The sequence below is a fragment of the Microtus pennsylvanicus genome, chromosome 1, assembly GCF_037038515.1.
Source record: "Microtus pennsylvanicus isolate mMicPen1 chromosome 1, mMicPen1.hap1, whole genome shotgun sequence".
NCBI classification, from domain to species: domain Eukaryota; kingdom Metazoa; phylum Chordata; class Mammalia; order Rodentia; family Cricetidae; genus Microtus; species Microtus pennsylvanicus.
The window spans coordinates 219,832,012-219,940,488 of NC_134579.1; the positions used below are offsets into that span (position 1 = coordinate 219,832,012).

The window sequence follows — 108,477 nt, forward strand, 5'->3', positions numbered from 1 at the left end:
CCACGCTGGTGTCGAACTCACAGAGATCCGCCTGCCTCTGCCTCCCAAGTGCTGGGATTAAAGGGTGTGCCACCATTCCCCGGCAGTCCAAGAGTTTTTTAACCGAGCTAGACATCTAGTGCCCCTCCCTGTCCTTTAATCCTGTGGACCCTTGGTCTTTCTGAGGATATTTAAGGACCTACCCCAGGCCACTTCCCCAGCGTGAACTCAGAAATGAACTAAAGGGGGCTGTATGAGCTTATGTTTGTGCCTGTCCTCCAAGGGTTTAAGTGGAAGTTTCTCCTCCACTGTGAGGTCATCTGAGGGGACAAACAATTCAACTATGAGGCTTATAGGCGGGACCTTTGGGAAGTCATTAGAATTAGGTAAGGTCATAAGGTCATTTGAACAGAACCTCCATGACTAGATTTTGGTGGCTTCATAAGAAAGACAAGCCTACCTTAGGGGACACAGGCACATTCCTTTTCTTTCATTCTATGCTGCTTCAGGAAGAAGGCCATGATCAGATGTGGGTCCTGGGACCTCTATCACTGTGGGCTAAATTAACCTCCTTTCTTTGTAAGTTGTCTTGCTCCCAATGTTTTTTATACATGAAGCTCAGACTAATGGAGGGGCTCCTTATGAATAGTCAGACCCCTTGAACAGTCATACGAGTCCAAGGGTTCTGTGAAAGAAACCAGAGAGGAAGAATGCACACTTATTTCATATTATAGCACAAATCCCAAAGATTAAGATAGATGGAGTTTGGCAGTTAGTTCAGAGCTGTCCCATTGCCAAGGACAACCCCAAGACAACTCCAATACATACGACATTGGGATCCCTGGCAGAGTGAGGTCACACAATCACTAAACCTTTGATAGGAGAGGACATTGAATACCCTGAGACTGCAGTTACAGGTATACCTGATGTGAGTGCTGGGTCCTCTGTGAGAATCACCAGAACTCTTTCCCACCGAGCTGCCTCTCGAACCCCTGCCCACCTACCTTTCAAACCAAAACATCACGCTTCTTCAATGATCGGACCTTTTTACTTAATCTACAGTGAGTGGTCCCTTCTTCCTAGGCAGACCCTAAAACTTACTGCGCGTTCTTTAAACTGGGACAAGATAGGTGAGCGGAAAAGCAGGGGCAAACGGACATCCCTGTGCAGACAGACTAGCTAGCAGTAGCTGTGCTTGCTATGAGCCCACGGGGGCCTCATCTCTGCGATTTCAGTGACCACTCTCAGTGGATACTTGGTCTTCTATGGCGTTTTCTCTCTCCTTGTTCTCCATTATACTACAGAAACTTTGAGTGAACTATGAAATGTATCCACTGCTACCTCCCTTCTAAATATGTTTGCCTTGGCTTCAAGATAACTCTGTCTTTCTCTTATTAAAATTATCCCAGTTTCTAATCATATTTCCTTAGTTACCTTTTTACTCTTTCTCTTCTTCCCTCAAAAGAGAATGTCATTTCCAAGTAAGAAAAAACACTGTATCTGAACATTGTTTTCCTAATTTCTAGTCTAAATGCCAACACAAAGTGTAGGGAATCTCTGCCTCATCTCACTCCTCTCTTCCAAGCCCTTTCCTTCTTAGAAAGCTCACCAAGGGGTGGCTCCTCCCCTAGAACTGCTCAAGACTCCGCCTACGGAGTACTTAAGTTCCTGTCCCTGGAGGTGCCATGTGATTTCTCCCCTTCTGATTCCCCGAGATCATCTGGGAGTGTTTTTCTCATTAAACCTGTACTTTTAATTTGGCCTGATCTGACTTTTTGCATTGGTGGGGAAACCAATTACCAAGATTCAAAAATACTTATCAAAAATACCTTGTCTCAAAAAACCAAAAGACTATGTGTGTGTTATTTTAATTAATCAATTTCTTATTTGACAATCAGCACAGAACTTCTGTTTGCCTCTCAGAAGGTTCATTTTCTGTAATTGTTGTTTTTTAAATCTAGCCCAACAAGAACATAAACTGTGTCCACCTGGAATGGGGTAGTGTGCAAACAAGCTGCTGGAATCTTCTAAGGGCAGGAGCTCACTGAACTGCTTCTAACCAGTTATTAGACAATCTGGTCATGCTTGTGTGCTGGTTTGAATAAGAGTAGCCCAAATAGGCTCATATGTGTAAATGTTTGGTCTCCAGTTGATTGAACTTTCTGGGAAGGATTGGGAGGTGTGGTCTTAAAGGAGGAGGAATATCATTGGGGGTGGGCATCGAGGTTTTAAAAGTCCATCCATTTCCAGTTGGCTCCCTTTCTGCCTTGTTCTTCTGGATGAGAATGTAAGCTCTCGTTTCCTGCTCCAGCATCATGCCTGTCTGGCTGCTGCCATGTTCCATGTCACAATTGGAGTCCCAGTAAGTTTTTTCTTCTGTAAATTACCTTGGTCATGGTTTCTTACTACAGCAATAGAACAGCAACTAATATAGTTTGATTTGGATTCCCTTTTGTAGGGTCTTTCAGGGTTCCTCCTGAGAACAGATATTACAGATCCTCATCTGGAAAAAAGTATCCACTTTTGTCCGGCAAAGAAACTTCCATATTGGAGGATGGATGGGATCCACATGCGAAGATAACTGTGTTCTGCAGACTTTGGGCTCTTACGGCACACAAGCATTCTATTGTGGGGACTGCTGCCAGTTTTCTTTTGTGTTTAACTAATGCTCAAGACCATAGTGGATCGGGTTTCACTGTGAGTTTTTAGTTCTTCAGGACTTTTGTTTCTTAGCAACAGCTGGACCTCTATCCCTCCACATTGTTCTCTGTTGCAGCCTCTAGTCAAATAAGAGAATAAGTGGGCATGTGTTGTAATAGGAGCGGCAGGGCTGCGTCCCCAGCACCCCGGCCGCCTGGCTAGCTTATGCCCCGAAATAATTACACGGAAACTGTATTCTTTTAAACACTGCTTGGCCCATTAACTCTAGCCCTTACAGGCTAATTCTCATATCCCGATCAACCCATCTCTAATAATCTGTGTAGCATCAGTCTTACCGGGAAAGATTCAGCATGTCTGACCTGGCGGCTTGGTTCATCGTGCCTTCCCGGGAGAAGGGAGCATGGCCTCTCTCCAGAGAGCAGAGTTGTAGAGTCTGAGCTCACTTCCTCTTCCTCCCAGCATTCTGTTCTGTTTATTCCACCCACCTATGTTCTAACCAATAAAATGGGCCAAGGCAGTTTCTTTATTAGCTAATGACCTTCCTCCATCAGGCATGGCAGATTGACCGTTAGTGATATCTTTATATACAATGGTGCATTCTGGGCCTGGTGGCTATGGTGGTGAAGGAATCACTGTATTTCTGTGAGGGGCAGTATAAGATGCTTTGGAGGGACCTGAGGAACTGGGGTGCCTTACATCGGCTGCACCTTTGAGACTCCTTTGCTACCTTAAGCACTCATCTGTAAAGGGCAATATTGAAAACAGTGTGGCAAAAATTACTGTTACAATTTAGCATGCCCATTCTTATTTCTTACATGCTCAGACCACAGGTGATGGGCACAAAAGAGAGCTGATAACTGTCAAATGGGCCAAATTTGGCAACTTGCTCTATGTGATGGCTATTTTTGGCTGTCAACTTGACTACATGCAAAATCAAGTAATGCCCAAACATACACATACACAAGCATACACACCTGTGAGGGATTTAAAAGAAAATCATTTGAGGTGGAAAGAACTACCCTAAATCTTTGGCCATACCTTCTGGTGGCAGCCTATATACAGGACAGGGAAGAGGGAAACTTCTGCTTTTTTTGCCTGCTTGCCCTCACTGTCTCTGGCAAGTCATTCCTTCACTTGTATTAAAGCCTACTTCATTAGGACTTTGATATATACTGAAGAATAGTGGAGACATTCAGTCTTTTGACTGAGTAACTATTGGATTCTTGAACTATCCATCAGGAGACAGCCACTGTTAGACTAGCCAGACCACAGGTGTGTGTGTGTGTGTATGTGTGATCTAAGTATCTATCTGTCTGTCTATCTATCTATCTATCTATCTATCTATCTATCTATCATCTATCTATCATCTATCTATCTATCTATCTATCTATCTATCTATCTATCTATCTATCTATTTATGTTCTATCAGTTCTATTTCTCTAGAGAACCCTTGGTGTGGGAAGTCCTTCTGTATATGTGTTGCTTTTATTGGTTAGTGAATAAAGAAACTGCTTTGAGCCTATAGCAGAGCAGGGCAGAACAGAGCTATGTGGGGAAAACTAAACTGAATGCTGGGGAAAAAGAAGGCCGATTCAGGGGGCAGAACAGAGCTATGTGGGGAAAACTAAACTGAATGCTGGGGAAAAGAAGGCCAATTCAGGGGGCAGAACAGAGCTATGTGGGGAAAACTAAACTGAATGCTGGGGAAAAGAAGGCCGATTCAGGGGGCAGAACAGAGCTATGTGGGGAAAACTAAACTGAATGCTGGGGAAAAGAAGGCCGATTCAGGAGAAGCCATGTAGCCTCTGCCGGGGACAGACACAGGTCAGAACCTTGGTAGTAAGCCACAGCCACGTGGCAATACACAGATTAATGGAGATGGGTTAGTTTAGGATATAAGAGCAAGCTAGATATATGCTTAAGCTATTGGACAAACAGTATTACAAATAATATGGTTTCTGTGTGATTATTTCATCGTCTGGGCAGCCAGAAACGAACAAGCAGGCTCCTACAACAAATCCTGATTAATACATCCTACTTCCACCGGGACACCTTGTTTAAATGTATCCCTTTTTTTAGGTGCATTTTGAAACTTAGTATGTAGTAACTGAAACATTTGAAAGTTTTAAAAATATTTGGCTACTATATAATCTGAGCTCTAAGCCACTTGGGTTAAAAAATTGTTACTGCATAACACACTAAATTCTCACCTTATAATGAGACGTCTGTATATCCCTCCCCTTCTCTTGATTTGGCCAGTTACTTTCTCTGTGGTTTGTATCCCCATTTCCACTCACAGCCACTTAAGCTCAGGGCTTTGCTGTTGCAATCAGCAGAAAAGCACTTTTACTGAAGCCAAGATGTGAGATTCTATTATAAGGATGAGTTATGACAAACAATTCAAAGATGAGAGCTGACTAACTTCTCAAAGGACGGAGATCAGGAACTGGGGCAACTATTAGATTGTGTTTGATATGTGTTGAATGAAAGCACAGACTTCAGTAAAAGTGCCTGGGTTTACTCAGCTACCACATGTCCTTTAAGCAAGTGCCTTATCTTCCTGACCTGCAAGGGAGAGGTGACTGCATCATCTCCATAGGCTGTCGGACTATGACATGGCCTGTGATGCTCTCCTCTTCCACACAGACTGTTGATGGAGTTTCTGTTCTTCCTGGTCCTGCAGCAGTTCAATCCCAAAGAAACACACAGAAACTATATTAATTACGAACTGTTTAGCCTATTATCTCAGGCTTATTATTAACTAGATTTTACAACTTAAATTAACCCATAACTCTTGTCTTTGTTAGCCATGTGGCGTGGTACCTTTTATCAGTGAGGCATTCTCATCTTGCTTCCTCTGTGTCTGGATGGTGACTGCAGACTGAGCCTTTCCTTTTCTAAGAATTCTCCTAGCCGGGTGATGGTGGCGCACGCCTTTAATCCCAGCACTCGGAGGCAGAGGTAGGCGGATCTCTGTGAGTTCGAGACCAGCCTGGTCTACAGAACTAGTTCCAGGACAGGCTCCAAAGCCACAGAGAAACCCTGTCTCGAAAAACCAAAAAAAAAAAAAAAAAAAAAGAATTCTCCTAGTCTGGTTACCCTGCCTATACTTCCTGCCTGGTTACTGGCCAATCAGCATTTTATTAAACCAATAGAGCATACAAAAGCATTGTCCCTCAGCAACAGACCATGATTCTCCACATGCTACATGCTCTCACACAAGGAGGCCCTGGCCTAAGTTTATGTGTTTCTGGTTCAAACAACCAGCTGCCTGACAAACATTTCTCAGGCCTGATTTCATGTTTTCAAGACAACCCGTTTGATCCAGATAGGGCCAATAGTTCATCTAACAAGTCAGAGGTATTTGGTCTTCTAGTTCCTATGCTGTTGCTGAGGCTGAACTTCAAATGTGTGTAGACATTTCTTAGTGAAAAGGTGTTAGTCAGGCTAAAATCCCCAAAGAAAAGTTTTCTATTAGTCCCAAGTCACTTATACCTCTTTTTATAATCACAAATAACTCCCCAAGTAATTGACTTGTTGGATGCCATTTAACGACAGAAGAAGGTGGTAGGCAAAGCTTGCCTCTAAATCCAATATTTCTTTTCTCTAAACAATGCTTTAGCTACATCTATTTCCTGCATGTATCCAAGCATGTAAGATGGAAGACTTGAAGTAGTTTAAAATTGGCTATTATGTTTACTTTTAGTTTTTAAAATAAAGGAAATAGTCAGGTACACTTCAGAGAAGGCTTTTGACCAAAGCAACTTACAAAAGAAAAGCATTTAGTAGGGGGCTTTGCTTACAGTTTCAGAGAGTTAATCCATGATCATCATGGTGGGAAGCATTGTGGCAGGCAGGCATGGAGATGAAACATTTGTGGAGGGAAAAAAGCAGCTGACTGACACATTGTAGGATCTCCAGAAATGCCCTTGTCTTCAAACTACTGTATATCAGTACATTAACTCCACGAGACTCATCCACTGTGACCACCACAGATGTTTCCAGATTTTTGCTACTCATCTCTCATGGGGACAAAAACTCGGCTTCAAACTGCTTTTTAGAACCCCTGTTAGGCTGAGTGGTGGTGGTGCATGCCTTCAATCCCAGCACCTGGGAGGCAGAAGTAGGCGGATCTCTGTGAATTCCCTGTCTACAAGAGCTAGTTTCAGGACAGGCTCCAAAGAGAAACCCTGTCTCGAAAGACCAGCAAAAACAAAAACAAAACCCCCACTGTTTGTAAGTAATATCCTGGCCTCTCCCTACTGCATGTAAGCACTAAGTTTACTGGGGTCAGTGTAGTCATTATGAGGGTGACATCAGTGTTTCTCAAGACTACAGGCGCTTACACTCACCTTGGGGAGTTTTAAAAGCACGTACTTGTGAGACTCTACTTTAGAGCAATGGAAAGGTCTCTTTTGAGTAGGACTTGAGAAATTTATTGCAAAGATTTTCAGGTAGTTCTAATTTTTGCACAATTAACAAATATGCATGACATACTAGTCTTTCTGGAAGTATATGCATTAGTCGGGGACTAGAGAACTCACAGAAACACCCAGTAGTCAAGTGAGTACCTGTATTGGCTACTTGTTGGAGGAGAGAGCCTCTAGCTTGTTCCTGGCCGCTTAGCCCTGAAATAACCACACAGAAACTGTATTAATTAAATCATTGCTTGGCCCATTAGCTCTAACTTCTTATTGGCTAAGTTTTACATACTATTTTAATTCATTTTTATTATTCTGTGTATTGCCATGTGGCAGTGGCCTACTGACAAAGTTTTGGCATGCCTGACTCTGGTTACAGTTGTGGCTCCATGGCTTCTCTCTGACTCCACCCTTCTTTCTCCCAGCATTCAGCCTAGCTTTCCCTGCCTACCTAAGTTCTGCCTTGCTATAGGTCCAAAGCAATTTCTTTATTCATTAATGGTAATCACAGCATACAGAGGGGACTCTCACATCAGTTACTTGTCTATTACTTCAACAAAACACCAAAGCAACTTATAAAATAAAGTGTTTATCTCAGAGTCTATGATGGCACAGCAAAAAGCATGGCAGCAGTTGGCTGGAGCAGCCATTGATAATCAGGAAGCAGAAAGAAATAACTGGGAAAGGCATGGGCTTTAAAACTTAGTGGTCTACCCCCAGGGACACACCTCCTCCTAATGCTTCCCTAGCAGCCATCAACTGGGGACCAGGTATTCAAATGCCTGAGACTTATGGTAGGTATCTTCTTCAGATCCCCATGACACCCATTTCCTGTAGCCAGAAACAATGTTAGTTGTTGTTCAGTTCCTTATTCTGAAAATACAGGAAACATATTTGCCTAAACCCACCTTAGAATTCATATATTTACTTTCTCTAGTGATTACTATGGTTTTGTCTTGGCAGCTAATTCTTATGTCCAGCTCTTCTCTCACATATTCAATCTTATCTCAAAAGATTATTCCCTGCCAGAATTAGGAATGGTTGTGCATACATGCGTCTGTTACCCCAGTACTCAGTAGGCTAAGGCAGGTGATCATGAGCTTGAGGCCAGTCTGGGTTATAGGGTGAAAAACAAAGTTAGTAAAGGAAGAAAGGAGAGGGCTGGAGAGAGGAGCTACCTGCATGGTAGCTCACAACTGTCCATATAATTCAAGTTCCAGGGGATCTGACACTGTCATAAGATATACATGCAAGCAAAACACAAATACGCACACACACACACACACACACACACACACACACAGAGAGAGAGAGAAAGCGAGAGCGAAAGAGGGGGGGAGACAGAGGAGAGAGAGGGGGGGGAGAGGGGAGAGAGAGATGAGTGAGCGAGAGAGGGGAGAGAGAGAGAGAGAGAGAGAGAGAGAGAGAGAGAGAGAGAGAGAGAGAGAGAGAGAGAGGAGGACTGGAGAGAGAGCTCACTGGTTAATACTTGCTACTCTTTAAAGGACCTGAGTTTGTTCCTTAGCATTCATGTCTGATGCCTCACAACTGCCTGTAACTCAAGCTACAGGTCTGAAGTCCTGGGCTTTCAGGTCTCCAAGAGCATCTATATTCCCGTGCATATCCCCATACACATACAAACACATTAGACATAATTAAAAACTAAAACTAAAAATTTCTCAAAGAAAGCAAGGGAGACAGGGAGTATCCTCCTTTGATTTCTGTTGCTGTGGTAACATCCTGACAAGCAACTTAGGGGAGAAAGCTTTGATTTTACCTTACAATCCCAAATTACAACCCATTACTGCTGGCAAGTTGAAGTAGCAGGAATTTGAGTCATGACGTCACATGACTAGCCAGTGCAGAGAGAGAATGAATTCATGCTTGCATGCTCATTGGCTTCTGTGCTTGTTCTCAGCTGGGTCTCCACTCTTACATGGTTCAGGACCTGCTGATTCGGAAATGGTGCCACCCACAGTGGGCTGAGTCATCCCGAACATCAATTAACTTAAGACAGCCTTGTCTCCTACCCCATGACCATAGGCCAACCCAATGTAGACAGTCTCCCACTGAGGCTCCTTTCTAGGTTATCTCAAGTTGGAATTAACCATCACAGGGAGGGAGAGAAGGAGGGAATGGGAGAGTTATGTGCCAGGTATACCAGTTGTCTCAGACTCAGGATGTAGTAGCAGTCAGATGGCCTGTTTGGTGCTATCAAGCTAAGGCTTCCTTGTAAGGCCATGTCTTATCTCCATCCTCCCACGCCCATGTGTGTGTACACAAGTGGTTTTCTGTCTTTGGAACACCTTTAGTGTTTTATCAAAGCCAAAAGGTCAACATCCTCAAAGACACAAAAGATACATTCCGGGTTGAAGGGGTGGTTCAGTAGTTAAGACCACTCATTTACTGTTCTCACAGACACAGGTTCAGTTCCCAGCACCCATGTCAGGTAACTGCAGTTCCCAGGCTCACAACTGCAGCTCCTGAACGCCTACCACTTATGTGCGTATGCTCACATGCAGACACGTAAACATATTTAAAATAACAAAAAAAGACGTATTCCCTCCCAATTAAAAGTCAAATCCTGTGAGAAGTTTAGATTCATTTCATTTATTTATCATCTACCACATTCCATTTCAATCTATCTTATGGCCATGTTGTGCAACAAAACAGTTTTTGTTATGGTAACTGATGACGATCATGTCACTCAATCCAAGGGACACTTTCAAGGTCTTGCTTCACAGACTTCACATTGGCATTTGACATTGCTTATTTACTGTTCCTTCCCTGAAGCACTTAGTCATTTGTCTTGTCTAGCTTAACACCCGGGAGCTCCAGCATTTCTGCCTCCTCTTCCTCCACCTAGGACCTGTGCTATTCCAAAGTCAGTTTCGTGTATACTCAAGAGTTTAATCTTTCCCTGTACACTTACTGGTTTTCTGTTTTGGAAATGATGTAACCAGCTCTCTCAGACTCCGGCTGCTGTGGCCTCCCAGTAGTAATAGACTATCCTGTGAAATAGAGCTAAAATAAGACCTTTCTGCCTGAAGGAGCTTGTTCCCAGGTTTGTGCTTCCATTTAGAAACTGCTTGGATGATTCAAGTGCAGCAGAAACTCAGTAAGTGCTAAACCAAATGATTCCCCCAACCTCCCAATGTTCTCCAAATACATTAACACTCAAGTGGATGGATACCACTATCATTGAGCTGTGAATACAGAAGTAACCTCTTCCTCCTAATGCTCAGTCCAACCCCAGAAAGAGTATTCTACTGTTCCCCCAACTCACTCTCCACCTCTATTACACTATCCTGGTTCAATATGCCATTTTTTTTTGTTTTTTTTTTTTTTATCTGCAAAGCTTCTAATTTGGGAGCATTTTATCTACTTTGGTACACCCTAATCTTTGTTTGGGATTTATATCTAGAGTACAATTTTCAATTTACCAATCCTGTTAAGTCAACATCAAGCTAAAATTCCTTTGATGATTTCCTATTTTCCTAGACAATCTGTTTAGTCTCTGGATAACCTTGCCTTTGTAGAGCCTCTCTCTCAGTTACTGTGTGGTCTCTCAGTACTATGTATTCTAGTCCTTGATAGTGAAGGCTAATCTTCACTGTTAGTTTGACTATGTTTAGAGTTATCAGGTAAACACACTTTTGCTTGTGTCTATAATACAGTTAGAAGGAAGACTTAACTCTGAATGTGGGCAGCATTAGTCCAGGACTAAGTAAAAACAAGAAAGCAAGCTAAGCATCAGTGTTTATCTCTCTCCTTTCTGACTGTAGAAACAATGTAACCAATTGCCTTATATGTCTGCCTCTATGTCTTCCCCACTGTGATGAACAGCAAACTGTAAACCAGAATAAACCTTTGCTTCTTGAAACTGTATTTGTTAGGTAATTTGTCATAGCAACTGTCTTAGTCACTGTTCTATTGCTGTGAAGAGACAGTAGGACCAAGGCAACTCTTATAAAAGAGCATTTAATTAGGGGCTTGTTTACAGTTTCAGAGGTTTAGTCCATTATTGTCGGGGGGGGGGTATGATTGGTGCATTGTGGCATTCATGGTGCTGGAGCAGTAGCTGAGTAGATGAGAGTTATCTTGATCTACAAGGTGGGAGAGGCGCAGGAGTGGGAGGGGAGGGGAGAGGGAAGAAAGGAGGGAGGGAAGTGAGGGAGGGACGGAGAGAGGGGGAGTGAGGGAGGGACGGAGAGAGGGGGAGGGAGGGAGGGAGAAAGAGCGAGAGCGAGAGCGAGAGCGAGAGCGAGAGCGAGAGCGAGAGAGAGAGAGAGAGAGAGAGAGAGAGAGAGGAGAGACTGAGCCTTTGAGCCTGGCATGGGCTTTTGGAAACCACAGTTTCACCCCAGTGACACACTTCTTCCAGCAAGGCCATACCTCCTAATCCTTGTAATCCTTTTTAAACAGTTCCACTCCTTAGTGAGCAAGCATTCAAATATATGAGCCTAGGGAGGTCATTATTTAAATCACCACAGCAATAGAAAAGGAATTAATACATTTGAAGATGTGGTGCTGATTTATTCATCACTGAAACACTTCTTAAACATCCCTGAAGGATACTTTTTAAGTAATTGTATTAAACCCTAAAAGTAGCAGGGCGGTGGTGGCACATGCCTTTAATCCCAGCACTCGGGAGGCAGAGGCAGGTGGATCTCTGTGAGTTCGAGGCCAGCCTGGGCTACAAAGTGAACTCCAGGGCAGTCAGGACTGTCCCAGAGAGAAACCCTGTCTCGAACAAACAAACAAAAAACACCCTAAGTGTGTCTGGTTTTGCTCTATGACAATTCCCTATCCCTTAGTGGAATGTCTAAGATGAAGTAAGTATACAGAAAGACTTAATATAATGCAGTATGGACATTCTTCATACTCACGGGTCTCACAATGTAGCACAGAAGCAGGGTGTGTTGGTTTGAATAAAAATGCTCATACAGGCTCACAGAGAGTGGCACTGTTGGGAGGCATGGCCTTGTTGGAGGAAGTTTGTTACTGGGAGGTGGGCTTTGAGTTTTCAGAAGCCTAAACCAGGCCCATTGTCACTCTTTCTCCTGCCTGCTGGTCTGATGGTAGAACCATCTCTCTAGCACCATGTCTGCCTGCACGGCACCATGCTTTTCTCCATGACAATAATGTAATAAACCTGCACACTGTAAGCCAGCCCCATCAAATGTTTTCCTTTATAAGAGCTGCCGTGGTTGCCAGGGCGGTGGTAGCACGTCTTCATTCACAGCATTTGAGAGGCCAACAAATTTTTGTGAGTTCAAGGCCAACCTGGGCTTCACAAGATTAAACCCAGAACAGAAAACAGAGCTCATACTAAGATGATCCCAGCACTTGGGACCACACGGCTTTAATCCCAGCACTAGGTAGATGGAGACAGGAGTGATATGGCTGGCTGGAGAGTGAACTATAAACCAGGAAGACACAGGAGCTCAGTGCCATCTAAGGATTCATTGAGATGGATGCAGTTTTGTAGAGACAGCAGCAGTCTGAGGATTCGTAGGGACAGGATCATCCCTTTGGTCTGAGCATTGGTAGTGGCTGGCTGCTCTGCTTCTCTGATCTTTCAGCGTTAACACCTATATCTGTCTCTGGGTTTTTATTATTAAGAATAATTAGAATTCGTGTTACAGGAGGCTGTCTCCTACAGCCACCCATATCTAAAAAAGTAAAGGATTTATCAGCTAACAAAATGGCTCAACTAGTTAGGGCAGTTGTTGCCAAGTTTGATGACCCAAATTTGATCTCCAGGCCCCAAACGATGAAAGGAAGGAGTCGAATCTTTCAAGTTGTCCTCTGACCTATACATACATGTGTATATTGTATCATGTGCATATACATATATGTCCTCTGACCTATACATACATGTGTATATTGTATCATGTGCATACACATACATGTCCTCTGACCTATACATACATGTGTATATTGTATCATGTGCATACACATACATGCACATACACAAAATAAATGTAAGAAAAACCTTTAAAAAAGAAAAGTTATTAGTCAAAATCCCCAAATATAATAACCAACATGTCTGAATGAAATCACCCACAGTGGACAAGGTAGAATACAGTGCCAGGCAATCGTTCTGCCCAATTCTGGAGACAGTAGCTCCTACAAAATTATGATTAGAAAAGTAGAAAAAAGACAATTACTATGCCTTAAAATTTCATAAGCCTATCAAAGAACTTTACAAATTTACACATGATATTTGGGAAATTCTTCTATTTGGCAAGGCACTCGAGTTGATATCATATGCTAAAACTGAAAACACCCATGTGATCTACACAATACAATAATTTAGTAACACAGATACTTGAGTATGTGTTGTTTACCTATGATCACCAAGTCTAATAATACCTTAGTAGGCACTGTGACTTATAGGGGATGCCTTTAGCCCAGAAAAAAAAATCAAGATTCAAAAAGTTGTTCCCACAGAATATGTATCAATTCCACATGACCATAAAATAAAAAAAAACCTGGAATAATCTTAAGCTAGATTCTTTAATATTAAGTAGGGAAAAGAATATATTTATTCCTGTAGTGACAACCACAAAATTAGAAGAGGAAAGAGCTACTGCTTTCGATCTGAGACATATTTTATCATCATGGAACTGTTTCTCTATTTAAGAATACTGTGTGGCCGGGCGATGCTGGCGCACGCCTTTAATCCCAGAACTCGGGAGGCAGAGGCAGGCAGATCTCTGTGAGTTCGCGACCAGCCTGGTTTACAAGAGCTAGTTCCAGGACAGGCTCCAAAGCCACAGAGAAACCCTGACTTGAAAAACCAAAAAAAAAAAAAAAAAAAAAAAAAAAAAGAATACTGTGTGTGTCTGTGGAGGGAGGATCATTTTCATGTCGCTGTGTTTTTCAGATTCCTGACAAAGCAACTTATAGGAAGAAAGGTGTACTTTGGTTCATTGTTTTGAGGCCAGAGCCAAGATATAGTTTAAGCCACACACCCAATGATTCACTTCTTCCACTGAGGCCCTACCACCACGGTTCCACAACATTCCAATAGTCCAGCAAAGTTTGAATCCATGCAAGGATGATGTAGGTGCTTCAATCCTTTAATTTCCTCTGGAAATGACCTCATAGACAAACCCAGTTCTATATTTTACTATCTCTTAGATATTTCTCAATCTAATTGCATTGACAATAACAAATCACAGACATCTATTGGCAATCTTCATTAGTATCAGAAATAAGGATTCACAAAATAATGTGTTAGAATCTGTAAATGTCATACTCTCCCATGGTGTGGGAGGTCCTTCTGTCTATGTGTTACTTTTATTGGTTAATGAATAAAGAAACTGGCTTGGCCTATAGCAAGGTAGAAGGAAGGCAGAGTCAGAGAGAAGCCATGTAGCCGCTGGAGACAGATGCTGGGAACTTTTGCCGGTAAGCCACAGCCATGTGGCGATACACAGATTAATAGAAATGGGTTAAATTAATATGTAAAAGTTACCCAATAAGAAGTTAGAGCTAATGGGCCAAGCAGTGATTTAATTAATACAGTTTCTGTGTGATTATTTCAGGGCTGGGCAGTTGGGAAGGAACAAGTAGCCTCCTTACTAAACTCCCAAAGGACTACAAAGTGTTTCGAATGGAAACTGAATAGTAGCAAAACAACCAAACCCAAACCCCTAATGGCTGATGCTAATTTTCTGGAATCTCTGCTATTTATATGTTTAGATAATCACTCTGAGGCTGTTGTTTGATAATAAGAGATGCAGTTGGGTTCAGTGCTTGAAGAGACCCCCCCACCAAGCTTTAAGAATCTGAGTTACATCCCTTGGAAGGTGAGAACCAACCCCTGTAAGCTGTCTCTGACCTCCACATGTGTGCAGTGGCATACAAGCAAACACTAATAAAAAAAAAAGAAACAAAATGTAAAGAGATTGTTTATTAAAAAAAACCTGGGAATTTAATCATGCAGCTAACAAATACTGAAAACACATTGTTGCATTACACCTGGACCTTTAAGACCCAAACAGGCTAGATTCCTTTTTTTAAATATTTATTTATTTATTTATTTATTATGTATACAATATTCTATCTGCGTGTATGCCTGAAGGTCAGAGGAGGGCACCAGACCTCATTGCAGATGGTTGTGAGTCACCATGTGGCTGCTGGGAATTGAACTCAGGACCTTTGGAAGAGCAGGCAATGCTCTTAACCGTTGAGCCATCTCTCCAGCCCCCCAGGCTAGATTCTTGCAATTTTTTATACATTATATTTCTCTATATTCTCAAATCATTCTAAGATATTACAGATCAATGAAGTATATTGGTTTTTCAAAACATAAAGCTTCAAAGTTAAAATTTTTATTAGAAATTTCCCAAATAAGCTTAAGAATTATTTGTAGAATATTATTGCAGTCAAACATTAAACCTCAAGCATGCTTGTGAAGCAAATCCAACTTCAAATAACAAAATAGGGCTGAGCTTGGTAGCACACACCTTTAATACAGCACTTGGGAGGCAGAGGCAGGCGAATCTCTGTGAGTTCGAGGTCAGTCTGGTCTACAAAGCAAGCACCAGAACAGCCAAAGACACACAGAGAAACCCTGTCTTGAAAAACAAAGCAGAACAAAATAACAAACTAGGAAGTTTTAAAAATTAGCCCCACATGGTGGGTACAACGGTAATCCCACCCAAACTAAGAACAGCCTGGATCGTGGCTGTAGATTTAGGCTGGTCTTGAACTCAGAGATGTGCTTATGTCTGCCTCCCAAGTGTTGGGATTAAAGGCATGTGCCTGTACCCCCGCTAATTGTATAATGTCTTTTAAAAAAAAGTTTTAAAATTTGCAGACCAGAAAAATGAAGTCAGAAAGAATTTTTCTTTAAAAACAAGTTAGCAAACAAACAAAAAATCCAAACACTTGAAAAAAAAAAAAAACGGTCAGAGTGGTGGCACATGCCTGAAACCACAACACCCTGAAGGCGATAGGATTATCCCGAGGCCACCCTGGGCTACATAATAAGACGCTCTTTCAAAACCAAAAAGCGTAATAAAAACAAAATTAAAAACCATACACAGATTGCTACATCACCATGCTTGAAGAGATCCTGTTGCCAACACACTGAGGCCCGCGGATACAGTAAATGACAGAAACTGTCACCTAAGGTTCAGCACCTTCGACCCAGACAGTTACCAACGCCCCTCCGGTGGCCTTTCTCGTTCCAGTGCGGCGCGACACCCTTCCACTCGCCCTCCAGGGAGGGCCCTGGCCAGGCAGTGTTGTAAAAGTTCTTTTATGAACCAGGCATGGGCCGCCCACACACGAATCAAGTAGCGTCACGGGATGTCAACAGCCAGCAACTCTTATTTTTCTCTTTCACTAGCGCCCCGCCCGGGAAGAGATTTAGCCGCAGGTCGCCCGGGCGAGCAACACAGCGGGAGGTGACAAGGTTGCCCAAGAGGGTTCCCAGGCTGCCCGGGTGACGCAGCAGCTCAGGCCGGACCCGGGGCGCACGGCGTGCGGTGACGGGAGCGCCCACCTCCGGGAGCCCCGCGCGACCGCGGAGGGCAGCGTGGGTCCCAGACCTGCCGGCTGCACCCCCGCCCGAGCGCAGCGGCTTCCCCGGAGGGGCGCGCGCCGCCGCCCGGCCCCGCCCCTTCCCGCCAGGCCCCGCCCCGCCCCTCCAGGCCCCGCCCCGCGCTCGCGCGTCGGCGGAAAGGCCGGGCGTGCGCGCTGCCGCCGCCCCGCAGCCGCGCGCCGGGAAGGGGGAGTGAGCCCAGGCGGTGACGTCGCTCGGGAGGCGGAGGCGACGGCGACCTCGGCGGCGCCGCGCGGCGGAGACGGTTGCGCTTGCTCGCGGTCTCGGCGTCATGGCGGCTGCCGGCGGCCGATAAGCGGCGGGGCGGGAGCACGGACGGAGGAGGCGCCCTCGGTACTTCCCGCTCGGCCTCGGCGCCCGGAGATGAACTGATCGTGGGACCCGCTCCGCCGCCACCCCCCGCGCGTCTCCGCCCGCGGCCTTCCCTCTCCCCCACTCCGCCGTCGGCGGCGCGGGTCCCGCGGCCTGGGCGTCCAGGATCGCGGGCCCCGCGCGGGGCATCCTCCACCCGAGGCGCCGGCCCGCGCCACCCTCCGCCCCAAGCCGGCCGGTAAGAATGGGTCGGGGAGGCCGGGGAGGCCGTGAACCGGCGAGGCCCCCCGTGAGGCCCGGCGCGGCTCCGGGGGCGTGGGAGAGCGGCCCGGCGCATCCTCGGCGGGCCTTGGCGGCGCTGCCCGGCGCGCGGCGGGGACCAGCACGTGGGAGCGCAAGGGGGAGGGGGCGGCGGCCGGGCGAGCCCGGGAGGGCGCGCGGAGGGCTCCGGGGAGGCGGGAAGAAGGCCGCGGCGCCCGGCTGCGGGGAGAGAAGGTGCTGCGGCCCCGCGCGGCGCCGCCCGGCAAACTTAGCCGGATCCCGGCAACTGCCGGGAGGGAGGGAGGCTGCAGAGCCTAGGCGACTTTGAGGGGACTCTCATTGTTGAGCGTCCGGAGGGAGTCCGGGCACCCGGAGCAGAACTTAAGGCTCTCGCTGCTGAGGCGGAGAAAGGAGGTGAGGCTGGAAAGGAAGTCCAGCGGACGGGGAAAGCCATCTTGAGGGGCGAGAGGAAGGTGAAAGGGAAAGAGAGCCCAGGCGAGTGAACTTTTGAGCGCAGACTTTCCGGAGAGAAAGGAGGTGGAGGACTTGGACACGGTTTCGTAGTAAAGCTCTTTCACCGGGGCGGGTATTAATAGCTAACGTTAAGAACTGCTGCTGTCGAGTACTGTGGTTTTTAGATAACCTGTCCTCACGGAGGTGTGAGGAACTGCGCTCTGCAGGTTCGAAATCCTGATCCACCGGGTGCGGAGCCGGCCCCGACTGAGGTGGCAGCAGCTAGTTTGACCCCTCTGTCCTGTGGAGTGGAAATAATCAGAGTTAAGTCTCTGCCGGAGTCGGAGGACAACTCTGCCTTTCCGTGTGTGTCTTGGTACTTTCTGGCTTGGGGAAGGATCTGACGTCTCCTTCCCCCGCTTCTTCCTCTCCCTCCCCTGCCAGAGATCTCCTTTGTTTATTCGTGGTTCGCTTGTAGGTGACTCTAGAGCTGTGGTGAAATCCTGAGAGGTGGAAATAGTGTATCTTGGTGTCCCCTTGCCCCCAATCGCGTGCCTCGAAAAGAAGATACAGTGTATATTCTTTGTATTACCCTTTTATGATTTTGAAGGCGTCTTAAGTATCACATTGGATAATTTTTTTTTCATTTTACTCTGATTAAAAACCTCAATTTTGACGTTTTCATTTTTGCTAAGATCATGATAACTTTTACGACACTCTTTTCCATATGGGGATTTAAAAACTTTTCTTAGCTGGAATATGAAGTTCTTGATAATAGGAATTAGAGCTTCATTAACGTAACCTTTATCTTCACCTCGTTTATTTGGCGAAGTTACCAAATAAAACACCATGTTCCACTCTTTGCTTGTCTGTATATCTTACATGGAACCACTTTGTTTTAGTATCTATATAAGTAGTGCTACACAGTAGCAATTAGCCTTGGGAAGTTTGTTGCCCAACAAATCTTTAAATTCCTTCTGTCAAAACAGCACTAGCAGTGGCAGGCAAAGTTCTAGCAAGCAATTAAGAATGTATTAATAGATGGTCAGTTATTGCGAGTAAAAGGCTTCCTTACACACCTTCATTGCCACCTCTAGTTGAACGGCCTAGGCACATTTCTGTGAATTCTAAATCGGGTATATTTCTTTTCCTACAGCATATATTCTTAATTGCTAATATATTTTCCCCAGGTTACTCAGAGAGGAGTCCCAGGAAGCCTGTGAATGTTGAAGAAAATTCATCTTTGAAATTTTGATATTCGAGGAAGTTGACGTTTGTATTCATCTTTTATTAAAGTGGGAAGATTTGTGTTGAATTTTAAAACTACCTGATATTTACAATGAATGGACACAGTGATGAAGAAAGTGTTAGGAATGGCAGTGGAGAATCAAGGTAAGCAAGTACTTTACATCAGCTGGGTCATTGAGGACTGGAAATGTGTGTGAGTGTGTGTGAAAGAGAGGGGGATGATAACTGTACAAGACTTTGATCAGTTTAAATCTAGTGCAGGTTTATGTTGAGTTCATTGAAGCTGAAATAGTAAAGAAATATTAATTGATTTGACTGTTAATAAACTGTCCAAATCGTCAGGGTTTCTACACTTTTTCTGGAATTTCATGTTTTACACCTGTGATATCCAGTGCAGTAGCTGTAGCCACACTATTTCGGTTACAAAATGTCCAGAATTCTGAGTCCCTCCAGACATTTCAAGTGTAAATGATTATGCCATGTGTCCACTATATTGGACAGCATTAATAGGAAACATTTCTTTTACTGCAGAAAACTTAGAATAAAAATTGATGTGAATTTAACCTTTTTTATTTGTATATTGGAGTTTTAGAGTTTGTAAATAAGACCATATTATTTCTTAGAAATAAAGTTTATAGAAATTAAATGTTAAGTCATTTTTATGTGTAAGACAATCTCTTTGTGTTCTCTCTTCTTTTTAAAGGCAGTGTCTTATAACTAACTCATTTGGCCTCAACAACATTTCCCATTCTTTTACCAAATGAAGCACTGGGATTATAGGCATATATCACACCTGGTCCAATTCCTTTAAATTCTTTTGACCCTCTACGTTTTTAGTAGTCTCCACATTACTGTCATATCCATATATTTATATATTCTTACTGTAGAACTCAGCACAGTAGATGCTGGAGTCTGACAGTACAGTTAATCCCAATTCTTTTAGTTACTCAATGTGAGCTGAGGTAAATTACTCTGTTCTGATTTTTGTTCTTGTGAAATGGAACTTACACTGATATTTACTAAAAATTAAAACTTATGTGAGATGCTGTATGTCAACTTAACATGGTTTCTGGTACACTGAACATTAAGTATTTGCGTATTATCCGTCAGCATTGTGTTTTGTGTCATGCAGGACACTGAAGTGGTTACGGTGATAAATGTGCGGGACAAGAAACAGTAACAACATAGAGAATAAAATAAATAGTTATGGAAGAAACACTGTAGTTAAAACAAGTATAGATTTTTAAGTTAAAAACTTGTGTTGAACTGGGCAGTCGTGGCACACACCTTAAATCCTAGCACTCGGGAGGCAGAGACAGTCAGATCTCTGATTTCAAGACCAACCTGGTCTATAGGGTGATTTCTAGGGCAGTTAAGACTTCACAGAGAAACCCTGTTTTGAAAAACAAAACAGTTTAAAAAAGAAAAGAAAAAAAAAACTGGGTTAAGGGTGGGTGAGATGGTTGTGTAGACACTTGCTGCCAAGCTTGCTGACTTGAATTTGATCCCTGGGACCCACATAATGGGAAGAGAGAATGGTTCTCTCAGGTTGTCCTCTTCACATGCCATGGCTCTCTAATGCCCATATATAAATAAGTAAACATTTAAAACAAGCAAAACAAAATCAACCAAGCAAATGAAAAGGAAAACCAAACAACAGAAATCCAAAATTGATAACATCTTTGCATGAAATAGTTGTTTCAGAATTTTTCCAAATGTAACATGAGGAAGATTGGATGAATTCTATTAAAGTTGTAGGGACCAGTGTGGTGGCACACACCTTTGATCCCACCATTCAGGAGACAGAAGCAGATGACTCAGAGTTCAAGGTCATCCTGATCTTCACAGGAGTTACAGAAGAGTCAGGACTACTTAGACCCTGCCTCAAGAAAAACAAAGGTGGTAGTAAAGGTACCCATGGTAGAGTTTATAGAATCAGTGGAGTTGAAGTTAGATTAGAGGATTTGTGTGAGTGTGCGGCACGTGTGAGGGGGGAGAGATTTTTATTTCGAAATAGTTTGACTGTGTAGCCCTAGTTCACCTGATTCTTACTATGTAGACCAGGCTAGTTGTGAATTCACTGAGGTCTTTGGCTTCCCTAGTGCTGGTGTTAACGTGTATGTCAGATTAGAGGATATTAATGGCTCAATTTTGAGTCATAACTCTGTAGATACATTGTAGTAAGTGGATAGAAGAGTTACATTGTTTGTGGTCTCATTCATTAGTAGCAAAGAAATGGTTAATAAGTAGCTCTATGTGGAGTGGAGTAAACATAGGAACCAGGCTACCCACATAATAGGAAGTCAGACTCTTGACTGCTTATCTGCTTGCTTAGTCGGGGATCACCTGCTGGAGCAGTTTCAATAGTTAGTTTATTCCAGGTGTTTGCTACCATATCTAAAGCTAGGAGAAGTAATAAAGCCAATTTGATAGTACAGTGAAAAACAAACAAAAACACAAGAGCCTTTGAAATTATTTAGCTGTTTTCTTTCCAACTGGACCAAAGGCTGCACACCTATAATCCTAGGAAGGGAGGTGGAGACAAGAGGATTAGGTGTACGCAGTTATATTTTTTCACAACTTATACTCATTTTAAGCGATTGCAAAACGTATTTCTCTAGTTGTTGTGAGTCAGTAATTCTGCTATATAGACGTTGGCACTTCTGAGGAGCATCACTATTGAGGTATCTGACTTTACATGTGCTTTGGGGTTTACAAGAAATAGGAGGGGTTAGCTTTTCTTTACCTTGCCTTCCTCGTGCTGTTTTGTCTTTTATTTTCTCTGCACCCTTTGTTATTGATACTTCCTATCCCTTCTCCAAATGCTTTCACTGTAATGCAGTACAAAGAAAAGGGATTGTGCTTCCATATATAAGGAGGTAAACTCTACAGATAGGATTTTCTTAGAAAAAAGAACCAAAAGATATCATAAGTGAAAATAGTAATTTAGGTTCACCTTTGAAGTTAGTATACATTGTATATATAGTGAAGCAAATTTGTGTTGGCTAAGAAATGTAAAATGTGTTTTGCTACAGAATTTCATTTTTATGTTAAGGAAGCTTCTGAAATGAGGTTGCCATTTGATATTTTGGGTGGATTTAACTTTTTACAGGAAAAGAAATGTGGAGGCGAAGGGGTTGATTCCTCCTTACAGATCAGTCTCTAACTATTGATGAAAAGAAAGGATTCTCGAGAAGTAGTTCTTTTGGTTATGGTATAACTGATCGTTTTGACACCTTTTTGCTTAGATATGTGGGTTGTGACTGAGGGGGAGAGTGGACACAGGCTCCTACCCCTAATCAAGGAGCTATCTGTAATTGGTATACCTCATGGCAAAGGAAAAATGAGTTTTTGCCAATAGAATCTCACTTGGTGTATTAACTAAAATATATATATAAAAGGCGCGCGCCACCACCGCCCGGCTATTAACTATATTTTTGAGTAGGCCTCATTACCAGGAATAGTTACCAATGCAAAGTTAACTCAGTGGTAGTTTTGTAGACTTTTATTTCATTTTGCTTTGTTTGGGCATTTTTTTCCCCTTATTGGTCTTTTGCTTGTATATTATGACTTCTTTGTTTTTGTGGGACTTTTTTTGTGTGTTTCTTTTTAGAGGGGGAATGGAGCTGGGTGGGTGGGGAGGATCTGGGAGGAATTGGGAAAGCTGTATCAGGATAGATTGCGTGAAGATAATATTTTCCATGGCATATACATTATGATTCTAGCACTTAGGAGGCAAAGGCAAATCTCACTATTCAAGAGCAGCCTGGTCTATACAGTGAGTGCCAGGCCAGACAGGGTTAAAAAAAGAAGTAAATAAAAGCAAAATGAGCTTGTGTTTGAGTTTCTAGAACAGTCTTTGTTTTGTTAACTGCTGGCCGGGATGCACTTGTATGATAGTTTCCTGTGAAGCCACCCGTGCGCTCTGCAGAGTGCTGGGAGTTCCATCTGTGTGGACTTGGGTTGCCATCAGTTTCTTCAAGCCCCGCTTAAACATTTTAAAAAGATTCCATTCACTCATTGTTTTGTAGCCTTGGACACGAAGTCCAAGGTCTCACATGTTAAATAAAATGTTCTAATCCCCTACCCCAAGCCACATCTGAACCTCACAGATTTTCATCCTAAGGTTGTTTTTTTTTTTTTTGGTTTTTCGAGACAGGGTTTCTCTGTGGCTTTGGAGCCTGTCCTGGAACTAGCTCTGTAGACCAGGCTGGTCTCGAACTCACAGAGATCCGCCTGCCTCTGCCTCCCGAGTGCTGGGATTAAAGGTGTGCGCCACCATCGCCCGGCCCCTAAGGTTGTTTTGAAGAATGATTTAGTCAGTTTGAGGCCAAACATTTGAAATATGTGATCATGTTTTGCTTTTTTTTATGATAACTGAAAATTGTTAGGTTCAACTTTTAGTAAGTTTGTCACGTGGGTTACAAGATACTTCAGTCTCTAGAGCAGTGGTGTTTTCAACCTTCCAATGCTATGACCCTTTGACACAGTTCCTCATACTGTGATGACTCCCTGACCATAGAATTATTTTCCTTTCTGCTTCTATTATGAATTGTAATGTAAACATCTGGTATGTGACCCCTGTGAGATTGTTAGACCCCACAGGGGTCATGACTCAGAAGTTGAAGGCCACTGCTCTGAATATATATTATGTTCTTGAATAATTCTTGAAGATTGGGAGACGTTGGTAATGTGCTTTAAAATAGTCTCACCTAGTCTGGAGTTGTTAATGGAAGTCAGTTGACTTGAGTCTTAGAATGAAATCTTCATGTGTGTGTGTGTGCACACAGTGTCCAAGGCCACAGATAGAACCAGAACCCTGTGTGTACTGGGCAAGCTTTCTATACTGAGCTAAAACAATGGAAAGTGCTCTTAACCACTGAACCATTTCTCCACCCCAGTGCACATGTTTTAAATATGTGCATAAACTTCGTTTACATAGAGGAGCCCTATGTAATGTACTAAACTTCCTTGTTTCATAGAAAATACTCTAACTCTTTAGTAGTGGTAGGTAGAGAAACAGGATCAGTGGAATTCTGATGAATGAAAACCAACTTTCTTGGTAATTGCTCTGAACTCTGATCATCATCATATATATATTTCTTTTTAACTGATATAATGTATATAATATATATTATACCAATTTTCTTAATTGGCATATACATACACACACACACACACAAACATACATCAAAAATTAAAAAGAAAACTTCCAGTTTACAAGTAGGATTTACCAAATTATAATTTCTTTTGGTCCCATGTAGCTCAGTTGCAGAAAGCTTATATAGAATGCAGTCTGAGATTTGATTCCCAGCCCTAAGGAGAGATAGAGCCTTGAGAAGGCACAGAAGAGTCAACGCTGAAGTTTCCCCCTTTCTTCATTGTTGGAAGTCTAACCCAGGGCTTTATACAGTGTTCTGAGTTTGAGGCCAGCCTGGTCCACAGAAAAACTCTGTCTTGAAAAACAAAACAATAAAAACAAAAAATTGTGTTTTTTATATTAAATTTGAATGTTTTTAAAAAGGCATTGTAAAAATATGGTGTTTCTTGTTCTTTATTTTACACTCACTTTTTAAAAAGTCAGTTCAGAAAAATCAATTCGGGTTTCTGAGTTAATGATAACTGTGAAGTAATACTAAGAAGTACTTTCAGGGGTCTGGAGAGTTAGTTTAGTGGTTAAGAGCACTGGCTGCTTTTCCGGAGGACCCTGGTTCAATTCCTAGCACCCACATAGCATCTCACAACTATCTATAGCTCCAGTTCCAGGGGATCTGACACCCTAACACCAGTGTACATAAAATAAAATAAATTATGTATATATAAATAAATTATAAATATAAATTATATATATATATATATATATATGAGAGGCACTTTTAGGAACATAAGAGACTAGGAAATGATAAAGCTAGAATGACCAGAAATCACTAGTTAAGAAAGCTGGCTGTGACAATTTCTTGTTATGTCATTAGTTGCAAGAAAGAGTGACTCTTAAGTTCCTTTTCTTTTAATCCACATCTTTGTTGTGTTGTACTTTCTTTATCTTTATTTATTTTTTGTATCCTATATGTGCTGCTGAAGCTAAGATGCCTCTTTGGAAAGCTCAGTATACTTTGCACTAGCAGCTTTAATTCAGCAATAGGCTGTTCTCTCTCTGAGTAGAATTAACCAAGCTACAATTTTCATAGAGTTCCCGAGGTTGTGGTAAATATAGCTTACTATAATTAGCATTGCAGTTTTTAACTGGTGAGTTTGAAGAGAATATGTGATTTTTGAGTGCAGTACTCTTCCGTGTAAAGGAGAGTTAGCTGCGGGCAGTGAAGCTATGACCTGACCTCTGCTTCTGTGCTTAACCTGATCCTGACTGTTGTAGTTCTGTGTTTAAAAATAAATGTTTCCTTTGGAAAGAGATGGTTGAAAGATTATTTTTTCTTTAACTTTTTTATTTTTTATTTTTTTGGTGTATGTGACAAGGTGTTGCCCAGGCTGGCTTTGAACTTGCTGTGTAACGAGGCTAGCCCAGAACTTTTGGGAGCTCTACCTCCCAGGTTGTACAGATTTGGGTGAGTGCTGGGATTATAGGTGTCTTACCATGCCTGGCAGGTTTGTTTGTTTGTTTTTAAATGGGAAAATTTTAAAATGTACAGAAAGAAATGTGAGAACTCAGCTGAGTTGTGATTCTTTTGCCTGTGGCCTGTTGGGTAAGCAGAATTGGGTTTCATCCTGTAATCTTCTTACTTTATCGGATTCCCTAAGTGATTTGTGTGTGTGTTAAATTCAAGGGTGCATACATGTGTATGTATAAAATGCCTAAAATACAGTGAACCTGTCTACCTAAAGTCTCTCAGTCACTCATCCCCTGCAGATTCTCTTTTCTTTTTATTGATGCTGTTACTTACATAGGTTCTATTTTCTGTGAATTTCTGAGAAACAGCGTCATGAACCTTGCCAGAAAGAGGCTAGGTACATTTTATTTGGCTAGGAACAATTAGAGTGGCAAACAGTGTGATGTTGGCTTTCCTGACTACACCTTGCGATGTACACACGGGGTGTTGTGTGTCAGGAGATTTTAAACATAGTCCCACAAAACTTCTTCGCTATCCAGTGTTAGAATTCCTGCTTTCTGGGTAATCTACTGTATCTTTCATCATAACTAAGGAAAACTATAACTATTTATTCTTGAACTCCATCAAAGACTCCAGAAGGATACAATATTACCTAAGCAAACAAGAAATGAGCAATTTTCAAACTTTAGAAATGACAGAGACATCTTGTTGCCTGGACAGTCACCCAGAGTTCTTTTGTACCGTTGGGGCATCCATCTTCGGCCTTCAGGCCCATAGTATCCAGCACACATTTCCATGAAGCAGGAAAATTCAAAGACAGTTCAGTCACTTTCTGCTGTGTCCTGCAGAATGTCTCGCAGACTCCTTCATGAATCAGGAACCCCGAAAGACCATCTCACCCTTAGGCAAGTTCAGTAGTTCTCTCTGCGGGTTCTTTATGTCCAGTTTATGCATCAGTCCAGGCAAGGGCAGTTTCTTGCCCAAATGGCTAACCAACTCCATAAGGATCCTCTTCGATGCCCATCTTCCTCTTGAAGTAGGTTGGTGCTGCCAGGAGCAGACGTGTCTCATTGTCATAAAAAGCCCTAAGTTATTAAAACATTAAATGCCATATTCTTCAGTCTTTGAAAGATATGAAGAATGCCCATTTAACTGAAATATATCTCTATATATCTAGAAAACATAACTAACATGACTACAAGCTTGACTATTATTGATGATTATCCATTAACAACCTATATTTCTTAATTATACATTACATTTTAAAAATGAACTACACAATCACAATACCTTAATATCAGAAGTACATATACACATAACAAAATTGACCTTAAAATCCATACCAATGCAAATTATTCATATCTATATCATCTGTCTGGTTGTATTCTGTTCTACAAGGTTCATTCTCGGTTTTTTTTTTTTTTTGTTTTTTTTGTTTTTTCGAGACAGGGTTTCTCTGTAGCTTTGGTGCCCATCCCGGAACTAGCTCTTGTAGACCAGGCTGGCCTCGAACTCCCAGAGATCTGCCTGTCTCTGCCTCCTGAGTGTTAGTTCTTGTTTTTTTGAGATGAGCTTTCTCTGTGTTGCCTTGACTGTCCTGGAACTTACTGTAGGCCAGGCTGGGCTTGAACTCATAGAGATGCACCTATCTCTGCCTCCCAAGTGCTGGGATTAAGGGCACGTACTACCACTGCCTGGCTCTATGGGGTTCATTCTTACCCCACTCTTGGTCTCTTTGACATCCAACTATGGGAAACCTGGCTCAGGTTATCTATGCACTCATGTATATTAAACCTAAAATATGTGCAAAATAGGTTCAGAATGTAATATGGTATATGCTTGTATTTAGCTTTGCAGTATCCACTCAACCCACAATTCTCCCTCAGTTATCAAATCTGTAATAAAGTTAGGTTATTTGGGACCCATCACACTTGTTAATTTTATTTTTAAAATTAACTTTTTATTTATTGTGTCTTTTACATCCTGCATCTCCATCTCATTCATTTCCCATCCCTTTATATCTGCCCTCTGCCCTTGCAGCCTTACCCCCAAAATAAAATAAAATTTAGGAGGGGGGAAAATGAAAAAAAAAATAAGAAAGAAAAATCTCATCATGGAAGCTGCAGTGTGATGCGGTGGGTCACGAAGTAAACTCTTTTATCCATGTATCTTTACTTCCAAGTGTTGATTCAGAGTCACTGGTCTGGCTCGAGGCCTCTGGTTTCTGCTACCCTCTCAGTGCTGGGTCCTCATTGGGCCTCCTGTTGTCCTGTGTCATTGTGGAGACCCGCAGCTCTGGGTCTGAGTTTTGACAAATGCAAAGAAACAATTCCCCGTACCCTAGTTCTGTGCAGAACAGCTGACTTACGTGGAAAGTTTTCTTATGCATCTTAGATTTCCTGGGTCATAATTTTCATTTTAATAGGGTTTCAGAATAATTATATTCATATCAAGATTCATAATAAAGCTGTTACAACATGCTTTAAAATAATAAATGGACTTTAGAAAACAATGTAGAGGCAATGATGGATTAGTTTGTTTGTATATGTAGTAGTTGAGCAGGTATTCATGAGCCATATAGTGCAGGTGAGGTGACCCGAGAATGATGTGGTGAGCTATGTAGAAAATTTCCACTGAACTTTTTTTTAAATGTAAGATTGATGTATTTTGGAAAGAAAGAACAAGTAATACATTTAGTGAAGAAATGAAGGTTTTTACAAAGATTATTTCTTCCCAGTAAAGAAATGCTATTTTCTAATAAAGAAAATATATTGGACTTTTTAGTTTTGGAGTCTTTACCCTGAGATTTATACCTTGTTACGCTGTTTTTTGTGTGACTTAGTTTGAATGAGGGAATGGGAAAAAAGGAAACTAGTCTAAACATTATTTTAATGTAAAGGCATTATGATTTAACCTGCACAGAATACTGTGGGAGGCTGAAGTAGAGCAGTGACCTATATCTGGGGCAGTGTGGGTGGCTGCAGAAAAGATGGGATACTATTGTATAGTCTTTGAAGAGGAAGCATTTGCAGAAACGGAAAAGTATAAAGATAAAAATAGGTACCCATCCTGCCCCCCCCCCCCTTCTGAGACTGGGTCTTAGAACTTGCTGTCTTGATACTTGCTTTGTAGACCACCAGGCTGGCCTCAGAGTCACTGAGGTCTGCTGTTTCTGCCTCCCAGAGAGCTCTTACTTTCCCTCTCTCTCTGTTACGTTTGTCCTGGTTTCCTGCTTCTCCCTGCTCTAGTTCATGTCTCAGGGATTTTAGCTGATTTGTTAGACATGCACAAAGTTTTTGTTCCTTGTAGAAACCCCTGCTCAGTAATTGTTAGTTGAGGAGGTAAACAGTGGGATCAAATTAATAATTGTACAAAACCTTTTAAATGTCTGTGCATTCTACGAACTGCAGTGTATTAGACACCACCCAAGCCCAGGGCCTCAAATACAAATCTTTTCACTGTCAGGAGGGTGTGTGCTACCCTTGGATGTTACGGGTTCCATTAGCATGGATACCTACTCTTCTGTTTGTCCTGGCTGGTGGGACAGCTGAGAAGAAATTAGGGTGATGGTGCAGACCCTACACACATGACTTGTTTCTGCCATCTCCTGCATGCTGTAGTCTGTTGAGATGGCCACCACTAGCTAAAGACACAATGGATTCCTTTCTTGTCCTTTTCTTTTTCTTTTCTTTTGCATGGCATCGAGATTTAAGTAGTGCTAGAAGGCTGGAAGCAAGAACCAGAATTTAGCACACTCTTCTTCCTGTGGACTAGTAAACAGTTTCTTGATGTGTACAAGTATGGCTACTTATCAGGCATATGATTCTTTCTGTAATTATTAGAATGATTGCCCTTTACCATGTGTCTAATAGCATGCAGTGAACTTAAATATTACCCTTTTTTCTTCTGAAAGAAAAGAAACCTATAAGAACAACAACAAAAAACCCTTTTGTTTTTGATACTTAATCTTTTTCGATTCAGGGTCACCTGGTTTTGTGATCTCTCTCTGCAGCCTCTGAATTTTGAAACTGCATGGCTGCAGGAAAACCTTATGTGCGAAGGCCAACAGTAGATATGACATATTAGTTTAATAAAATTCAAATAAGAAACTGTTGAATTAAGACTGACTGGTGCTTAAATAGGAGCAGTGGCCACTCCTTTGCTGCTGTTGCGGACTTGCACACCCCTTTCCCACTCTCCTCTGCTGCTGTTGGGGACTCTCGTCACGCCCCTTTCCCACTCTCCTCTGCTGCTGTTGGGGACTCTCGTCACGCCCCTTTCCCACTCTCCTCTGCTGCTGTTGGGGACTCTCGTCACGCCCCCTTCCCACTGTAACACTCACTGTGATGTTTGTTGGCATTTTAAATGAGGAGGCTGCTTGTTTGTTTCCAGCCACCTGGCAGCTCAGACCCTAAATAATCACACAGAAATATATTATTTTAAACACTGCTTGGTCCATTAGCTCTAGCTTCTTATTAACTGACATTTATATCTTAATTTAACCCATTTCTAGTAATCTGTCTATCACCCATATCTAGTAGTCTGTCTTGGGAGCAGGGTGGGGCTGCTACATGGATTCTCTCTGACTCCACCTGCTTTCTCCCAGCATTCAGTTTAGTTTTCGCTGCCTAGCTAAGTTCTACCCTGCTATGGATCCAAAGTAGTCCTTTAATAATCAACAGTATTCACAGCATACAGAGGGGAATCCCACATCCCCAGAGTTTCTTATGATCAGGTTTCTTTTTCTGTTTGTTGATGTGTTGGAAATCTAATAGCTGTTATTGTTATTCCCCGACACCAGGATTTTCTTCTCTCTGTGTGTAGCTTTGGCTGTCCTGAACTCACTCTGTAGACCAAGCTGGTGTGAATTCTGTCTGCCTCTGCCTCTACCAGTCAGTGCTAACGTTGAGGTAATTCATTATTTTTCATGTGCTAAAGATGAATTTTATATTCTTTATTTCAGAGGACTGATTTGAATGGAAAGTATCATTCTGCCATGGTGGACTGAACTCATGCGAATGTTGACTCTTGGTTACTCCCCTTAAATATGTGAAAATAAAATAGACCAATGTTGTATAACTGAACTTGAAAGAACTTAGATGTGCTGGAAACACAGGGGGAATGCAAAGCCAGAGCCAGAAGGAGAGTGCTCTGAGCAAACCTGGTAGCCTGTAGGATATTTGGAGGGTCACAGAGCTGTAGAATAGGACTGGGTTGGGTTTAGAACTGAGAATCTTACTGTACAAGAATTAAAGAAAATAATTTTCTCCTTAAAGAAACAGGAAGGATTGTCTCCTATGAAAAAGGTGTATGAAAACTTGTGTGTGCCTTCAAGATTTTGTGTTGTTATTGTTGTAGAGGTATAGTATTAGCAGTGCGTTAATTCATAAAATATCCCTAGTCTGGTAGGTAGGGTGCTTAAAAGTAGGACTGTATTTGCTAAGCCAGCACTGTCCTGGTATGTTAGTCGTGTGGGGAGTGCAGGGTGAAGTGCAGGCTGGAGCAGTAGCTTTCTGGGCGGAAGGGGAGACTGGCTAAGAGGTATGGAAAAAGGCATGCAGGTCAAGAGCTGAAGAAAGGTAGGTTTTTAAATTGCAAAGCAGAGAGAATAAGTTTAGATTCAGTGGGATAAATAGGACAACAAAGCTCGCATTTTAGACTTTTTAGCCAAGCAGTAAACATAAGCCTTTCACACCTTCAAGTGTGGGATGGATCCCAGGCACCCACAGTATAGAACTGGAGTGGAATGTCCAACTTGATGAAGAGTAGAATTTGAAAACCATTTTTGTCAGGCAATTCATAGATGCAGAATCATAAAATTTTACTTATTGAATTCATGAGGATTTAATCAGGGAATATAGCCACACAGAACTCTTTGAAAAAGTTAATATTAAAATAAATTAAAATGATTTCAGTGTCTTTGTTAATAGAATTTTAATCTTTTTCTTAGTGCTCAAGCTGACAGCGTTGACTGTTTCAGTGTTCTAGGGGATGCTGGAAGAGAATTGGTCTTTGGAAATGTTGAGCATCTTACTCTTCTGCTCTGGCTACAAACTTTAATATTTTATTTATTTAAGATTTACTTTGACTTTTACTTCTGAAAAACTATACTACTTTTTACACAGTGAGATTTACTTTTTAATTGACATAAAATAATAAATCTTTTCTCACATTTTCATACATTGTTTTTGTTGACCACACCTTTCTTCTGCTACCACTCCTATAACACAGTCCCCATTCTATTGTCATGTCACATGTGCACTGTCACACTCCCCCCACTCCTATAACACAGTCCCCATTCTATTTTCATGTCACATGTGCACTGTCACACTCCCCCCACTCCTATAACACAGTCCCCATTCTATTTTCATGTCACATGTGCACTGTCACACTCCCCCCACTCCTATAACACAGTCCCCATTCTATTTTCATGTCACATGTGCACTGTCACACTCTCCCCACTCCTATAACACAGTCCCCATTCTATTTTCATGTCACATGTGCACTGTCACACTCCCCCCACTCCTATAACACAGTCCCCATTCTATTTTCATGTCACATGTACACTGTCACACTCCCCCCACTCCTATAACACAGTCCCCATTCTATTTTCATGTCACATGTACACTGTCACACTCCCCCCACTCCTATAACACAGTCCCCATTCTATTGTCATGTCACATGTGCACTGTCACACTCCCCCCACTCCTATAACACAGTCCCCATTCTATTGTCATGTCACATGTGCACTGTCACACTCCCCCCACTCCTATAACACAGTCCCCATTCTATTTTCATGTCACATGTGCACTGTTACACTCCCCCCACTCCTATAACACAGTCCCCATTCTATTTTCATGTCACATGTGCACTGTCACACTCCCCCCACTCCTATAACACAGTCCCCATTCTATTTTCATGTCACATGTGCACTGTCACTCTCCCCACTCCTATAACACAGTCCCCATTCTATTTTCATGTCACATGTGCACTGTTACACTCCCCCCACTCCTATAACACAGTCCCCATTCTATTTTCATGTCACATGTACACTGTTACACTCTCCCCCCACTCCCATGATTGCTGTCTACTCCTATACCTACCCATGCACATTTGCACGTACAAAAATTAAAATATGTGGTATTTGTCCTTTTGTGTCTGTTATTTGACAGTATAGTTTCCAGTTCCACCCATTTTCCTGCGGATATTATTCTGTATGTATGTTCCACATTGCCTTATTCATTTGTGAGTTAATTAACACTCATTAGACTACTTCCATTTCCTACATAGTGAGTATAGTGCATCAGTAATTGGATGTACAGGCACCTATAGATGAGAGCTGAGGAGTGGGTTAGCCACATTGAAGGAAAGTCATAAAATCCCAAATAGTGAGCCTCTTTTCATTGAGTCACCTGCACCGGGCAGCCTCCTGGGAAGAGCAGCCCCACATTTCTGTTGTCTTGGGTTCATACTTAGCCCCAGGGACTTTGTGCTGTGGTGTCTGTCTGTCTCTCTGTCTGTAATTTGGAAATAGGTTATGAGAATCTTGCCTCTTGCACATTAACTTAGTATACCCTTTCTAAGAATGAGGTGTTTTTTTGACCTAAACCCATGAGTCAGCATGCTCAGGACGTTTCCGTTTCTGTTCCCTTTTGGTCAGTCACCCCAGTCGTTAGTATGCAGACTAAGGTCACATACAATGGACTATGTATCTTTTATCTCTTTTAGTCTGGAACAGCTGTTTGTTAAATTGTCTTTGAGTACTACACATCAGTCACTTAATATAGTATATATTTCGGTTTGTATTTGTTTGATGTGCACTTTTAATTAAGTTCAAGTTATGCATCCTTCAAATGATAGTCTGTCTGCCCCTGTAGTGTAAAGTGTATCATTATCACTATGTTCTGTAGTTACCTTATTGTACAGTTGGCCACCAGAAGTCCTCCCCATTCTGGCACAGTCTTTATTCCACTGAAGAACAATTCAGTATGCTACTTCGGACTTTGATGCCAAAGTTCAATGCTTGTAAGCATGCGCCATGACTCGAGCAGGAAGAGGACTCCTGTTAGAGCCTCTGCCCTAAATTCCATCACCCGTCCACTGTTTTCATTATGGAGACAGTGTGTTAGGTCTCAAATTGTCACCAAGGATGCCACTCAACTTCTGATCTCCTACCTCCTCCACCTCCTTAGTATTTACAGGCAGCCTTCACTTGCCCAGTTTTATTACTGGCATCACACTCAGGGCTCTTATATGTTAGGGAAGCACATTTTATGCTGTGTGCTTTAGTGAAGATAAGCACCCCAAAGAGTAGCAATCTAAGACCTTTCCTACTGTTTTTTTTTTCTTGTGAAGAATAAATTTAACAGTACTTTTTATTAAGCATTCTTAATTGCTTTACCAAACCTGACCATGTCTAGATCAGCTGTTATAAACATGTAAAGGTAGCACAGGATGCTGCTTATCTGCTTACATAGCCACCTCAAGGTAGAAGTCTTTGGATGGTAAAAACTTTGTGCCATTTCAGACTCTCTGGTTCTGCCATATGGGTCAGTAAAGTTACTTGAATTAATGATTTTTCTTATCTGGTGAGTTAATAGAGAAATAAAATGGTCAGGAAAAAATTTTCTCTAATGGAATTGCTAAGTTTGTCTCAAGTAAGTGATATCTGGGGGTCTTGGAACTGTATGTTTTGGGGAGGGAAATAATGGTGGGAAGGGTGGGGAAGGAGAGAAGAGAGCAGTTCTGTGGGAGCGTCACAACCGTGAGTCTGACTGGGATGCAGAGCTCTGCTTTGTGTTTTTATGAAATAAAATTCTGCTACATTTTCCAAAGCAGCAGATATATTTGTTAATCTTTAGCATGCTTTTAATTTGTAGAATAAAAATCCTTTCTGGAAACTTATTATTCTATTTTACAAGTCTATTAGGTCCTTCTGGAGAAATAGTTTTAATATAGTCTGTCAATAAGTTGTGCCATCTGGTGGTATTTTTGAAAATTACAGAAGGCAGGAAGCAAGCGCCTTCTACCTCAGCCTCCCAAGTGCTAGAATTTCAGGTTTGCATTACACATTGACAGAAATAATCTTGAAAAAAAGTAAAAACCAGAAATGAGTTTATCTTCTAGCTACTGTAGTAAGCATTCCCAATACATTTATTAACTTCTTTATATAGTTCCTAACTTAAACTGTTAGGGCTAGTCTGTTTGTCGGTCTGTCTCTCTCTCTCTAGTCATTTATTTATTTGGCTAGCTAGCTTTTATGCATAGTGTTCTGACTACATGTATGCCAACAGGCCAAAAGAGGGCATCAGATCTCTTTGCAGATGGTTGTGAGCCACCATGTGATTGCTGGGAATTGAACTCAGGACCTCTGGAAGAATAGCCAGTGGTCTTAACTGCTGAGCCATCTCTCCAGGCACAGGGCTAGTCTCTTAAAGGGGCTTCGCACTATTACTTAAACATCTTGTCTTCCTAGTTTCTAGCCCCGGATCCTGTACTTGGTAGGCCTGGTACATTATATTTGAGGGAGATTATAATCTTACAGATATGTATGTCTGTTGCTCTAAATGGACATGCCCCTTTGCATTGGGCCACAGATAATTGGAGTATTAAACTGTATGTGTAGCTTTCTGCTGAGAACTTAAATTCCTGTTGAATTTTGCTTCAAGTCTTCTATTTCCAACTTGTAGCCAGTCGGAAGATGATTCTGGGTCAGCATCAGGCTCTGGATCCGGCTCAAGTTCTGGCAGCAGCAGTGGTGGAAGCAGCAGCCAATCTGGGAGCAGCGACTCTGATTCTGGTTCTGACTCAGGAAGTCAGTCAGAGTCTGAGTCAGATACATCCCAAGAGAACAAAGTCCAAGCAAAACCACCAAAAGTCGATGGAGCCGAGGTAATTCAGTGTAAAGTAGGGTTCTTTTATTACTTTGGAAAAACTTACGCAGTTGACATCACAAGTAGAGTTTTGAGGAAAAAATAGACAGATTTATTTTTCATGAATCAGAAGCTGTGGCCATATACCTTAACTAACTGGCTTAAAAGAGAAGCAGATGGCTATAAAATACCTACATACAAGAGTGAAGCCTTGTCTGCCTCTTTAAGACAGAAATTAAATTTTGTAACTGGAAAGAGTCATGGACTGAGAGTGTAGCTCAGTTGTACAACCCTTGCCTGACATGCAGAAAACTCTGGATTTGGTTTCTAGCACCACAGACACCAAGGGGTAGAAACTGAGTTCTTGGACAGAAGTTGTCTAGTCAGGCTTCCATAGTCTGCCCTCCAGGGGAGGCCCCGACGGACGGTTCCTGGTAGGCTAGGATGAGATTGGAAACAAGTGGATGGGTAACTAAGCGTGTCCGTCTTCATGGCGGTGCATGCTGGTGCTCAGTACCAGTCCTGAAGAGCTAAGGTGCTTGGGCCGGAAATTTAAATCATGTGCAGCTTTGTGGATGGGGAGTCCCCAGTCTACCATCACCCCCAAAACTGCTCAGCGATGTGGTTTATATTTTGACTTTGGCTTTTCACCTTCATCTAACATTGTAGGTAACCACACAGTGACTGAGAGTAATAGAGCACATTACCACTTAGTTTTGGAAAATAACATTTGGAGCACCAAGAGCATGATGATCTATATACAGAATCAACATGCCATACATTTCTCATATTCACTTGGAGCCCTGCATTTTCTTTCATTGTTTTGCAGGAACACTGCATTTATATAATGAGTGAGGAAAATAATTTAGTTTGGGGGTGTAAATGTTTGAACTATAGTTTTCACTACATTTCAGTTCTCCCTGGTTTGTGTTTCTGGTACAGTTTTGGAAATCTAACCCTAGTATTCTGGCTGTTCAGAGATCGGCAATGCTTAAGAAGCAGCTGCCGCAGCCACAGCCGCCACATCCAGCTTCATCTAACAGTGGATCAGAAGAGGTGAGTTCACTGCCAGCTGCTGCTGAGAAGTAGACACAGCCGTTCACTAAATACAGGTGCTGTGCATGAATAGGAGGGGCCTGTGTTTAGATAGTGTCACGGATTGGAGCGTACAGACATCTTTTTCTTTTATACCAATATTTTTACTTTTGGAGATTAATCAGAAATAATTAATGGGACCTTTATGTGCATTTGCTCATCATAGCAAAACAAAATAGCTAGGTTTGGTGGTACCAGCTTGCTGTCCCAGCTCTCAAGAGGGTGAAGCAAGGTAGATTCTAAGTTAGGAGTTCACTGGCATATGAGCTTGAGACCAACCTACCATAACTAGAAAAATACTCTTTCAGGTTAAAAACTAAATAAACAAAAGCTGAAATTTCAAGAAATATTAAGTAGAGTGAATTGGCATGGTGGTGTGTATCTGTAATCTTAGAATTTGCGAGGCTGAAGCAAAAGGATCATGACTTGAGGCCTTTTAGCGTCCCATCCCCAATATTTTGTATCCATATGTACAGCCACGCGTATTTCGGTGCATAAAGACATACTAATTCTGTACAAAATATGAGCTTGGATTTGTTTTCGTTTACTTTCTAGTACTATGATAAACACTGACCACGAGCCGCTTGGGGAGAAAGGGTTTATTTCATCTTATACCTTACTGTCTGTCCTGAAGGGAAGTCAGGAGGGGAATCTGGAGGCAGGGACTGAAGCAGAGGCCATGGAGGATGCTGCTTACTGGGTTGTTCTTTAGGTTGATAGCACATGATAGGCTAGTTCTACCATATCAGTTACTCGCCTGTAGGCAATCTGATGGAAGTGTTCTTTTCTGAATTGAGGTTCCTCTTCCTAGATAACTCTAGTTTGTGACCAGTGCACCTATGTACCCATTCACATGGTGTCTTGATCTGAAGAATTCCCAGTTGGTTTGTGTTGTTAGAATTTATTAATATTTAGTCTATATACAATATAGTACTATGTACATATCCTATTGTGGATTACTTTACTTTCTGTCAGTGTATGTATTTGTATATCTGGTGTCAATACACTTCTTAAATTTTATTTATTTATTTTACAAGATTTTTCCCATTGCTAGGCCTTGTGCATGGGGCGGTGCTCTATTGACTGTCACCACGTCCCTCCCTCTGACATTCAGTGAGCGCACATACGGTAGTAGACAAAGGGTCTTGGAATGCCTGTTGCTTCACATTCAAAACCTTTGTGTTGGGAACATTCTAAACCTTTTCTATCGGCTACTTTAAAATTACTGATTATCATGAGCTGCAGCTATCCCGCTGTGCAGGACAGCATCAGATTCTTACACAGCTGCACCCTGTCCCCATTAACCATCTTTTCAGCCCTCCTTGGCCCCTCTTAGGCTTTGTGTGACTAAATAGTATTTCATTGTGTGTACATACCAAATTTTTTCATTTGTTTATCAATGGTTACATTTTATTTCATATTGGCTACTGAGTAACCCCAAATTATTGAAATATTATATTAAGATAATAGACTTTAAAAGAATAAACATGTTTTTATGTATTGACAAGAATACTTGAATGTTTCTTCAAATACATTTAAGAAAAAAAATCAATTCAAGATTTTATTAACTCTAATCTGCAATAGTAGTGAATGATGTCTAGGATACTAGGTCTGAATCTTTACAAAATAGCGATGTTATTTTACTTTCTCAATTTCACTGTCTTAATTTGTAATAAAGATGCGGTGTCTCGAAAAACCAAAAAAAAAAAAAAAGGATGCTTTTAATTACTTTAAGCTAATAAAATAAAACAACATGGAACAAAAAGAAGGCTTTACAGGTATTAGCACGATGAATGTCTAACTAGCATAGCAAGTGAAACTCTGCTAACTTGGTTAGATTAGAGTGTGAGTAACTGCCACTGCCCTTGTTTCTCTGTAGGATTCCTCTAGCAGCGAAGACTCGGATGGCTCCTCCAGTGAGGTCAAGAGGAAAAAACATAACGAGTATGTGACTTTGTTCAATTGGGAAATACTATGGTGTTGTATTTCTTCTTTGTAAATTTTCTTTCCAAAAGTAGTTTCTAAAATTCTTAGCTCATGGTATTTTTGAAGTTAATTTAGACCACCGCCTAAACATTTGCTTTCTGTAACCATTTGAGGTCTATTTTATACCAGTTCTTTTATTGTAACCTATCCATCCCTATATATTTGTAGATTAAAGATCAACTTTAAGTGGTCAAAATACTACTTTCCAAATATTTCTAAACTTGGGAGGAAAGCACGTAAGATTGTGGGATGATGGATTGATGTGGTTGTGGTGTGAATTATTACCCATACATTTCGTCTACACTTGAATTCACTTCCTTCTGCAGCACCCACTTAGAAAGTCGTTATAACTGCCTTTTGCCTCAGTCCCGCAGGTTGTAAGATTACAGGCATACACTACCGTGCCACTTCATCCTGTTTACTATTTCTCACAGTTTTTGAATGTTTATAATCTTAAGATTCATACTTAGTTTATGGAAATTCTGTTTTTGTGTTTTTGGATCTCTTCTGTTTCTCTCCTCCGTCTCTAATAGGCATGCCCATTACTAGGTGTATTTTGTATAATGTAGTTTGACTCTGTAAATCTTACTGTGTTGTGTTTTATCTTTGTTTTGATGTGTGCATTGTATCTGATTTCCCCGATCTGTTTTATGGATTTGTGTGATCAAACACGAGGCTGCACACATGCCGGAAGAGCATTGAGCTGCCCTGTGTTTGGGTTTTCAGTGAAAACTCTGATGTAGTCTCAACTCTGGTGCCTTCTCGCCTGCTTAAATCTTTTGTCGAGCTGTTCACTTTGCAGTTAGCATGGATTTGAGCCCATAATAACAGTAATTTGGGCTGATGTGTGATCTTGATTGAGTATAAAATTTTTTTCCATGTGTCCTACATAAGGCTCCTTTTAGGATCCATGCTCTTAAAAAGACCCAAAGATCAAAATAATTGGCTTCTATGTTGCTTCATGGTCTGATTTTATGTGTGTCTGGTTATAGTCACAATTTATGTAGCGTATATCAAGCAGTGGAACAAAAACATTACCTGAATTAGGGTATAGTACAGGTTGTATATTGTTACCATATGCTTGTGGCCAGAGATGCTTGAGGTTTTAGAATTTAGCAAATTTAGTAGTATTTGCATATACTTTACCTCTTGGTTACCTGAAACCTAAACTTCAAACTCCTAAAATCTTAATCTTTTCAAAAGTTTCAAGATTTTAGATTTTCTTATTAAGGATGCCCAAGTATAAGAATCTAATATGTATCCTTCATCTGAGCTTTATATAATAATTGCAAAATATTACCAAGTAGTCCCAATATTTTTCTATGCATGTTGATTGAAAAGAAACTAAGTAGACTAAAATAGTTATAAATAAATGTTATTATTTATTAAAAATTGGTTGAGTTGTACTGTTGGGGTGGCTTAGTGTCTGTTTTATATTCTTCTATAATGAAGTTTTTTTTTCATAGAGGACACATACTATTATCTAAAAATCAGTTACGGACTAAAAGATGTCTCAGCAATTAAGAGCCCTGGCTGCTTTTCCAGAGGACAATGGTTTAGTTCCCAATAACCACCCATGTGGTGGCGAGCAGCAGTCTGCAGTTCCAGACTCAGGAATCTGACGTGCCATTCTGGCCTCTGTGGTGCACAGACATACATGCAGACAGAACGCCCATGCACATAAGAGGATAGGATTTTTTATTCTTTTTTCAGCCCGTAAGTCGTTTGTTGTGTTTAAGTTCACTGCAGTGCGGGCTACTCTCCTGGAGAAGGGTCATCCCGTGTGTGGGTGCTCAAAGTCCTAATTCCCTCGTGTGCAGACAAAACAAAGCACTGCAGGTGTGGGCTTCACTGAGCCGCCCGGCGATGCACGTGGCGAATGCAGCGCAGCGTGACTGGATGGCCTAGACCTCACCGTGCTGAGCCACTGCTGCTGCACAGGAAGGATGTGCTTTTTAGAAATTACAGTCTCTGAAAAATCAAAATGAGCAGGGCTAGAATCCCTTTTGTTGTTTAAAGAACAGTATGGTATACAAACTTGTAACTGTTCATGTAGTATTCTTTCATTTGAGGTTTAAATGATGAGTAAACCTTCGTGGTGTTCAAGAGAAATCTTCACAAAGTACTTCTCATTGTTACTCTACTGGGGTTTATTATTTTCCAGTGTGGCTCAAAGCAGTAGTTTTCTTTAGATTCAATGGAATAGAATTTAGTTTTGATCATGTTTGTATTTTAGTAATGTTATGATTAATACCTAAATAAAAATGTTTTATATACAGTGAAGATTGGCAGATGTCTGGCTCAGGATCCCCATCTCAGTCTGGTTCAGATTCAGAATCTGAAGACGAGAGAGAGAAAAGCAGCTGTGATGAGACAGAATCTGACTATGAGCCAAAAAACAAAGTCAAAAGCAGGAAACCTCAGAGCAGGTAAGAATAGTAGCCTGTCATTTAGAGAAGGGCTTCCTCTTTTTGTTTTTGGTATAGTTTCTTAAAAATTTTTTATGCTAGTGTTTCTGTAAACACTTGCTTTTCCTCTTTCCTTTCTCCAGATCTAAGTCAAAAAATGGAAAAAAAATTCTTGGACAAAAAAAGAGACAGATTGATTCGTCTGAAGATGAGGATGATGAGGATTATGATAATGATAAACGAAGCTCTCGCCGCCAAGCCACGGTCAATGTGAGCTACAAGGAAGATGAAGACATGAAAACAGACTCTGATGACCTGCTGGAAGTCTGTGGAGAGGATGTTCCTCAACCTGAGGAGGAGGAGTTTGAAACAATAGAAAGGTTTATGGATTGCAGATTTGGGAGGAGAGGAGGTATGGTTGCAAAAAGATTTGCTTATGCAAATATTTACCAAAGGACAGTATTTCCTAAAGACTTTCTTGTGTGGAAAGCAAAGAAAGTGAATTTTCATCTATTTTATTTATTTGCTTCAAGTATACAATACATTGCTTGGCCCATGTGTCTTTGAAAATGTCCCTATTACACAGTCTTTGTTAGGTAGTGGGAAGGTTTTTAACTTAATAGTTTTATGTTTTTCTTACGTTTTAAATCATTTATTTCTCTTTATATGCTTTCAACCTAAAGAAATTTTTTTTTTTTCGACAGTCTCCCCGTCCCCCACTGTCTTGAATATATACGGGCTTCTTATTACTTAATGTAACTGGAAAGTAAAATAATTAAAATAGCAATTTGCAAATATTACTTACTGTACGTTAATGGGTGCGTTGTTGAGTATCTCACTCTATTTTGAAAAATTGGTTTTCCTTAATTAAAAAAAATTGCATTTATTTAGTGTATGCGCATGTGTATGGGCCTGCGGTGCCCAGAGGACAACTTGTCTGAGTTGGTTCCTCCTGTCATGTGAGTCCTGGGGGTAGAACATTGGTTATCAAGCTTGAGAGCAAGAGCTTCTGCCTGAGGAGCCCCTGCTTTCCCTATTTTTAAAGCTCAAGAGAACGAAGAATTGAGCTAGATAAATCTTCACTTCAAAATGTTGAGTGTCCTTTATTTCTATGTGATATAATTTCCCATATTTTTTTTATATTTTAATAGTTTGTTTACCTAATGAGTAGCTTTATACACACACTCTTGAAACTTCGTATTTGAAAGAAAATGACCCTGTAACAGAATTACATGGATTTTTCTTTTGCCTTTAGCTACTGGTGCTACTACAACCATTTATGCTGTTGAAGCAGATGGTGACCCCAATGCAGGATTTGAAAAAAACAAAGAGCCAGGAGACATACAGTATTTAATTAAATGGAAAGGATGGTCACACATCCACAACACTTGGGAGACAGAAGAAACCCTCAAGCAGCAGAATGTTAGAGGGATGAAAAAATTGGATAATTATAAGAAAAAAGATCAGGAAACAAAAAGATGGTAAAAAAAATTTTTTTAAAATAGTTGAAGATTACAATTAACTAAGCTTTTTGGTATTAAGAAATATGTAACTAAGAATAAAATGACAGCCTGAAATATTATAGTCTTTATTATTTTATCTCAGGGTGAATGTTTTAAGAATATTCAGGTTTGAATTTGTCTTATAAGAATCACACAGTTTTATACTACTACGAATTTGTAAATTTGAAAACTAGTGATGTTGGTCAGGGCGTAAGCTTAGTATTAGAGTGCTTACCTATAGTGTGCCAGGCCCTGAGTTCATCCCTAGCCTTGCCAAAGGGAAAGAAACTACTAATAAAGTCTTTTGTCCCTGTTTTTGTGTCCTCATTGTTTAGACTTGGTTTACAGCATTAAAGGGCACAATGGGAACTTGTCTAAGAGTAACTGTCAGCAAGATGAAGTTGTTTAGAGGAAAATCTGAAGTCTGTTGTTGCTTTAACATTTTTCAGGCTGAAAAATGCTTCTCCAGAAGATGTGGAATATTATAATTGTCAGCAAGAACTTACAGATGATCTACACAAACAGTATCAGATAGTGGAGCGTATAATTGGTTAGTAGTTAAATAAATTTGATAAATGTTATCTGTGTTTTTGAGATGGGATCTCATTATGTTGCCAATGATGGTCTCAATCTCAGAATTCTTGTACCTCAGCTTCTTGAGCAGCTGGGATTGCAAGTGTATACTCCCAAACCTGCCTTCAGACTTACCTGTGCTTGAAGTCATGTAAGCAAACATCAGAAGTTTACTGTTTACTCATAAAATGCAGTAGCTTGGTCTTACCAAAATAAAGTATTGCAATGTAGATGACTTAATTTTCATTTATGTAGCCTTTACTGAGTATGCCTCTCATGTAATTAAATATAAATACAATGAATACCTGATTCATCTCACAGCTCATTCCAATCAAAAATCAGCAGCTGGTCTTCCTGATTATTATTGCAAATGGCAGGGGCTTCCATACTCAGAGTGCAGCTGGGAGGATGGAGCTCTCATTTCCAAAAAGTTTCAGACGTGCATCGATGAATATTTTAGCAGGAATCAGTCAAAAACTACTCCTTTTAAAGATTGCAAAGTGAGTACTGACCTTTTTAGTGAATGCGAATGTGTGTGTTACAAGCCTATATGGAGATATTCCTTTTAGAGAAACCGAGATTCCTCAAGTGGCATTTGTTTAAAATATGGTAAATGGTGGTAAGGATGATGTTGTGGGGAGGCTGAGCAGAGATCATTCCCCTTGACGTTGTAAGGGTATGTTTGGGTGCCAAGCAGCAAATCCTGCTCTGGGAAGCGAGCCTGGAGTTGCACATGCTTATGAGAAATTTTCTAGGACTACCTTCCCGGGACTTTTGAAGCTTAAATAGTTTACATGAAAATTAGTCTTAGTTTAGTTTTAAGTTTACATACTACTTTATTACATTGGAGCAATGGTGATGCATGAATGTGACATTTCTTCCTTGGCCTGTGTATATATGGGAACTGAATTCCCTTAGTAATTTTTTTGTTCCTTAAAAAAAAAAAAAACCAACAAAAAAAGGAAGGTGAAATATTTTACTTTGCATTCTTGCTGGAATCAGAGAGTAGCCATGTACAAATGAATTATCAGATACATACATATTTTTGTTCTGTTTGAGTACTGGCATTTCCAGGAGATGTGGAATATTATTACCAGCAAGAATTTAGAGGTGAGCTGGGCAGTGGTGGCACACGCCTTTAATCCCAGCACTCAGGAGGCAGAGGCAGGCGGATCTCTGAATTCGAGTCAGCCTGGTCTACAAGAGCTAGTTCCAGACAGGCTCCAAAGCTATAGAGAAACCCTGTCTTGAAAAACCAAAAAGAAAAAAAAAAGTTAGAGGTGATGTACACAAACGCTATCAGATAGTGGAGTGTATGATTGGTTAGTAGTAGATTTGATGAAACTGTTTTCTGATTTTTGAGCTGGATTCTGTTATCTTACCCATGTTCAGTTGAGGATTCTCATGCCTCATGTTTTGTCTCATCTATTGAGTAGGAGGGGTATGGGTGTATACCATTGTGCTTGGCTTCCCAGGCATTTTGAATCACGGAACCTCTGAAATGAATGATTTGAAATAAATGTTAATGCTTATGATGAAAGATAGGCTAATGGGCATTTATCTTTTTTTTGCATGATTTCTTATGTTAAGTAATTCTACGTATTAATGATGTTTATTCTGATCAAAGGTATTGAAACAAAGACCAAGATTTGTAGCTCTGAAGAAGCAACCATCCTATATTGGAGGACATGAGGGTTTAGAATTGAGAGACTATCAGCTGAATGGTTTAAATTGGCTTGCTCACTCTTGGTGCAAGTAAGTATATTCTGAGTTATGTATTTACAATGAGAGAGTGAGACTTCCCCCTTCCATTTCTTTACAGGTTACCAGGTTCTTCCTTTAAAGGTTAACTCACTTGTCAGTATTCTCCAATAACCACCTAGAGGCATCAGAGATTTCCACAGCCTGAAACACAGTAGCAAAGCAGGTCAATGAATACATTGTCCCGACTGTTGATAAGTTACTTTCTTCCTTTAATTTCTCAATCTGTTTAAGGATGTCCTTTAATTGTTTTTCCCCATTGGTTTTGAGGCAGGGTCTCATGGTCCTAGCCAAGGATGATCCTCCTGTTTCATCTCAGGTGCTAGGCCTGGACTATAGGGGTTCATCACCTGGATGTACATATAGATTGTTTCTGCTTAGTATCCTATGCCTCCTTCACAAGGCACAGAAAGCTGCAGTTGGTAAAGGCACAGGGAACCAGTTCCCTTACTGATGTCGCATTGCACAGAGTTGGTAATGAGGAAGGACATGGGAGGTTTATTGGTGCACCAGAGAAACAGGAGGAGTAAGAATTATATGTTTTTATAAGTACATAATTTAGGGATGATTTCTGCTAATAAAGTCTGAGTTTAACTTATTTGAAATGTTTTTATTCAACTGGAAAATTTGTTTATGCTTTCACCTACGCTCTTCCTGGAGTATTTCTTCATACCCTAGTTTTTTCTAAGAACCACTCAGTTACCGACTCTCCTGTCTCCCGTTGCTCCTGTCTTGAGTCCACACCTTTTTAGGTTCATTTTAGCTGTACTTTTCACTTTTGTTCTTCCTCAGTCTTTTTACTTCTAACATATCTGTGGTCTACTACTGGTAGAAGAATTGTAATATTGTCTTTTTAATGAGCTGAGAGTGTTAGTTATTCATTTTATGTTTCCTATAATGTTAGTGATACTTGTATTTATCATTGTATGTTGCTTATGGAGATGTTACATAAAATACTTACTAGAGTTTCAGTGTATACACGTCATATAAATGGGAGCATATGGTATAACAGTTCTTTATTAATTTAGACCTTTGTGCATACATGGTCTTTTGTTTTTAATTTTGTAGAGGAAATAGTTGCATACTTGCTGATGAAATGGGACTTGGAAAGACAATACAGACGATCTCATTTTTGAACTATTTGTTTCATGAACACCAACTGTATGGACCTTTTCTATTAGTTGTACCACTCTCCACTCTCACTTCCTGGCAAAGAGAGATTCAGACATGGGCATCTCAGATGAATGCGGTGGTTTATTTAGGTGACATTAACAGCAGAAATATGGTAAGTTAGTTGTTTTCCTATAAGCTTAGAAGGATAGACATTTATCTTTGAGTGTAAGTGTTTTATCTTTTTATGTTTGGTCTCCATAATTTTAATTCTAACATGTAATTTGCTACAAACAAGTGCCTATCACATGGCTAATTGGTTATAATAAAAATGAAGTTGTGGGGCTGTGAGATGACAGGGGGTAAAGGTGATTGCCACCCAGCCTGACAGCACCCACGGGGTTAGAGGGCGACTCCCTTAAATTGTCCTCTGGCCTCCACACATCCAGCTGTACAAGCACAATAAATAAATACAGTGAATTTAAAAATCATTCCTGGTTCAGGTATAGTTATATATATATATATATATAGTTGATATGTACTCTCTCTATACACAAACACACACAAAACTGTTATCTTTTTGTGAGGTCCAAGCTGTCTTTGAACTCCCAGTCCTTTGTCATAGCGTCTCATGCTCTAGCATTGTAGGCCTGTGCCACATGCACTCATGGACATTTGTGAATATATACAAATTACAGTTTTTTCTTGTGAAAAATTTCAAATATTGATGAATAGTTTGCAGGCTGCATTGAACATCCTGCATGCCCATCTCAAGGTTTGCCATGGTAGCTGGTGCTGATCTTGTTTCATCTCAAGGTTTGCCATGGTAGCTGGTGCTGATCTTATTTCATCCTCCTTGCAGTTATGTCATATTTCATCCAAAATGTTTCTTGTCTTTGGTTATTTTTGCTTTTTGACTCTTTTGGGAGCCTGCCACGCAGCTCCCAGATAAATCACACGTAGACTTTCTCTTACTCACAAATGTCCAATTTAGCTTGGCTTGTTAACTAGCCAACTTTTCTTAACTTATCCTGTCTATGTTTTGCCTCTGGACTTTTATCGTTCTCTTTTTCTGCATCCCTTTCTATACTTCTTACTCTGTGGCTGCTGTATAGCTGGGTGGCCGAACCTCCTCTTCATCCTGCTCTTTTATATTTTTCTTCCCAGATTTCTCTCTGCCTGCCAGCCCTGTCTTCCTTTCTCCTGTCTCACTATTGGCTGTTCAGTTCTTTATTAGACCATCAGGTGTTTTAGACAGGCAGAGTAACAGAGCTTCACAGAGTTAAACAGATGCAACAGGAAAGATTGCAGCACGTCTTTGCATCATTAAATGTTCCACAGCACAAACAAATATAACACATATGAAAATAATATTCTGTAGTATTTACTAAGTGAGTTGTTTCACCAAATGTGAGAACTTTACTTTAGTGAAGGGAATGTAATAAAATTAGATTTGCTCCATTTAATAAAAGATTTTAGTTCAGCATACCTAATGTTGGCTTTTATAAATAGTTACCTTTATTACATATATCTTTTTGTGTGTATTTTAAATGACTTAATTCATTTTAGATATTAAGTAGAAATACAATTCACTTGGTGATTCTCTTATATTTGTCCTTAAAATTTCATAATAGATAAGAACTCATGAATGGATGCATCCCCAGACCAAACGATTAAAATTTAATATACTTTTAACAACCTATGAAATTTTATTGAAGGATAAGGTATGTATTACTTGTGTTAGTATTTTCTGTTTAGTGTCATTTTTCCTGTGCCATGTTTTGTGGTCAGAATGAAAGGTTATTTACGTCTTAGAGCAGGTCTGGACACTGTAACCTTGGGGCTTTTATTTTTTAAATGACCCTTGAGCTGAGAATGAGTTTTACATTTTAAAAAGATTTTAAAGGAGTTCCTTAATGGATTGTGTTGAAATGATGCGACAGCACATTGGTCTGCAAAGTCTAAAATAGCTCTCATCTCTTATTTTATTTAGAGAAGGTTCACCAGTTCTTACTGCAGTTTATCCGTTATTGTCGGTTCATTCCTGTTCCTGTGCACGGTGACAGAACACTGACCCCAGCAGCACAGGAGAGGCTGTGTCTGTCTGTCTGTCTGTCAGCACACAAGTTCAGGCAGAGACTCGTGGTTGAAAGCATGGTGCTTTCAGGTCCGTGTTCGGTTAGCATTCATAAACAGTACAGAATCAGCCGCTCAGGGGTGGGGCCCCTTTGGTGTCCTGAGCACTGCTGTAGTATTAAGTCGTCAAGATAAGCCAATACCCATCTCATCCAAACAGTTCCTCAGCTGAGGCTTCATTTCTCGGTGATTCTAGACTGTATCCTGTTAACCAGGACATTGTCTAACAGTGGTAGTGAAACTTATATCAGATGCTTTACAGCTGTTGTCTCATTGAATTCTTGCATGTTTATATCTGCTGTTTCTACTTGATAGAAAAGTCAGTTCTCAAAGAACATCCTGAACTTGTCTATGTCACACAGCTATTGATAGCAGGATCAGGCTTGTCTCTTTCAAGTTTCAAGAGGCCTAAGTTTATGTATTAAAAACTTGCTGTTTACAGAAGTCATGTGATTAACACTTGGAACATGACCGTTTGAAGTTGACATTCTTAGAGACTGTCTTTGAACTTGGGCTAAAAATCTTGTATAAACTTTTGCAATGGTAGTATAGGCTTCCTTTCCTTTTGTTCATTGTATAAGCTAATACAGATTAATATTCTCCATTTTCTATTGGTTATATTAGTCTTATCTTGTAAAAAATTTTGTATGGTAAGATACTTGATTTGAGGATTACAGTTAAGTTTTTTTTTTTTGTGTGTTCTTTAAGGTAGGAATTTTCTGTTTAGCCCTATCTGTCCTGGAAGTGACTCTGTAGATCAGGCTGCCTTGAACTCAGAAATACGTCTGTCAAGTGCTGAGATCAAAGGCGTATGCTACCACACAGCAAAATATTTTTTATTTAAAAGTGATAGTTTCTAATTTTATTTATTCATTTACTTATTTTTGATTTTTTTTTTGAAACAGGGTTTATCTTTGTAATAGCCCTGTCTGTCCTGGAACTCTGTAGACCTGCCTGGCCTCTAACTCAGAGATCCTCCTGCCTCTGCCTCCCAAGTTCTTGGATTAAAGGTGTATGGTACGGCACCACAGCCTGGTGTAGTTTCTAATTTTGATTTGCCTTGTTTAGCATGTTGAATTCAAATCAAATGAAAACGTTAAATTTGCATTCTTATTTCTCTAATTATTAACTATTCTTTTGTTCATTTTAAGGCATTCCTTGGTGGTCTAAATTGGGCATTTATAGGTGTTGATGAAGCACATCGATTAAAAAATGATGATTCCCTGCTGTATAAAACTTTAATTGATTTCAAATCTAATCATCGTCTTCTTATCACTGGAACTCCTCTACAAAACTCCCTGAAAGAGCTCTGGTCATTGCTACATTTCATTATGCCAGAAAAGTAAGACAACCTGGGAAAAACGTAGTTTTATATAATTAGATTCAGTTGGGAAATAATTTAGGGAATCAAGTTAGTGATTTAAATAACATTGGGTCCACATCATTAAAGCTGAAAAAAAAATGGGGTGGAATAATTTTTGAATTTGTAATTTGAATTTTTAAATTCTTATTAGACATAAACTGCTGTATATACATTAAAATTTTATGTGCATGAATTTTGCTGTATGTATGTGTACCATGTACATACAGTGCCTGAGGAGGCCAGAAGAGGGTGTTGATTTCTCGGCAAGTACAGTTATAGAACTTGAATGAGCTGCCATGTGGAGTCTGGGAATGGACCCCAGTTCTCCTTCAGAGCCACCACGTTCTCTGAACGGTTGTGTCCTCTCTTTAGCCCAAAACATTTTAGTTGATTTGGCACATGTGCAATATACGGCTTGCTTGGAAAACTAGAAAGCTGTTGTTCTTTATGTTTAACAGTGTCAGTCTCAGTGCCCGTAGAGTGTGTTAGTGATCTGACTTAAAAGTGACAACTAGGTGAGAAAAGGCTAAATAATTTGTCACAGACACATTGCTTTTTCTCAGTAGGCCTTGAACTTTACATGGTATTTTTGAGAAATATTTTAGTGACAACTATTTGTATTCTTGAATATAATCCAAGAATAGTCACTATAACTTTATTCATATATATATGTGTGTGTGTGTGTGTGTGTGTGTGTGTGTGTGTGATTTACAACTTACAAAAATATGTATTTCATCTTTTTGGTATAGTTCTGCAAGATGAGCCTCATAGATCACACAGGCTAGGGAAGCAGTTTCATGAGCTACTGTATCTTCCAGCCCTTGTTTAGAGGTAGGGACTCCCTAGGTTGCTCAGGTTAGCCTTGTATGCATTCTGTATCTTTGGTTGGATCATACATACTCCTATATGCATATAGATACATATATACATGTACACTCACACAAATATTTTTATATGTCAATGTATGTATAGGAGGGACTTTTTGGGTGGGAGACTTTCAGAGTTGATTCATTTTTGCTCTAACATTTGCTAATTTCAGTAACTCTTCTTTAAATTTTTTAGGTTTTCTTCATGGGAAGATTTTGAAGAAGAACATGGTAAAGGCAGAGAATATGGTTATGCAAGCCTCCACAAGGAGCTTGAGCCATTTCTATTACGCAGAGTTAAGAAAGATGTGGAAAAATCTCTTCCTGCCAAGGTTGAGCAAATTTTAAGGATGGAAATGAGTGCTTTACAGAAACAATATTACAAGTAAGCTGAGTCCAGACCCCCGTTCAGAACCAGCTGCTGTGGGCCACACTTCAGCTTTAGAATAAGTGCATTCTGAGTCCAGACCTCCATTCAGAACCAACTGTTGTGGGCCACACCTTCAGCTTTAGAATAAGTGCATTCTGAGGCTACTTAGCAGGCAGCTTTAATGATGGGTCCAAGATTAAATCATTGTCTTAAAAGGTTTGTGTATGAGCTTTGCGTGCATGGATGTATGTGTATCATGTACATGCCTGGTGCCTAGAGGCCAGAACACTGCATAGGATCTGTTGGAACTTGAGTTACAGATATGGGTGAACTTCTGTGTGCGTACTGAGAACTGAACTCAGGTCCTCTGCAAGGGTAGCAAGTGCTCTTAACCACTGAACCATCTCTAGCCTCTGGGCCACATTTTTCACACATCATTGTGTGCTCTCCTATGGTTCAATAGCCTCATGTGTTCTAGTAATTGTGGTAATTGACAGAGGTAAAGAAACAAGACAAAATTTTAAACCATTTTTTTTTTAAAAACATGAACAAGTCTTATTTTGTGTAAATTTTTTGTTAAATTTATTTAGTGACTTTTCAAAGAATAAAAACAAAAGTATGTCCTAACATCTATTGAAATATTTACAACTATTTGGAATCTTAAACAGTTAAATTGAAGGTGTTGTGGCGCATAACTAGCAGACTTGGGAGGTTATCAGCGCAAGATTGAGATTGCAAGTTCATCCTGGTACTTAGTCCCAGGCAAGCCTGGGCTATCTATTGGGCATGACCTTCCTCGAGAAGTACTCCTAGTACCTGTGACTTAGTTTGAGTTTACTAGCACTTGGGTTTTTCTCTATCTCTAGTTCCTTGTTTTTTTCACACAGGCTAGAGGTAGTTTTTAATCATATTTTCATGTACCTAATGATTTTTTTAAAAATACTATTAATAGCCCACTTTAAAATTTTATAAGTTTTTGATGTCAGTATGTGTTACCTCAAACTTTTTGTGGCAATTAGTGCTCCATTTGTAGGTCTTCCTTCACCCCTTTAAAATTACTTTGATAAGGAGAACAGTTTTCCGAGTAAGGTTTGCACAGTGTGGATTTATCCTAGTGTATATTTCTGGAATGTTTAAAAATATTCCCTTTATTTCCTGTAGATTGGGTGTTTGTTTAGATTTATTTATGGAGGGAATATTTTATAGTGGAAAAGGGTAATATTCTTCATAAGTATTATTTGTGGTTGTGTTTGGAAAATTTAAAAATAAAAAGAATTTGAAAAAGTTAAAAGGAAAAAGATATATCCCCCATAATTCTCTCAGTACTGATTGTTTATTATAAACTTATGCATCTTCTGGGTACTTTTCTTGTTACTATGGTAATAAAATACGGTTGTAAATTGTGTATGCACTTCCTGCTGGGGTGTTGGTGTGGTGGTGCAGTTAGTCCTAACTAATGCCCAAATTAGCCTTGACCCTATCTGAAAGATTACCACCAAGTTCTGTAAAAAGTTTTATAGTATCTTCTCCAAAAACACCAGAGAAATGGTAAATACGGTAAAATAAGTGTTGAGTCTTTAAGGCCTCTTACAGAATCAGGCACTGCACGTGGACAGGCAAATGTTGAGTAACTGATAGAAAAGAAAGCTAATAAATAAAGAATATTGGGGGCGCTTTAAGTCTCTATAAGCTAAGAAACTTATTCCTTTGCAAGAAAAGAAGTTATTAATAATAGGTAGCTAGAGTAGGCTTTGGAGAGCATTGTATGCAGTTTGTGGAGTGGTTTTTTTCTCTACATAACTACTGTTTAGAGAGGGCAGTATGACTAAAGCCAGGTAATCTGTGGAAAAGATGTAGCTCTAAAAACTTGTCAGATGGAATGAAATTGTAAGAGGATTGATAAGTGGACCACTGCTTCACAAAACTCAAGAAAAGCATTAATGTATCTATTATACTTTGTAAAGCTTTCATGTTTTTGCTTTTGTATTTTAAAGTTCAGTCCATCTGTCCATCGTGAGCTTCAGAATGACGAAATTTTGATTTGGTGCTAGTGTTGTTTTTAAGCTTTCAGGATTTGTCCTGGTGATGCTGATCATTGTCTGTGTGGCTTTTGTTTTGAAGATGGATTTTAACTAGGAATTACAAAGCCCTCAGCAAAGGTTCCAAGGGCAGTACCTCAGGCTTTTTGAACATTATGATGGAGCTAAAGAAATGTTGTAACCATTGCTACCTCATTAAACCGCCAGATAATAATGAATTCTATAATAAACAGGAGGCCTTACAAGTAAGAACTTTTAATTATTACTTTTGGTAAAGCAGAATTCTAAGAATATATATTTCAGTTTAAATATATATTTTAGTTTAAAATGGCACAGTGATTTAACGTATTAGAAGCTCTCTTTTGCTGATGTTTCATTTAAATAATTCTTGGTTATTTTTATATTTATGAAAGCTTTTAAGATTGTAATTTGTAAGCATAGTGTTCCAAGCCAGAGGGTTGTAGTGATTTATCAGACACAAATCCATTAGTGTGTCCTTGGTTGTGGTGGAGCTCCTCCCCACCTGTTACTGTTGGATGGCAGCTCAGAACCGAGAAGACATTTGTAATTCACAGTAGCGCATTGAAGGGTGAGGAGCTTATAATTAAAAACATGTTTGCTTGATCTTTAAAGTATTTTTTAATTGCTGGTTTTTTTAATGGATGTTTGTTTTGGCTAAGACTTGGAGAAATAGTGTAAGTGGCAGCAAATAGAACGATGCAGCACCTTTTCCTGCTGAGGACAGAGTGGAGTGAGAGCCGCATGGCGGGGTGGCCTGGATTGCATAGTGGAGGAAAGCCGGGAAGTCCTAGGAAGTTTGAAAGCTAAAGTTTCTCTGCAGCAGCGTGAAAAACTTAAAATCTCAGTTGGAAATAACTGGAGCAACTGCAGTATTAAGTGGAACATTGTGCTATTTATTTTTATCACATGTTGTAATAGTTTTAATTTATTGTTTCTTTAGCACTTAATCCGTAGTAGCGGAAAATTAATTCTTCTAGACAAGCTGTTAATTCGCCTAAGAGAAAGAGGCAACCGAGTGCTCATTTTTTCTCAGATGGTGCGGATGTTAGATATACTTGCAGAATATTTGAAGTATCGTCAATTCCCCTTTCAAGTAAGCATTTCATTGTCTTTAAGTTTCACCATGTTCTTCCGCTTATTTTGTAGAGTTACTTTTGAGATTATTTTGCATATAAATTATATTTTTCTTAAGCATATCTACTTAGAGAATTATATTTGTCATTGTTTTCTCTCTAAGAGTTTCAATTTTTCACTAATTTTAATTTTAATTCTGTCTTATATGTTATATATTGTTAAAAAGCTGGACTAAGACAGTATTTCTAGGCTAAGAGAGGTCTGAAGGGGAAGCTTTGTGAATTAAGATGACGTCAGAGGAAGGAGAGCAGGTTCCCATGACCTGTGTATTTGTGGTTAGCCTGATCCATGGTTTGCTGATAGAAAGGATCATATCAAAGTAGGGGGGGCCTGCTGTCTGTCTACTTAAGATGCATACTGGCATTCATTCGGAGGGATTAAAGCCTACACTGAGGAGTGTTTTCCTATTAGAATCAGGTCATATTTTCAGTACTTTACCCCTAGGGGTTCATTTCTTTTTCATCCACTGTGTGTGTGCTCATGGGTGCTCCCATGGAGGTCAGAGGGCTCCAGGGTTGGACTCAGGTTCTCAGGCTTGCTTTGCAAACATCTGTACCTAAGTCAGATTATTGTCCCCCATTGAGTAGTACCAGGCAAATAGGCGACCTTCAGTATACACAGCTAGTGAGTGGTGTGTATTTAATGTGGGCAGAATCATAATGAGACTAGTTATGCAGATGTTACACATGTAGTTTACAAGTAGAAATGCTGCACCTGCTATGTGTTATGAAAGACAGCGATATTAGTACATAAAAACCCATAGTAATTTAAGGGCAGACAGTGGTACCGCCATTTGTAATCAAACAGCAGTTTTGTATCAAGTGGGAAAGGTACAGATTGATCTGAAAGCTCCAGTCCTTTGCCCAGACTGCCTCTCATTCCTAGATTGCTCCCCTCAGTTAAATATCTGTTTATTTAAGCCATGCCAAAATAAGTGATTCATGACCAGTCTAGGTTTTACTAATTTTTATTTTAATGGAAAAGAAACATGATTCTTTTTCAGGCTTAGACCTCTTCATTAGAAATATAAAACAGTGAAATTCTCATAATCCTTGTATAACTCCCCGTGTAGTCATGGTTACATTGCTGGTGTCTCCCTCAAGTATTGGGCACGTGCAGCCATGCTTGTTTTATGTGCATGCCAGCTAAATACTCTACAGACTAGCTACATCTCCACTCTTTCTACTGTTTAGATAACAGGGCCTTGCTCGTGCTGGCTTTGAACAAGATCCTTCCACTTCAGCCTTCTAAGAGGCTCAAGCAGTCCCAGGTTTCTTTAAAAATCAGTGCTGAGACCCAGAGAGTGCTCAGCAGTTGAGAGCACTTGCCGCTCTTGAAGGACCAGAGTTGGTCGCTAGCACACATGCCCGGGGATTCTTGACACTTGTAGCCCCCCACTCTTTTAACATCTTCTGGCCTTCAGGAACACATAGAACAACACATAACAAAAAATAAAAATAATCTATCTGTTTCTTTTCAAGAAAGTTAGTCTAGCAGCAAGAAAGTATCGAGGTCTGGGATCAGGAAGGGGGCTGTGCGGGGTTCCCGGCCGAGGTGGGAAAGTAGAATCCGAGTGATCAGCAGCCTGTGGTGAAAGACGTAGCAGGTTTAAGGAAGTGGATGGTAAGCTGTCTGTGTGAGATGTGAGACACTCATTATCTTTATTACAGAGACTGTAAGAGTCCAGGAACTAAGATAGGGTTGAAAATCTGTTTTGGAAGAACCTGTTTTGCTGGGCATTTTATTGCACGCTTTTAATTCCAACACTGGCGAGGCAGAGGCAGTCGGATGTCTGAGTTTTAAGGCCAGCCAGGGATTCACTGACCTGTCTCAAAAGCCAGCAAAGAAGCTAAACCTGTTTTACCTCTACTCTGTTTGAAACTTGAAACTCAACTAAGTCATAGCCTAGGTTTCAGTATGATTTTTGTCTTACAGGTATAGTCCAAAATAAAAAGTTTATCAAGCAACCCAAAATACACTTTATCCAAAAACAAAAAGTGTGTTTGCTTTTTGTGTCAGTGTCTACTAGAAAAGCGTACCACACAGAACCACACTCTGAGAAACCTCACACATTTTTGTATATATTTTATATTTTCCCACATTTTTGTCTTTACTGTTATAGATAGTGTCCTAAGTTTTTTTTCTATTGTATCTTTAATTTATTTATTTATTAAAGATTTCTGTCTCTTCCCCGCCACAGCCTCCCATTTCCCTCCCCCTTCCCCAATCAAGTCCCCCTCCCTCGTCAGCCCAAAGAGCAGTCAGGGTTCCCTGCCCTGTGGGAAGTCCAAGGACCACCCACCTCCATCCAGGTCTAGTAAGGTGAGCATCCAAACTGCCTAGGCTCCCACAAAGCCAGTACGTTTTTATTGTTAGTTTTGTTGCTGGTTTGCAGAAATGTCATAGATACTTGGTTCTTCATCTTGCTTTTAAGCAGAATTGCTTTAGAGTTTCCACCTTCCCTCCTCACCCAGCTGAGGACTGAACCCAGGACCTGCTCTACTACTGAGCTATCTCCACCCCCAACTTTCCATTTCTTAAACAGTCATTATCTCTGAGTAATAATTTACACTTGTGCAAATTTTTCTGACAGTATTGAAATTATAATAGTCAAACAATGTAACATTGATTAAGAATAAATTTTTGCATGTTAACTTTTCTTATTAAAAACTTACTTTTTATAACTTAATGGAGAATTAGTGCTAAAAATAATTATTAAATGTTATCAGCTGGTAAAAATGTATATGTTGACATATACATGGGCATCAGATAGCATGTAGCTATGTACAGTGCTTGCCTCAAATGTGAGGCTCTGGGTTTAATCTTCAGTGTTGCAGAAACAGAAAAGAAAATGAGTGGATTGGAGTAACAAGTTACTACAGTGTACATACAGCCGATGAGTACATATGTAACAGCCCCCTTCCCCATGCAGTTAGGCAAATGCTCTCTGCTATGATGTCACACCCCACGCTCAATAGTAGCTAATGTTTAGTACACATTTCATTGGCTGCTGTGCTATTTTCTCATTGGCTCTACTTTACTACCAAAGAAACAGGTAAAGGGGGGAAACAGAATCGCTTGTCTGAGTCGAAGAGACCACTGTTGGAGGCTGCCTGACCGGATGGACGCATTCACTGGAACTAGTCAGCTGGTGTTTGCTGAGCTCTCTCGTTCTGGGGTTTCTGGTTCAGAAGATCCGGGTTGGGCTCTGTAACCAACGATTTCTGTTCTCAGGTGGTTCTGATGTTGCTACCCAGTACCCACACTGGACTTACTGATTTTAGTTGTTTAACATTTGACTGTGGTTTGTGAATTATTTTAATTTGTTTTATCCTAGAGATTAGATGGATCAATAAAAGGGGAGCTGAGGAAACAAGCTCTAGATCATTTCAATGCCGACGGATCAGAGGTATGAGAGCTCTTTAAATTATACGTTTTGTTTTAGTCGTTGTGTGTCTTCTAACTAACTTTTTAGTTTGTATTATATGTGAAATATGACCTGTCACTGGTATTTTAGTTCATTTACTTCAGTATAAATTAGCCTCCTATCATTAGCATGGGTTTATGATGGAATCTTATTGGTTGATCCTCGTAAAGATTTACACATTAGTTGCTATTATTGTTACTGTTGTTTACATTGTTGGAGAGCGAACCCAGGGTCTTGTGCTGCTAGGAACAAAGCTCTGCCACTTGAGCTACAAACCAGTGTTAGTTAATTTTTAATGTTGACTTTCAATTTAATAGTGTCATTAATGTAAAACACTTTCAATTCAGAAATCAGTTGTAAAATTACTTGAGTAATATACTGATATTGGTAACAGCTTAGATCTAACATTTTGTATATTTAAAATTCCTTGTAGGATTTCTGCTTTTTGCTTTCTACAAGAGCTGGGGGGTTAGGCATTAACCTAGCCTCTGCTGACACTGTTGTTATATTTGATTCTGATTGGAATCCGCAAAATGATCTTCAGGCTCAAGCAAGAGCTCATCGAATTGGGCAGAAGAAGCAGGTATTTTAATTTGTTATTTGACTGTTTTGAGTATTTTTCTTCTTTTTAAAAGCTACTGTATCGAATTAACTAAGACAATGAGAAGATAATTGAGACCCAGTCATGCAGATTGGATGAGCAGCAGGGAACCCAGAGTCTGGCAGAGCTGAGGGAACTGTGTGAGGCTCTGTTTAGATTGTAGCTAGAATGAATGGTACCTATTCAATAGAAAAACGCCATTTGTTGGCCAGCTTATTAACCTTTGATGGTTCAGGTAGTGGGTACAAGGCTCGCTACATATGATCACCGGCCCCAGCTGAGGATCCATCCACTGCTGGGCAGCCTTCGCTTTGTTTGAACTGAACAAGGTGGTCCTGAGTCTTTGGCCAGGAACAGTTTCTCCAAGCATCAGCCCTTGTCATTCTGGTTAGTTTGTTTATAGTGGAACTTCTTTTAGGGAGAACTATGTCGTCTATGCACTCAAATATCTAATAAAACATAATTAAAGAAACTGTATAAAGACCACCTTGTTCAGAGGACCCTCGAAAGCAGAATTTCACCTTCAAGAACACAGCGATCAGTTTATAGCTGGGGGTGGAGTTTGATGAGACAACAGCAGATCAGGAAGGTCAAGTCACAGGAAGATGCTTGTGTGCGAGTTAAGTGATGGGAAGCACCCTGACTTATCTATGGCAGCGAGGCTGGAAGGAGGTGTGACCTGGCCATCGCTGAACTGCTCCTCTGCTACCCAGACCACTCATCAGTACCACATGACCTCATTTTTCCCTCTAATGTTTTATGTAAAAGCACATTGTTTGAGTCAAGTGGCACCAGCCTGGGTCCAATTCCCATTGTGCCCATTGTGTACATGGTTTTTTTCCTTTTTTTTTTTTTTTTTTTTTTTTTTTTTTTTTTTTTTTGGATTTTCGAGACAGGGTTTCTCGGTAGCTTTTTTGGTTCCTGTCCTGGAACTAGGTCTTAGACCTAGGGTTAGACCAGGCTGGCCTTGAACTCACAGAGATCCGCCTGCCTCTGCCTCCTGAGTGCTGGGATTAAAGGCATGCACCACCACCGCCCAGCTACATGGTTTGTTTTTAAAACTGTTTCTAAAGTGTGCTCTTAGGGCAATAAAGCAGAGCTAAGGGGAAAAAATGTAGGAAAGAAGGATACATTCAAATAGTTGTGTTTTTTTAATAATTTATTTTTATTGAATGAGCAGTCATTTTGCCTGCATATATGTCTATGTGAAAGTGTTGGATCCCTTGAAACTGGAGTTAGAGGCAGTTGTGAGCTGCCATGTGGTTATTGGGAGTTGAACTCGGATCCTCTGGAAAAGCAGCCAGCAGCCAGTGCTCTTTACTGTTGAGCCATCTCTCACCCCTCAAATAGTTTTATAAATGGCAGAACTTTCGCTTTAGATGTGGCACATTGTTACAAAATTAAAAAATTTAGTTTTACATATGAGAATTTGAAAGTTAGTAGAGGATGAACTGATCTATGTACTGCCATTTGGGCTCTCGGGTCAGCAAAGATCCTCTTTCATGCAGCTTGCTTCTCATGCTTGTCTTTGTAGGTGAATATATATCGTTTAGTAACAAAGGGATCAGTTGAAGAAGATATTCTTGAAAGGGCCAAAAAGAAAATGGTTTTGGATCATCTTGTGATTCAAAGAATGGACACGACCGGGAAGACGGTGCTGCACACAGGTTCCGCCCCGTCAAGGTCGGTACTCACCACAGAGAATCCTCTGGGGCACCCTGAGCTCGTGTCTTCTGACTGATGACTGCGAGTGGATACAGTGTCCTGTATGTAGTGTGGTTAATTTTTATGCTTTTAACACATTAGACTGATTTGTGTTAGAAGCATACATACAAATACCTGGCTTTACTATTAGACACTGATCACCTAGAGGAATCTCTTAATTTCTATGTCTCAAGTTTCTTAGTTTAAAATAAGGAAATTAAAACTTTGACCACACAGCTTCCTGAATATGCTTTGAAATGTTTCTGTTAAGATTGAGTTTTTGTTTTTTTCCTGTTTTCAGTTCTACCCCCTTTAATAAAGAGGAGTTATCCGCAATTTTAAAGTTTGGTGCTGAGGAGCTTTTTAAGGAGCCTGAAGGAGAAGAGCAAGAGCCCCAGGTTAGTAACAGTTACACTGGATACGTGTTGTCTGTTAGATACGGGAAAGGCTCAAGTGCATTTATGATAAAAATTTCCTTTTAATACAGGAAATGGATATAGATGAAATCTTGAAGAGAGCTGAAACGCATGAAAATGAGCCAGGCCCCCTGACTGTAGGGGATGAGCTCCTTTCCCAGTTCAAGGTAAGCCTGCCTTCCTCCTCCATGATCATATCTGTCTATTACTGCAGGTCAGGTCCCCCAGTGTCCTTCACTCTGCCTCCTTCATAACTTCAATTTTTTTTGATAGATTTCAACAAAAATTAATTTAAAAATTATCAAAAATAAGAACTCTCCAGAAAGTCAGTTAGAGTAAGTAGCTGTTACTTGTAAATGTCCCTGGCTTGCTGAGGGCTGACACAACATAAGTCACCTGACTTCAGGGGGAAGTTGAGCAGGGTTCAGGTTTTTCTTAAATTTTATTATTATTATTAGTATTTTTAAAAGCAGGTTTCTTGGCTCAAGCTCAAAACCAAAAAAGACAAACAAACAGGTTCCTCTGTACCTTAGCCGTCTGTGTGGTTCTTAGGAATCAATTAGTAGTTAGTTGTTCATTCACTCGATACTAATTGTAATTGTGAATACCAGGGACTTAAAATGACTCACTCAGTACTCTGGAGGATAGAGGATGGACTGGGGGTGGGGAAATAAAACAGAAAACAAAATGAAATAAAGATCTGGAAACCTGTCACTTGGGTCATGATCTAGCAGATTGTTTTTCCTGTAGCCCATTGCACCATTTGCCTTGATTAACTGCTTGTCGGGGAGAGGCAATAAAGGAAAAACCCACGACTTAGAGTAAATGTGAATTATTTATATGCCAGTGAATTGGTATTCTTACATGACTAGCTGCCTTTTAAGGCTGCCTATTTTTTAAATTTATTTTTATTTATAAGTACTTATAGAGTACATGTTTGCCTAGAACTTTATGAACAGTAGGCATAAGTTTTTTTTTCTTCATTCAGTTATGTTTGAGTTTTTATATAATTAGCCTTGAGTATTGGCTGAATATCTTCTTAAAACTTTAAATGTATTATCTTTACAGGTTAGTTTCTATCCATTCCTTTAGAAATGGGAAGGAAGCCAAGGTCTAGAAACCTAGTTATTTACGGAGGAATCTGTCAGCTACTCTTCACGTTCTGTTTTTATGAAAGGGGAGGAGCATTCTTTGGCACTTAGTAGTTGAGAGACTAGTCTAGGAATTCCTTCAGAAGGTCGTATAGCATCTTACTAAATACATTACTGTATTTGTGTTATTTTGTCTGCTACTCATTTGTTGTCAGCCTTGTTCTGTTACTAATTACTAATAATGCCATGTAGCAGCACTGAGAGCCATTGCAGGAAGGAGGAATCAGAGAGGTCCGTTGGCTTGATCTGCTTTACTCTAATGAAGAAACAACTATGTAATTGGCGGCGCTAGCTAAATTTATAGTCATTGTCTTGAGATATTTAGGTTTTTGTTTGGTTGTTGAGATGGTGAGGAGGGAACTGGAGGTTAGTGACTGTTGATCTTCTTTGGGAGAAACCAGCTGGGCTGACAGCCCCAGTTACAGCAGAGGCTGATAAGAAGAGTAAATGTGACTAAATAAATGATTGATAGGGTTAAATACCGTCTACTGTGCTTACTCTGTTAAAATTCTGGAATTCTATCAGGTTGCCAACTTTTCAAATATGGATGAAGATGACATTGAATTGGAACCTGAGAGAAATTCAAAGAACTGGGAGGAAATCATTCCAGAAGATCAAAGAAGACGATTAGAAGAGGAAGAAAGACAGAAGGAACTTGAAGAAATTTATATGCTTCCAAGAATGAGAAACTGTGCAAAGCAGGTGACTGTGTGATTTTAGAATATTGTTATCATAACAGTATCTCATGATGCTTAGAGTAAATGTTCTTTTTGTTTGGTTATGAACAGTAACTTTATAATTTTTTTCTCTTAATTTCTTTGATAATTTGCCTAATAAAATGAGTTGGAAAGTGTTTCCTCCGATCTTGGAGTATTGTGTAGATATGGGAATTTTTCTTATTTAATTGATGGATATTGTCATCTGTTATTTTATGTCTTTAGGGTATTTAGGGACACCTGCCCTTTATTCCTAATACTGGTAACTTTTTTAAAATTATTCTAGGTACACCTTTATTTTTCAAAGAACTAGGTTTTTTTTTTCACTAGTTTGTTTCTGTTACCATTTCTTTTGATTTAATTTGTTCTTTTTACTTTCTTATAAGATGTGAGCTTAGAAACTAAATTAAGATTATTCTTCACTTACCACATCTAGTACTGTAATTTTCTCTTACAACTTTTTTTTGAATCTTCCAAAGTTTATCATCTCTTGTTATATTTTTTTTTTGTTTGATACTACTGTATTATCTCTCACTTTGACTTCTTTGGTCCATAATTTAGTTGGGATGTTTTTAACATCTTTAAGAAAATGAAAACACCCAGTACTAGATTTCTTGTTTCCTTTTGTTAGTGTATTGCACTTTAAGATTGCCTTGATTACTGAGTATTTTGGCATCTTACTACAATTTGAATAAGTGAAAACCTTCTGTTCTTCGTTCTGTTTGTTGGGGGTCTCCTCCCATGCTCTCAGTGAGAGTGAAGAGTCTGTAAGCTTGGGAAAGTTGACTTTGCCTTTCTTAGGTTTTCCCACTATTCATTCATTTGCCTTGCTGAGCTTTACTACACACCCAGCACAGGTTTGGGGGTCACAGGTGTCCTGTGTTCTTGTGCTTGGTAATTCTCACCTTCAGTAAACTGCAGCTGGCTTAGTCCTTGTACCTGCTCATAGTCCTTAATCTCTTCTTGGAAATACTTTGATTTAGATGTTGAAGCTGTTCTGTGATTTAGTTTTGGTGTATGTTTAAAAGCTAATAGCGTTATAAGTTAGGTTTTCAGTTTGGGTATATGCAGTATTCTACTACTTACACAAGAGGCAGAAGTAAGGTTACTGTATATGTTATGTCTTATTTGTGCTTACTTCTGCAGACATCAAGGTGACATTTTCAGTAGTGCACAGGAAACATAGCAAAGTGAGAGTTCTTTCGAAAGGTTAAGATGAAATTAAAACAGTTGAGAATGTACTCACCTATGTAACCTTTAGCACACAAAGCTTTGGGAACCTCCAGAGACTTAGTTTATATTATGGTGTATTCATTAAAAAAAAATGTTATAAATAGGTACTCATGTGCCCTGTGTGACGTTTTGTTTTGTTTTGTTTTTGAAAATATCTGGTCATCTTATTTAGAAAAAGCAATGGAGGATGATATTTAGAAGGAAAATACTGAAGACTCTGTCTCCCCAGATATATGCCTAGCGATGTTATTGTAAAATGTATCAACACAGCATATAAAATCACCCGCATTCGACTAATTAGCTTGAGTTCATGCTAATTTGGAACTTGTTTTATCCCTTTACAACACACGTTTGAGTAGCTTCTCAGCACTCCATCCTGTGGGCTACTTGTCTACTTCCTCTTTAGTAAATGCCTGATTTCCTTCATTTTTCATTATATAAAGAATTTTATTGGACAATCACCTTCACATTTCCAAGGAAAAATGCCTAGAAGTGATGTGTGTGGGTCAGCCGAGTGTTGACTTCTGATGCCTGTGATAGAGTATTGCCACGTTATCCTGTTGTTTAATAAGGGCAGACACAGACCTGTGCCCATGTTCTCAGTTATCCTGTTGTTTAATAAGCGCAGACACAGACCTGTGTCCGTGTTCTCAGTTATCCTGTTGTTTAATAAGGGCAGACACAGACCTGTGCCCGTGTTGTCAGTTATCCTGTTGTTTAATAAGGGCAGACACAGACCTGTGCCCATGTTCTCAGTTATCCTGTTGTTTAATAAGCGCAGACACAGACCTGTGCCCATGTTCTCAGTTATCCTGTTGTTGAATAAGGGCAGACACAGACCTGTGCCCGTGTTCTCAGTTATCCTGTTGTTTAATAAGGGCAGACACAGACCTGTGCCCATGTTGTCAGTTATCCTGTTGTTTAATAAGGGCAGACACAGACCTGTGCCCGTGTTGTCAGTTATCCTGTTGTTTAATAAGTGCAGACACAGACCTGTGCCTGTGTTCTCAGTTATCCTGTTGTTTAATAAGCGCAGACACAGACCTGTGCCCGTGTTCTCAGTTATCCTGTTGTTTAATAAGGGCAGACACAGACCTGTGCCCATGTTGTCAGTTATCCTGTTGTTTAATAAGGGCAGACACAGACCTGTGTCCGTGTTCTCAGTTATCCTGTTGTTTAATAAGCGCAGACACAGACCTGTGCCCGTGTTGTCAGTTATCCTGATGTTTAATAAGGGCAGACACAGACCTGTGCCCGTGTTCTCAGTTATCCTGTTGTTTAATAAGTGCAGACACAGACCTGTGTCCGTGTTCTCAGTTATCCTGTTGTTTAATAAGTGCAGACACAGACCTGTGTCTGTGTTCTCAGTTATCCTGTTGTTTAATAATAAGCGCAGACACAGACCTGTGCCCGTGTTGTCAGTTATCCTGATGTTTAATAAGCGCAGACACAGACCTGTGCCCGTGTTGTCAGTTATCCTGATGTTTAATAAGGGCAGACACAGACCTGTGCCTGTGTTCTCAGTTATCCTGTTGTTTAATAAGCGCAGACACAGACCTGTGCCCATGTTCTCAGTTATCCTGTTGTTTAATAAGTGCAGACACAGACCTGTGCCCACTGTTCTCAGTTTCATCACAGTGCAGATAAGGATCCTTGTTGCTTACTCAGTGTTTACCAAGTGAATACATTTAAAAGGAAATTGTATTTCATTGTTTTTCTTTTAAATATTATTGACCTCATACAGTTTTGTATTTATAACAATTAACTGATTGCCAATTAATAGCCATTATATTTTTATAGAAAGTTGGTTATTTTCTTGTTTTATTCTTAAGCCTCAAATACTAAGCTCATTAACCCTCATCAGTACATGTTATATCATTCTCTATTGATTATTAATTGCTTTTGGCTTTGGAATAGTTTCCATTTGTGGATTAATGTTTTGAAAGTTTTTATAGTAGTTCACTGTGTTTGTCTTTGCCCATAAGATAAAGGCTTCTTACCCTGTATTTGGGGGTATTCTTTATTGTTTCCAGATAAGTTTCAATGGAAGTGAAGGGAGGCGGAGCAGAAGCAGGCGGTACTCTGGCTCTGACAGTGACTCCATCTCGGAAAGGAAACGACCAAAGAAGCGCGGGCGGCCACGCACCATCCCTCGGGAGAACATTAAAGGATTTAGTGATGCGGAAATTAGGCGGTAAGAGGACATGTCACCATCTTGTTAACTTGGTGGTTTTAGAACATAAAACTGAATATAAAAACTAGATTAAGAGGTTTTACAGGGTAGAATAGATATTTGCGGAATTCTACTTTTAGATATGGATTATAACTTAGAAAAAAAAGGTGTGACGTGTAATGTTTTCACGTTATTTTTGTTACACCACTTGAATATTCAAATTGTTTCCTCTTACTGTGGTTCAGAGTGATCCCTTTGAATAATAAAATTGCATTGAGAGACAGAGAGAGAGAAAGAAAAGGAAAAAGCTGTTGTCTGATTTAGGCAGGTGGAAGTCAGACTGGCCATGGGGATTGATGTACCTCTGTTGAATACGCTGTGTGCACAGGTCTTCAAGGGGAGTGAAGACAGCTTAGCTTATGCAGCATCTGTAAAGTTGATAAAAGCTTGTTCATTTTTGTTTTGGAAGTTTGTTTCTTTCCAGTTATTTTTAACTCTTTTCCTTTAAATCATAGACCTGACAAAGTTCTTCCTCATTGTCCCTACAACAAAACTAAATGCATTGTTAGTTTTCATTAAGGGAAGTTTTGTGACCATCTGATTTGCTGGACTTTTCTGTCTTTAGTTGAAGAAGCATATCATCTACTTTCTGGATATTTTCCTTCATCTATCAACCACTTAAGTTGCTTTGTTGTGACGTAAATTTTTGTTTTCCACTGTTGGTATAATGCTCACCCGAATTAACCCTTTGAGTAAGCCTTGATCAGCTTTGGGAGTGTGATGAGGCACTGTGGATGGTCACTCTGGAGACACTCCACTTGTGGTAGTTTTGAAACTTTTTTGTCTTATGAAAATAATAAAGTAATTTCTAAAATAAAATTTAGCTTCTATTGTTTTATTTATATTGCTATCTTAGCCTCTTCTTGGGTGTTAAAGTGTTTTATTTCCTATAACTTAATGTCCTAACAATTTATAGCTTTTTTTTCTTTTTTTAAATTAGGGAACAGTCCTTTAAGTTTGTTTGTTTGTTTGTTTTTCCACCAAAAAGCGTTTTGCTTTGGTTTGATTTGGTTTTTGTTATTTTGACACAGGGTCTCAGGCTTCCTTCCGCCTCCCAATGCTAGCATTGTAGAAGTGCACTACCATGCCTGACTCCATTCTTATTTCCATATGCAGTTTGAATACAGAGGGAGGGGTGTGTATGTCTGTGTCTGATCATTGTTTTGTTTTCTGCAGTGCTGGGAATCAAATCCAGGGCCTTTGTGCATTCTCATCAAGCTCTGTACCATTGAGCTACAGCCCAGTCCACATAAATATTTTATATATTTATATATGTGTGTGTGTACATACACACAAACACACACATACACACACACAAACATATATAAACACAGTTTTATAGAACACATTTGAACCAAACATTTATTTTCTGTTAGGTTTATCAAGAGCTATAAGAAATTTGGTGGCCCTCTGGAAAGGTAAACGCACTTACCATTTTCATTCGTTTATGAAATGTGTACTGTATTGTCATGTTTATTTATTTAGTTGCCATTCAGTTTAGCTACTGATTAAATCTGCTTTAATGAACATGTTTAGAAATTGGTAGGGACCAAGTTGCAGATTGATTACCGAATGTGTTTGTATGGATTTTGAGTCTCCAGAATTTTGTAGAAAGAATATAGATTTATTATAGAGGGACTAGGTTACAAATGTGTCCTGACTTCTTTGTCTTTTGTACTAAATTGAATACAGAGCAGCAAAGACTCAAATTAATTTTTTCATCCTTTTCTCATAAAAATTCACAAAATAGAGATACATTCTATTTTATTTTGAGTTGGATTGCTTAAAAATGCGACAGTATTTGCCAGGCTAATCTTTATCAGTTCTATGGCAATACAAATCTCAGGACCTTTCCATTTATAATTCTCATGAGATTTTATCACTCCTTTTTCAGTCAGATCTGAAGAGGTTTTTTTAATGGTTCTATATAATCTATCTTTTGCTCATGAATGTGTGATAAACGGACTCTCTGATAAGCTGCTCTAGTGTTCTGTCTTCTGTACTTGCTATATAAGCTAGAGTATAAAGGGTAGACAATAGAATGATATTTGGGTTTTGAAATAAAATAAGCGTAGTTTTTTTAATTGTGTCATTTCACTTAACATATTTATCTGGAAATGGTGTTGTCTTACTATAGATTAGATGCGATTGCTCGAGATGCTGAACTGGTCGACAAGTCAGAAACAGATCTCAGAAGACTGGGAGAGCTGGTGCACAACGGCTGTGTCAAGGCTCTGAAGGACAGTTCTTCAGGGACAGAGCGCGCAGGTGAGGCCTTCAGTTAGCCTGCAGTCTGAAGGCCGAGTCTGGACTTTAGTGTCTGGGATTGCTATTGTGCTGTCTTCTGAATCCATCACTGGATGGAGACAATTTAAATATCCACCGGTGGCATTAGTTTGGAGTATGTACAGTTACTTTATTATACTTATTTTCTCATTCATCTACATAAGGAACAATATCTACGTAAGATTTAGTAATCTGATGTACTGGAGAAATCCTTGTGAAATTCTTGTCTAGGGGCCACTCGCTGGTGGTAACTTCCCCCCTGCACTTAGTGACGCAGTCACACCAGGACTTTCTATGAATTCTTATCTTCTGGTCTAGTTAGTAGTATATATAGTGAATTTTAAGACTTTATTTTTAGCAAAAAAATAGAATACATTTTAACATAAGTAACAACAGAAGCTGTTTTGTAGAAGTACATAATTATGTATAGATATGTTTTTCTATACTCTTGTTTAAAAAAATAAGGTGGCAGACTTGGAAAAGTGAAGGGGCCAACATTCCGAATATCAGGAGTACAAGTGAACGCGAAGCTGGTCATTGCTCATGAAGACGAGCTGATCCCTTTGCATAAATCCATTCCTTCAGACCCAGAGGAGAGGAAGCAGTAAGTCCCCCACGCTATCAGATTCTGTTGCCCAGTAATTTTGTTATGAACATTTGCTACATTTTTGTATTATTGACTATTTTTGATAAAAGTTTTAATTACTTAAATATTATAAAAATTTATATTACAGTTACTAACTTGCAGTAATTTCTTCCATTAATGTTAGGTACACAATCCCGTGCCATACAAAGGCAGCTCACTTTGATATAGACTGGGGCAGAGAAGATGATTCCAATTTGTTAATTGGTATCTATGAGTATGGCTATGGGAGCTGGGAAATGATTAAAATGGATCCTGACCTCAGTTTAACACACAAGGTACTTAAGTAGTTTTTTTTGTTACTCTGTTGACTATTAATATTGGCTTCGTGTTATTCTAATTTTTTTGAAAATAAGTTTTAGAATAAGGAAATAAAGTTTCTAATGTGATTTCTACATTAGAGCTTGGTTCTAATAAAATAATTGAATTTTAATATCTTAAGATATTTATTTCTGAAATATGTTTTTGTTATAAGACAGGTATATTTTCCTTCACATTAAGTGGTTAAAATCTTTCTGTTATTAAAAGAAACAAAAAAGGAACGTTAAAGTCCTATAATAATACCTTTCTTAAAAATTAATAATTTTAAGTACTGGTCTCACCATGTTAGATCTCTCATTCTTCTGGTTTCAGGCTAAATTGAGAGGTTTCTTTTTAGGTATACTTACATAGTATTTATTCTTAAGAGACAGACATGGCGGTGAACACTGGTAATCTTAGTGCTTAAAGATAAGAGAATTGCTACAAGTTTGAGGCCAGTGAAGGCTAAATTGTAAGGCTGGAAGAGTTGGCCAGGAATTGGTGGCGCACACCTATAATCCCAGCACTTGGAGGCAGAGGCAGGCGGATCTCTGAGTTCGAGGCCAGCCTGGTCTACAGAGTGAGTTCCAGGACAGCCAGGGCTGCACAGAAAAACCCTGTCTGGAAAATAAGCAACAACCAAGAGAGAGGGAGTGAAGAATGAATTAAATCTCTGCATATGACACAGGTGTAAAATGTGTGTTCTGTGGTCATCTGCTAACAGTGCTGTTTCTAAGACAACTTGATGTTCTTGTAGTCTCCTATACAACCTATTCTAACAATATTGTGAATGTTAAAGCTTTAGTGTGTGAGCTATATACATTTTTATTAAATTGTAGTTTTTCTTTTTGTTTTTTTCAAGAAAGGTCTCTCTGTTGCTCTGGAGCCTGTCCTGGAACTAGCTCTTGTAGACCATGTTGCCCTCGAACTCACAGAGATCTGCCTGCCTCTGCCTCTTAAGTGCTGGGATTAAAGGCCTGAGCCACCACCACCCTAAATTGTAGGTTTTCACCAGTAAACTTTTCATGTTATTTATGAAAGACAACCTGAAATGCTTTTTCAGATTCTTCCAGATGATCCTGATAAAAAACCACAAGCTAAACAGTTACAGACACGTGCAGACTACCTCATCAAGTTGCTCAGCCGAGACCTTGCAAAGAAAGAAGCGCAGAGACTTTGTGGTGCAGTAAGTGAGACCTGTGCACGCCTGAGGCCAGTTCACTCTTCCGTTCATTTGACCACGCTGGTTGTCATGGTTCCCGTGACATGGCTTGGTTCTTTCATTTAGTAGTTTTCTTTGGCTATGACAGTAGAGTGATGCTCTTGGAGAGGCCAGGCTCAGATCTTATTTCAAAATATTTAAAGTTTATTGGACAGTGTCAAGTGTTGTCGGTGTTATGAGGCACTTCAATGAAGATTTTTAAAAAGACTTGATAATTTATTTTTATTGTATGTGTATGAATATTTTTGTGTGTGTGTGTTGCCTGGTACACGTGGAGTACAGAGGAGAGCATCAGATTTCTGAAATCCTGAGATAATGCATGGTTGGAAACTCCCATATGGGTTCTGTCGGATATTGGGGTTCATTCAACCTTAAGAGCGGAAAAGCAAAGCAGCTAGCTAGCCACTGATTCTTACCTTGACCTCAGTCCGAAAATGGTGATCCTGCCTCCAGGAAACCTTAAAATGAGCCTGAGCCTGAGAGTTGTCTCCTCCCATTTATAATCCTTTCTAGTTCTGGGATTATGGCAAACTAGTGTAGCTACTGGGATCAAAGGTGTTTCATTTCTGTCTGGTCTGTGAGGCTGAACAGTGTGGCTGTTTTATTCTCTGATCTTCAGGCAAGCTTTCTTTATTAAAATACCAATGAAATGCTACTACATTTAGTTGTAGGTGATATCTGACAGGGAAAACTTCACTTCTCTTTCTCTCTTTCAAGGAACAATTACAGTGGTTAGTAACTTTGACATTGACATATTTGCTGTAATAAGTTGTGTTTTCTCTGTTGACTCTAAGCTTGGTGCAGCCCATCACCAACAAATGAGTGTTTGTGATATTTTTAAAATGGAAAATCAGTTACTTGATTAAATCTGAATAATTACTTTTAGGGAGGTTCAAAGAGGAGAAAAACAAGAACTAAAAAGAATAAAGCAATGAAGTCCATCAAAATGAAAGAAGAAATAAAGAGTGACTCTTCCCCCTTGCCGTCGGAGAAGTCTGACGAAGATGACGGTAAAGTAGGTGACAGCCGTTGTCAGTGTGGAAGGGAAGCTGAGCTTTAGAGGGAATTGTGGTGATTTATAATATAGTTTATTATAGATCATCAGTGTGTGATAGAGACATGTCTGAGACAGATCAAACCCTTGCCAATTAAATGAGCCTTCTCTTTTAATTTTATTATGAACATGAACGAGATTGGCTTTCTTTAGAAGAAGGTAAATATTGCACATATCATTAGTAAAGGGTTTCTAAGTTAAAATTTTCAGAACCCATATACAAGATAAGAGCATTAGTCCAAACCAGTTTCGGTAACTGTTCTGCAGGATTATGTGGGCATATAGTTGAGAGGAGGAATTGGTTTAAGCACTTTTTAATGCCTTCTTTAGAAGATAACATTACAAAGGAGACTTTATTCTTTGTTGTTTAGAAAATTAGCAAGGAAATTTTATTAACAAACCTAGCAGTAGTAAAAGTGCACCATGTTCAAGGGCTGAGAGAGATCTTCGGATGAAATTGGCAGATGACTGTTCACTGAAAATAAGTACTTGTAGAAGAAAACAGGAGTAGCTGTTGTAAAAGAGCTAATCATTTTGTCTTTATGGTTGAGTTTTTGTTTTCTCTTTTTCCAGTTGAATGAATCTAAGCCTGAAAGTAAAGACCGGTCTAAAAAGTCTGTGGTGTCAGACGCTCCGGTTCATATCACTGCAAGTGGAGAGCCAGTTCCCATAGCTGAGGAGTCTGAAGAGCTGGACCAGAAGACGTTCAGCATCGTAAGCTCCCGAGTGTCTAATTGCTGCTGTTCAGTCTTCAAGAAAAACTACAACAGAGGGGTTTAAAAAAAAAAAAACAAAACTCAGTCAGCTTTTATATTGAGGATTTTATACTTTAGTTTCTGATCCAGTGCTTACAGTGCTTGAGTGCCAGTGTGCAACGGTTGCTGTTACTAATTCAACCTTGGTGAAAATCAGTTAAAAACGGTTGTTGTTACTAATTCAACCTTGGTGAAAATCAGTTAAAAAAATTACCATAGGGCTGGAGAGATGGCTCAGTGGTTAAGAGCACTGGCTGTTCTTCCAGAGGTCCTGAGTTCAATTCCCAGCAACCACATGGTGTCTCACAAACATCTGTAATGAGATCTGGTGCCCTCTTCTGGCCTCCAGATACACATGCAGACAGAACACTGTATACATATTAAATGAATAAATAAATCTTTAAAAAAATTACTATAGATAAGTAAAGACTTAAAAGTCCACTTATAAAGGAAATCAAGATGAAGGAACAGAGAAGCCACCATATTGATATAGGAAGGTGTGAAATTTACAAAGTTTAACCTAAGAGTAGAAAATGTGTTGTTCCAGGCTGCAAAGAAGTAACTATTATAAATACACACATAGTTTTACTTGTACGAATGCATACCTTGTTAAATCTTGTCAGAGATTTCTAGAACCTGGATGTTTTCTTAGTTGGAGCCATTAGTTTGTTAGACTTGAATTTAGTTGTAAATCAGTTTTGTCAGTGTTGATCAACTGCAGTGCTTGAGAGGGGCTCCGCTTCAGAAACGGGGTTCACGGGGTCGTGGTTAATATCCGTGTCACCCCAGTGTCCAGCTCCTGCTTTTATCCCTATTCTTGTGTATTTAGACTCAAAAGTATGAAAAATAAGAACTTACTTGTAATCTGATTCTGAGATGTGTTCTAATATAGGTTCCATCATTTTTTCCCCACATTCTTTTAAACATAATGGTTTGTACTAGTTTCTGTGGGCTTCCATGTTCTTAAGCATATGTGATATGTCTGGACTGTGTCTCTTCTTTGGGCTTATGAACTCTGGGATTCCTTTTCTTCTTTTTCAGGATAACCGTTTTGTTTATGACCTAGATCTGACTTCCTTGTCCATTTTCTTATTGATTGTTTTTAGCTGTTCTGCCTTGGAGGAGAGTGGCAGAAGTAGAAATCATGTGTGTGAGAACATTAAATTCCTCACTTAAATATTGGTGTATTAAAGAGGTCCACGATGGCCCCGGAATAGAGTGTTACAGAGGTTTATGGGGATAAACTCATAGAAAGGGTGGAGCTCCACAGTCCTGCAGGTGCTGGAAGCTGGTACTGAGTCCTTGCACTTGCAGTGCCATTGGCTGAAGGAGTTCCCCCCGCCCGTGAACTTCTGCCTTATTCCAGTGGTTCTCTGAGGAAGGGGAGACCACGCCTGACTTTTCTCACGTCCTCTCATCTTCTGAGTTTCCTGTCATTGCTAAAGTGGAAAGCTTCCTAGTGTGCCCAATGCCTGGATTTTTTCTTTGTTCTTTTGTACATCCTAGAGAAAAAGGATGCAGTGACTTTAAGTATATATTCTTGAGCCAAACTTTCTGAGCTTAACTCTACTTCATCACTCAGTCACAGCTGCCCACATCTTGGAATCCACACAGTACCCACAGCATTTACAAATGATGGGAAAGGTGAGGTCACACCATGTCACTTCAGAGTTCTTTCCATCTCTCTGAGGATTAAAATTCCTCTCAATTCTCATCATGTCCCACTTCTCTCACAGGTTCAGACGTGCGAGCTCTTGTCTAAACCTGTCAAATGCTCTAAGTGTCTTCACAAGCATCACTTTTTTCTAAGTTCTAATTGGGTGGAAGGTTCTGTGTTTTTTTCCCCTTGCTCTTAGTTAACATCACTGTTTCTTATCACCTCTTACTATAGTCTCTATTCCATAAAGTCATATCTATTTACTTCTCTATTTTTTAGATTTGTTATAACCCTAAGAAAACGATATATATGCTGCATACATGTTCTATCTTTTTTAATTTAAATTTTTATTTGTTGTATGTAAGTATAATGTTGGTACTGATACCCGCAGCAGGGTATATAGAAGTCAGATGATAGCTTTTGAGACTTGGTTCTTCTGCTGTGCGTTCTGGGAATAAAATTTAGGTTGCCAGTCTTGATCAAGTGCCCAGTGACTCATCTCTCAACCCCACTTGTGTTTTGAAGCCTGGTCTCACCTGTTGCCCAGGTTGACTCTGAGCTCACGCTCCTACCGTAGCCTGTGAAGTGCTGGGCTTATGGTTCTGAATCACCACACCTGCCTGACTTAAAAATGTTCAGTACACTGTGAGACCAGTAGTGGGCAGGGAGCAGCTGTGAATAAAACTAAAGTGGGAAAGGATTGGGGGGTTCCCTCACATAGTCACAGACCCCCTTCTATCCAGTGTGGTGGGGGGTTCCCTCACAGAGTCACAGACCTTCTGTCCAGTGTGGTGGGGGTTCTCTCACATAGTCACAGACCCCCTTCTGTCCAGTGTGGTGGGGGGTTCCCTCACATAGTCACAGACCCCCTTCTATCCAGTGTGGTGGGGGGTTCCCTCACAGAGTCACAGACCTTCTGTCCAGTGTGGTGGGGGTTCTCTCACATAGTCACAGACCCCCTTCTGTCCAGTGTGGTGGGGGGTTCCCTCACATAGTCACAGACCCCCTTCTGTCCAGTGTGGTGGGGGTTCCCTCACATAGTCACAGACCCCCTTCTGTCCAGTGTGGTGGGGGGGTTCCCTCACACAGTCACAGACCCCCTTCTGTCCAGTGTGGTGGGGGGTTCCCTCACACAGTCACAGACCCCCTTCTGTCCAGTGTGGTGGGGGGTTCTCTCACATAGTCACAGACCCCCTCTGTCCAGTGTGGTGGGGGTTCCCTCACATAGTCACAGACCTTCTGTCCAGTGTGGTGGGGGTTCCCTCACATAGTCACAGACCCCCTTTTGTCCAGTGTGGTGGGGGGTTCCCTCACATAGTCACAGACCTTCTGTCCAGTGTGGTGGGGGTTCCCTCACATAGTCACAGACCTTCTGTCCAGTGTGGTGGGGGGTTCCCTCACATAGTCACAGACCCTCTGGCCAGTGTGGTGGTCTTTTAAGATGCTTTGCTTTGTTTCTTTTTTTTGAGAAAGAATGTCACACGTGACAGCTCAGGCTGGCCGCAAATATAGCTAAGGACGATTTAGAACTTGTGATCCTCCTGCCTCTGCCTCCTGAGTTCTTAGAGTGTAGGCAGAGACCACCATACTCAGGTTTAGACTCTGCTGCTGCTCTAGCCCAATCCCTCATGCTTTCCAGTCCTCCATTCTCCTGAGCTGCAGACCTTTCTTTATGAGTGAAGACTGTGTGCCTTACGTCTACCAGGCTGGCCTTGAGCGTTTGTGAGCTCAGGATGCCTTCAGCGCCTGACTCTCCTACTCCCTGTTCTTGTGTGCAGGGCTGTAATTACGGCTCCACAGCATTCAGTTGAAAAACACGGTAATCCACAGATTTGATTTTAAATTATTCCTGATGAAGAATGGAGAACTGTCTACCAACTTCTGCCAATGGTAGTAAAACAGCGAAGTACTCAAGAACAGATCAACAGTAAATAGATCATTCATTCATAGTGGCCTTTCAGTTTTTAACCAGATAGCACTGGATTAATTAAACGTATTGTCTGATAATGACTTGTGTATATATTTGTAGAACTAAACCAATTAACTTAAATTTGTTCTTAACAGTCATTTTCATAAATTTATCTAAGGCTCTTAGCTTTTATAGTGTTAGTTGAGTAAAGCTGGATCAGAAAATTTGGATGTCATTTTATAATCGTGTAAGGTATTTATTAAGAAAAGTGGTTTCTGTTGACTGTCCATATTTTCCAGCCTCCTAGAAATGTAGCAGAAGCCATTTGTAGCCACAATATTCTGTCCTAAAGATTTTAAAGAATAGGTGATTTATACCAGTTGCTTAACTCATTTGAATACTTTTTTTTTTGCTTGCTGTTTATTTTTGCTAGTTTATTTTTGTTTTTGCTAGTTTGTTAATGAGCTTTTCATGTGGAGCTCCTTTTTAACACTTCCTGTCTACCACAGTGTGTGCGTCCTGGTCACTAATCTGAAGACTACTTACCATGTAGAGCTCCTTTTTTTAAAAAAAATATTTATTTATTTATTTATTTATTTATTGTGTATACAATGTTCTGTCTGTGTGTATGTCTGCAGGCCAGAAGAGGGCACCAGACCTCATTCCAGATGGTTGTGAGCCACCATGCGGTTGCTGGGAATTGAACTCAGGACCTTTGGAAGAGCAGGCAATGCTCTTAACCACTGAGCCATCTTGCCAGCCCCTGTGGAGCTCCTTTTTAATACTTCCGGTCTACCATAGTGTGTGCGTCTTGGCATGGTCACTACTCTGAAGACTACTTAGAGTTGTACTCTAGTATTCAAAGTAGCCACAGTTCTTAACAATCAAAAGCTTTGACTTCCACAAAAGCTAATGTCAGGTGATGATGGAAAGCACTCTTTGCCTGAAGTAAAGCCAAAGAGGGAAATACTGATGTGTAGAATGTTTGAGGTGATGAGGCAATGCTGTGTTCATTCATATGAATATCATGAGTAGAGTTTACCTGAATTGGGCTTTTAATACATGTATTTCTGTTATTTTCAAGTGTAAAGAAAGAATGAGGCCAGTAAAAGCTGCTTTGAAACAGCTTGACAGGCCTGAGAAAGGCCTTTCAGAAAGAGAGCAACTGGAACACACTAGACAGTGTTTAATCAAGATCGGAGACCACATCACGGAATGTCTGAAGGAGTACTCCAGTCCTGAGCAGATCAAGCAGTGGAGAAAGTAAGTGCAACACCCTGAGGAGGGGCCGGAGTCATGAGTTTAAGAGTAACTGTGCTTTGGGTTTATTTTTCTACTTCCAACATGAGGTGAGAAGCAGTGCTTACAGGAGGAAACGGAATGCTTTGTTTCCATCTCTGAGTATGTAGTTGTCAATGAAAGCCAGAAGAGAGCTTTCCATCTCCTTGATCTGGAATTGTAGGTGACTGTGAGCCCTCTGACATGGGTGCTGGGAACGGAACCCAGTCCTTCTAGAAGAGTTACCATGTGTTCTTAACTCTGAGCCATCTTTGTAGCACCTGATCTCAGTTTTTTCTTTTATAGTTTTTTTTTTTTGTTAATTTTGTTTCATAAGCTTCAGGTGGCATCTCTGACCTTAGAAAACAGTGAAAAGTAATGATTACTAGGTCTGGATGTGTTGAGTCAGTCTCCTAGACACGTTAGGAGAGAAAACGGGCGCAGCTGAGCGGCACTGGGCTCTTAACCTACTAACTTCCTCCTCTGTGTTCACCTCAGCTGCACTTCCCGTTCTTGTCCCCGTGTCTTCCTATGTTCATGGAGGACCGATTTGTAAAAGGAAGCTGGGAGGTTAAATCAAGCATTTATAGTCAAATAAAAAATGAGCTGTCACCTTTAGAGAAATGATTCACCTATGGGAATGGTCACAGAGTTTGCCATAAAACTGCTCAGTCCACATTGGCTAACTGGTTTTGTAACCATATGCAGTAACAGCTCATTTTTGAACTGTTGTGTACTTTGATTATATTACAGGCAATGAAAAACATCCCTGAAGTTCTGTATTCATAATGTCACAATTTCTTTACTTATGGATGAAATAGATAAAATGTATCTATTTTCTATAGGGATAGGGCTCATGACAACCATCTCTTCATTGATGCCTGGTACTGCAGGTGTACTGAATGCTGGATAATATGCCACTATTTTCCATATATGCATACCTGTAACAATGTTTACTTTATAAATTGGCCTCAGTACATGATGGATTTCCCTCCTCTTCTTTATTTCCACCCCGTTCTGTTTATTTCCCCCCCCTAGTGACAGTTTCTCTCTGTAGCCAAAGCTGAATTTGAATTTACTGTGTTACCTAGTCTGATTTCAAACTTCACTCTTCCTCCTTTTCCCTAGCGTATTTTGGATCCTGTGTGCACCACCACACCTGGCTCTTTTTCCTGTATAGAGCCCCTACCACACACTGCTGTAACTTACTGTTTGAGGTAGTGACTACAGAACTAGCATTTGTTTTCCTTTACACTTCCACAGAAACACATACATCTCACTGCAACTCATCAATTTAATCCTGGGATTTATTCTTTCTTTATTAAATTGGAAACTTTGTCTTCTACTTAAAGTGTCTCTTTGATATTTCCAAATTATCAACATCATTACTCCTGCTTTGGGCGTCAGTAAAACATGAGCACAGGCAATCTGATGTCCAGACATCATGTATCTACAGCATGGATATGTTAGAGAAGTACTGACGGACAGTCCAGGTGGACTAACAGAGTCTTTGGGATAGGTTGTAGAGTAAGATTTCATCGTGCAATTGATGTGACTTGCAATTTAAAAATGTAGAAGTTGTTTATATCTAGAATTTTCAGTTACGTATCTTCAGACTCTTGCTAACTAGAACTGCAGAAAGAAAGACTATAGGTTCTGGGAGACACTGCTGTACTGTGTGTGTGTGTGTGTGTGTGTGTGTGTGTGTGTGTGTATACACTTTATTCTAGCACAAATAGAATGGTTCCCTCAAGTTCTGGGAGACACTGCTGTCATATATATATATGTATTTATTTTAGCATAAATAGATTTGTTCCCTCAAGTTTTTTTACCCCTAATTTATGGTAGTCCCAAAAACAATGATGATCAATCATGAATATTAGATTTTAGCAAGAATATTCTCACCAAACTCTCCATCTATCTGTGGTCATGATGTGAAGTTTATTTTGTTCTCAGTGGTTTCCAGATGTGTTTTAGGTTGTCGCCCTTGATAAAAAATTAGAAAAAACAAAGACAATCAGAAAATTATTCTTAAAACTAAATTGCTTTTTTAAAGAATTCCATTAATTCTTTTCAACTTTTTTAATGTACAGATTTGAAAGTCTGCCAATACTTTGTAAATCATGCCTTTTGGCAAGTATGGATTACCATTTGGCAAGACTACCAAGGACTACTTTTAATTATACACTAGTTGTCAGGTTTTAAAGCCTTATAATTAGTATTTAGATTTTCAGGTTTGCAGAGAGGAAAACCTTTACTTTCCTGCTTTTGAGACAGTGAGGAACATCTTGATGAAATGTCTTAGTGACAAGTACATGCAGATATTGTTCAGGTTTTGTTACTAGGAGAAGAGAAGTCGTGTGTTGGGAGAGGAGTCACCAGGAGCAGGAAAAGGAGATTTTAAGCGTGTTGGGTTATTTTCCCTCGAAAGATTATGTTCTGACCTTGCTTTTTCTTCACCCAATTAGGCAAATATCCTTTAGTTTTCCCTCTGTTTAGTTCTTCTTCTTTTCTTGTTTTTAATTGAAAAAGTTTTTTTTTTCATACAATATGTTCTGGTCAATTTTTCTTCCCTGAACTTCTTCCAGATTTTTCTACCCATTTAGCTCCATACTCCCCCTTTCTCCTCCTCTTTAAAAAATAGACAGAAACAATCAAAAATATTAACAAATGGAAACTAAAATATACTAGCTATATATATATATATATATATATATATATATATATATATATATATATATTTATTTATAGCCCAATAGACCGAAAAGTGCTCAAACAAAGCACTATGAGATAAAAAGCCTATGAAAATATCGTTTAGTTCATTTTCTGTTGGCCAGTTATACCCAGTGAGAATCCATAGGAGAAAACTAATCTTTCCTTTGCAAGCGGGTATGGATTGCACATTGGTTAAGGGTGACTGTCATGTCTACTTCCCCCATCTGCCTTGAACGTGTGCAGGACCTGTGTGTGCTGCTCTAGTCTCTGAGTTCATACGAGTATCAGTCCTGTTAATCAGAAACTCTACCTTAGAGTTGTCCATCTCTCTGACTCTTACAATCTTCCACCTCCTCTTCTGCATCAATCCCTTAGCCCTGAGGGGAGGGGATGAAGACATCCCATTTAGGACAGAGTCCTGCTAGGTCTCTCATTCTTTGAACATTGTCCAGTTGGTGTCTCTGTATTAACTTCCATCTACTACAAGAGAAAGCTGCTTTGTTGGCTGAGTGAGGCTGATGTATGGGTACATCAGAGTGTTGCTAGGAGTCATTTTACTGCTGTGTACCGCTAGCAGAACAGTAGAACTCGTTTTCACCGGAGCCTGTGGCCTGCCCAGGCTCGGGTTCTGCCACCCAAGCAGTGTCAGGCATGGGTTCCATTTCATGTAACAGGCCTTAGAATCAGTCACAGGGTAGTTGGTGACTACTACATTATCTGTGCCACTGTTGCCTCAGCATATCTGAGGCAGGTCACTGTTTCACGGTTTGTAGCTGGGTTGATGATTTCCTTCCTTCTCTTGTGGCATGCAGAGTACCTTCCAGAACCATGAACACTAGTCAATAGGGGTGAAGGGTCTAGGCACCAGCTGTACTTCTGCATATTTGATGACATATTTGTCTTCAACAAAAGGGTATTAATGCTTGTTTGTTGAGTGTGACCAATAGTTTTGGCAATAGCCTAATGTGTTTCGGGGATTCTATGACGTGACCCATTCCTGGTACTGATGGTTTTACTTGGTGGTATGAGATGTCTAGTTACAGCATCTCTCTTCCGTGGTATAATAATCCCATTTAGATTCCTTTCATACATGAATATATTTTAGAGATCTTCCACAGTAGCAGGTTTCCATGTGACCCTGCAGGTGACCTCAGTGGTGTTGTCCTTCCCTCACTGAATCCTCTCTCCCTGAACTGTGTGGTTATACACATTTCCTTAAAGGTAACAGGGGAAATACCCCCCCCCCCCCCACGCACACACGGCTAATAACCTAGGAAATGAAAAGACCTTTGCTCTAATTTTAGTGCTCTTTTGGAGAAAAGTTTTTCTTTTTTAAAAGCAAAAGTTGAGCCTAACAAGATAGCTCAGTGGATAAAGGTGCCTTCTGCCAGCCCTGATGACAGAATTCAATCCCCAGGAGGTATCCACATGGTAGGAGGAGAGAGCTACCACGTATGCTCTGTACATACATGCCTGCGCACATAGAACATGGACAAAATAATAAAATACAGAAGAAAAGAAAGAATAGCTCGTATTAAGACTTAACGTTGGGCAGGAGGTCCTGGGTTTCATAGCTAACACTGTTGAAACAGAAATTATTCGAGAAAAATATAGCAGATGATAAAAGACCTGGCCTGTGGACACCTGAAGAATAGTTACCGAATTTCCAGAACGGAAGAAGGTGAAGACTGCACTCAGGAAGTTGATAGTAAAGACCTGCGCCTTTTCTGTAGAGCTAGACTTGTTCCACAGCGGTCATGGTTGCTTGCCTTCTTTATTACTCCATGTTTCTCTATTTTTGTACCATGTGTCTTAAAAACAACTAAAATGAAATACTAGGTTTTTGTTTGTTTGTTTTTGTTTTTTTCAAGACAGGGTTTATCTATGTAGCCCTGGCTGTCCTGGAACTCACTCTGTAGACCAGGTTGGCCTCACAGAGAACCGCCTGTCTCTGCCTCCCAAGTGCTGGGATTAAAGGCATGCGCCACCACCACCTGACTGGAATGCTAGCTTTTATTTAAAGGCCACTATATCCATTGAGGACCAGAAGGATAGAATATTTGCATTTTGTTTGTTTCCCATTTTCATATTTCTCACACACTTGCTGTTTATACAACAATACCTTTTAAGAACTCTGAAGTTAGGGCTAGGGGCATGTCTTCATGCATAAAACGTTTGTATTCCAAGCTTGGGGGCCTGAGTTTGGATCCCCAAGACCCCAGAAAAGCCAGGTAGACGTGACAGCCCTCTGGAAATCCAGAGTTCACGGTCATGTATTGTGGAGGTCAGCCAGGTGAGGTGTGCCCTCATTTCAGTCTGTAAGGTATGATGTCTTGCGTCTCTATGCACCACTGTACACAGGTACCCACATACATGTAGACATGGGCACACACTAGAATGTCTACAAACAGAATGGGGGGTCTTTGTGGGGTTGAAGTAGGTATGATGGAGGAAGCCCTGTGTTTACCCTCCTTGCACAAGGGTTTATGAGTACTGATGGTTGTCCCTTTGCCACAATGAGATGTTTTTCTAAAACAAAATGCATTTTATAGAGGAATTTAATGATTAACCAAAAGGCAATTTGCTAATAAAACCCTACCTCTTGCTGTAACTGCAGAATGTGTATGTTAAAGCTAGGTGAATCTTCTGTTTCTGTAGCTTTTAGGTATCATTCAATTTGTTATTTCAACCAAGTTTGCTTTCAAATTACATTTTAAGGTAAATATGACTACTGTGTTTTTTGTCTTGTGACAACTAAGCTAACAGGTTGAATTTGGCAGCGTTTGATAATTGGAGCTGTGTTATACACAATATGACTCAGCGTACACATGCACGCACCTGTCACACTAACGGCTGCCTTTGGGTGGAACAGGCCTAGACACTAGACACACTTCATACTCCAGATTCCTCTGTTACTCTTGCGGCCATTATATTACCATTAAAAATGAAAATTCGTGTAATGTGTTATTTAGGATTAAGCTGTTACCTGCTACTGTTCTTATTCAGCTATGAATGCAGCTGATATTACACACATAATCTATATTACAAAATGAACCTTTGATACTTGCTTAGGTTTATATGTATTTATTACATTTTAGATTAGGATCAAATACTAGATTTCATTCCAAAGAAAAATGAAGGGATTTGAACGAGAAATAAAATATTCGTGTGATTGGAAACTCCTGTGTGCATGGAATTTTGAAAAGTAGACACGAAGATTAATTTCATTATTTTATTACTTAAAATTATTTTTTCTGTGTGTTTGCATATGCATGTGTGCCTGAGCATACCATAGCACATGTATGAAGATCAGAGAACTTCTGGAGAGACTTGGTTCTCTCTGCCATGGAGTTCCTGGGTTTGAACCCAGGTTGTCAGACCTGGTAGCTGGTACCTTTACCCGCTGAGTTATCTTATTGGTCTCTGATAATTGATTTCTTTAGTGTACACTTCGTTTTATAGAGAGAGGGCTATGGCTATCCTTAGTGTATAAAGAGAGTTATAGGAGGTTCTATGTTAAAACTAAATATTTTTTACCAGATTAATTTGCCAATTTTTTTTCCTTCTAGAAACCTGTGGATTTTTGTATCTAAGTTTACTGAGTTTGATGCAAGAAAATTGCATAAACTGTATAAGCATGCTATTAAAAAACGACAAGAATCTCAGGTAAGTGGTATATAATACTTTATTCCTTAAATTATGTTATTGAGGCCATATACCTTCTTTATTATCCAATAACAAATGGAGAATTCAGTTAACAAATGTAGAAGTAATGAATAAATTAAATAAATAGCGCTTGAGCACTGTACCTGGCATAAACAAGATCCACAGCATTAGCTTAGATCAATAGGCAAGGAAACAGGATATTAAATTGGTCTTGTGAGATAGTGATTATGAAAGGAGCATACTCTCTTTACAGAAGAGAAGCTGTGTGACATCTTAAATCATCTCAACCAGTGTGAAAACCTCAGCTTCTGTACAGAGAAGCAAGCATACCCTACCTGTGACGTCACCGACAGTGTGTAATGGATTTAACTAGAAATTTTCAGACACACTGCATTGGAGGGTTGTTCAATAAAAGTATTGAACAATACTCATAAAAATTGTCAAGGTATAGAAGAAAAGATCGCTACAGAGAGGTGATGGCTTCTGGAGCAGAGGGTGCAGGAGAAAAGGGAATCTGACGGGAACACAGTTGAGCTGGCAGTGTTGTGTCGTGGTTGGCTTTCTGCTGTGTCACGTGGAGCAGCCTCAGCAGATGGCCGGTGCCCGTCGTCTTCAGCGTCTCTCTGAAATTATTTCAAAGTCAATTTTTAAAAACATGAAGGGAATTGTTTTGTTTAAAGAAAATTATAGTCGGGCGGTGGTGGCGCACGCCTTTAATCCCAGCACTCGGGAGGCAGAGGCAGGCGGATCTCTGTGAGTTAGAGACCAGCCTGGTCTACAGAGCTAGTTCCAGGACAGGCACCAAAGCTACAGAGAAACCCTGTCTCGAAAAACCAAAAAAAAAAAAAAAAAAAAAAGAAAAAGAAAATTATAAATTTTATATTTATAAATTCTATGTACGTATAGAATGTGAAAACCTTACAACATCAGAATCTTCTTAAGGATATCCAACTTAAACCCACTGTTACACACACTATCCTGGGAGAGTATTTAGGCTATTTGAAAGTGCCTGATATGTGTGTGTTCTATTTTAGCAAAACAGTGACCAGAACAGCAACGTTACTCCTCATGTGGCTAGAAATCCAGGTAAACGTTTAAGACTTTTCTTTTTCTTCTCCCTCCCTCTCCTTCTCCCTCTGTGTGTGTGTGTGCGTGTGCGTGTGCGTGCCTGTATGCTTGGTTTTATTTTATTTTAGTTTGTGTGAACTTACTTGTGTGTCTGTGGTCTGTGTGAGCATACGCAGTGGGAGCACAGGCTGCAGAGGGTTTGCATAGCCTTTCCTGCCGGTACCTTAGAGGGAGGCACTGTGAGCCTGGACCTTTCCTGCCGGTACCTTAGAGGGAGGCACTGTGAGCCTGGACCTTTCCTGCCGGTACCTTAGAGGGAGGCACTGTGAGCCTGGACCTTTCCTGCCGGTACCTTAGAGGGAGGCACTGTGAGCCTGGACCTTTCCTGCCAGTACTTAGAGGGAGGCACTGTGAGCCTGGACCCGCAATTTTCAGCCTGCAGCCCAGCAAGCATCTGTAGTCCTCTTCTCTTTGCTTCCTGGGAACTTGGTCAGGCTTGTTATGTGGGTGCTAGGATCTGAACTAAGGGCCTCATAATCTTGCAGATCTTGCAGACATTTTTAGTTTGTAAGGTGTAGCTCCCCAGGGGCCTCCTTTTGTTTATTAAGTCAAATTATTCTTTAAAGCTGTTATTATTGTTCAAAGTGCGTTTATTTTGAGTAAATGCTGTAATTGTAATCCATTATATTATTTAAATTATTTTAAATACTGTTTCAGTTGTTCCTTCTAAAAACAAGCCTTTAAGCCAGTTTCTAGTAATTGTGGGCTATTGTTAAGAAAAGGAATGCTTATCCTGTGACTACAAAATAGAGTCTGAGACACATGGGCCTCGGTAGTTCTCAGTTGTGATTACATCACGTTCCCCCCTTTCCTCCTTCGAATCTGCCCCCACGCTCTCCCGCTCTGAAGATGATAACCTTTTTTTCCTTGGTGTGTGTGTGCGTGAGCTCATGTTCTGTATTAATAGAACCTGCTGCTGTGTTTTTTCCTTGGTGTGTGTGTGTGTGCATGAGTTCGTGTTCTGTATTAATAGAACCTGCTGCTGTGTTTTGGTTTTGTTTGTATATGGGTTTAGGACTGACCATTTTGCACTGGACAACTAATAAGGGGGCTCATCACTGGGGAGAAGCTAAAAAATCTCCTCTGAGCTTATTTGTCTAGGGGTCGGACCCCACAGAATTCTCTGTCCTTATTAATGTGTCCATTGATATTGCCGTTGTTCTGGGCCTATCTTCTGCAGTCATTTTTAGGAGAGACTTGTGTTAGCACAGACTTGATAGTATTCTGGCTTCTTTGTCTCCTTCTTCAATATTCCTTCAACCGCAGGTGCAGGAGCTCTGTGTGTCCACTAGGGCTGAGCTCCCCATAGTCCATCGATTCCTTCATATGTCCAGTTGGGGTTTTTTGTGAGGGTGGGAGCTGCCCTTACTGCGAAACCCTTTAAAAGCTTTGGTTCTGTGTTTATAAACCATTTTAAAAATGCTTTAGCTACCTATATTTGAGAGTTGATTTTGTTTTGCCAGGAGTTAATATTTTACGTATTTGTAAGACATTTTAAAATTTATTAATAAAGTTTCACTTATTTATTTAATAGATATGGAAAGGTTAAAAGAGAATACAAATCATGATGATAGCAGCAGGGACAGTTATTCTTCTGATAGACACTTATCTCAGTACCATGATCATCATAAAGACCGCCACCAGGGAGATTCTTATAAGAAGAGTGATTCCAGGAAAAGACCCTACTCCTCATTTAGCAATGGCAAAGACCATCGGGAATGGGATCACTACAAGCAAGACAGCAGGTAAACGGGAAAGCGACTTTGGAACTTTTTCTTCTACCCATCATTCTCTTGTTAATTACATTTGGTACTTTTGGGATAGACCCATTTCATTTTCATGAGAGCACATCAAATCTTACTTGCTTATAAATTTAAAAATTGATAGTACTTTTCATGTTTATATTTATAACCTTTTCTCTAAAATGGTTTTTGAAGTGTTACATTGGTATCAGAATATGCAATGAGATGTAAAAGTTTTGTAATTTTAAGTGTGGTTTGTTATAGTTGCATTTGCAGAGTGTTGGCACAAAGACAGGCTTTCTACGGGGAGAAGTTTGCATTGGATATTGAAATCCTCTGAGGCAAAATATAATTTAACTGCAAAATACACTTTATTCCTTTATTGTGTAAAAAGTCTTCTTAATAATTTGTGATCACTGCTAAAATTTAAGTTCAGAAAACTGAAAGATAAACGTAAAGATGAGAAAAAAGTAAGAGGGGCTGAAGGTGCCACTCTGGAGCCCTTACTACTTAAGTCCATTAACTGAAGAAGGGCTCTCCATTAGGGACGTGTGACAAGAAGAGAAGCCATATCTGTAACTGCGTATGCCAATAATGTCACAAACTTCTGGAGGACATATTTGTCATAAGAATCTTTGGTCAGTAAGAGCATTTTATCTGAAAAGGCAGCTGTATGTTAGAGATTTCTTATTGGGGTCAGTTTCTTGATATATGCATTACATAACTAATTGCATAAGAAAATGTTTAAATGACATCATAGACTAAATGGAAAGTTTCAATATGAATTTCTTAGACTACATTCTTCTATTTTAAATTTTCCTCCTAGAGGTTTGTAAATGGCTTCAGTTTTGAGGGGTTCTGCATAGCTGTGGTTATTTCAGTGCCTCAAATATTGAGGTACATTGATAGAAGTGATTTGTGAGTAAAGTTAAAGCGCTGGCTCTGTGGTCTTGTGAACCAGCGTTTTCATGGTGATTTCTAATGAGTGATTTGTTTCTAAGTAGGGTTTTCTAGTGATTGCTAAAGCTGCTTTAGAGGCAACTCTGTGGTGCAGACGAAAAGTTATTCTAAGCTACTTTTATAAGGTTTGATTAAACACTGAACTTCTATACAATTAAAATCTGTTTTAAGATATTTATAATTTTCTATACGGTTTTACTTGGGAACTTTAACTTGCTAATTTGACTAAAAGGCTAAATTTCTCTTGCATTAGGTACTATAGTGACAGAGAGAAACACAGAAAACTGGATGACCACAGGAGTCGCGAGCACAGGTCAGGTGTGGAAGGAGGTGTGAAGGACAGGTGTCATTCGGACCATCGACTGCACTCGGACCACCGGTCAAGTTCTGAATACACACATCATAAATCTTCCAGGGATTATCGGTTTCTCTCTGATTGGCAAATGGACCACCGAGCTGCCAGCACCGGCCCTCGTTCACCTTTAGATCAGAGGTCTCCCTATGGCTCCAGGTCTCCGTTTGAACATTCAACTGAACACAAAAGTACACCTGAGCATACCTGGAGTAGCCGGAAAACATAACAGAAGCTGATAACTTGTCTATGTGGACTTTGGTTTTAGCCATAGATGATAAACCAACACAGTAATTGCCTTACATGACTTGAAAGATGCAACAGCTCTTCTATCAGTAGCAGTATTGTTACTTCTTCCCAGGACGCAAGGTCTATTATCCCAACAGAAGAGAAAATATTTTTATATTTAAGGATTATGCTGCACTGTACTGCAGATATGGCAGTACTTTTTTTTTTTTTAAAGAAATGGAAAATGTTTACTATAACAGGGACCTCAACACTGCCCTCCCGTGTAGGCTGAATAAACTGTTTTTATGTCAGTGGTTTCCAACTGACTCCATTTAAATTATGTTTGTATATGAACTTTACTCTGACCTGTGATCATGTTTCAGGAAGGAATGAAAGAGAGTTCTTTTCTTAATAAAGAAAAAACACTCAAGGACTTTGTTCACTTTCCAAAGCTACTTGTTTACATTGTACACTGCGACCACCTTGCCGCTTCCATCACAAGCTTGAATATTTAAATCCTGTACTTATGTCTGTAATATAGCCGGGAATTTCCTGTTTGTGATTATTATTATGCCTTTTTACAGAAGAAGATGGCTGTAAATTATTGTAAATGTATTAAATGAGCTCTCCTTCCTCGCCCTTCTCAGGCTTGTTTTCCCAGACTGTTCCTTTCCCTACCAACTCAGGCCTTCTTATTAAAAAAAAAAATCAGTGTAATAACACTTTTTAATGATTTGTCTTGATGGAATCATTGTTTAGAATGTAAAAACGGGGAAAGGGCCACTTCTTCCTTTCAGTCCTCTTTTTATATTGGATATTTTTATTAGATACGTGTTTACCCCTTCTTTTGGAAGTCAATATTATGTTTGTACTTTTACCAGAGAACTGTTGGGTAATACGCGAATCATAAACTTGATGCTCTGGAAACTTTTTCAGATGCATTTGGTTTAAAAGGGTAGGTGTGTGAACACTTTCAGAATCCAAAATGGCCAAAAGTTACTGTAAATCCATGTGTTTTCCCTTTTCATGTATGGGCAATAATGTCAAATGTGCTATGCAGCCAGGTAACATTTTAGATGAATTTGATTAACTTTTTAATATAAACTGTTACAGTGCACACTGATTGTACATAAAAACCTTATATATGACAAATTAAATTTAAGAAAAAGGATATGTGGGCTCCTGTAGTTTTCTGCTCCACTCTTGTTCCCTCAAGCATTTTATCTTTGTTTCTTTTGTTTTGTGTTAAGTAACAGCTGCCAGGGCAAGAAAGGTATCTTGGTAAACCACTGAAAGTTGGTTGTAGTACTACAACTATCTGTTTGGAAGACTCCGAATCTTTCTGTGAAGTCTGCTTTCTATAGCTGTTATTCTTCTACGGTGCCTTACTTATTCACAATTTTTTTTCTTATATTCAGTGGGAATTTTTAGTGTATGCTTTGTAATCATAGATTATTGCTTCTGGACGTGTCTCCAATGATTAGCCGTTGGGGAAATCTAAAGTTGGTCTGTGGATTTATATTTTCATATTTTCCTTTTGTATAGCCAAGTCTAAAGTTTATACAAAACAACCTTTTTTAAAAGCAGTTATATCTTTGACATAAAGTTATCCTGAAGTCAAAGATAAGTTTTTATCTTTGATATGCGAGGTAGTGTGTTGGGGAAAAACTCAACTTTGAAACATCTAGTTATAATTAAAAACAAAAATTATGATAGAACTCAGAGCTGGCACACAGTTTTTAAAATTCTCACTTTCTCCACATTTAAGATAAATGATCATTTTATTCCTGAAGAACATTTCCCATAAATCCTGATATTAACAGCAATAGCTCAGGGTTAGTACTACATGCCCCTGTGGCTAGGTCATTTGCTTAAAAGCCTGTTTGTTGTACAGATTTTATAGAAAAATAATGCATTTTTGAAGTATGGGCTCTTAATTTCTTTATTTTTATTTTATTTTTTTACCAGTTTGACACTTAATTGAGTAACTGAGTTAACTAGCTGAGTTGACTGCAAATCTAAAACTGTATGTAACATTTATTGAATCTGTTAATTATTTGTAAAAAGTCAGCAATTACATAGTAAAGGAGCAAGCCATAAAGTGCTAAGATGCAATGGATAACGTCAGTCCGTAGCTATACCAAGGGCATTATAGAAATGCTTATTTTTTTTGTCTTTTACATGCTCACTGCTCTATTTTTATCCATTTGTTTAATTTTTTAAGTGAGAGATTATGCATAGCATTGTACCAATTAACCTTCCATTTTAATAATAAACAATAAAAGATTCTTATTAAAAGCAATGGCTTGTCTGCTTATAAAGAAAACCCTCTGTGTGTAGGGCATGAGTTAGTCTTCGGACTGGAGACTAGAGAGAGACCAGACCAGCTGCAGTAAGTCTAGAGTACGTTTGTGATGTGTAAAATATAGCCTGTTAACCATGTGACAGTTTCAGTTACTATTTTTGCAACTCGAGTGAAAGGGTTGAGTGGACTTTGTGGTAAGATTATTCGAGACTATTTATCAGCTCTCTATGGTTTGGTTTCTGTTCTGTAACTGGTTTTCTGCACCTGCGAGCCACTGTGCACACATCACAGGCCAGGCTTGACAAAACGGTCCCACTGAAATGACATGGCTGTTGTTTTTTTTTTTCAGTTTTATTCAATTATTTTTGAGATTATAATTACATCATTTCTCCTTTCCCTCCAATGTACCCCTCTTTCACGTTCATGGCCTCTTTTCCATTCATTGTTATGTGAGTTGTGTCTGTATAATGTTGCTTGTATGCATACTTTCAGGGCTGCTGATTTGGTCCTGCACAGCCCAGCTGGTGTTCTTCCCTGGCACTGCTCAGCATTCCTTAGTTGCCTGTAATTCATTATGGGTGACTGAGGCCTCCACTTTGGCTGTCTGTTGTCGGGCTTGTGTTTAGGCACTTTTATCTGCACTAAAATAACTTTTTGGCTAGAAAATTACCTTTGGGTCATGAGTAACTTGTAGCAGCTTTAAAGGGTTGGGGGTTGGGGCTTGGAAAAACTAATTTTGTTGAAACTTGTTTTTAAGGTTTTCCAGCTTCATCTAAATATGAAAGTACCTGTGTTAAAATTTTTAGAAGTTCGCTGCTTAGCAGTTAATTTGGTTCATTACTTAGTAAACGAGTTTTAGATGTTTCTGAGTTGATATGTAAAACAACGCATATCTATATCAAACATTAAAATTCAATACAGCTATTTTTCCCCCTGTGGCATTGCTTGTAAGGTTTGTGGAGATAATTTTCGAGTTAGAAGGCATCTGAAAGGGAACAATTTCTGTTGAAGTTCTCTCGGGTACTTCCCATGCTGGGTCATTCACCCATAAAGGCCACTGGGACAGACAAACTGTCAAGTTAGATACTTTATGATCCACTCTACTTTCAAATGTGAGCCGTTTTACTTTTTGCCGACATAAAGTGAGGCAAAATAAAACTGGGAAGTGCAGGACTATAAGATACGCATGTTTTTAGCAGATACACAACTTTCTGTGCTCATGGTCTGTATAAGGAAGTGAAGCACACACAAACTGCCAAACTTAGAGTTTATACACACAGAACAAAGCCAAGTAGCTGTTAGATTTTCCTGAATTTATTGCAGAAATAGTACTAACAAGTTGACCTTGAAATGTTTTCATGGTTGTTGAGCACTGAATCTCACTTTGACTCCTTGTGAGGCAGCTTCCGAACGTTGTTGAGGTCCCTGCTTTGCCCTGTTGGTTGTGTTTATTTCCTTATGCCAAGGGCACACTTGTTACTGCCCTTGGCATTGAGCACCCTAGTTTACAGATGTTAGTCCCGTGTCCTTTTTCAGAATGATTCTGATTCTTTGAATTTCATTGCTTCCGCATCTATTTTATAACCAGCTTATTAATTTCTGTTAGGAGCTTGTTGAGATTTTAGTGGAGATCTCATTGGAGAATAGACACAGAATATTGAGACCTCCATGGGTGTGCCACACAAATGTTTATATGTTGTTAGACATATAAAATTGTAATTTTTAGGATTTCATAAAATACTTGTTTTTGTGACTGTGATCTCTGACTTCGCTCCACATTAATTTCCCTTTCTTCCTTTTTGGGCCGGGGCAGTTAAGATGGGGCCGGGTCTTAATGTGTAGCCTTGGCTTGCTCGGAACTCATGTGTAGATCTGTCTCTTCCTGCCTCCTGAGTGCTGGGATTAAAGGCATGTGCCACTACTGTTCCAGATTATAGATTTCCATAGCCCTGCTTTAAAAAACAATCTTAACACCTTTTATTTTTTACTTATTAAATACTTTGCAGGCTTTCTTATGCTCCTAAGAGTAGATGTCTGCCTTATCCCTGGGTAGAATTAATTCCATGTTTAACTACTTTGTACAGTGTTAGCAATAGGGTTGGTTGTTTATACTCTCGTTATAATTTTTAAAAATGTGTTTTGTTATTATTATTTGTACTAGGGACCTCTTGAGTAACTGAGCTTGCAGAATGGATCTCTATTAGAATCATTCACAAGCCGTGGCACAGCCAACCCAGCAATGACTGGCTACGAACAGAAAGCCTGAGAATCCAGTGGTTGCTGGAGGCTGGATGTCTCAGCTGGTCTTCAGTATATTCCAGAAGCCTGAAGAATAAATAGGCTCTAATGCCAGGGAAGGAGTGGATTTAATATGGAGGCACTTCTTACCCCATGAAGGGGTGGCCCAGATTAGAGGTGGGTCTTCCCAGCTCAAAACCTGGATTAATGGTCTTCATACTTCATAGATCCGGTTTAGAAGTAGATATTCTTACTTCAAATTAAGTAAAAATCCCTCATAGGTGTGCCTTTTATTTGGGGGTTTTAGTTAATCCTGGATTTAGTCAATGATGACTAAGAATAGCCGTCATGTTATTTTGGTTTTTCAATAGAGGGTTTCTCTGTGTAGCTCTGGCTATCCTGGAGCTTGCTCTATAGACCAGGCTGCTCTCAAACTTAGAGATCCTCCTGCCTCTGCCTTCCCAATGCTGGGATTAAAGGCATGCACTACAACCCCCTGACAAAATCCCATATACTGATTTGTGAAGTATCTGCAGCTGTCAGATGACTTCGGAGTCATGGGATGCATGACCTTGCCACACTGTTTTCCTGTACCGTATGGATGATCTTACAACACTGGCTTTTTTTTTTCTTTTTCCCCTTCAGAGAAATGAGCTTTATGATGTCCTGGAATCTATCAGGGATGTTGAACCATCTCAAACTGGTACCCAAGTATACATTGTCTTTCCTGTGAACAGTTGCCTGTAGCACTGTGTGCATGCACATCCCTAGCTGCCTTATGAGCTCTTCCTGCCAGACTTTGAGTTCCAGCTCCTCTAAAGGGTTTTGTCACCCTTTGGAGTTCATTGCTTGGTGATCTCTGTTGTCGTCGGTAAAAAATAATTATGATTCTCTAGTTTTCTATCATTTTTCTTAGGACAAGAGGAGTATTCTAAGTTATCTGTGTTTTGAGAAGCAAAACATTAGTGAATTGCCCTTTTTTTGTTTTTGTTTTGTTTTTGGTCAGTTTTTTTCCAGAAACTCTACATATAGTAAGATCATATAGTGCATTATAAATGTATGCGTGGTGAGCTCTGACTGACAATGCTCTCTCCTGCTGTAGAAATGATAGAGAATACTCCCACCTCTCTGAAAGTTTTCACTGTTCCCTGCTCTACTAATGCTCACGTATAAGCTGTGATGCTGGAAACCACACACTGATCTGCCTTAAGGTACAATAGCTCACAGCTGTCTTTGACAGATTTGAAGTAGTTGAGATCATGCAGCAAACACTCATTGGTCCGCCTTTGTCCTACACAGCGTTATTGAGATTCCTGTGTCCCATGTGTCAAAGTTCATTGCTTCTATCTTTTTGTTTGTCTTTCATTTTATTTATTTATTTACTTATTTTTTTCTAAAAAATATTTCTTTATTATATATACATGCACCAGAAGAGGACACCAAATCTCATTATAGATGGTTGTGAGCAACCGTGTAGTTGTTGATGGAAATGAACCAGGACCTCCAGAAGAGCAGGCAGTGCTTTTAACCACTGAGCCATCTCTTCAGCCTGGCCTTTTGTTTTTAATTGTGGGAGGAGGTTTGTTGGCGGTGGAATACATTCTCACATAGCCCATGCTGGTGACTGACTCACTTTAATTCTGAGGAAAGCCTTGAACTCCCGATCCTCCTACTTGGACTAAACACAGGTGCTGCCATGCCCAAGTGGGTTGTCCTCTGACTGCCCTGTGATGCTCCATTGTGGGTGCGCTAGCAGCTCATCTCGAAGAAGCCGTTTTGTTTTTTAGTTACTAGGAAGAACATTTCCATGGGTTTTCCTTTAGCAGATTGTTTCATATATGTTTTTAGCCTGGTCAGGTGGGAAGAACACTATTTTTTTTGTTTTAATTTTGTTATTTATGAGTTCAAACACATATATAATGTATTCTCATTACTCCCCCCCCCACATTCTATTTATCTCTCATTTCTTTAAATCCCACCTCACTTTTACTAATCTCGTTCACAGATTCATGACTTTGGATTTTTTGTGTGTGTGTGATATCTTTAGTTTAACTTAAGCTGTCTATGTGACCATTGTATTGGAACTAGCTGTTGGAGCTTTAAATAAGGAAAAAGATATACTGGGCATTTCTCATTTGTGTGTGTGTGTGTGTGTGTATGTGTTAAAAACGCTCAACCCCCCTCTTCATACCTCTGGAAGCACACTACTGTAGTCACTGCGGTGCAAGATCACACTAGAACTTGCTTTTACTCAGTGTGACCTCATTCCCACTGGCCACCTGTTCACTGCCTCTTCTCCCCACAGCCACCACTCATTAACCCTTTAGATTCCACAAGTCAGATCCAGCGCTTGAATCCGCCTGTCTCAACACATGCCTCATTTCCATTAATGTCGTAAGTGATATTTCATTATTTTATGAGTGAATAGTGTCTCATCATTTTTATGTTCCACCCCATCAGCTGTCAATTTCGGAATTTCTATTTTGTGGTTTGTAAACAGAGGTTGCATGTTCATTTCCTGGCTGCCCAGACCCGAATAATTATAGTATAGTAATTACAGCATTGTTTGTCTGATGGAGCAGGCATATTCCTAGCTAGGTCTTACTTCTTAAATTAATAGCCTTTCTATCAATCAGTGTATCGCCACAAGGCTGTGGCTTACTGGTAAGGTTCTGGCATTCTTCTCCTTTGGCGGCTTACATGGCATCTGCCTGACTCTGCCTTCTTTCTCTCAGCATTCAGTTTAGTTTTCCCACCCCATCTTGGGCATCAAATGAAGCATGATTAATAAAAACTCTAGAGAGAAATTGGGGTTCAACCTGAAGATTTGAAAAACAAAGCAGCTAGTCACTGGCTCTTACCTTGGCCTCAGTCTGAAATGATGATCCTGTCTCCAGGAATCTCAGAATGAGACTTTGTGTGAGAGCTGTCTCCTCCCGTCTTATATTCCTCTCTAGGGCTGGCATTAAAAGCATGTACCACTGTGATTAAAGGCATGCACTGCCCGGTTTCTATGGCAACTAGTGTGGCTCCTGGGATTAAAGGCGTGTGTTACTATTACCTGGTCTGTAAGGCTGACCAGTGGAGCTATTTTACTCTCAGATCTTCAGGCTGCCTTTATTTATTAAAATATAGTTGAAATGCCACTCCAGTGAACTTGGGTGTGGCTACCTCTTTAACACAATTTTCTTTCCTTTTACTGCAACCAAACGGTAGAATAACTGGGTCATGTGGCAGTTCCAATTTTTGGAGGAAATCTCATACTCTTTTTGCAAATGGCTGAATCAATTTATACTTTTATCATTAATGTAATGTGTACCACTCTCTCCGTATCCTCTCCAGAGCTTTGGCACTAGCTATTCTGATTGAGGTGATACGATATCACATTGAGCTTTTGATTTGTGTTTCTCTCTAATGTGAACATTTTTTTCTATATACTTATTGGTCACTTATATGTTTTTGAAGATACATGTCTAATTGAATCCATTATGTGTTTTAAAATTAGGGTATGTTTTTTTTTTCCCTGTTGAGTTTTGAGGTATTTTTCTGATGTTTTAATCTTGCAGTTCACTGTTTCTGGCCTTATATTTACTTAGTATACTTTGAGTTCATTTTTTTGTACAGTGTGTAAGATAGGGACCTAGTTCCTTTTTTCTTCGCGTGGATACCCACTTCTAGCATCTTGTTTCTGATGCATATTCTATGCACGCGTTTTAGAATTCAGTTGGTGTAGGTGTATGGACTTACTTTCAGGTAAATTTTGTCTCACTGGTCTGTATTTATGCCAGTACTGTTCTGTTTTGATTACTAGAGTTTGGTCATATGTTTTGAAGTCAAGTAGTGTAATAACGCCACCAGCCATGTTCTTTCTTTTCCTTGGGATTGCTTCATGTAGTAGGGTTTTATGATTTCACTAAAAATCAATTAGGGGACTAGAGAGGTGGCTCAGTGGTTCAGAGCACTTACTGCTCCGGCAGTGGACCAGGTCTGGTTCCCAGCATCCACATGGCGGTACTGACCATCTTTAACTCTAGCTCTAGGGGGTCCAGTACACTCTTCTTGCCTCTGTGAGCACTAGGCATAAAATTGCTTTTTGCGGTTTGGTCAAGTGTCTCCTGCTTTCATTTTGGGCTTGACTTTCATATCATTTTCCCATCATGAATCAGTTTTTTAAAATAAAGCCTTTATGTTTATTTACTTTATGTGTATGAGTGTTTTGCCTTCATATGTCTGCCTGTGTGCCGGTTGCCTGCTTAATACCTGTGTCGGCCAGAAGAGGGCACTGGAGTCCCTGAAACAGCATTAGACTGTTGTGAACTGTCGTGTGAGTATTGAGAACCTAACTCAGGTCCTCTGGCGGAGCAGCCAGTGATCCTAAGCACTGAGCCATCTCTCCAGCCCCCACATATGAGTTTTTAATAGAAAAAGTACAACTTGAGATTACTCCCCCATATGGATTCAGTTTTCCAAGAATCATTGTTGAAAATAGTGTTTTTTAAAAATTGGGTTATTTTACAGGGCAGGGAACCCTGACTGCTCTTTGGACTGGAGAGGGAGGGGGAGAGGAGTGGGGGGAGGGGGAGAAGGGTGGGAGGAGGGGGAGAAGGGTGGGAGGAGGGGGAGGGAAATGGGAGGCTGGAAGGAGGTGGAAACTTGTTTTTTTTTCTCATTTTCTCAAAAAAAAAGATTAAAAAAATAAAAATTGGGTTATTTTAACATATATATATGTCTGTTGACCACGTAGGTGTGTCCTGGGACATAATGCCATACCTGTTGTGATGGCTATTCTTGGTTGTCAACTTGACTACATCTGGAATTAACTAAAATCCAAGCAGTTGGGTCTACCTGTGAAGGATTTTCTTAATTGAATCATTTGAAATGAGAAGACCCACTTTTAATACAGATCTTTTGAGGTGAGAAGATCCACCTTTAATCTGGGCCACACCTGGTGGCAGCCTACATAAAGGACATGGAAGAAGGAAGCTTTGGTTCCTTGCCCACTTGCCCTTGCTCTTGCTGGCAAGTCCATTCCTTCACTGGCATTAGAGCCTGCTTTTATTTGGAATTCTGGCATATAATGAAGACCATCTGAGACATCCAGTCTCATGGGCTGAACAACTACTGGATTCTTGGACCTTCCATTGGTAGACAGCCATTGTTGGACTAGCTGGACCACAGCCCTTAAGTCATGCTAATAAATCTCAATAGTGAGCTTCTGGTTCTGAGAGAGGGCCTTTCTCAAATGAGTACAATGAAAAACAATCTGGGAGGATCCCCAATGCCCTCCTCTGGCTGCCAAATGTATCTGAGATTATGGGAATAAAGCCCTATTATAGTTTGCTTTCATTAGTACAGGTAAGTGATGAAGAATTACATTGTGTGAGTTATGAACCCACAGTGTATGAAGACACTAAAAGTGAATTAAACCAGTCAATGCCACAAAGTCTCAAGATATCTCGAGCATACTGTAGTAGGAGCTGCGGGCTGTGTTCCTGCCGCCCCAGCTCCTGGTTGCCTGGCTAGCTTATGTCCCGTTATATCTAGCCTCTTCTCAGCTAACTCTCGCACCTGGACTAGCCCATTTCTAATAAAGTGTGTAGCACCCCAAGGTGCGCTTACCAGGAAGATTCTAGCCTACGTCCATCCTGGGTCGGAGCTTCATCGTGTCTGCCCGGGAGAGGGGAGCATGGCATCTGTCTGAGGCGTCTTACCTCATTTCCTCTTCCTCCCAGCATTCTGTTCTGTTTACTCTACCCACCTATATTCTAACCTGAGGGTCAAGCAGTTTCTTTATTTTTTAACCAATGACCTTCCTCCATTAGCATACAGATAAAAAGATTATTCCTTTTAGGATCATCTACCTTATTACTGATTTCAGTCACATGATAAAACAAACTGTCATTGCTGAGCAGAGATCTCATCAGTTCTTCTGAATAGACTTTTTGTTTTAGATTTTTTCATTTTTATAGCAAGCTTTCTTGTCAGACTATCTCTGGATTGCTAGCCCCCCAAATAATGACATGGAGACTTATTAATTATGAAAGCCTGGCCTTTCACTTAGGTTTGCCCCTCACCAGCACTTATAACTTAAATTAATCTACTTCTATTAATCTACACTCTACAGTGTGAATTTTACCTTTTCTCTGTATGCACATCAGACCTTCTCAGAATCTGCTGGCACCTCCGCCTTTCTTCTTCCCAGAGTTCTCTCTCTACCCGGAAATCCTGCCTATTCTCTCCTGCCTAGCTATTGGCCATTCAGCTCTTAAACCAATCACAGTGACATATCTTCACAGTGTAAAGAAATATACCACAACACATTTTTGTCTGTGCCCTAGTTACTTTTCTATTGTCATAAAGAGACACTACGGTGAAGGCAGTTATAGAAGAAAGACTTTATTTGGGGCTTACAGTTTCAGATGGTACATGATCATCACGTCAAGGAACATGGCAGCAAGCAAACAGGCAGGCATGGCGCTGGAGCAGTAGCTGAGAGCTTACGTATTGACTAACAGGCAGGAGACAGAGAGAAGAACACTGGGGATGGCATTTATAGAAACTTCACACAGTCTGTCTCCAGTGACACACCTCCTCCAACAAGGCCGTACCTTCTAATCCTTCCTAGATGGCTTCACAAACTAAAGGAAATATTATTCAAAGTATTCAAATATGAGCCTATGGGGCAATTGTTATTTAAGCCACCACAATCTTCATGTATGTTTGTGTACCATGTGCAGGCACGGTGCCCCTGGAGGTTAGAAGTCATTGGATCCCCTGAAACGGGTTATGAATGGCTGTGAGCCACCATGTGGGTGTTGGGAATTGTACCAAGGTCCTCTGTAAGAGCAACAAGTGCTCTTAACCCCCAAGCCATCTCCCTAGCTCCTGAACAGAAATTCTTAATGATAGTCAAATTCTTACTTTTTTAAAGTCCCTTCTCTATAGCCACGAATTATTTTCCTGTATTATCGTCTTTATGCTAATTCATTTGAAATGAGTTAATGTTCATTTTTAAAGTTAGATTATAGTTTATTTCTTTGACCAGATTTATTTTTTATTTGGCCTATGCAAAACTTATAAGACAGTGAACGCCTTTATTATAATGGGGTATTTGCCACATACTTGTGTCAAGGTTAGAGCAGTTAGGCAAATACAATACATCTAAGAAGATACCTTCCGCACACCATTTAGATTGTCCTCGAACAGACTAGACAAAACTGAAAGTTTTCTCATTACAGTGGACCTGCACAGCTATCAGAGAAAGAGCAGATTCTGTAGGCTGTCTTGACCGGATGTCTCCCCATGGGAGCTGTTGATCCCTTGGTCTTCTTCAGAAAGGCATGGGAGAGAGCAGAGAGAGGCAGGAACAGCAGGTAGGATCGACCCAGGGTACATAGTGAGTTACTTCAGGGCTTGACTACATTGTTTTCCTCCCTCATATTTTGTGATATCGCATGCGAGTTTTCTAAAAGACCCCTTTGTTTTGGAGTTACTTTGAATGTTTGTTTTTGTTTTTTGTTCTTTAGCCATCAAGTCATTCCTAGAAGACCATTTTTACATAATGTATCTTTTATTTATTTATTTTTTTTAAAGTGATCAACTGTCCAAAACTACCAAGGTGTTCTGATACGGACAGAGACGGTTTCACTGGGTTTGCGATCAGAGAACTAACCCAAGACCCTAACAGGAAAGTTCCAGCGAAGTGGAAAGGAAACGCCAGTGAACCCAGGTGCATATTCAGTGAGATAATACAAAGTTTTACAAAATTACATCCACTTTGCCAGGAAGTCATTCCCGTAGGCCGCAGAAGCAGGTCCACGGGTGTAGGGTGTGGAGGTCCCCGATTTGTGGACCCAGCTGCTCAAGACGCTGAGGTGCCTTCAAGGCAAGATCAAACAACCTGGACGTCACAGGACTCGAGGAAGGTCCTTTCTGTTTTTCCTTTTTGATGGGGGGAGTTACTTTTTAAAAGCGGCAATACTTGCTGTATTTTACTGTTGAAATGATCCAGTAGAGAAAACAAGTCCTGTTGATCAGGACGGGGCAGATGCGTTCTTCTCATGGTCCACTGAGTTAGTTGCAAACACTGAATTTCAAAATATTCTCTGTATCCAGAGTTTATAAAATTTTCTGTTTATTTAGTGCAAATAAAAATTTGGCCAAAATACTATGTACTAGGTGTGTTGCTGACCATTTTAACCACTAGGGGGAGGTATGAGTCTATTTAGTAAATTAACTTCAGTTAGCAACCTTGGAGTGGTGTTTTGCAAAACCATTTACTTCATTTAAGACATCCTAAAATTAAAATTCTCTCAAAGAGTTTACATTTAGTTATACAATTTTCAAAGTACAGACTTAATTATTTTACATCATAACAAAATAAAATTTCTGGTATGAATAAAATGTTGACATTTTAAAATAGTATCTTTTTCACATAGCAAAAGAAATCTATATATCATAGTGATTTGATATCCAACACCAGCTCTTTAAACATTGTATGGCAATGTGCTGGGAATGGAGGACATTAGGAACATGACACCATTCTCTTTGCCCAGCCAAGCCTCATCCTTAGATTTAATGAAACAAACTTTTAATATTTATTTGTTTATTTATTATTGAAATAAAGGCACCAGACATGAACATGGTACATAGACATACATTCAAGGAATAAATAAAATAATGACAAGAATAATTTTAAAATAAATAATATTCTACAACTTTTCCTGTCCAAAATTTGCAGCATTTTTGACATTCCTTAGCTCTTTTCCTTCAATAATATTTTAATTTAGTTTTTGTTAGTTATAGACTCGCTGCTTTAGATGAAAAACAGAAACAAAAACTCCTCTCCCGTTGTCTATTACGCTGCTCTTTGATCCTCGAGATTTCTTGGGATAGTTTTTCAGTTTTCCAGTGAGCCATTTGATTCCAAAATTAAATATTTTTAATTTACAGGTACTCCTTATTTGTTCTCAGAATTGGAATCCAGCTTCTTGGCCAGGAAATATATGTTATGTCAGCATTTTCCCAGGATTCTCTCAGGCGCAGGTATGGAATGAGGGGCTTTGCACAGGAGTTTCAATGTAACCTTGCTGTGGAGGTTTGAAAGAAAATGCCCCCCAAAGGGAGCGGCACTACTGGGAGGTGTGGCCTTGTTGGAGGAAGTGTCACTGGGGGGGCGGGCATTGAGGCCTCTTGCTTTAGCTTCCCCCAGTGTGACTGTCAGTCCACTGCCCTCTCAGCTCCAGCGTCACACCTGTCTGTCCCCTGCCACGCTCCCTGCCGTGATGATAATGGACTGGATCTCTGAAACTGTAAGCGAGCCACCCCAATTACATGTTTTCTTTATAAGAGTTGAAGAGGTCACGTGTGCTAAGTTTTATTGTGATAACTGTCATGAGAACACCTTCTTTTCCAAAGTTTTACTGTCAAAAATAAACCACTTAGGGTCAGACGCCAGAGGTTTGAATCTGCCTGGCTCACTAAAACACTGACTTGGGTTTTCTTCTTGCCTTTCAAGGTTCCTTTCCCTTCCAGCAAGCAGTACAGCTCGCAGGGACCCTCACAATGGGGTTTTTCACTACAATCCAGGGCGTCTTAAAGTCTTCAAGAATCAGAAAAGCACTTTAGAATCACTCGGATTATTGGAGGTGGTAGTTCCCATACAGAATCTGTTCGCTGCTTTGTTTGAATTGGTGTTCCCAAAGGGGACATCACTTTAAGACTCAGGAGGGAAGAGGCATTAACTAAAAGTCTCTCAAAGTAAACAGACCTCATGTCTGAGGAAACTGTAGCGGTAGATCGACAAGGCTCTTCCCCAAGGTTACACAAGCGTTTACAATGCTAGAGACCTCGAGGAGTCTGGGACCAGTAGAGCGGTAGGGATGCAGCCGTTGTGAGTCCACACCAGTGTGCAGAGGGATTTTAGTGTGCTTCTGGGTAAGAAATTCCTCAGCTATACTACTATAAGGAACCCCAGTAAACTCACTGACTAAGTTAGATTCGGGTGGAATTGTTTGTTGTCAGTGCCTACCTGGGGTAAACAGATGTCTGTTCCTGATACCCCAGAAAAGTGACACAACACTAGCTACATTGTAAGACTCTCAAATACATAAAAACAAGTGAGCATCGCTTAGATTAAGTTTTCGTATTTAAAAATTCTTATTTATTGCTGTTTACTAGGTATCTGAGGATGACCTAGAATCCCAATCCTCTACTTCACAAATCCAGGGATTATAGACAAGCACCACCATGTCTAGTTTGCCATTTACATTTAAGCTAACACAAATACACACAGGAATGCATGTACAAACACACACACACATTTGACTCTGCTGGGAAATGGAAATATTCATATAAATAAATTTCCTATGAACCCTATTTAATAATTAACTATAGATTGGTGGTTTTACTTAGATTAACAGTTATATGTTTTATGGTTTCCATGTTCCCCAAATGTGCGTGCTGGAGACTGAGTCTCCAATGTGATAGAGTGTAGTAATAGGAGCGGTGGGGCTGCGTCCCCGGCACCCCGGCCGCCTGGCTAGCTTATGCCCCGAAATAACAACACACAAATAGTATTTTTTTAAACACTGCTTGGCCCATTATATCTAGCCTCTTCTCGGCTAACTCTCGCACCTGGACTAGCCCATTTCTAATAACCTGTGTAGCCCACGAGGTGGCTCACCAGGGAGATTATAGCCTATGTCCATCCTGGCTCAGAGCTTCATTGCGTGTCTGCCCGGGAGAGGGGAGCATGGCGTCTCTGCTCCAGAGAGCAGAGCTGTCGAGTCTGAGCTCACTTCCTCTTCCTCCCAGCATTTTGTTCTGTTTACTCCACCCACCTATGTTTTAACCTATGAGGGCCAAGCAGTTTATTTACTTAACCAATGACCTTCCTCCATCAATGGAGGTACCAGACTTTGAAGAGGTACCTGAGTCCCCGGCTGAAGCCTTACGAAAGGGGTCAGTGACATCCCCATGGTAGTGTGTTAATTGTGTAATAACAGGTTGTTATGAAACAAATCTGACATCTCCTTTACTCTTTGCTTGTTTGTTTTCTAGACAGGGTTTCTATGTGTAACAGTCCTGGCTGTCCTGGAACTCACTTTGTAGACCAGGATGGCCTTGAACTCACAGAGATTCGCATGCCTCTGTCCTTGGGATTGCTGGCATTAAAGGTACGCTCCACCACTATTTGGATCCTTTGCTTTTTTGCACACACACTTTCCTCCACATGTACCTGCTTGCTCTATTGTTTTCCCATTATGCCTGGAACAGCATGAAGTTCTTCCCAGAAGCCAAGATTATGCTGACCCCTTATGTTGGATGTCTAGCCTTCAGATCGACGAGCTGTACCATCTACTTTTCTTTATAAATTACTCAGAGTCAGGAATTTTGTTATAACACCAGAAAACAGACTGAAACAATAGAATTGCTAATCTCTTACCATCTCAAATATAAATTCAGAATAGGTGGGAAGAATTAAACAAAAAGTATATGATAAAATGGAGTAGGCAAAAAATTGCCATGATTTCCTTCACGTTGGTGAAGTGGATCATCATCTTGGCTTTGAGTCTTATACAGAGAAAAAAATCAATATTTGATTCATAATGTCAACAATAGGTGACTAGTTCTTAATAGGAGAAAATGCATCCTCAGGTTCTAGTCTCTATTATTTCTATTTCTACTGATTTACACAGTTAATACAATGGGATTTACTGGGCTGTGGTCTCGTCCCCTTCTTCTGTCACGTCATAAACACCCCATTGAGAGAAAATGGGGCTGCAATACACGTGTAGAGGGTGGGAATTTTGTCAGTTATCTGTGTCTTTGTTGCCTGCCTTAGACTGACAGTAACTTTGAGAATGCCATTAGGAATAAACAGACAGTTAATCTATCGGGCCTCAGCTTATCTAAAATGAAATAAAGACAGAGGAAGAGAGTGGACTGTGTAGTGCAAGGTAAGGAGTGAAATGATTAAACGGATGAGCAGCACTGGGGTGGGGGTGGAGTGAGCAGACCCCAGACCTTACTAGACAGCCAGACTACATGAATTGATGAGCTCCAGGTCCAGAGAGAGTCTCTGTCTCAAAAAGTATAAAGTGGAGAGTGACTGAGGAAGGTGTTAGTCTCTGGCCTGTGCATGTACAAATACTTGTGTGCATGCACACACTAGATGCATATATGCACATATGTGCACGAACCTTCATCGACTGAGGAAGGTGTTAGTCTCTGGCCTGTGCATGTACAAATACTTGTGTGCATGCACACACTAGATATATGCACATATGTGCACGAACCTTCATCGACTGAGGAAGGTGTTAGTCTCTGGCCTGTGCATGTACAAATACTGTGTGCATGCACACACTAGATGCATATATGCACATATGTGCTCAAACCTTCATCGACTGAGGAAGGTGTTAGTCTTTGGCCTGTGCATGTACAAATACTTGTGTGCATGCACACACTAGATGCATATATGCACATATGTACACACAAACCTTCATGAACACATGGCACCAGAGGAACAATACCTGAAGTTGTCCCCTGATCTATACATGGCAAGTGTATGTACTCACACACACATTAACACATACATGTGCACAATACATACATAAAGGAAAGGTTTCTTTGGTGGTTCAAATAACTCCATTATCAGATGCATTCTAAATAACTTGACAGATAATTGCTCTTGAGACAAATGCAATGTTAATCTGCATTTTATGCAACATTGTGCTGTGTTGTATGTCAAAGGGAAAGCTTCCTTGCACAATGTCTCATGAGAGAGATTTCAGAAGTACTGCTAGGAAATTCATCTTGTTTTACATAATAGACCAGGTCTGTGAAAGCTGTAGATGAGGAAGGCCAGATTGTAGAAACGAGTCATTCAAAGACAGGATATGAAGGCATCGAAGACCCAGGGCTAGAATGCCCAGATCCCTATCTTAAACACCACATTCCTGCCTTCAGCAGTAGTATGAATTATAGACATTTCTTTTTATCATTTTCATATTCCATGGGTGGAGTAAAAATAGCACTTGCTTCTCTTTCTTTTTCTCTGAAACTTGGCATATTGCCTCAAATTTTCATTTAGTGATTTTGTTGTTTAGTCTAAACATTTTCAAATGCCTGGGAATAGTTGGGAGCAGGTGTGGGTGAGGATAACAGAGATCATAACTTAGTTTAGGGTTGATATAGCTTAGTGACGTTGAGAAGGAGAATAAGAGTCTCAAGTGAGCAAATGCATAATCAGTAAAAAAAAAAAAAAGAAAAGAAAAGATGCTACCCTGCAAGCACAATATGCATTAGCTATATTTTTAGGAGCTAGGGAATTCAGTTCAATGGAAGACCATTTGCCTAATATGCATGATATCCTAGGTTTGATCCCCAGTGCTTTTAAAACTTAGGCAGTTTGGTCCACATTCTCACTATTGGATAGAGGCAGATCAAAGTGGAAAATTCTATTTTATTGGTAATTGTTTGCTAGTAGCCCAGATTGTTGATACATCAATGTTAACTTGATTGATAAAATGCAGTGTTCAGAGCATAGACCTATCTTTTCTTCTGAGAAACAGATTGTTTATCTTTGGTTTTAAATTTTCTTTCCACACTTCTATTTCACTGGTCCCTATTAATTTTTCCCTCAAAGATCTTTGTGGAGCTGGGGGAGACTTCAGAGTAGGCAACTCTTGCACTGTCCAATTGACTGCTCCAATTTATGTTCAGAACGACATAATCCTGATTGTATATACGCTGTTTAAATTGAGGTCAGAAATACCCCCAAAGAAGCAACTGTCTTTGTTGAACCACAGGAGCTGTTGGCCCATACACAGGGCACATTCATAATTGATTCCAGGGTCTTCCAATGACCCGGTCTCCAGTTACAATTTATCTAATCATAGCAATCATTCAGGAAAGCGTGGGAGTAGCTTGCCCATCTGGATAAAAAGTAACAAGACTTGCACTGGGGACAACAGCTATGGAAAGGGGTTGAACCTTTGCTTGCATGGTAAGGATTATGGGATATGCTTTCTCCACTGAACCAAAAGATAAAGCGGGAGAAAATTCTTGTCAGAAAAATTTTGCAACTGAGAACTTCTAGCATGCCTGCTTGCTATGTGGAAACCCGTTACTGCCATCTAGGGTGTCTGAGTCCCTGCCTCACTAAATGTTCTTTCAACAAGACTAAAATACATAGGGATGCTTTAAGTATTAGGGAAATATTTTAACTCCAAGACCTCCTAGTGGGCTAACTGTTTCCCAAAGTTAGATCATGTCAGTTATAAAATGCACTTATCCTCCTTTTTTTGAAAACAAGTTTAAAAATTATATTTATTTCTATCTTTTGTATACAAGTGTTTGCCTGCGTGTATGTATGTGCGCCATGTGCATGCCTGGTGGCCATGGAGGACAGAGAGAGAGAGCTGAATCCTCTGGATCTGTAGTGGCAGATTGGGAGCCACCACGTGGATGCTGGAAATTGAACCCAAGGCTTCTCTAAGGTTTTTAAGTCATTGAACTGTCTCTCCAGTCACCTCATGCTTCTCTTTCAAATGTGGAGCAATGGAAATAAAATAGTAAATATTTTAAGGTAGTTTTGTGGTGGTCTGAATGTAATTGACCCCCATAAGCTCAAGGTAGTGGCATTATTTGGAGGTGTAGCTTTGTTGGAGAAGGTATGGCCTTGTTGGAGGAAGTGTGTCACTGTGGAGGTGGGCTTTGAGGTTTCCTATGCTCAAGATAACACCAAGTGTTTGACTCCACTTTTTGTTACCTGCGATATGTAGGATTCTCAGTTACTTCTTTAGCACTATGTCTGCCTGCATACCACCATATTCCCCACATATTCCCTGCCATGATGATAAGAGATTGAACCTCTGAAGCTGCAAGATGAGCCACCTCTTAAGCTCCTGAAAGAGATTAAATCCAGAGGGAAACAACTTTGCTTGATGAAGTCAGTCTAAATCTCTTAGCCTTCTATAGATGGCCTGCTGTAGAAAATCCTTCACCAGGAGCCTTTAAGTTACCCGCCCACTTGGGTGTGGCCTCTTATACTATAAATACCAACGTAAAGCACTGGCCCACTCTCTTTTCCGCTGCTGGATTCGGTTGCTGTTTTCCCGTTTGAGCAGAGGACTGTGATCTGTGAGTCTATCTCTAAATAAATAACCCTTTATTGTACTCAATTCTGAGCTAGTGTGGGAATTCTTTTTAGCATCTGTCTCCATCTGGCACCCAACGTGGATCCCAACTCCGCACCTACCAGAGGGACTGGTCCAAAAGGCCCAAACAACAGCCCAGAAGGTCTCCCACCCCTGCCTGCCTGGCTTGCTTTCACCTACTAAGTGGTTTTTGTAAAACCCCCACCACAGTGGAGCTAAGTGCACAGTGTTCCCTGCCCTGTGGCCCTTGCACAGCTTCCGGTTTGTCCTCCCTGCTCGTGAGTTCTGGGCTCCTTGCTCCATGTGTGGAGTTGATTTGGTTGCTTTTGGTTTGTCAAGCAAAGCATATTTGTCAGCTTTTGACCAGCACCAAGGCAGAAGGCTGAAGGACTGTCGTGCTGCCACGGGTTGTGCTGCTACTCTGCAACCGCGACACCTGGTGGATGATAAAGATGATTACACCTAAAACAATACCGGATCTCATAACATGAGAACTATTTGATTTAATTAATAAAAGTTATATAATTGCAGACAACATTAGCATGCAAAATTTTAATAACCTTCTTGCTGATACTATGGATTGTGTTCTGCAAGGCTTATATGGTTATTGTGATACATCCATTTATTGGATATTGGGACTCAGTTTTTTCTTCATATTATAGCCTTAAGAAAATGGTTTGATAACAGATCCAAGAATGAGGTACTTTTAGAAATTATACCGTCTTTACAGACTAATAATGAACAGCTAGCTGACAGGATTAATACCATCGAAAATCAAAAGTTACCTGAAAAATTAATATTATTGAAAAGGGTAACATTAATTTGACAAACAAAATTAAATCCATGTCAAAGGGCACTGAGAAATTATCTGAAAGAATTCATACTGTTGAATTTGACAATCAAAATCTGTTAAAAAGTTATGATAGGTTAGCAGATAGAGTATCTCTCCAGGAAGGCAGTCTGCATACTATTCAAATAATATCCAATGATGAGGTGTTATCTTTAAGGAAAAACTTCAGACCTTGGAATCACATGTGCAGAAGGAGGATCAGAGGCTAGGTGCCTCAGTAAAATCACTAGAAATATATACAGGCCAGGAGATTCAGACTTGACAAAAGATAGTAGTAAGAAGATTTGAAACAATTGAGGAAATTATTGGAGCTGATGAGCATGGAATGAAGGCTCAAGGACAGGATTTTCCATCACCAGTAGCTGTCAGAGATGACTTACCTAGGGTTTTAGCTTCCTACCCTGTAATCTACTCTGACAAAGCATCAGGTTCTAAAGGCTCAAAAGGATCCAAAGAAGGTAGATGGATACCTATAGGAAGGAATGATCTAAAAGAAATTAGGCAAGCAGTAGTATCTTATGGCTTGCATTCCATATTTGTTAGGGAGATGGTAAAGACATGGGCTTTTAGCAATAAGGCTATCACACATGACTGTCTTCAACTAGTTTCAGAAGTCCTGGATGATGGGCACCAACTGCTGTGGAAATGTTATGTGTGAAAAGAGGCAAAAATTTTAGAACAACAGGGAAAAGCAAAAGGACTTGAGACTTCCCAAGATCAAATTCTTGGCAAGGGCACCTATGCTGACCCACAGGCTCAAGCTCTTTACAATGAAAAAAATCTTGTCCCTATGCCACAAAGCAGCTTTAAATGCTTGGGACAGGATT

At 40.1% G+C, this 108,477-nt stretch overlaps 1 protein-coding gene and 1 long non-coding RNA gene across 3 annotated transcripts; one reads left to right on the forward strand and one right to left on the reverse strand.

Moving 5' to 3' along the window:
• Positions 1 to 9,997: 9,997 nt before the first annotated feature.
• On the reverse strand, positions 9,998 to 16,625 carry LOC142842619 (uncharacterized). The gene is made up of 3 exons (XR_012909415.1): positions 16,137 to 16,625; positions 13,132 to 13,193; positions 9,998 to 10,072 (listed from the first exon to the last, which is right to left on the reverse strand). It is a non-coding gene; the product is annotated as an uncharacterized LOC142842619 (long non-coding RNA).
• Positions 16,626 to 16,807: 182 nt separating this feature from the next.
• Positions 16,808 to 88,267, forward strand: Chd1 (chromodomain helicase DNA binding protein 1). Of its 2 annotated transcripts, none has more exons than XM_075951757.1 (36): positions 16,808 to 17,194; positions 18,861 to 19,062; positions 35,174 to 35,375; positions 36,299 to 36,412; positions 38,331 to 38,395; positions 40,717 to 40,866; positions 40,989 to 41,257; positions 42,101 to 42,326; positions 42,797 to 42,897; positions 43,242 to 43,420; positions 44,548 to 44,675; positions 45,750 to 45,966; positions 47,426 to 47,515; positions 49,079 to 49,269; positions 50,353 to 50,541; positions 52,648 to 52,810; positions 53,527 to 53,679; positions 57,058 to 57,129; positions 57,581 to 57,730; positions 59,283 to 59,431; positions 59,754 to 59,850; positions 59,940 to 60,035; positions 61,545 to 61,721; positions 65,002 to 65,162; positions 66,578 to 66,619; positions 67,339 to 67,469; positions 67,953 to 68,091; positions 68,258 to 68,408; positions 69,494 to 69,616; positions 70,539 to 70,667; positions 71,280 to 71,420; positions 76,112 to 76,290; positions 82,590 to 82,686; positions 83,721 to 83,772; positions 85,349 to 85,559; positions 86,770 to 88,267. In XM_075951757.1, the coding sequence occupies exons 2-36, from the start codon at positions 19,010 to 19,012 to the stop codon at positions 87,095 to 87,097; spliced, it is 5,115 nt and encodes a 1,704-aa protein (XP_075807872.1). In that variant the 5' UTR covers positions 16,808 to 17,194; positions 18,861 to 19,009; the 3' UTR covers positions 87,098 to 88,267. The 2 variants fall into 2 exon arrangements, with proteins under 2 accessions (XP_075807872.1, XP_075807881.1); XM_075951766.1 differs by having other exon boundaries at positions 36,335 to 36,412.
• Positions 88,268 to 108,477: the final 20,210 nt, after the last annotated feature.

Excerpts from the sequence above, each read along its gene's own strand:
- Chd1 (XM_075951757.1), top strand. The coding sequence starts at position 19,010 with ATGAATGGACACAGTGATGAAGAAAGTGTTAGGAATGGCAGTGGAGAA. Across the intron at positions 47,516-49,078 it reads AAATTTTATTGAAGGATAAG|GCATTCCTTGGTGGTCTAAA; the intron begins GTATGTATTACT and ends GTTCATTTTAAG. Across the intron at positions 68,092-68,257 it reads GACCCAGAGGAGAGGAAGCA|GTACACAATCCCGTGCCATA; the intron begins GTAAGTCCCCCA and ends CATTAATGTTAG.